At 39.8% G+C, this 144179-nt stretch overlaps 10 protein-coding genes across 15 annotated transcripts in view; 5 read left to right on the top strand and 5 right to left on the bottom strand.

The window, feature by feature from the left end:
- wu:fc17b08 (ligand-dependent corepressor) overlaps positions 1–22106 on the bottom strand; it is a 27283-nt gene extending 5177 nt beyond the window's left edge. For 4 of the 5 annotated variants that reach the window (XM_034152537.1, XM_034152538.1, XM_034152536.1 and 1 more), the window contains exons 1-7: positions 21991–22106; positions 12023–12088; positions 10893–10972; positions 10461–10593; positions 9949–10269; positions 9731–9830; positions 1–1330 (exon numbers count right to left, since the gene is read on the bottom strand). The exon at positions 1–1330 is cut by the window's left edge. In XM_034152537.1, coding sequence (XP_034008428.1) covers positions 1–1330; positions 9731–9830; positions 9949–10269; positions 10461–10593; positions 10893–10972; positions 12023–12088; positions 21991–22087 — 2127 coding nt within the window. In that variant the 5' untranslated portion in view covers positions 22088–22106. Of the gene's footprint in view, positions 1331–1524; positions 7924–9730; positions 9831–9948; positions 10270–10460; positions 10594–10892; positions 10973–12022; positions 12089–21990 lie in introns of those variants that run through there. The other variant, XM_034152539.1, reaches the window with a different exon arrangement.
- Positions 22107–25445: 3339 nt separating this feature from the next.
- On the top strand, positions 25446–31002 carry morn4 (MORN repeat containing 4). Its single transcript, XM_034151811.1, has 5 exons — positions 25446–25529; positions 26580–26653; positions 28283–28397; positions 28485–28594; positions 28678–31002. Exons 2-5 carry the CDS (start codon positions 26587–26589, stop codon positions 28824–28826), a joined length of 441 nt encoding a protein of 146 aa, XP_034007702.1. The 5' UTR covers positions 25446–25529; positions 26580–26586; the 3' UTR covers positions 28827–31002.
- Positions 31003–32349: 1347 nt separating this feature from the next.
- LOC117499725 (ankyrin repeat domain-containing protein 2) lies at positions 32350–35802 on the bottom strand. The gene is made up of 8 exons (XM_034152308.1): positions 35734–35802; positions 34262–34405; positions 33859–33966; positions 33666–33764; positions 33429–33527; positions 33187–33285; positions 33016–33114; positions 32350–32472 (listed from the first exon to the last, which is right to left on the bottom strand). The coding sequence occupies exons 1-8, from the start codon at positions 35800–35802 to the stop codon at positions 32350–32352; spliced, it is 840 nt and encodes a 279-aa protein (XP_034008199.1).
- Positions 35803–36740: 938 nt separating this feature from the next.
- Positions 36741–40280, top strand: st3gal7 (ST3 beta-galactoside alpha-2,3-sialyltransferase 7). Its single transcript, XM_034152479.1, has 8 exons — positions 36741–36843; positions 37049–37214; positions 37301–37427; positions 37956–38293; positions 38474–38660; positions 38779–38919; positions 39222–39371; positions 39802–40280. The coding sequence occupies exons 2-8, from the start codon at positions 37066–37068 to the stop codon at positions 39886–39888; spliced, it is 1179 nt and encodes a 392-aa protein (XP_034008370.1). The 5' UTR covers positions 36741–36843; positions 37049–37065; the 3' UTR covers positions 39889–40280.
- On the bottom strand, positions 40070–48875 carry hps1 (HPS1 biogenesis of lysosomal organelles complex 3 subunit 1). 2 transcript variants are annotated; one of them, XM_034152476.1, is made up of 18 exons: positions 48654–48875; positions 46488–46659; positions 46244–46378; positions 45665–45807; positions 45472–45580; positions 44626–44786; positions 44380–44482; positions 44193–44277; positions 44041–44099; positions 43753–43920; positions 43211–43390; positions 42689–42762; positions 42461–42598; positions 42243–42308; positions 41926–42070; positions 41195–41308; positions 40997–41079; positions 40070–40921 (listed from the first exon to the last, which is right to left on the bottom strand). In XM_034152476.1, exons 2-18 carry the CDS (start codon positions 46602–46604, stop codon positions 40759–40761), a joined length of 2043 nt encoding a protein of 680 aa, XP_034008367.1. In that variant the 5' UTR covers positions 46605–46659; positions 48654–48875; the 3' UTR covers positions 40070–40758. The 2 variants fall into 2 exon arrangements, with proteins under 2 accessions (XP_034008367.1, XP_034008368.1); XM_034152477.1 differs by having other exon boundaries at positions 44041–44096; positions 48654–48873.
- A 10116-nt stretch (positions 48876–58991) lies between these two features.
- hpse2 (heparanase 2) lies at positions 58992–104206 on the bottom strand. The gene is made up of 12 exons (XM_034152309.1): positions 103932–104206; positions 102022–102176; positions 101052–101213; positions 78673–78846; positions 77456–77627; positions 73914–73961; positions 69110–69203; positions 68199–68305; positions 67888–68002; positions 64485–64630; positions 62263–62409; positions 58992–59698 (listed from the first exon to the last, which is right to left on the bottom strand). Exons 1-12 carry the CDS (start codon positions 104204–104206, stop codon positions 59536–59538), a joined length of 1758 nt encoding a protein of 585 aa, XP_034008200.1. The 3' UTR covers positions 58992–59535.
- A 3910-nt stretch (positions 104207–108116) lies between these two features.
- LOC117499727 (metal transporter CNNM1) lies at positions 108117–120318 on the top strand. The gene is given in 12 exon segments (XM_034152310.1): positions 108117–109584; positions 113161–113264; positions 113266–113289; positions 113291–113306; positions 114742–114881; positions 115088–115255; positions 115473–115484; positions 115486–115573; positions 116490–116635; positions 117042–117285; positions 118875–118979; positions 120209–120318. Coding segments are annotated over 12 exon segments (2625 nt in total).
- Positions 120319–123022: 2704 nt separating this feature from the next.
- Positions 123023–128843, bottom strand: got1 (glutamic-oxaloacetic transaminase 1, soluble). The gene is given in 20 exon segments (XM_034151921.1): positions 123023–124125; positions 124128–124211; positions 124448–124590; positions 124692–124747; positions 124749–124858; positions 125471–125621; positions 125759–125838; positions 125841–125862; positions 125957–126045; positions 126048–126068; positions 126442–126475; positions 126477–126527; positions 126529–126571; positions 126651–126676; positions 126678–126695; positions 126697–126733; positions 126735–126817; positions 126819–126829; positions 128734–128809; positions 128811–128843. Coding segments are annotated over 20 exon segments (1221 nt in total). The 3' UTR covers positions 123023–124072.
- Positions 128844–136383: 7540 nt separating this feature from the next.
- nkx2.3 (NK2 homeobox 3) lies at positions 136384–139116 on the top strand. Its single transcript, XM_034152498.1, is given in 12 exon segments — positions 136384–136812; positions 136814–137031; positions 138243–138286; positions 138289–138341; positions 138343–138420; positions 138422–138551; positions 138554–138591; positions 138593–138634; positions 138636–138683; positions 138685–138753; positions 138755–138799; positions 138801–139116. Coding segments are annotated over 12 exon segments (1029 nt in total). The 5' UTR covers positions 136384–136632; the 3' UTR covers positions 138885–139116.
- Positions 139117–142603: 3487 nt separating this feature from the next.
- Positions 142604–144179, top strand: part of nkx3.3 (NK3 homeobox 3) — a 1721-nt gene continuing 145 nt past the window's right edge. The window contains exons 1-3 of the mRNA XM_034152312.1: positions 142604–142671; positions 142758–142829; positions 143308–144179. The exon at positions 143308–144179 is cut by the window's right edge and continues 145 nt beyond it. Of these exons, the coding sequence (XP_034008203.1) occupies positions 142604–142671; positions 142758–142829; positions 143308–143836 (669 nt within the window). The 3' untranslated portion in view covers positions 143837–144179. The remainder of the gene's footprint in view (positions 142672–142757; positions 142830–143307) is intronic.

The raw sequence follows: 144179 nt of genomic DNA on the forward strand, positions 1-144179 counted from the left end.
ATCTGTGTTCATATTCATTTCTATGTTTTCTTTTGGGGACCTCATCAGAGAGGAAGGGACCAACTGCTCTTTGCTCTGACACCTATCTGTCTGACTATGTTCTACTATTACGTCTTCTTCACTGGCTGCTACCTCCACCATATCTCCTGTTCCTGGTATCACACTCTCATTGGACACTTCTCTGGACATTTGCTGACTCATTGTCTCTCTACCTGCTCCAGCAAAAGGCATATCTACATATGGTACACCTTCAGGCTTTGAAAGCATTTGTTTTGGGGTGACCAAGGTGATCATATCTGGCATTGGATTGGGACAGTTGCCCCTCCCCGCCAATGTACGGACAGTTTTCAACTCCCAGATTTCATCTGAATACAAATGTCCTCTGGTGCTTTTCCTGGCATTGCGGCGAGGAAGCATGCCACGCCGCTGTTCCTTAAAACATTCCGTTATTGGTTTGTCAATAAAAACAATGTCACAGAGGCCAAGATCAGGGTCAGTCAATGCTTTACAAGTTGAGTCCCTAATCCCATGATCAGAGGACGACCTGACGGTCTTCCTGGCAGTCCGCGGAGAGTCGGAAGGAATGCTCATGTGGAGTGAAAACAAGTTTGCTTGTTTATCTTTGGCATGCCCAAGACTATCTCTCTGCCTAACATGATGTGCATGACTTGTTTGAGTGTGTCTTTTCATAGAGGAGCTGAGTCTAGCACTCTCTGTTCTGTTAGATGAATTTGAGTTACCCTGTCTGTCCTCCAATGTGTCAGATTGAGATGAAAGAGAGGCGTTGAGCACGCATGACAACTTTTTACCGGCAGCAACATTGCTGGCCATGATTTTCATCTTAAGAGGAGCATGATCACCATGGCGGTTGTTTTCTGAATCCAATGGATTTGCAGTGGGAGTGACCAAAGCTTGGTTGCTCCCTGACCCAGGGGTGCGAAGATCCAAAGCAGGGCCAGTTGATGTTTTCAGCAACACAGCATTGTTTGGAACTTTCCCAATTGCATGGATGCTTGGGATAGAATAGGACATATCCTGGACTTCTGACTTGGGAGTGGATTCACTGGGAAACTTAAGCTCAGGGCATGACTTCTTTGGAGTGAGTTCATTGGATTTTGAAGTGGAACAAGCACTTCCCTGGATCCCAGAGGGAGAGTTAGAAACGTTCTGTGTATTGGAAGACGCCAGTGCTTTGACCTCAGTCTGTAGAAAACCTATAGCATCTACTATCTGTCTCTGATGTTGAGTACAGAGTTTGGCCATGAAGCGTTCCAGCGTGGAGGTCGACTGCAGGTCTGTTGCCTTTGCAATAGGAAAGTCTTGAGACTCCCTGAGGGAAAAAAAAAATACATATGTTATTGCACACGAAGAAGAAGCATTATTGGTTTTATACTATTGATTGGTTTGTGATTATTACACTTATGCAGAGAAATGTTCCTTTGAATCTGTTTTGACCAGTTTACTGGGCAAAAGTTGGAGCTTAATGTTTGTTCCAAATAATTCACAAATAGTACACAATGTTTATCATTGCATATTTATTAGAAGAATAGGTGATTTTAAAAGTGAGCCTTTCATCCAGTGAACATGACCAATTACATTGTTACAGCTATTACATTTTTTTTTTTCTTTGCACAGTGGTGCCTTTTGTTACAGTATACATCAAGAACATCTTACACATGCACAACACATTTAGTAACGGTGGCCCACTTTGATTAAAAGGTCAAACACATGTTTATCACTTGAAAGAGCAAATACATTGGGGGGAAATATAGAGTAGATATTTTTTGTCAATTTTTCATGTATTTAATAACTAGTGCAAAGGGTGACAATTATATATAAGTGCTTAACAACTTAAGACAAATTAACTAGTAAAAGAAAAATCAAGCATGACAAAACAAAGCTAAGTTATTATTTCTAATACCTGGGAGGTTTCGTTTGTGTTGATGCAAATCTAATGTTATCAGTCAACTGGGGGGAGCATGTTTTATATTTGTGGCTAACATTTTTTTCAGTGAGGTAGGTCTATTACAAAATCATCGCGACCTTTGGAGCATCTATATCATTACATTATGCCAAAAATATATTTATAATTCTGAAAAGGTTATTTTCTTTGTAAAAATAAAAAACAAAAAAACAAGTCCTTCTAAAGATACAGTGGTCTTTCAACAAGAACAATAGACAGATAAATGAAACCACATCTGGATTCCTGAGGTGACATGTCACAAGGCTTTGCTGAGTAATGAAAAGGAGACATAGCTTAGCCCACAGCGTGTGCCGCTGAGAGAGAGGTGCTGCAAGATGAATATGTGGTCATCAAAAGCTCTGTTGAGCATTGTCTGATATCTTATGCTCCAAACAAATACTTGCAAACTATTTCTATACAATAATACATTTTGCATTGCCTAATAACATACTAAGAATATTTATTCTTTGACTAAGTAAAGCTGAAACCTATAGCGTTTCACATATCACCCTTAAGCTATAGAGGAGATGGTGGTATATCTAGTGTAAAGCTTGCTATGTAGCCGATACCTAGTATGACACTTCAGCTATAAAGCATAAGTGGCAAAGTGAAATTTAGATTATTAATATTATTGGAGTATTGTCAGTATGTTCGACTAGATGCATAAAGAAACAAAAAGGACAGTGATTTAAAAATAAATATGGATTTCAGCTCCAATTCGCAAATGAAACAATACACCCTTTGAAGAGGGAGGTGTAAATGCTGCAATGCAATATCTGAGAAATATCTTAGGACTTTCTGTAAATATCTTCAGAATGTCTGCATGTTACATTAAGTCTTTTTTTAATTCGATGTGCTGTTTGAGGCACTAAACTTGAAAGAAAAAGTTGAACTAAATAGCCATTGGTCAACATCGCACCTACAGGTAGGTTATATTGACATTCATTGTGTAACAAGTATGAAAAACAATAACACGGAGAAAGATGCACTGAGATTTGTTGGGATCCAAACACAAAGCTGTATGGCATGCCAAATATCTCAAATGTACATTTTTGAAAAATAATTAAGAGATTTAAAAAAATAACATTTGCTGGAACCTGACCAATGTTTTGCTAAGCCCTCTTTAAATCCTGCATGCAAGCTTCTAAGGAGTAAAGTGGAGTACCTGAATAACTTGTGGTAAGTGTTTCATCCCTGAGAGTTTCGCTCTCTGTTTTACTTTGCAATAAAGTAGGGAACTGACACAAAGTACATGCCTTGTTCTTCCAGAGGATTAAAATAACTAAACAAGCAGAAGCAAACATAACTCTTTTCAACAATATTTCAAGCACACAAACATGGAGGTGTTAACTCATCAACAATGTCCATAAATTATCTGGCAGTTAAGCACAACTATATTTTACCACAGGTCCAGTGAGCCATTAACCAGATTTGAACAGGTTTCTGGATATTTAACTTTCACAGTTTATCTACTTGATACATGGTTGACTTGACAGTAAACACACCAACACTCCAGTATTTTCAATAAATCACCCCCAAAGATAAACCGTCACCATATACAACTAACTTCCCACTGACACAAATGATTTAGTCCAATCATGCAAAATATACCCAGTGTCATTCCTGTACAATGTTAATGTTAAATCAAACATAAATATGTACATTTTCTTTTTAAATACAGGGATATTCTCTGCTCTGGACCTTCAGTCCTCAAATATATTTACCAAGCAAAAGTTTCCCAACACAATAAAGCGGGACAATCTTAAATGCTATCCCTTTGCATTTATTATGCAAGACAGTTAAATATATATTTTAAGCATTATCTTCCTATGTCTATTAACACTTCAGTGGACAACCTTTTGTTTGATTAAAGCCATTTACATTCATGGTTACTTAAGTGGTGATAAAATCATTAGTTCATAAATATTGATTAATAAATACTGCATTAACAAAATAACGCCACAGATCAGTTTGTGTAGAAATGCAAGGGGATGTAAACTCTTCCCGCACTATGGAAATAAAAAGGTTTCCCTAAGTCACAACTGTGCGAACAAAACCCGGACCCCAAAAAGGAAAAAGGATTAAGACAACGTAAATATTAAATATATGAGGAGGCAATTAACTACAAGGATACATTGAAATATTTACATACGGTTGAATTCGACAGATATTCTACCGTCCTATATAACTTTTTGAAAGCTTTTTCTGTAAACTATTCGCCTTCACTCAAAGATTTTACAATAAACTGTGTTGTGTACATGAGAAATTGCTACATAAAACAGCTATGAGAACAGTAGACTGTGATATGGGATTTCCAGATGAGGTAGTCGGCCATTAGATTTGCTACAATAGACAATAAAGGAGCAAACTTTTTATTTTGTTACCCGTCAATGAACCCAAAACGCATGTATGCCTTTAACAAATCCATTAAGCATGCGTTTAATACTCGGAATGAGAAAATAAGTGTGGCTTTTGAGTCATGCTGGATGATTGTCAATGCTAAAAAATACAGTTAATGAAAGCGAAACAGCGAGTAGATTTTACCTAAATGGTATTAATCTTACAAGTGTACTTGGAGTGGCTACTCATTTTTTAACCAAGACAAAGTGATCATGACATTTTGTGAGTATGTAAAAAAATATATGCAATTAAGAGCGGTTGATTTGTTAAATGTATCAAAAAGTTTAAACTAAACGTGAGAGGAGATGCAACCCAATTTCAAATAAAGTAATAAAGCCTGCATTAGGAGAAAGTCACGGAGGACATTAAAGAAGTTAGAAGGTGTACCATCTAACAAAGTTATTCCATTGTTACATTGCGATTAACATACAAGTGTGCGAGTCCCTGAACTATGTTACTGCTGAACCAACTCTCACTTCAAAATGTTTACATGTTAAAGTTTATGTTATGTTAGGAGTTAAATGCTTGAGGTGAAATAATCATTTATTTGATCAAAACATCCATTTTCATCCAAGCAACATTTATAATGCTGGAGGAAAAACAAAAGACCAAGATTTTCTCGAGCTGTGCATCGACCTGATAGAAAGAATATTGGGCCATGATCCCATATTCTGGAATGTCCTGAGGTATAAGTGGTAATGCACAATGAGGCGTCCTGATAGAGCAAAGATACCGGGCAAACATTCAATGAAAAGGGCTTTTAAAAGGTTTCCTTAACGTGTTGTACCATTACCATGATACAACACAGAAATACTCTCAAGGAAGTGGTGGAATGAGTGTTAACCCGCACTCTCACCTGGTTCAAGATGAAGAGATTTATTTTCATTGAATGTTTGCCATGGTAACTTCAGCAATAGGGGGATGTGGGTACTGGGTAGAGGCATGACAGCAGCTAACATGTTTGCTAACTTTTCTAGCTAGCAAATGTTAGCAAGCTAGCACAGTCAGTCAGTCAGTGTGTTTGACTCCAGTTGCTAATATTGATGGATAAAAGTTATGTTTTTTATAAAATAATGACTTTATGAGCTAAGAGCTTCTGAAATGACATAACTGCTCCTAGATTTTGACTCTAACATACTTGTTAACATGACGTAAACCTTTTTAAACATATACATTATTGTATTTTAGAGAGTTAAAAGTGAACTGATAACAAGTGTTCAGCTAGTGCGCTATTTTGACTGTGAATAATCAGGTCACTAAAACAGAGTATCATCCCCACAAACCTGATGCATGTTATTAATTGACCCGAGGAGAATTATTTATCATGTGCCGAGTGCGAGCGAGATGTGTACATATGTGCTGTATATGTATAATTGTTTATACATCATAAATAAAAAAGGAACCATTCTGCCCTTCTCCTGTGGAGAAAGACATTCCCAGAGATAATACCTGAAATCTGAAAAAGACAAGCCCTGATTCACAAAGAACTGTGATGCTCTGAAGGCTTACACTGGCACTGAAATGCTACTGAAAACTAGTTAAGGTAGGTTGTGAAGTTATCTGAGAGTAGAACACGCATACTTGTCAGTAAGACATCCTGAAATGTTACCTCAAAAAAGGGGGATTTGGTCATCAACCCCTTTAGAGGTGACTAACATGAGGCAATGCTTCAGTTAAGCTTATCTCTAGCTGAGGTATATTTATGTGTATACAGTGATCTACTATCCGAGAGATATTTTCTTTGACTGACAAGTATTGCTTCCCAAACTGCATTTATCCTGAGTGCAGTGAAGGCAATGAAAAAAATACCATTCATAAAAGGACAGCAACACATAGGGATAAAAGTTAGGTGGCAAAGATGTGTCGTGCTTGACTTGGATTCATAAGGAAAGTGAAAATTCTGGACAACACATCATGCTATTGCAACAGACTAGAATAATAAATAAATTTGTTGTATATAGTGTTTGGAATAAATACAGACTCTGAATATAATTTACTTACATCTCCAGTGTCAATTTTAGTGATAGAAGTGCATTTGCAAAACAGTGACAGAGACCTTCGCTGTCATCCATAATGACCTACATACTCTGTAGGATAAACTATATGTTCATTTTGAACATAAGAACAAGTGCTCTGAACAGTACTGAGAGAAGACACCAAGGGGCGCCACTTCCTTAACAAATATTCAATATGGCTCTAACATGTTTAAATACATGTTAGAGCCAGGAATGACTCATTTAAAAACATAACCAAAAAATAAATACATTTACTAACAATATTGTTAATTATAATTAGCAAGTATGCCTTCTAGGCAAGGAGACACTTTGAGTGTGTAAAATAGATGGCCATAGCATTTTTTTTTTTTAACTGACCAAAAAGGTAGGTGAAGAATTAAATAGATGAATAATAAATATAGGTATAAGATTTCAATGTTACTGTAAACCACTAAGGTTTGTGGGAAAACAAGTCAACTACTACCACTGTCTGGCAAATGCAACCTCTGCAGGGTTAAAAAGTACATCATTATTGGTACATTAAAGTTATATCACTCATTTGATGAGAGGCTTCCATCATGGAAATCCTCTCCGTTCTCGTCAGATACACTCTCCCTTTTGTCAGAGACAATTTGCTGGGAGAGTTGGATCCTCTCTGGGGACCGTGAAACACCATGCTCCTCTATCTTTAACAGCTTCAGTTTCTTTTTGGGTGGATGTTTCAAGGTCCCCAGTCGCTCTTTAACTTTGTATTCCAGGGTGCTGTGTGGAATGCCATAGATGGTTTGGGCTTTGGACACACTCATTTTCCCACCCATCACCATATCGATAGCCTCTTCCAGCAGGTCGGTGTTGTACTGTCGGTATCGCCCACGCTTCTTCCTCGGCTGCTTGTTACCTAGATCTGACTCTGATTCCTGAGGGTAGCTTCCCTGCAAGGATTTGCGGTCAGTGTCATAAGGCCAATAGTCCTTTTCTGAACCTGAGCTACTAAAACCCCCACTGCCCTTTTTCTGGATCTGTCTGGGTAGTATGGAACGAAGTGCCTTTCCCAGACCGTTCTCATAAGCTGATCTCGAATACTCGGTGGAAAGGGAATCCCAAGACGAGTCTGTTGCTGAGTTCAAAACTCGCACCTGGGGGATCTTGAGGTCAAAAGGTGATGAATGAGAAAGAGCGAGGCTGTGGTCCCTACAGGCCTCCTGGAGGTTTCTTTTGTCATAGGCAAGTGACTTTGTCAAAAGTCCAGCCGCCTCCAACAACCTGGGTATGTCTTTAAGGTGCTCACTAGCCTCGCTGTTGGTTTTGAGTTTGAGGAGGGCCCCAAAATGACTTTTAGAACTCCAGGAAGAAGATCCATTTTTGAAAAGGTCAGAAGGTCTGGAGCCGTTGCCGAGAGGTGACTCAGGGTCGCTCTCCAGATCGGGCTCCTCTTTGATGTGCAGCGAGTATGCAAGAGCTGAGGAAGGCTTATAACGGTTGGAGTGGCCGACATTCTCCCTCCTCCTCCCATCCTGTAGGCTCTTCATAAACAGCCCGACTTGCCCGTCTGCTCTCAAGGAAGGCCTGATTGGATGGAAGGAAATTGGGTGTAAGCAGAGCTTGCACAGTGCCTGATCTCTCTTTTCTAAAGGAGGATGGGTTGGGGAGGGGAGGATGTTGGCCACTCCTTTATTATATGACCTTGCTTTGGTAACATCACTGTTTTAAAATACCTGACTGCGTAGTTGAGTGTGACTTTTAAGAACAAAAAAAGTGTCAAGTTTGACCATTTTTTATTTAATTGCTGTGATGATTGTTTACAACTTTTGCATCAACATAATAGATAAGAACGAAAAAGAAGAGAAAGGGCAAAGAAACATCAAAACAAAAGCAAAGAAAAGGCATTTATTGGAGTCTTGGCTGAAAAAGCATAGCCAGAAGGAGGCAATGCTTGTTATTCCAGTAAGGCAGCTTGGCACGTAGCTGTTGAGCACGGCACACTAACAATGTCATACAAAATGACTGATGCAAAGCTCTGGACATTTTGTGTGACGTTACCACTGAACAAGCGCAGAAATAAAAGAGTAAGCCAGCAGAGGGTTTTGTGTATCGAGAGTCAAAACCCAACTGAAGTATGGTCACAAAAAGATACAAATAATGCAATTGCAATTTTTTTTTTATGAATTAATCAAATATATATATATTTTCAATTTCAAACATAATAGAAAAATCAGAGCCAGCTTTATACCTTTAGACTGATCATCACTTTTTGATTATATCAGCTCTCAAAGCATTAATTGAGGAGCATGCAAAGCCTCTAGTGTTTAATAAATATATATGTAATTATCGGTACATTTAAGTCCAGATGGATATAACAAATATCAAGGGGCTTTGCTAAAGGGGAAAACAGAAACAGAAACAAAACAAAATAAATTCTATTTGGATAAAGGTATTGTCTCAAATGTTTAATTTAATTAAGAATTAAATTACACGGCTACAGCCAATTCCATTTAAATTTGAAATACAGCCATCGTGTCATGTTTATGTACTTATTGCCCGTATTATAGGAAAACTACCTGTGTTCGCAGCATAATAACAATGCTTACTGTTTGAGAATATAACAACTTAATTCAATTATTCCTCGGGAGAAGAACAGGATGTGCAAATATGACATTATTTATTTAAACACCTCTACTTCTGCTACAACATAGAGCGTCTCTGAGGATTGGGCTAAAATAAATATGTATAGTTATATCCGCTGCATTTGTGCAGGGCTTCAGTCCTCAATGAGAATTTTTGACAAAAGGAGTTTCAAGACTGTGAGTCCTGTCGTAAATCATTATAATCAGGCCAGCCAGTTCCTTGCCAGACAATAATGAACCACAACAAGGCAGAGCTAACAAAATCCTTTTAAGCCGAGGTAGCTCGCAAATTACCAAGATGCTACCCATTATTCCCTAGCTGGCCATACCAGTGACAGGTCACACAAAAATCAGGACCAGGTGGCTACATTAAACTTATGTCTGCAAGTCATTTATTTTGAATAGCAGCATGAAACAACTGCATCCACAAGGACGCACTGGAGTAAGGTTTACATTTAGAATCCAGCAGCAGAAGCACACAAAGAATGTCCCTCTCTTGCAGTTAGAAAAACCCTTATCTCATGTTTATTTGTAGCAAAAACACTTCTGTTAGCACAACCCTGTGTGTTGCTGTTCATTTTCTTCAAGCCTCTGAGATGTCAGGACTGAGCTAATGCAAATGAATTCATGCCACTAACTCTAACCCCTCATTCCAAATTCATTTTGTGACTCACCTAAACTACAATGTAACATATCTTTGAAATCATCACGGCTTAAGGAATGAAGACTAAATAAAAAAGATATCTTACCCTTTGAGTGTGGAAGTGGCTGGAGAAAGGCAGGGGCTACGGTCAGACAGGCTGCCGCTGCTGTAGCGGTTCTTTTTGACAGATAGGTCAAGAACCCCATCTGTAAAAAAGAAAAAAAAGGAAGGGAAACAAACTCAATGTTAAGTTCAGCCTGGCCAACCACCAGGGCCCTAGCTCAGGCATGAATAGCTGCCCTGTTGCAGAAGTGTTCACACTACCTTGTTCAGTAGGCAGAGACGGGGGCCTCTTGATGGTGAGGTCCAGAGGAGCCTCCTGGTCAGCCATGAGGAGCTTGATGAGGACGGGGTTCTGGTTGTGTGCGGGCCCAGCCACGGTGGCAGCGGGGCTGGCAGGAGGAGAAGCCCCTGAGATCAAGGAGGGGGTCGGCAGGCTTTGGTCAGAGCAAGGCTGGGAATCAGAGCCACTGTCCTGAGAGGAGATGTTCTTTGAGGTATATTCGGCAGCAAACTGTCGCATCATTCTCTGAAGGATCTCTCGAGCCACTACAGGAATATTTGGGTCCGAGAAATTTGGCACATCTGAAAGGAAATACACATGGGGTTAAAAACTGTCAAGTACCTTTAGTGAACATTCACTATTGGATCTGTAGCAATAGGGTAGAACATTTACATTTATAATTTACAATAAAAGCTTACAAAGTGATTTCAGGTTCCCTGTTAATAAGCATTTTAGTGTCATAACATTCAAGTACTGTTGCACTAAGACTCACCTTTTCTGCCAAGGACTGCATGGAGAAATTCCTCGGCTTGTTTCTCTAGTCGGCTGATTGTGTTCTGATCTTTAGCCAGGAGAGGTTTCGGTGTGTCTTCAATCCCCTCGTTGGTTAAGCCAATTAAGTGTTCCTGTCAAATGAGAACACTTTTAGTCAATGGTCTTCAGACCTAAACAGGACACTGACCAATACATGGGAATGTTGTTTTATTCGGTTTACTCAGTTCAGACTGATATTGCTCTCTTTATGTAATTTGACGACAACTCATTCTGCTAGTAAACAGTAAAGTATGAGAGAGCATGGGCACTTCAAATGCTTTCCTAACATCCATCCGTCTTCTGCTTTTAGTATTTCCTCCTACAACTTCAGAAATCCTGAAAGACACCATCAAAATGTAAGGAAAGAAATAGAGAAAACATGAAATCTTACCTTTACATTGTCTCGTCTCAAACAGCAGAATAAACAATTTTCATCGAATGACCAGTCAGACACTGCTGTCGGCTCAAGGTCTGAGGGCACAGAACAGATGACAAGCAATGAAATACAACTGTGTAACAAATCTATGGTTTTTAGTTTTTCTAAACAATGTGTATTATCAGACAACCTAAAACTCAAGGTGCCTCAACATGGAGGACACTAGAGGAAGATTTGGCCCACGGTTATAGTAAGAGCTTTTAATAAAAGGTGCAGCAACAAACATTTTGACATTTAATAACCGCCCATCATAGGACGGTCAGGCTGCGGTCACTGCTTACGTGTAGCCAATGCCACATTGTCACAGCAAATATACATCCAAACCACCTCTGCTCCCTCCTACCAGAATGAATATGTTTAAAAGGGGGTTCATAATCAGACTGAATCTTATGTTTGTTGGTTTCAACAGAACCCTATTTTCTTTTTATATTAACATCTATATATTTATTAAGCATATTGAATGATGCCCTGTTGTAGGAGCCTGGGAATGGGAAGATTGGTATTGCCACCAACTACACTATAGCTATTGTGCATAGGAAAATAAAGCCTTAGAATCTTTGAATGTTAAATAGTTGGGTTGCATCATAACAATGGTTTTGTTTGAAACCTACAGTCTCCAACAATCAGTATGCATTATTCTTCAGATGACGACTCAATAACAAGACAGAAATGTATGAATGAAAGAAATGCATGGGCCAGGAAATAAAGGGTTTTTGATTTGTTTCGGTGAGACTGAGTGAATCAAAAGTAGAGCGATACATTTTAACATAAGCAGCCGTATTCTCCCCATTGCTATTGTAGAAGGTCTACTTAGACTTTGACAATCGCCTCAGTGAAACTTTAATCAAAACCAAATTAATGGCCACTATTGTCTCACTAGCATCATGCATTTTAAAAATGTCTGTAGTACACTGTGGACTTTTACACTAGCCCCACGCCATCCTAAACAGCAACCCTGTGGGAATACAAGGCGTCTTCTCTTCTGCAGTCTGCTAGAGTGAATGTAGAGAGGTACCACATGGTACAATGCAGCAGTCATGATGACAGTTTCAGATTTAACCAAAAAATCTCATTCATGCACTTACCTTTAAATAATTGTAGGTCCTCTTTCAGCCCTGGAGTAAATAGACCTTCGAGAATGCTCTCAAACCCTGAGGAAAAATATGAAATACAATAAATATGCAGTCAAAAATGCTATACATTTGGACGTAGTGTTTGTTAAGATAGACTCCTAATTGAGGCTTTGTGCTCAAAACAGCAGAACAAAATGAATCACTCTTTAGGGCAGCCTCATTCACCCAAGGGCCCAAATTAATTTGTTGTAGTCAAGGAAGAAAAGAAAATGGAGCATGGTCTACTGTACATCACTGACACTTCACGTGATAATATCTAGTGCATTCACCCAGGCTGTCTTTGCCTTTCCATTTCTTCTTGACAACCCCTGTAAGCAATCCCCTGCTTCTTTTAAAAAACACACATTATCAGCTTTCACCCCAGGTTTTTACTTCAACAGTAAATACATGCACTTCATCCTCCTGTTGCCAAGCAACTAAAGCACCTACAGAGTTGGGAGTGACTGCTTGCTGTAATATTAAAGAGAAGAGCGCCATATGATAGTGTTAAAGTATCTTATACAATGTTGCAGATTGGGAATCCTGCCAAAACCAAATCTTCACATTTCACTAAATGCAGTTAAGCAACTTCAAAAGAGCTAGCAAAACATCCGTTATCACATAAACAGGCTACAGAAAATCTTGGATGCATTACTGATGAGATGGTGGTGTCCTACAGTCCCAGCTGTTTCAAAGATGTAATGTGTTATGCTGCATAGGACTTGGTTCAACAGTGCATTAACACAATATGCAATGTCTGCTTATTGCCGCGGGGTCAATGTAACAAATCCAAAACCACTATATGCATTAAATCAAGCGCTAAAGAGGTCAGGGGTAACATCTGTCTACTGAACTGGATTTTAAATGAGTCAGAGTGCTACATCAAATGATGTAGGCACCGAAACACAGAAGTAGAATGAATCAAACCATTCTGACACAAAAAAGCCAAACAAATGGCTGTAAAAAAGAAAGAGGAAATTAAAAACATATTTGCATTTGTAGAATTTAACATTATTTAAGAATTTAGACTTATATTTAAAAAGAAAACATCACAAAATTACCCAAATGTGTATCTAACACACTAACATAGTACTGAAGGCCTATTTACAGTACGTCTTCACAGAAAAACTAGTGAGAAAATTAACAGTCCTTACCGTCAACCCTCTTCCAAAACTCACAGTGGATTCAATAAAAGCTGTCATCTGTTAAAATGCCCTCGCTCTGCCTCCCTACAAATTCCCACCCACTTTTCAACAGCCAAACATAAAGAGGGGAGTGTGGGGGGGGTTGGTGAAACTCTGCCTTGCCTATAGCTGCATGAGTCTGTTTCTGGGTTAGTGCACAGGACTTCAGCTGAAGCTATCCAATCCTATTTTCTGAAATATTTCAAAGGCAGGGGGAGAAAAGTAGGTCATCCACTTTCGTTTGACAGAGAAGCGGCATGACATCAAAATACTCTTTAGGAATTCAGTTTAGGGCATTTTTAATGTGTCATAGTGTAAACCATGACTTTGAGGCAACGTTAACATGCATTCAGACTGGCAGATAGTGCACATCATACTATGTGACCTAATTGAATCATAAAAAGAACCCCTTCACAAAAAAACAAATCAAGCAACTTAAAATATTTATAGCATGTATGGCAAGCTCTACAAAATAAATGAGTATAAAAACAGAATAATGGCTACAGTTAAAATGCACAATAAAGGGATAGAAACACTGCACCATCACTGTATTGAGTGCCCTGCACTTTACTACAGTTGCCATATGTAACGCACTTTCGGATGTAAAAAATAACTGAGAATGGTCAACTTTTCCGCTATATTTCCTGTGTAAAAAGGAACATTCACCAACTAATTAACTTAAGAAGAAATTAGGCCACCATTGAGCTCTCACAACATATATCTGGTTTGGTGTATGGTTATCAGAAGCCAGATACAATAATAAGCAAAGGTATAAAGTGATAATGAGAAAAAAGCAAAAAGAAGACCGGTAGTATTTGCCATCGGGCTTTAGACCTAATTATAATAAAACATATTGAGGATTAATGAAAATGACATACGAGCGATATCAGGTTAATGAGGCTAACAGAAGTCATCTCATCCACTGCAAAAATGGGGGAGGTAGGAATCTAGAATTGTTAGTTCATTTTTTTTTTTTTTATCGTAGGCCTTATATACAGCATATTACGTTTTTTAGGAGAACGTTACTCATTATTGTTAATCATTTTTCTCTATACGAGGAAAAGGATGATTCAAGACCATTTTGTTATTTCCAACCCTTGTTGCCTTGTTTATTTATTTACTCTAAATGAATAATGTGGCTTTCCTCCAGGCAATTTATAGTCGAGTGAAGGCAAAGCTTAAATTTAGGTATGCTGAAATGAAAAATGTATTAACATAGCAAGTGTGTTTGCTGAAATGAAAACATCTCTGTTCAGGAGATGAGAAGAGCCACTTTTGTCTACAATTTAGTACTTAATATAAAAGTTTATTTTCAACCAAGGAATAGAAATGATAATAAGAAAAAAAATTTAAACATCACTGGCATCATTTACTGTACGTTTACTATTGGTCCATTTGAAATGATACATTTAAAATCACATACTTGCTATTATTACTAATCGTATAGCGAAGTCAAAAGTTAACCATCATATGACGACGATATCTCAAATTCAGTATTAACAGATACGCGCAGTTAAATGTTTTAATCATAGAGAAATGCTGTTTATTTTTACCATTACTCTCCCCGGACTAATGGCCATTACTGAGACATCTATGATATGTAATGAAGCATATTTTGACTGAAGAGAAAATGCTCTCTCCTCAGAATCTAGAGATACCTACTTTCATTTCTCTGCGGAGGGCTTGGTTAAAAGGTAAATGACATCTCTGCAAGAGGCTAGCTTTCAACCAAGCTTTTCAAACAGGAAACATGTCGACAGAGAAAGAAAGTCATCTGATTTTTAGACTAACTTATATTGCTTAAAATTTGGTTTTGGTTTTTCTGCCCCAAAAAGAAAAAAAGTTTTTGTATAACTTCATGATTTAATTTGGGTAGCAAGTGTTCAGAAGGGTTTTTAAATATATACGTTTCCATTCAAAAATATGTCATGGTGTGTAACTTAAGGAGAACCTATTGGTAGAAATGGAATATAATACTCGAGTCACACTAAATTAAAAAGCGTTGTGTTTTTGTCTGGACAGAATGTGAACTTCACGTTGACTAAGGGCGCATCCTCCTCAGCGAGTTTACCGTGTTTCTACAGTAGCCCACAATGGATCAAATAATGGCTCTAACACGTCTTTAACATTTCGCATAGCCTAAATGCTATCGTAGGTTCTTGCGATCGTACGCTGGGAACAGGAGTGAGCAGAGGGGTATTTAGTTGGTTGCAATCGTACGCTGGGAACAGGAGTGAGCAGAGGGGTATTGAGTTGGTTGCTATCGTACGCTGGGAACAGGAGTGAGCAGAGGGGTATTGAGTTGGTTGCTATCGTACGCTGGGAACAGGAGTGAGCAGAGGGGTATTGAGTTGGTTGCTATCGTACGCTGGGAACAGGAGTGAGCAGAGGGGTATTGAGTTGGTTGCAATTGTATGCTGGGAACAGGAGTGAGCAGAGGGGTATTGAGTTGGTTGCTATCGTACGCTGGGAACAGGAGTGAGCAGAGGGGTATTGAGTTGGTTGCTATCGTATGCTGGGAACAGGAGTGAGCAGAGGGGTATTGAGTTGGTTGCTATCGTATGCTGGGAACAGGAGTGAGCAGAGGGGTATTGAGTTGGTTGCTATCGTATGCTGGGAACAGGAGTGAGCAGAGGGGTATTGAGTTGGTTGCAATCGTACGCTGGGAACAGGAGTGAGCAGAGGGGTATTGAGTTGGTTGCTATCGTACGCTGGGAACAGGAGTGAGCAGAGGGGTATTGAGTTGGTTGCAATCGTACGCTGGGAACAGGAGTGAGCAGAGGGGTATTGAGTTGGTTGCTATCGTACGCTGGGAACAGGAGTGAGCAGAGGGTATTGAGTTGGTTGCAATCGTACGCTGGGAACAGGAGTGAGCAGAGGGGTATTGAGTTGGTTGCTATCGTACGCTGGGAACAGGAGTGAGCAGAGGGGTATTGAGTTGGTTGCAATCGTACGCTGGGAACAGGAGTGAGCAGAGGGGTATTGAGTTGGTTGCAATTGTACGCTGGGAACAGGAAGTGAGCAGGAGAGGGGTATTGAGTTGGTTGCAATCGTACGCTGGGAACAGGAGTGAGCAGAGGGGTATTGAGTTGGTTGCAATTGTACGCTGGGAACAGGAGTGAGCAGAGGGGTATTGAGTTGGTTGCTATCGTACGCTGGGAACAGGAGTGAGCAGAGGGGTATTGAGTTGGTTGCTATCGTACGCTGGGAACAGGAGTGAGCAGAGGGGTATTGAGTTGGTTGCTATCGTACGCTGGGAACAGGAGTGAGCAGAGGGGTATTGAGTTGGTTGCTATCGTACGCTGGGAACAGGAGTGAGCAGAGGGGTATTGAGTTGGTTGCAATCGTACGCTGGGAACAGGAGAGGATAGGGTTGGTTGCAATCGTACGCTGGGAACAGGAGTGAGCAGAGGGGTATTGAGTTGGTTGCTATCGTACGCTGGGAACAGGAGTGAGCAGAGGGGTATTGAGTTGGTTGCAATCGTACGCTGGGAACAGGAGTGAGCAGAGGGGTATTGAGTTGGTTGCAATCGTACGCTGGGAACAGGAGTGAGCAGAGGGGTATTGAGTTGGTTGCAATCGTACCGCTAGATGCCACTAAATCCTACTGACAGGACCTTTAAGCCTTCTTCTGACCTACATCTCCAGCCAATCAGAAAAAATGAAGAGAGGAATGATTAGGAGTGTACGACACCCTCTCTGCTAGCACTTTGAAAGATTAATCCCACAGATCTACGATCAGCTTAACCTTCCTAAATCCTAACCTATGCTGTACATCACTGTGAATTGAACATAATGAGTGCTAAAACCCCTCTTTACTGCTTATTGCTAGCTCCATGTGGGTTGGTGGTGTGGCCAAAAGGTCAATATTCAGCATATGCATAAAATCTCTGAAGAACCCCCTTGTCATTTCTGCAGTGGAAGTGCACGACAGTGAACAGGCCTATTTGACGTGGACATGTATTTCTTTGACAAACGTCCATGATGTTGCTCGATTGCACAGAGGATTCCTTCAGATAACTTAGCGACAATGTTTTGCGGTCCTTGCTTACAAGTGTCTTAATAGTTTAAGCCATTTTTGAGAAATCTTTGTTCGTAAGTTATACAATTCTGCGCATTAACCTCCTCGGCAGTTGTTAAGACTTCATCCAGAGTCCCACATTTTACTCAGTTTTATCCGAGCAATTCACTACACCATGGTGGTTGAGGCGTATGGTGCAGTGGGTTGTGCGTTGGTGTTCGGATCAGGGGGTCACAGGTTCAAACCCCACTGCAGTCAGCATGTCGTTGTGTCCCTGGGCAAGACACTTCACCCCAAATTGCTCCTGTGGGGATTGTCCACAGTATTGAGTATGTAAGTCGCTTTGGATAAAAGCGTCTAACAAGTGACATGTAATGTAATGTAATGTATACCCAAATTAATTCAAAACAAAAAGGAAGCAGCTACGGAAATGTCATGTCCTGTGAGCCTTTGAAAAACCTAAAACTAAAAAGCTATGTATTAATGTGTATAGACAAAATGGATGGACCTTTACTTCCACAACCTGGCTACAAGCGATAATGGGTTTTGCTATCGCTATGGCACCTGTCCACTCACAATTATGCCAAACATGTATAAATCCGGTCAAATGTTTTCCTCTGACGAACCACAACTGTTTCTGACGAACCACAACCTGGGTGGCAGGAAAGGTTATGTGTACATATTATAAGTATCAAGGACTTCCATATGAATTCCTTTTACATCCATTATTTCTGCAAGCAATCGCCCACATTTTAATTCTGAACTTAATTATGCTTAAATGTATGCATCACAAAAAACCCAAATGTTAATAAAATGCTTACATTTAGCCTCATCTTGAGACTGCAGTGATCTTTCCAGTGGATGACCCACCCTTCCCTCTGCCGCTCTAGTGCTGAGGGTGTACAGTGCTGCATCAACCCCCACTCAGCCCATCCCCCACTGTAACTACTGTACAAACGCTATCTCTGAAGGAGTGACCACAAGCTTGCAAACGGGAGCTTCCCTAAGCTTGAATCAGTATGCAGCCAAAATAAACGTCGCTATATCTGGCACCTTTGGCTCCAGCCTTTGGAATACAAAGGGATTTATCAGCCATACATTATTTTATCTTTTAAAAACCTGCATCATGTTTTAAAAATCCAACCAATGTTCTGTATGTGATGCTTAAGAGTGGAATTTTGTATGAGGAGGGTCACCGATATCCCTGAGCAGTGCTGTTATGAAGATGTTAGAAGGGGCTGGGGGCTGAGGATGAGTGCAGAGATGACGAAGTTGCACAAATTAGTCGAGGTAAACAACATGACTATTTTCATCCGACGGCAGCTCATCACAGAGACCACTTCTAATGCATAACCGTCTCAAATGCATTTACTGTTGCTTACTAAGCTATATACAAAAAGGGAACTCACTGTGGGTCAAAAAACATGCTTACACATTACATGGGCGTGAGCAAAAAGTGCTTAAAATGTCATTTGGCTACACAATGTGTTCATTGGGAGAAGCATGCAGTAGTTTGGAGCAGGCTTTACAGCAATGAGGTGGCAGCTTTGGGCAACATCTACAGCAAAGAAAAAACCTCTGCATGAATACTTAACATGATATGATGCAAACTGACAGTCAAATGGTGTAATGCTGCGCAAAGCATAAATTTGAATAACAAATATGATACGGCCATGATTTTAGGCAAATATAAAGAAAAAGATGCATGCACACACATGTATGCTGAAGTACACGCACAGAGAAACACACAATTAAAGAAAGTGCATTCCATATGAATCCATTAAAGCTGGTGGTTATGTTTGCAAAATGTCAACAAACCTCAGCCGGCTTTTTTTAAAGGAAAATGTAGGCCAAAAGCCCATCAGAGGGGACATGCTGGAGGAGGAAATGGGCCATGCTAAAGTTTAAATAATAAACAAGACAATCTGCCTGATGTCAATATTTGCTTGTCATTTATTTGAGCACCTTAATCTCACTCACATGTCCAATGTAAGCATGAATAACTGGCATTCCTGGGATTTTCAGATGTTAGCAAATGTTCCCAAATCCACACACACAGTTTTCATCTGGGGGCTGGTGGACCATGAACACATGTAGAGGCAAACATACAGAGACAATTGTTGCTGCTGTTCTATGGGACAATTGCCCTTGTCTTAGTTCGACTGCTCACATTAAATACACAAAGACAAAATGTCCATTTCAGCATCGGCAGGGTGGTGGTGGCGTGCAGCCCTCTCCACCAAAAAGCCAAACAAAAGTATGTCCTTGTTGTCATGGACAGAACATGCCATTCTGCCGAGAGCAGACTGATGCTGTTGTCATGTACTCTGCAGCTTTACAATAATAGCCCAAACACAAGGGACATTTGTCAATCATAAAGGGGTACTGACTGACTGGACTGCCCTGGGTCTGGGGGTAGTGACTAGTCAGAAACTATTATTCTTCCTCCAATTCGTTGTAATAATGAGATTATTCCACACAGCCCACCTAGTATTGTAGACTTTAACTGGAATAAGTTTCTTCTTGATGGGTCTAAATTGTTAGCCTAGTCATTGAAAGTAAGCTCTTAGAATAATATGTATATTATAACGATCAGCTGTGCATGTATAGCCCTGCTATTACACCAAATAATGCTGCAATGTTTTGATTGTGCCTTTCACATCTTACATAATCCGTGACATAATGTTTGTTGAACTGGACCATATGGCTGAAAGTCACACACGGTTGGCAGCGTCAACTGGTTCGTGTCAATTGTTCTGCTGCTCTTTCTGGTTATGAAATCAGCTTCTTCCTTTCCTAAATAAACTAAGAGCTGAACATGTTTAACATGCATGAATTTGTGCACACACATACTACACGCCTTGTACATACATTGAACAATTCAATGAGACCTATTCATAGAGCAGCCCAATGAAGTGAGAGTGATTAAATGTGACATTTTGAGATCAGCAGTGCCAGAAGTGGTGTTCTAGGTTTTAAATACATTTGATGATGCATGTGTTCATTTTAAATTCAGTTTCATATTCTGCCCAAAACCATGAAATGCATGCATTTAAATTAAATATACGTTGCATAAAAAAAATCATAGAGACCTTATTCAAAACATGGACAGACAGATTCATGTGTATAGATTTGTTTCATAATTTAAGTTTGCAAGTTTTTTTTCCTATTTAGCCAACAGCAGGCATCATATGGAAATGGTTTCTTAATGATGCATTTCTTAATGAGTTAACACAGGAAATGATTTGATTCACATTACCCTATGAGAAAGATAAAAGTGAAGATCAACTTTGTTTCAACCAGACAAAAACTAGTAACTGATTTGATTTGAACATTTGGGTCACCGAGCAACTCTCTCCTCATTTGTGTGATCAATCTGTGTGTGATGGTGCCGAGTGTCCACATTGGCTGTTGCTATGTTACCTACTCAGAATAAGGAGGTTGGCAAGGCATGGATTTAAAAATGGCCTCTCCATCTTCTTCAAGTCCTACTGTAACACCACTAATGTAAGTCCACTGATTTTATCTGCTGATAGTTAGTCCTCAAACTTATCACAGATACATTCTTATTGTTTAAGGAGGAACAGGTTCTTTTAATAATCGAGTGTTACAAAAAAACATGAATTAACAACAGAAAGGTCTAATGTCCTACAGCAGCAAAGTAAAATGGTTTTACACTACTGAAAGCAAAGCAGTTAAAAACCAATAACTTTTCTAACAAATGCAATGCTTAGGCAGACCAATTGTTTGTAAACAACAAAAGTTAAAGATATTGAATGTAATACTAAATGTGAAATCAAGGGATTGCACCTAGAATGCATCTCAGAGAAAAAAATGTCTCTGTAAGCTACCAAATTGTGTTGCTATCTAACCATAAAGCAAAAACATTTCACTAAAAGACAAAACTGTCAAACTGCAAGTGGCACTAGTTGAGGAAATGTAATTTTACTCTGTATTCTGGACCAAAAAGGTGGACAGACACTGCAATAAGCATAGCTAAAAGTCTTCCTGTCCAACCCCCCAGGTCCTGTTCTGCAAGCTCCTTCTATTTGACGAAATTGCTTTTGTTATAATTGTTCAAAAATAGTTTCGATTCAACTCACCCTCATACAAATATGCATAATAAAAGAGCTTTAAACCCTCAAGTCAACAAGGCCTTTTTAATTATTTGTTTTAAGGGCTACTTCAAGTTAGTGTAACAATACCAAAAAATAAAAAGACCCCCAGCAGCAAGGTTTCTGCCACTTCCTCAATACAATATTGCACGCATGCATGAGGTTATTTTAGAAAAACAAACAGAAAACATCAACCACGGGCATATCTCGCCCTCCCCCATCCAAAATACTACAGTATCATTACACGGGAACGCGCATCTCAGCAAACGGGGTCTTTTAGCCGACGCAACGCATAGAGACACTCCCTTTAAAACAAGCACGGTGCCCTTTAAACAAACTAACGCCAGAATCGTTAGATAACTCAAGTCTACAGTTCGGTTAAAAATGCAAAACAGTGAGGAAACCCAAGAAGTAGTGCAACATTGTCACAAACAGCAGTGTATATATATATGCAAGTACTCAAGCTGGCTGCCGTGAGACGGAAACAGTTGAGGACAAAAAGTCGCTCGGAGATGCCCCGAGTGAGTCCGGTAATAGATGGTTATTTACATCGATAAAGGTCGCACAGAGGCGAAATTCAACCGGTGAAATTGTACACCATGTACCTGGCATTGTCCTTACCTACACAGTGAATGAGTTTATGTTTCCAAGAGTCAAGTTCCTGCCGAAAGCCGCGCCTGTCGATTGTGCATTGCTGCCTTTTACACTGACTCGCCATTTTCTATCGTTCTTGTCTGGCGGGCACGAGCACGGGAAGAGGAAGCACTCTGCTATATGAACGCGCACGCCCCTGTGTTGAAGAGGAAATCACTCCATAGGGAAATGTAGGTTTCAGTCAGTGATGGATAGTAGCAAAGTGCATTCACTCAAGTACTATAATTAAGTACAATTTTGAGGTACTTGTACACGACTTGAGTATTTCCATTTAATGCTACTTTATACTTATACTTCACTACATTTAAAAGGGAAATAATGTAATGTTACTCCATACATGTATTTAACAGCTTTAGCTACTTGTAGCAAAATGCATCTCTGAACAATTAAACTATTGGACTTTTTCAATAAAACATTTTTTTTTAAGCTATTGGATTTACTCGTTAAGTCACAAAAGAGTCAAATTATTTAAATATTCTACAGAAAGTCTGTCACAACTTTGTTTGTCTACAATGGTAAGATTCTACTTAATGCAAAAATGTTATCGATAAATGTCACATATATAAATATAATTATATACACACAACAAGTGATATTAAAGTGAAACTTAGTAAATCAATTGTATATTACATTTAGCCAACCAATGTTAGCAACAATAAGAATTCTTAGTTTATTTAAAATGAAATTCTAAGGGTTCAAGGGCTTTATTTTGTTCATATGAACTACAGTATAGTGGAGTTTTTGGAAAGATAATCTTGAGTCTTAGGCTCCTCGAGCCATGCAACATGCCATATACTTGACATATAAGTAAAATACATAATATAGTGCAATAAAATTGACAACATTGTTAAAACTAGAGAATGCAATTCCTGAAGAAATTGCTAGTGGGAATGCTTTATGCTTGGAAAAGCAGCAGAATATTTGAACAGCAAACTTTTGAACTAACTTGATGGCGAATGATCTGTCGCCATGCCAACGGCATTTGATGACATCCCATAATACGCTTAGATGCGTTGATGGCTGCATCTTTACCAAACCTGTGAAGTGTTGGGCCGTTTGGAGCATTTTCATTGAAGTTATGACAAAACCATGTTTCATGGTGAGCATTGTGTTGCCATGGCAACGGCATTTGAAGAAATCTCAAAACTGTCCCGGAGATGTCTTCACGGCTGGACTGTTAGCACACATGTGAAGTTTGAGCACTTTTTGAACATTTTCATAGGAGTTATAGCGACATCGTCTTTTATGGCGAGGGATGCGTTTCCATGGAAACGGCATATGGTGAGATGTCAGATTTGACGTAGAGCTGTTGAGGCATGGAGAGGTGATATACAGGTGAAGATTGTGGGACGATCGGACCGTGTCCATTGGAGTTACAGTGACATCATGTTTTATGGCGAGGGGTGTGTTTCCATGGAAACGGCATATGATGACACCCCATAATTGACGTAGAGCTGTTGAGGGAAGGACCATTAACCATTATCTGAAGTCTGCTGCTCTGAGCATGTCAGTTGGAGTTATGACATCATCGTGTTCCATGACACAGGTGTTTTGTATTTGAGCTAACGACGTGTCCAGAGATCAGAGGTTTCCATGGTGATAATCAGTGAGAGGAGAGCATTTTCATTGTTCTGAATGAGAGATAAACCTCTTACATGTGAACGTTTTGTTGAAGAACCGTAACAGATATCGGTGACATTTCAAAGCGTGAAGCATGTCAAGGAACTTGAGCATCTGAAATGTACTTATTGTGTACTTTCGGGATAATAATGTGGCCTTTTTGGCAGATTAACTAAAGGTGTGCGGCTGCTGTGGTGGGGAAAGATGAGGCTGAACTTACAATGGGGTTTAATGGAGACATGTTGAAAGTGTTTGTCACTTCATGCCCTCAAGAGGCATTTTGTTTAATTATTTTGCTTAATTATTTTTAATTTTTCAAGCTACGAGATGTTTTCCTACGTTTCTCATGAAAAATGATGTCTCAGGAATGTAGGGTTTGGGAATGATGGCAGGTTTAAAAGAAAATATGAAGGCAAAATGAAATCTGTCCTCCACTCTAGCTGTGACATCACACACTCTAATATCTGAAGAAGGCCTCTTTACCAAGGTCTGAACAATGTTTAATATCTCTAAAAGTACGAATCAGATTTAAAAGTTGTGTTACACGAATAATGTCAGAAAGATGTGTAACATTTTAAAGTTGGAATGAGGTTTCTGAGTGAAAGTATGAAGGAGCAGTTAGCAGTTGAATTTGCATGAAGATTGTTCAAGTCTGAAGAGTTTCTCCATTGACTTCCATGTTAAAAATGGGATGAATTATGGGATGTATCTCTGGAATTATGAAAGTTATGAATAAGAAAAGTAATAGCCATCGATTCCCGACCGAGCTGAACGTTTGAACGGAGTTTCTGCGATGTGGAATGTGAGAGAAGAAGAGGTGCAAAATGACCCAGCGGAATAATAAAAAAATTTGTGCGTAGCATAACAGATAGTGTTAAATAAGGCTGATATATTATATCAGTCACTCACTGGGTAGCATGTTCTGCGGTTTATAGAACAAGATACAATTGTTACACGGGCAACAGCCCTGTGGTGCTATAGACTCTCGGAGCCCAAATGCCCCTAGGTATATGTGGCCAACAATGTGTGGTAATTTCATTGATTGAAAAAACAAAACAGAAATGGTTTAGGTTTCAAGGCAGATCCTGCATTTGGACCAATTGCATTGTTGGAGAAGCCTGTGACATAAGATTTTCAACGTCATAATTACTCTGTAGCTATGTTAGTTTGACAATAAAGAACCTTGAACCTTGAACCTTGAATGCTTTCAATGCTTTTCCACACTGAAATATCTCCATAAATTACCATTAAGTTTAGTAGATAATACATATTTGATAGTAGTAGTAGTAGAAGAAGCAGAAGTAGCATGGATAGTAGTATTAATAATAGTAAGGGTGTTGAAGAGCTTTAATAAGCTATTGTCAGGCTGCTGTTGCAATGCTGCCAGGCTGCTGTTGTAATGCTGCCTTCAAATGCTGTCGGGATTCTTGCCATCATGAACTGAGCCGAGCGTGAACGTGAACACGAAAACAAATTAAACACTTTCAAAGAGGGAAACGTTTTCTATAAAAGTTGTTTAGTTGAGTCTGTATTGGTCAAGGAGCATATGAAGCAAGTCAACATGTTTGACGTTTAGATTGTATCATGTAGGAAGATGTTTTGCAATGTTCATGTGACCTAGCTGCTATAGCATAGCCATTCCTCTAAATTCTAAAATTAAATAACGACCAATAAAATCTTTTATTGACGATAATCTTAATTTGTGACAAAGATATTGCACTTGAAGCTTATTTTAACGTCAAGTACGACATTCATCTGGGGAGTAGGAGTTTACGAAGAGTACCTGAATGCGGCATACGTTTCTCAGCCGGTGTTTTCATATTGTACGCCCCTCTGCTGTTGTACGGCTGTTTCCATGCTTCATAGACGACAAACGTAGCGTACAGGTAAATGATAGCAATAAAAGGTGTTATCGCTTTTTGCTTATTAGCTATGTTGCCATAGGTTACGGTCGATTAACATTGGCTTGTCATTACAAGCGATAGCTTATTTAGCGTACGTAAAGGCTGCACTGATTAAACATATTGACAGTCTAAATTGGATATTATTACGATATCGTTTGAGTGTTTCGATCTGTTGTGAGCTGATTAATTATTTAGGATTTTCAATGGCGCCCCATGGGTAAAACTACACCTGACTGCCATTCTGTAACACACTGCTATTTGGTGAACATTATTTTGAAATGGGCACTATGTGATAAGCTTTTGTTTAGATCTGCAGTCATGCCACAGTCACGTTTTCCTGCCTATTCCGTCTCAGAAGGCGTTGTGCCCCCTAAGTGTGTTTTTAAACTAGGCTAACACACCTCAACCAGAAACACACACTAATCAGACTTCTTAGGTTGACACTTATAGGATCTGGTGTAACTTGTCTTCATCCTTTGATCCCAACCATACTTAGGTAAAACATATCATTACAAAAAGGTTTTTTTTTCTCTTCACCAATTCTGACAACAGTCTCCTCACTATTGAAATATATGAAGACAGAAACAACTGCCTCAGATATTTAATTGTGAAAGCTGCATGACCTGACAAATAATCCTTAAACTCATTTATTCATGATGTTTGGTACTGTAACTAAAGGAGCTGAATACTAGTCAAATGAGGTTGTATGCTACTTACCCTCATGCATGATTGTCCTCTGTCTTTATTGTTATTTATTTTTTACTAATGGTTATGCCCAATTAGTACTATGTTTCAAAAGCTGGGGTTAGTTGCTTTCATTACAATTGTAACGAGCTGGGTGTTAACAATATGTCCTTAAGAGACAATTACTACCTCTGCTTTATGGGCTGGAGGAGGATTTATAATCCCATTATGGAATAGGTATTTTTGTCTTACTTTCCTCCATAGTTTAGGTTAAGGTAATGGTCAGCTGTTGAATGATTGTGTTCTTAAGCTCTGTTGCCAATGTGTGTGTCTGTGTGTTGAAAACAGGGGGGACATGACTCTGACCAGAGGATCTTTCACCTATGCCAGTGGGGAAGAGTATCATGGCGAGTGGAAAGAAGGCAAGACAGTCATGCGTTAAAAATTAAGTTTGTGTGCAAGGATCCCCAACTTAACCACACATATATAGCTTCACTTGCACCTTCTGTACTGTACACAGTGCTCACAATGTCTCTCTGAGGCATCATTATGTTTGTGATCAGTCCAGTAAAAGAGAATGAGGAGACACTGAAAGACTGGAAAAATGCATTCAGGGTTTTTTATTGGTTTTTTAAACTCATTATTATGATGTGCAGGTACCACATTGGGAAAACAATAAATCTCTCCCAGAATGTTAATATCAATATCATTTTTAATATTTATATTGCCATACTAAGTGCAGCTCTACTTATGCACCATATTTCTAGATCCTAAAAATGGTCTCATGTACTCATGCAAGTTAAATTGTAACCATAATTAACAAAGCCATAACTGAGGAGAATGACAAATGCAAATAGGGTGCTGTTAATTTACCTCTGAATACTTAAATCTTGTGACATACTGTAAGCTAAGGCAACAGCAGTGATTGTAATGTAACCACAGACTGTATATAAAGGATCTAACATTGTTTAATTTTAGAGAAGCTAAATGGAAGAAATGCAAATACCAGGAACATAAATAATTGTCTTCTGCATGGATGTGTGCATTCTACAATGTTAAATATTCTGTCAAATGTTCAGCAAAGATTTCATGGATGTTGGCACTGTTTTAACTCACTCACTCACTCTCACACACACATGTGTGATGTTGGGGACATGCAAGCCTAAAGCTGTTTATTAAATCCCAATTAGCTAGTACTGATGACCCATGACGAACAGAGCCAGATTTACCAGATTTAATCTTCTGGATTAGACTTTGAACCTGTTTGGGAACTCTTAGAGAGCCCTCTGTCAGCTTCTACTAAATAAAACCAAATCAATTGAAATACAAGGTTGACTATCAAGGGGGTTTTATTCCATCTTTACAATAATGTAATAATTTACACATGCTTTTAGGTCAACGAAAACATGGTCCATACCATTTTAGCTGGTGTATTCCTTCCACCTTTAAAGGCAACCTGACCTCCTTTTCAAGTTTGGCAAATGCAAGCATAAAGCCAGTTATAGCAGATGTCCAGACACGTGTAGGTGTGTGCCCTCTGACATGATTATAAGCTTCAGAAGTGGATCATAGGTTACCAGAAGGGGAATGCAAGAACATTCCTTGACTGTTTTTACAGTCTGGATCTTAAAGTGGAAATCCCTGCTAAAAAATCTGATGGATTAGAGTGCTGTAATTCTCACCACACAGGAGGCAGATGGGACTCCTAATTCAGTAGTAAACCCTTAGCTGACAGAGAGGGGGGGAGGATACCTAAATCCCAGCATGTACTGACTTGTTACATATGTAGTGGCTCTCCCATACCAAGTGAATATAAAACCATGAGCTGCATTGCGAGTTCAAATGTCATGCTCAGTTGGTCGTCTCTTACAGTATGTTGCACCATTATGAAAGACTAATCCATAAGAGGCTAAGTGGTTAGATAGAGTATGATGACACCCATGAAGATCTAATGTGAATTGACAAATGGTATCAAGGTCATATGCCCTTTCAGGATTACATTCATCTGACAGAATTTGAGCCATTAATCAGTTTGATCTGCATCTTTCCAGGTCGGAGGCATGGAGTTGGCCAGCTGAAGTTTCAAGATGGAACCTGCTTCTCTGGCCAGTTTGAGAATGGACTCTTTCATGGCTCTGGTGTACTGCTCTTTACAGATGGATCCAGGTGTGTGAGCCAAAAGAAAAAGAAAGGCATGTTTAGTCCTCAATCAAAAGTCACAAATAACACCCTAATCTCTTTGTACCATGTCAGGTATGAAGGAGAATTTGCACATGGAAAGTTTCAAGGCACGGGAGTCTTTAGTCGATGCGATGGCATGCAGTTTGAAGGAGAATTTAAAGATGGACGTGTTGAGGGATATGGTAAGGCTTTTACACCATTAGAACAGGTTGCCAATCATGTTAGTAGTATTTCTCTTCATTGTGTCCTGTGTCTGTGTCTCTAGGGCTATTGACCTTCCCAGACGGAGCTCATGGTGTCCCACGAAACGAGGGCTTGTTTCAGAACCACAAGCTGCAGAAGAGGGAGAAGTGTCCAGGAGTGGTGCAGCGTGCACAGGCCTCAGCCTCCAATGCTCGCATTCTGACACTTTGACCTTCATGGACCCTGGAGGACACACGGTCAGGGTTCCAGCACCTTCTAGGAGGATCTCAAGGATGCAGTACACTCCAGCTCTTCTCTCCTCTCTTTTTTCACCATTTATGGTTTTTTTCTGCATCCTCCTTGCTTAGCCTTCACAGTGGCTTGGAATGCACATGCAATTTGACCAAATAATGGCTTTCTTTCTGACTGACTTGAAATTTACAACACCATTAAGCACACCTTTAACTCCACAATTCATGCACCCACCAAATGCTGCTGTTTTCCCCTTGTACTTATTCTTGCACCCATAAACAGTGTCTTAGCGTTTTCTCTAGAATAGTTAGCTACGATATAAAACAACTTGTTCTACAATTGTAGATCTGATACTTTAAAAAATGTAGATCTGATACTTTAAAAAATTAATCTTTATAAAAGTACATTAACCATTACAAGAGAGTTATAATGTCCTATGTAGAGACTTGGCCTCTGGTACAGCAAGCAAGCACAAATGGATCTAAACAATGCACAGTTTAAAAAAATAAAATAAATTGGCTTTACACATTTTGTTAAAATGAAAGATACACATTGTACATTTTTGTGAATGTACTCCACAGGGCACCTCGTCTCCATTAACAGTGCTGCTTCAAACTCTAGCTTTGCATGTATGTATCATCACTGGTGTGTCTCCTTTTAGAATATCAGTATTCACGTTTGCCTTAAAGACATTCTGGTACGAGATTGTAGTTCCTGGATGAACATCTGAAAATACGATGACTCACAGTTCCCTTCCCTTCTCCTCGGCATCATTCGCCCTAAGGTGTCTGTCATCTTAATGAATTTGAGGCCTGTTTAAAGATTGCCTTCACTCTGAGGGACATATTGTTAAGCTGGTACTGAGTCTTCGCCACCATTACTCACAAGTCTAGCAGCTCTCCTCTCTACAATAAACCTCCTCTCCCAGTGGAAATCATGGGACTCTGCTGGTTAATTCTCTCATGTTTTCCCCTGTATTAACTAAAGACTTGGATGACTGGACATCCTCAAAGTTGTTAAATAATCCTAATTAAATGCATTGAATTGGGGACATTTATTTTAATTAAGGCAGCTGAATGAAATAATTTCTAAACCAGATGTATATATTAGAATATGTAATTATGTATGTGTTTTTCTGTGTGGCGTATACATATTCATTGTCATCAGTTGTGTTTTTTCTGACCTTAAGGAACTAGGTGTTTCATTTGTCACGTAGGAAAAAGTGTTACTGAGTTAGCTGAGACCGTGTGGTTGAGTATTTTGAAAAAATGTATAAACCATTATAGCCAATCACAGCTATTGTGTGATTACAGATTCATTCAGTGTTTGGTTACAGCAAAAGCTTCTACATTTGCCTACATAGACATTTAACCAAAGACAATCAAATGGTATTACATGTAACAAAGCCTGGAACAGCCAACAGGAGTTACATGTGTGTTGTCTCACTGCTTAACGATAGAAACAAATCAATAAGGACAAACCCACCTGGGGCTTTAGTGCGCATTAAAAACAAAAGGACCGAAGATTAAACAGGGAATTGTTATGAGATTCTGTTTCTAGCCTGGATTATTGCTGATTTCGATTGTTGTTTTATTCTGTGAGGGAAAAAAAAATCAATACTCTGTCATGAACCCACACTGCTAGTTGCTTTCAATCCCTTCTTTGGTATGACAGTGTGCTGCAAGGTGCAATCAGAAGTATTGAAGATAACATTAGACATAGAAACAGACCATTGCATGCCTCAGTACCGTCCTCTACGATCACACAATGCTGCTTTAATGCCTGTATGTGCAAAGTGTGTCATATCCTGTATTTCAGATCATGTTATGGTATTTTTCCTTTCTTCTATTTCGGCGATGGCGCTAACTCAAGCCTTCTCTACCTACACATGTCTGCCTGAGTGGAATTGAAATAACAAAAATCCACATTTTCCAACTGGAAACAAATGGTGCTTGAAAAGCGTGCCTTTTCCAGACTTTCATCTTTCTATGAAATATCATTGCTGTGGTTACTTTTTTCAGTAACAATATAATGTTGCTCTTAGTGCTCTTAGATCAAACTACTGCACAGTATCCCCTCATTCTCCTTGAATAGGTCTGAATATGTATTGGAAAGGCGATAATGTGTTTAATAAAGCCTTGTGTTGAGAAAAGAAGCATGTGTTTCATTGGGCTTGCTTGTAGACAGTAACATGATAGAGTTGTTCAATTAAAGAGAACTATTTAGCTATGTCTGATGTTTTAACACCAATGGCTAGATTTGCAGTAGGGTATATGCAGCTGTAGATAAGGAGCGTCATTTCATGGTTAAACAGGTTTCTCTGGTTTTTGGCATGCCACACAGCACAAAGCAGAAGCATCCAGTTCTCCCATCCCCCTTCTCATTCTACACCCTCAGTAACAGCTCAACAGCACACGGTTTGTATCTCACATGGCATTTCAAACAACACAAGTGAAGCTGTTATACTGATATAAGTCCAATAGATTTAATCTTCCAGAACTACATTACATTGAAGAGTGTATACTGTATTATCTCTGTTAGGGTCAGGTTGACAAACAAGATGTCCCGTAGCTAACCTTGTATTGTACATAATACGTGTCTCTGACAGTTGTACACAGACATGCCTGGAACAGGAAATGCTGTGTGTGACTGATAATGTATCTGATGGGCTTCCTACATGAACACATTGCTTTTTAATCAAATGCAGGGGTTGCATTCACATTATGAAAAATACAGCACAATATTTGTTGAACAAAATGAATGGCTGTGTGTTTGACGACTAACTGTGCATAAACAACTGCATTGCAAGCAGTGGAGCAAGCTGTTGGTATCCCCTGTGTAAATTAACAACCTCCCTCAGGAACATTTGAGCCACTGATGATAGAAGGAAAATATGTCCACTGAGCTCCCCTTCAATCCCTGACTTTAGCGGGGGCATACCAGCCATCTCTGCTATCGTCAGCTGACGTCTCAAACACAGCGCTACTGTGTGCTCTGGCCTTGTCTGTCGCCTCGATAAAACAAGGACCTCTTGATGTATATCCAAACGCAGCTTCTGCACAGCACTATCTATTAATATTATTCAACTTCTAAAGGCATGACAAATCAGATATGAAACATCCATGAGAGTGATCCTCAGATCATAAAGCTCTTTAGAAGTAAACATCAAAAGCCAGGGCTTGGCTAAAAGATTTGAGAAACTCAGCTTTGTTTCCCCCATTTATATGTTTGTGTCTCCTTCTTTAAGATAAGCAGATCATTTTTGAATCTGTCACATCCAAGCTGACATTTTCTAGTGTCAGAGTTCAGACTAATCTCAGAGGTTTAACTGTCATGCCCTAGAAAGGCAGATTTGGTTGGTGAGCACATATAATGTATGTATTCAAATATGATGTACACAGACCTACAGTGGAATTGCAGAATCTATTTGTAAACCTGAGAAAGATCATGGAAAAAGATTTCATAATTTTTTTACTGTATGAGTAGATTTTCAGCTTTTGCACTAATCATTCCTCTCTCGTGAGGTGTTCTCAGGTCCCACCTCCGTCAGCTTCTCCAGTCTCTGAAGGGTCTCCATGATGTCAGACTGCCATTGTTTAACCTCCTGCACTGCGGTCACTCCCTCCTGTAACACAGTTACACCGTTTTTGTTACGAGGGGGCATATTGTATAGTATTGTTTAGCTTCACATTTTAGCTTCTTATATGCAATCAATGAGTACCCTTTAAAGGAGCTGTTTTACATTTTGGTAAATAACTTACACCTGCTATAGACTGCCGGTTATCTCCTTTTTAAATCACCAGCATTTTTGTAGTTAGCTTAGCGTTAAGACAAGGAACCCAGGTAAACAGCTAGCCTAGATCTGTCCAGGGCCAAAGGAAACAAATTCTGCCTACCAACACCTAAAAAGCTCCCGATTTACACCTTATATCTTGTTAATTAAAAAAAAAGAACAGAGTTCAAAAACATACATTTGCCATTTTACTGGGTGGGTCTGCTCTATTTCTTGACCAACCAAAAATAGTTGAGAATATTATCACCTCATTAAACAACAAATTCAATTGTTATACTTAGTTTTTTGTATTAATTAAATAACGAGATATTGGCCACTTGGTTGAGCTTGCGACCCATGCTTTACTGGGGCTTGAGACATTTTGAAAAAACTCACATGATTTTTTATTGTTGTGTCAGCCCCTGCATCTATGAGCAGGTTCAGTATCTTGTATCTGTTGAGATGTACAGCATCATGAAGGGCTGTGTCGCCTTCCTGTGAGTAGTAAAAAAGGTGTTAAATGCAGAAATGAATTATCGAGAAGATGAAACATGCTGTTACGCCTACCCTGTCCCTGCAGTTGATTTTAGCACAACAGGACAGCAGGTACTCCACGATGGTCGTGTGGCCTGTTCTTGTGGCCACATGCAGAGGAGTGCTGTACAACTGCAATGTGGACATTGACATACATTCACAGTGACAAACACATTAGGGACTTACTGTATAGGCATATTATAACAGTTTTACAGTATGTTACACAGTATGTTCCAGATACACAAGACCCAGGCACAAATAAAATGCACATTCACCTTATCTCTAACATTCAGGTCAGCCCCTTTGCTCCTCAGGGCTTTGACAACTCCCAGGCTTCCCCCTCTGCACGCCCAATGTATGGCCCTGGAGCCCAGCTGAAACACAGTAGGATGGCCCCATTCTATTAATAGCTCACTCCAGGCCACTAGAGGCTGGAGCTTTAGTGAGTGAAGATAATCTCAACCAATCTCATCATCATCTTTACAAACAAGCCATGTGCCCGCACGTCTTACTTCATCTTCGAAGTTGATATCGGCGCCTTTTTCCAAAAGCGTTTGGACAACTGCAATGTGTCCCTCGACAGCCGCACGGTGCAGGGCTGTCCTATTCAGCTTGAAAGTTGAAACATATCATGAGTATAAAAGGGACTTGTTGTATAGTATGTTGTAAATGTATCTGATGTACTGACACACAGGGAGAGCATACCTCATCATGCACATTAGGGTTCCCCCCATCATCCAGATATTTATCTATTACATCCAGTCTCCCTTGTCTGGCTGCTTTCATGAGTTCTGCAGTATCCATGTGCTCTATCTGTCACACACACACACACACACACACACACACACACACACACACACACACACACACACACACACACACACACACACACACACACACACACACACACACACACACACACACACACACACACACACACACACACACACACACACACACACACACACACACACACACACACACACACACACACACACACACACACACACACACACACACAAAGAGACAAGAGAGGTATAGATCCAATTGTATCTATTTTATCTCTGTTGGGCACATGAAGATAGGATTCTTGAAAAACGTAGCTCACCACAGGGATTTCAGCTGACACCCTGGGCGAGCATGTCTTCTTGATCATCTTTTTCCCTTTGCACAGATCTGTAATATTCTCTCCTCTACTCAGGTCCAACATTTCACAGTGTGGGTCTGAAGACATCCTCGCTCTATCTTCTGCCTGGAAAATGACATAAACAGTGATGCGATAATAATAATAATAATGTATATATATATATTTGTAAACAAGATAACATGGTTATTATTAGTTTGTAAATGAGGTTTGCCAAGTTTGCTAAGGGGTGTTGAGAGTTGAGAATGGTGGCAGTGTCAATGTCAAAATACATTTACAGCATACTGCAAGCTAGGCTTGGTCATAAAAGCAACATTCACTGCTGTCATTATGTTTTTGGATTATTAACCATTGAGAAAGAGCACCTGCACACTCAAATCTGTGCACAAATCTGTTCAATTAAAAAGCAAGGCTAGAAAATGTCCAGATTAATATATCTATAAATATATATAGATAGATATTTTAAATTTTTTGGACAGTTTTGAGTGTGTGGAAGCTCTTTTTTATTAGGTTTGATAGTCTATAGCTCTGGCAGTGAGCAGTGTTTTTTCCCGCTAAATAATTAATCAATTACAAAGAGTTCAAAGAAACATATCATTGTGTGTATGTGATCTTTTATCTCCCAGCTTCTTTTTTAATTTGGCTTATTTGAAAAAAGCCAAAGAGCACTGTTATTAATTCCATAATTGACACGTTCGTGGTGGTTTCTTTGGTCTTTTACTGTATGCTTGGAAACCCTTTAATTGACAGAAACTCATAATTTGGTTCATAGTGATACCGTTTTATATTAAGTTAATGTGAGCAATTATAGACCATAATGATCTTATCTGTTTGCATTTCATTATTTGATTGGCTGCACATGAAAGGAATATAAATTAATCTGTGGCAAGATTGATTGTGTGCTTTAGAGCTATATCAGAAATAAAGACTAAAAGTCCATTTGTATGAACTCACAAAATAAATAAAGAAACAAATGCATTGATACACAAAATGTATCAAGTTATCATCTCTACATATCATTGACAAAGCATATGAACAGGAGTCTTTTCTTTTAAGTAAAACAGTATTTAGTGAAACTATAGTGAATTAAATGTCACTTTACACAACACATTAGATTATGCTTTAAAAGAAAAGTATCCAAATTCAATTTCATATCTACTGTTTTTGATATGTATGTGTGTTTCTCACTGTAGATGTTGTGGATGTTGAAGTAGGCTGACAGACATTTCTCTCCTCATGTTCATAACAGATATAACTTCCTTTTGTCATAAATCAGGGCATTCGTTACACATTGTGATATTGTGGTATTAGTAACATTCATTTTCTTTAAGAAAAAATAATCTCCATAGGTGTCTAATGATTGTAATGCCATGAGCCATACTGCCATATTAATGGAAAATCATCACACATTTTGCATTAGTATTTTTCTAACCTACCTGAACTTCTTTTTCTGCTCCTGTCTTGAAGGTGGTCACATCAATTGACCACTGCTCAATGTCTTCCATCTCTATAGAACTCAAAGATACAGAAAAATAAAACCGTCAATAAAACAATTTTGAAAAGTAGAAGCTTTATAACCTTGGAGTTATAATACTGAGTAAAATCTGGCCGGCTGAGTGTTGCTTTATACAGAAGCGCTGCAAGCCCAGTGGCTTCCTGGCTGAAATATCGAGTTCATGGTGGGACATTGTGTCACCCTATCAAACAGGTGTGTGTGCATTTTGGTGAGTGTGTATGTGTGTATGTGTACTTGTCAGCATTACAATGTCCCTCTCCCTTTCCCTCTCCCTCTTTTCCTCTCTGTCATGCACACACACACACACACACACACACACACACACACACACACACACACACACACACACACACACACACACACACACACACACACACACACACACACACACACACACACACACACACACACACACACACACACACACACACACACACACACACACACACACACACACACACATTTATACACAAGTACATCCAACCCCCCTGGCATGTCATGCCTGGGGTCATGAGCTCAGGGAAAATTCATTCCACGAGATCCTGATTTTACTCAGTACTGTTGCTGCAACATTGTGTAACGCTCTTCACAGGAGAACAACCCTCATAAACACGCCGTTTTGGGGGATTATGTTATTTATAAAGGTTTCATTACTGCCAAGTGATAGCTTGTAAATATCTGTTTGACAACACACCAACAATCAATCATCGTCCAGCCAACCATGGTATGGGTATAGACGGACTGAGCAAACACAATAACAATTCTTTTTTTAGTGCATCAACACTTTAATGTGCCATCCAGTGTTGCTTTATCACTTTTTCTCACAATGAATGTGTTTCTGGACACGCCTCATCTCCCTGACATTTGCATGCCACAGTGTGACCAGGGTAATGGTTAACCAGTGTTATTGAGGGAAGTGGCAGAGTTCAGTGGAGTAGGAGGCAGCAGCAGCCATTTTAGCTACATAGCACTCTGTTTACCCTTCATGCATGGAGCCAATAGCTTAGATCTCTACCAGGCTGGCTGCGAGGTACTTTGTCTGTGTTACTCAAGTACTGTTGCTTCAGTTTGTTTTTTACACACAGTGTTTGTTGAAATGTAGTCTTACTCTAAACTCCATAAATACGTCCATGTTTTTATATTAAAAGTATGTCTTTACTATGGAGAATAGCATTATTGGTACATTGCATTTTAATGATAGGATTATGATAATTGCTGTGATGTGTGTGTTTCAGGTGGGCGTACAGGTGCCATGGTGACGCCGAATCATCTGAGTGTAGAGGATCCAGACGATGGCTCTCCTCTGCTGCCTGAGGCTACAGAGGCTGTAACACCAACGTCTGTCTTTCACAGACAGCGAGGGATCACAAAGACTGACTCCAGGGAATTTTTCCTGAGCAGGTGCATCTCGCAGGCGCTGTATTTGTTTAGTGGACCTGTTATTACATACTGCTATAATACTGTTGTCTTTTCTCTCTACGATTCAGGAAAGAGAACCTTGCTTTCAGTCTGGTGCTGCTGATAGGATGCTACTCAGCTATTCTGATTCCTGCATATCTTCCCTTGAAGAAAGTTGCAGTTCTCAGTGATGACAACCTACATCCTAAAGATCTGGTACAGATACACAACTGAGCTATTGTTTTTACATCAGCGGTGTCCAAACCTTTTTCATTTAGGGCCATATGTGACGAATATACAGTAGCCTCATATGTTAAGTTATAAGTTAGCAAAATCAATCAAATGTAGGTACATTTTTCTTGATGATTGAATATGCTTAAGGAAAAAAACAGCCTACATCACAGCTCTCCATTAACAGGGTTTAATTATTTTCATTTTGTTACAAAAAAATTGGGCTTTTTTTAACAACTAAGATTTGTTAGAAAATGTTTCAACTTGAATTGACTGAATTTATTGAAACATTGGGCACATGAATAATACTGTGTCATATATTTGTACACATATATTTAAGAGGAACATTATAAGTGAAGCACAAGTTTCAGATGTGTGCCATATTCCATTATACTTTTAGAATAAGCTGAGGGCCAATCAAAAATGGACCCATGGCCGTAGTTTGGACACCCCTGTTTTAGATCATTACCTCACTCTTTTCAAACCCCTCTGTTTGTTTTCTGCTCCCTTCAGGTCTTACTAAACCAGTCGGCCTCCCTGCTGTCGGACCCCTGTCAGCCTTGCTGGTGTTTGAACCACCTGAAGCCCCTGCCCTGCTCTGCTGGCCTCCTGGACATCCCAGTGTTTGTGCAGCAGGACAGGCCGGTGCCCTGGGATCTGTCCCCTCCTCTGGGGCTCCAGGGCAGCGAGGAGCATCTGGCCCTGGCTCTTGCATCTCTGCCTCAGCCTGGCCTGCCTCCATCACTGAGGAGAGATGGCAGCTGCAGGCGCTGTGTGGTGGTGGGCAATGGAGGGGTTCTTCATGGGAGTCATCTAGGACCCCACATTGATCAGTATGATGTCATCATCAGGTATGTGTGACAGTGTTAGTCAGAAACAAGTGGGAGGAATCTTCCTCATGTGACAGGCACTAGTGCTATGTTAGACCTGAGCTGATGGACCCTTTCCTCAGCAGATACAATTGGAATGAGTTTGAGGGGAAAGTCTTGGCCTGCATCATCAATTTCATACTTTTTCATCTCTGCTACCAGGCTTAATAATGCTCCAGTGCTTGGCTTTGAGAAAGATGCTGGTTCCCGAACAACCATCCGCCTCATGTACCCAGAGGGAGCACCCCACTCTGCAATTGAGTACAAAAAGACCACCATGGTTGCTCTGGTGGTCTTTAAGAGTCTGGACCTAGACTGGCTCACTTCTGTCATCACCAAAAAGCCTTTGGTAAGCCTACATCACTGAAACCATTGCATAGTATTACATAAGCCATGTGCGTCATAGATATTCATCATCACACTCACTGCCTCACATGCTCTACATCTCCTGGGTTGATTTTTAATAGAGCTTCTGGTCCAAAATATGGTTCTGGAGGGAGGTGGTGGATGATATTCCTCTGAGACCAGAGAGCTTCAGGATTCTCCACCCAGAGATAATTCACAAGACAGGACAAGTCCTACAGAAATATGCTCTGAAGCTGGGAAATGTGAGTTCCATCGTGCTTTGTTCTACTCTTTCATACAATGCCAACATGCCAACAGAAAACCAATCTTAGAACAGCTGGCCTTACCCGTCTTGAGTAACATATGTATATGCCTGGCTCTGACATGTATTGACTTTGTTATAAGCCTAGGAATCAAGGGTTTGAAAGATAAGCAAACACAACCTTCAATTCAACATGCTCATACTATTACCCATGCTCTTTAAAATGAGTAAACGTTATAACAGTATTTGGTGCTCAAACTGTTTAAAGCAAGGATAAAAGACAATTTTTCTCTTCTAAAAAAGATGGTGCCAACACTAGGTGCTAGTGCGGTGGTGATGGCCTTGCAGCTGTGTGACCAGGTGAGCCTGGCAGGGTTTGGGTACGACATGAAGCACCCAGAGGCGAGGCTTCACTACTATGAGGCCATACGCATGGGTGCAATGAAGGCTCAAGTAAGTTTATATTACCAAATGTTGGTACTAGGCTGGGAAATTAAGTATTTTCTTCTCACCTACCACAATAGCAGGTTACTGAACATGTATATCAGTCACTCAAAGTTGTTGTCTGTCTTCTGAAATCTCTACATTATGTTTTAGAATTCTAAACACTCAGTCAATAGTTCAAGACAGTAAAAAAACATCATGTAACCTTAACACCTGGCTATTTTTACCTCTGAATTCTGCTCTGTATCTGCCAAATAATAGGACCTGCCATCTGCCATGGTGGCACGTGTCCTACAATTTGACCTGCCAAAGCCAACATTAACCGTGTGTTTGGCAGGTGGCCGGTGCTAATTGCATTCCTTGAGCAGTACGCAATGTTAAAGCTAGCAAGCCTCATGTTTTGGTTTATTCATACCTTGTTTTTATTACCGTTGTCCAGGTGGTGCATGATGTCAGTGCTGAGAAACTCTTCTTGAGGGACCTGGTGGCTGCAGGAGCCATCACAGACCTCACAGGAGCTCTGTGAGCCAGCAATGCAGAAACTGAGAATCTACTGAACACACTACTCCTTCTCACTGCGAGAGTGTGGAGTCCTCCATAAGCTTGAGGAATCGTTTGTAACGTGGACTGACCTTTAAAATGCTCACAGTCTCCTGGGTCAACTGATAATTGAGCGAATTAAAGGTTAGACAATGATTGGTGAGACCAACTTTAGAATATCTTTATTAAATTCAATAAAATTGTTACAGTACTTGCAGTTACAATTGTATTAATTGTCATATGGTTGAATAACTGTTACTTCACACCTAGGACCAAGCTCAGCAATTCACTGTATTTTGTCAAATGAATGTAAGGGTGAATGGTTCAAATGGTGCCATTTCAATTCTGTTTACAATGACTCAATAAACAAGTGAATGTGATATTACTGATGTTTATTGTCTCCAAAAATACATCTATACTCAGAGAGACATACAGTAATTACAGTATTACACTAGCAGTAGCAAAGGCAACAATGGAAATATCTGCATTTATAAAAACGGATCAACTGTATGTTTAAAAAAGCTCTAAACAAAAAAACAAACATACAGAATTACTTATAAATAGGGAATGTCATAAATTCAAAAAATATATTATAAACGTCTAGGAGTGATATTATCATTATTATTCAAACAAGACTCACCACTGTACATAAGTGCAACAATGGTGTCCGATTGTGCTTGAAAAGTGCTTTGAATAAACAAATAAATATATATAATTCGTGCCTATGTTCCGTTTTTCCATCACTTTCATATATATATGTATATAAAGACAGTGAGAGAGTGTTTTTTTCTCTTCTTGGCAATACAACAAACAAGTACCTTGGCTACTGTGACTCAGTCTGAGTGTGTGGGTGCGTCTACAGCAGAGGATTGCGAGATGGCTCCCACAGTTTGCTTGCCAGCTGTCTGCAGTGCTGGAGGATGACCTCAGTGGGGATGACCCCCAGGTGAACCGTCAGCAGCTCGTAGCACTTCACCACCTCACCCTGGTGATTCTTGCTGTAGTACCGCAGCAGCTTCCTGCAGGACATGTTACTATCTTTAGCCATCTTGTTTAGATTAATCACATCTCTTTTGTCATGTGTAGGTGTTTACCTGTAGTAGTCCCAGGCAAGCATCCCAATGGGGGCCGAGTCGTCAGGTAGGACGGGTATGTCCCCTGCCTCTAACTTGTAGCCCTGATTGATCACATACAACATTTATATTGTGCAGTTTTTTTTTACCTTTACCATATTACATGCTGCTTTTTTGCGTTATCATTTGATATTAAAACATGACAAGCAAGTTACTTACAGTTTCATTTTCAAACCAGAGGAAGTAGCAGAAGTAGAAGTCTCCATCGCGCAATGTGACCGTGGAGTAACCCTTCTGGAGATAGCGCCGCGTTGTGCTGACCAGACTCCACACCTTCATGATGGATAGAGAGAGAAAGAGAAAATCATTTAAGACAAAAATGAGCATAACTATTGAAGTAATTCTAGTCATTCTAAATATAAAAGTAAGGAGTGGTACAGAATGAGCTTATTTGCTTTGTTGAAGAAAGCTCTCTGTTATCTGTGCATTATATATGAAACTAGAGACAGTTGGCTTATCTTAGCACAAAGAGAGAAAAAGCTCACTAATAAATATAGTTGTTTTTGTTTAATCTTTAGAAAAACTTAAGGGTTGCAACCATTTTCCCCAATTCCAGTCTTATTGCTAAGCTAAGCTAACAGGCAGCACATACAGTGTTTACTGCACAATTATTATTGTTCTCATTCAACTGTCGGAAAGAGCATATTTCCCACATTTTCTAAATATTCCTTTAAGCAAATACATGTAACTATACCTAAGCAATCACATAAGGAATATGTATTCATGTTTTTATAATATGGGTTCTTTGCACTGAAAGCAGGAATAGACTAAACTGAAACTTGAATTACTTGATATAAGATAAACAGTTTCTGGTCTGCTCTGCATGTATCAATCAGAAATTGAACTCAACATCAATCTGTTTTAAGGCGTGTACTTTCAGTATGCCTGACCTTGCTTTTGATGAACTGAGCCAATGGCCCCTTCCCCAGCTCCGACACATTGCGCTCAGTGATGTTGAGCGACGGTGCGATCATTTGGCCCGTGGATCGGTCCACGCAGATAAAATGTATGAGGCCCGGGAAGTCCTCCAGGTACGTGAGATTAACCGGGTCAAGATCAATACACTCAGGATAACAGTAAGACATATTTCAAAGAAATTGCTGGGTGTATGCATGTCGTTAAAATATGCATGCACTTCCAGAATTATCCCAATTCACACAGACAACACGGCATCATAGGGAGCAGGTTTAATTTGCTGAAAGGATATGACACCATGGTTATATTCCTCTTGCTTTTTACCAACAAAAAATCCTTCCAGTCCATCAGCTTGTCTCTGGGACAGAAGAAAGACAAACAGACATGAACAACGATGAATGCCGACTGTCTTGCAAGTATGCTTGTACTAAACACAAGATAAACTAATTCAGGACAAATTCAAATCTGAAAATCTACAAAAACAAGCATGTTCTGCTGAGTGATACGCACTGCACCATGGTCTGGGCCCGCTCCTGCAGGCCGGGGGAGAGCCGTCGAGGACTGTCAGCTGTTCCAGATTCAATGAGGAAACACTGGCGGTATACTCCACAGAGCTGGGTCTTCATATTCTTACAACTGCGGATAAGCCTAAAACAAGAACATCAATATAATTACTGAAAGCATCGTCAAACAACTGTGCTATGATGCATGTTGGCCAGCAGAGGGCTGCAGACTCACTCTCTGTTGAACCCTGGCCCCCCTCTGCCGATTCGGTTCTTGAAATCTGTCCAGACATTTTGTAACTGTGCGGACTGAATAGAACATGAAGAAACAAAAGCAGATCTTACTATTGGTCCACACACGGGATGACATGGAAATGGTTTCATTTTATGCAATCACAATTATTTTGTAATATGCAATGAAGGTCAAATCTTCCAACAAAAGTGTATTTGCTACATCATAGGAGAGGTTACAGTAAGGTAACATAAGCTTTTCACAGCACATGCAGGCACTGAATTTAAATGTATTACCCATTTTTTCATGGGTTGTGAATGACCATTTTATTTACGGCCTTTGATTGAAAAAATACAATATTTTAAATGATTATGTACATTCATATTCTTAACTCTGTAGTTAATGTAGGGTATTCTTTGATAAAGGTCGGCATGTATTCAAGTTAATACATAAAAGCCTAACTTAAAAGCTGTTGGACATATTGTGTATGATGCAAACCATGTTGGTGCACGTAAAAACCCATACCTTTATCTCACTGGCCCCCAGGGCTTTGATGAATTTGTCCAGTTTGCTGCGGATGTCGTGTATAGTGGGCTGTCCTCTGGTAGCAGCTGATCCTTCCTGGCCTTCATTTAGACGCTTCTCCAGTTTGGCGAAGGCCTCCAGAAACGTATACACTGACATGGCCACTGCACTGGTGGGAATCTGACAGATAGAAGGGAAGGTGTTCAACAAGGGAGCCTAAATGTGTGTATATAATGATAACAATGCATAACATTGCACTTAAATACGATCGGAAAATTGTGTCACAAGGTTGCCCCCTGCTGGCTATACACTTTTATAAAGATATAAAGTTATATAATATAATGTACAATTAAAAATAATGTATGTAAAAAATAAAACGCTTTTTTTTTTAAACGAATATAAATGAACTGATATCACTTAATATAAAAAATAATATATACTGAAATTAATAAAAGGTAAATTAATGAATACCAGCTTGACTGAGAAAGAGTGAATTGGGCCTGAAAATGAGGATGTAGGTAACATTTTTGGTTTCCACAAACCTTAGTTAGCAGCACAAGTGTGATGCCGGGCCACAGAGGCAGGCAGTACATGGAGTGAGGCATCATGGGAAACAGTCCATCTTTGAGTGAGACCTCTAAGAAAACTCTGCGAGGGGTTGAAGGGTCGGGCGGAGGAACTTCCAGAGTGTGCAAGCTGTCCTCTGCCATCTGACAACACAATTTTATCCAGTCATGAGGTCTCATTCAAACAGAACTATCGTTTAATTTGCATTTAATAAAATAAATCTGGATTCACTATTAGGAATACACACTGAGATATACTCTCACCTGGACGTCTGGGTCCACAAACTCAAACAAAGGAGTGCTTTCTCTCACTGGCATGTCTGCTGACACACAAATGAAGACAGCAAACTGTTGTTGTTATAATGTAATAAGAGGAATAACTGGGTAAATATTGATACACAGACTCCAATACCAACCTGAACTTCTCGAGTCCATGTCTGTAGGAGAAGGCTCTGGGGTGTAAAAGCTTTCAGGACCAGAACCAGATGTACTCTCAATGTCCTTCAAAGATAAACACACAACATGTACAGAAACAGACAATAAACAATCAGAAATAAGGTGACTAACAACATGTGTTGGTGTGAGCCTGTCATCATTTTCTACCTCAGGATTTGGATCATCCTGGTCCGTGTTGCTAGGATACATATTCTGTGACATGATGATGAGGGCCAGGAGGTCTGAGGTGGAGAGTGTGCTCGCATTGCGGCTAGAACAAGCAGAAGAGCAAAGAAAAGTCATCATTTATAAAGAAAACCTTGAATAAATAAAAAGAAGCCTCTTCACTGACTCGGAAATGATAAATAATAGTGATAGGAATAAGGTAAAGGGGTTTAAAGGACACATCTGTACCTAGAGTAGAAGGCGAGTAGTTTAGTGTGAACCAGGATGAAGGCGTGCAGCACTTCCTCTCCCGCTCGCTCCACACTGCTGTTGAGCTGCTGAACTAAACGGCGCTCCAGGAACTCAATGCACTGCTCGCACAGCGTGGGGTGGATCAGCCTCTCCACTGCCTGAGAGGAGGGGGGGGGGGGGGGGGGGGGGGGGGGAGAGAGGAGAGATGGGGGAAGATGAAGATGTTTGCTTCCATCCTGAACATGAGAAATGTCTGCTCTTTAAATGTGCTTTATATCAACCTAAATCCAATATGCTATTTTCTAGGTTTTCTGATCTTGTTCTCACTTGCATACCTGTTCTTATATTTTGTATTATTGATTTGGTAGCTTGGTTTGTCGTGATGTATTTGTACTCGTTTTCATTTGACTGTTTTATATATTGCCTTGTTTATTCACTTTATTGTAAAGCACTTGAACTACACCCCCTGTATACAAAAATACAGTAATAAATACAGCTTTAATATTCATTTGTTGTCAAGTTGTAACTGGTTTAGTGGCTGATTAGAAAGCTGCATACAAAATGGTATAGAGAGAACACAAATAATATAAAAACCAAATAGAAAAAGGGAATTTCTGGCTATTTCTGCCATCTAGTGGTTAACATTTATATGTGCAAAATTGAAAATCATTCAAATGTTTACCAATACCACAATAATGTAAGGTTGATGGAAACATAGATCTTAATAGAAAGTTAAGCAAGAACAATCTGTACAGGGAAACATTTGCGTACAAATCTATACCAAATATACAACAAATAGGAAACAAAAGCGGGAGGAAATGTCTCCTTTAAGGCCTGCAGCACCTCCACTAGGAAGCTCTGGTCGTTCTCTCGGAGGTGGCTGTAGGTCTCCAGCAGACTCTGGAGGTGTTCCCACAGCCTGGCTCTCTGCTCCGTGTCCTGAGGACGCAATCTGAGGACAAACACAAGTCATATTTCAACTAGATGATGCTTAAAGTCTGTCCAGTTTTAAAGAAGTATGCACAACATGTCTTACTCTCTCCTGAGGAGGTCACTGCTGAGGGTGACCATTCCAAACATGACTTCAATCATCTTTTTCATCACGTAGATTTTCCTCCTCAGATCCCCCTCTCCCTCCTCACCATCTCCATTCACAGCGATGTAGAGACACTCGTCAAACTAAAGAGGACACAAAATGACATAATTAAGACTACATTTCCCTATGGATGTACATTTAAAGAAAATTAAGTTAGTTGTTTTTAACTGTTCTCAAGAGAATACATATTTGCATTAGAAAGACCTGTTGACACTGACTGAACCTGAAGTAATTACCATGCACTGCAGGAGGACAAAGCCTGGTTTGATTCCTCAAGACTCACATGACTAACATGACGCTTCACTGGAAGAGAGGCCTGCTTTTAGATCACAGTGCTGCTACTGTTAGTAAAGCAAAGTTAAGGAATGCAGAAATGTGCTTCCAACATGAAAGGATTTTTAAAAAACAAGGTCAAAAGAGGTTTAATTGCATCCTTTTTGTAATGGATAAGTGTGGATAAACTACTCGGAGAATTGTGCAGGAGTGAGAACAGCTTTTAATTTGGAAGGTAGGCTCTACCTGGTGTAGGACGTAGATATGGTTGTTCTCTGTGGTGAAGGAGGTGTAGCTGTCCCCCAGCCTGTCCACCATGGTGATGCAGGAGATAATGATGGGAGCAAACAGAGTGCTGATGCTGTCCTCAAAGGCTGGAAGCTGGCCATCACAACAGAGCAAGGTAACAACAAGAGTTAGGAGGTATTGTAAGAGCTATAAAAGCACTTTGAAATGAGTACAAACAGTCTTGGTTGATTTCCTTCCTTACCCCATGGCCATCTTCTTGGGACGCCCCGTACTGAGCCTGTACGTTCTGATAGAACTCTGGGTCGGTCCAGTGGAAGAGGACCTCGGCGCTCTGACTGGATATTAACAAGCACTTCATCTGTCCTGCTGCGCTGTGGTGTCCTATTTACTGCAACCGCTCCACATACATTATGCTATAAAGAAAAAAAAAGTATTGAAAGAAAAGATACATGGATTACAGTATCAGCCACTGGAGAAACTGGGGGACATTTTTCCCACACTCCATTGCCCTTTGACCTAAACTAAGTAAACAGTATCTAAGAGCTGATATTTTATCAGTGACAACCTCTGGTGAGAGCACAGATTTTCTTTAAAAGGTCAGACGCAAAAATGCCAACTGTGTGGGACTTAAGGACGCTGTCAGTCAGAGCAGATATAAAAGTCCAGTGCACTTCTATTAGCTGATGTGATATGTGATTGCACCTTAAGAAATATATTTTTTATTTAATCAACTAAGGATTTTTTAAATGATTAAAAAGAGTTGTCTCGTATTGAATGTTGATCTAATAATTCTGCATAGTCCAAAAGCCATTAAACATCAACAATATTTTCAATTCAGTTCAGGGGAAGATGCACTTCTATTTAAAAACTCTTTGTGAAGTACTGGACTTTGTTTACATGACAGATTTGTCTGGTCTCCTCTCACTATTGTAGAAAGGCAGAACAAATGTGATGCAACACTTCCTTAATACTGCTAACCATCATCAAGGTTGTGCACACAGCCTGCAGTGACATCCCTTTACTTACACATTAGATCATGTTCATGTGCTGTACAGTAAGTGGACATGTTGTAACAACATGTACTTTAGCTGTATCAATATACTAAACAAATATAAATGTGCAGTTAAACGTGCATAAGGGAACCATGGCATACATTTAAATATTTTTCTTAAAATCACATTAGTAACTACAGTGGTGGTCTGGAAATACAATTTTGAGTCATTCGATTAAACGTAGTTATCTTACAAAGCAAAGGCAGCATGCTTTACAAAGTAATGTTACCAACTAGTTATATATTTTTTAAATTCAACTATGGTTCATAGTTTGTTACTTTTCCTTTTAATTCTTCGGAATTGAATCATTTTAAATCCATTTCAGTTTGGTCTGACACTCAAAGATTACAAGTGAGCTCAACCTCAACTAACTACAGCAGAAAAATTCTGCTTTTACATGAAGGCATACTGTCAGTAATTATAATCTAATGATATAATAGTATACAGTGGTGTAAAGTAACTAAATACATTTACTTAAGTACTGTACTTAAGTATACTTTTGAGATACTTGTACTTTACAGAGTATATAAATGTGTTGCCACTTTGTACTTCTACTCCACTACAATGCAGAGGTAAATCGTATACTTTTACTCCACTACATTTATTTAATACCTTTAATTACTTTGTAGATTTTGTTTAATGATGTGATATATAATCAACTCTTAAAATGTTGTTAAACCTGGAGTAAATTCACAAGCTACCCTGCAGTATACACAGTGATTAAAATTAGCTGCACCTTTACCAGCTTTGATAACACTTTAATGCATCAATAATTATAACAAAAAAATAATAATATATATTATTCTGAATTGGAACAATCTGCATAATCAGTACTTTTACTTTTGGTACTTTAAGTATATTTTTGATGCTTGTACTTTAGTACTTTTACTGGAGTAACATTTTGAATGCAGGACTTGTACTTGTAACAGAGTATTCCTACACTCTGGTACTTCTACTTTTACTGAAGTACAAGATCTGAGTAGTTCTTCCAACTCTGATAGTATAATAGCATAAAAGGCAAAGGGCACCTTTCTCTGTATCTAGTACTACTTTTGCTGGTATTACTTTAAGTACATTTCCCTGATTATACTCACTTTTACTGAAGCAGGACATACTCAGTAGAGTTTTACACTAGGTATTGGTAGGCTTCTTTTTCTTTAGTCAATAATCTGAATATAATATAAGCCTGTATGTAACATTTTAATATTTTGTAGCTCTGTTCCGATCTAATGAGGCTACATCTCGTGTTTTACCTTAAGCTGTTTACTTCCCCTTACCAAACTTCAACTTCCTTAATTCACGCTGAATGCCAATGTCGAAAACAAATACACACGTATATTCATGTCCCTACTCACTCTGTGTTCCCTGCATCTCAGTCCAGTTTCTCTGCTGTCCCAAACTCCAGCAGTCCTCAGTTTGTGGAAGTTTTCATATCGGCTGCTGTCTCAACCCAACCTGCTTCTTCCTGCAACACGCGGGTCATGTGACAGCAGCAGCAGGAAGTTAACACACAGATAAAGCGCTACTGAGGAGCGTCTAAACCTCTTATTATACATCCATGGTCTAAACGTCTAAACACAGCCCAGGGTAAAGAGAGAGAAGTAGTAAATGTGAATGCTCTTCTCAATGGGTTGTCCACCTCGAGGGATCAGCGAGCCAGTGAAAATCACATGTTAGTGCCTAAAGTGGGGCACATGACTGAGGCTGTGTGCACACAATGGTTTGTGGAATGCAGTTTACTGGTTGAAATAGAGAAGATTAGACAGTGTATTGCAACAAAAAAAAGCATTATAAATTAGGCTAAATCAGGCCTGAGTAGCCTGATAAAACACCTGAAACCTCCAACGTAATTTGATTTTACATTCTGTTCTTGTATATCTAATATATGGGGCATTCTACCGAATTAGTACAAAGTGCGGTCCCACAACAAAAAAAACTATTTAACAAAACAATTAAGTATTCAGAGTAGATATTTACTAAGAATATGTTATGGTCTATTCAAACACAAGGCATTACATTAGATAGTGATAAACTTAATATATACAAAAACATCATTTATAGGGTACTTTCTATTGGGAAGTAGCTGTCCCCAACCCTGACATCTAAATTTCAATTTTCTGTAAATAACACTTAAAACATTTTTATTAAATTGTGTTCAATGCTGTATTTAGAAGATCTTAATGATTACATTCAAATAGAAGTTGGAATATTTAGATTTATTGTGGGTATCATTTTTTAATAAAAAAACTATACTAAAAAAATCATGTCCCCAGTTTTCATGTCACTACCGAAACACAAGGGGTTTTAGTCCAATGGCTGAGTCTGGTTTTTAGCCACACCCCTGCATTTTTGACAAGGCAGTGACACTGCATCCCTGTCCCTCATGGCTGAATGGCAAGTAGCTATATCCCATACTTTTGATATAAATCTGTTCCAAAATCTGAAAATCGGCGTGTAACCTTAAGAATTGTCACTACCGAACACATATTATCTTCAATTAAGTAAACTTTTTCGGGGTTTTATGCAAAGTATTAGGTTTGTGTGTAAACCTCTTCAAAAACATGTATGCTAGCCATGTAGGCTACTTGCTAGCATTCTTTAGTTATGCTCAATTTTAGCTAGAATCGTCACTACCGAAACAGTCACTACCGAAACATATGGTTAAGTTTCGGTAATTGACATGATCGTTTCAGAAGTGACAAAATGGAATGGTAAGCAGGTAAATCCCATAGTTTTGAAATAAATGTGTTTTAAAGTCTGAAAATCAGTGTGTTACTTTAAAGGTCTCTTATTATACTATTGTTAGGCATATATTATAGGTCTCGGATATATAAAAAACATGTCTATGAAGTGTTTTGCTCAAAATACCAAACGGATCACTGATCACCCATTCTAGCCTCATCCCCTGCTATTTCAGCCTGTTACTAAAGTGCTGATTCTGGGTCAGTAGCTTCAAACATTCACACTTCAACATAAGGCATGTTATGAGTTAAGATTAAGCAATAAGGTTGAGGGAAAATGATACAACCTTGAGAACAAAATACTGCAGTCACTACCGAAACAGTGGATGTTTTGTAAAAAGTTAAGTCTATTGACTTATCAACTAAAATGATATGATACTGATTGGTTTAATGTATGTTCAATTTCAACAATCATCAACTCTGGAATCAATATGATCAGTATTATGCATTTTACAAAGAAAGTTTGCATTATGATCTTTATGAATTGTATAAATTGAACTTAGACATTTGATTAAAAATGCACTTATATTAATTTAATTGTGAAAACCCTCAAGAAATATTTGTTAAAATACTATTTAGAGAAGGGAAGGTAAAACAATCTTAACAGGTTAATATAATACTTTTTTTACTACAGTGTATGTAGCCTACTATGTTTCGGTAGTGACCATTTTTGGTAGAGGAAAAACATTCCAATACAGTCTGAAAATACGATATAAAAATGTACGGTTCTTTTACTAGATATGTGTAATTTAGATATGGTACAAAATATATATGGACAACATTTTGGGAAAAAAACATAAAAAATGTCAAAACATTTCCAACCTGACTTTGGTCCAATTCGGCAGAATGGCCCATATAGCTTATTGAATTTATTTATTTTGACATGAATATAGTTTACTTCATCTGCATCACTTGCTCATTGGTCTTGCAACATACTGTAATCTGCTCTATTTTATTCTAAACTATTCTACGTTTTCTTCTTGCACTATATTACTATATATCTTTTCTTTATTTGTTTATGTCCTATAACTATGTTGCAAATGTTGGAGGAGCTTGGGACTTTTCATTGCCATTTCTACACTGTAGCTACTGTGCATATGACAATAAAGCCTTTGAATCTAGAAAATGTTATTTAATAGAAAAAGATAATAATAGAAAACATATATAGAGAATATAGAGAATTCTGATAAATAATTTGAAGTTATAATATACGTTTAATTGTTTACAGCTTTCCTATTGCATACATGGACCTGGACATTTTAAATAAAAAAAGTCCCAGAAATGATCTCACAAACGTACATGTAACCTATCTGGTGTAACTACTATTGCTAAAAGACAGTTATTACTAAGAGAATTAAGAAATGCAAAACAAACTTTAAACTCAATATTTACTAACCTCCCACGTTTGTTCCTATATAAACATAAAATAAATAAAGGTTTTTCATCAAGGGTGCAACTTGTAGGAGACATACATTACATATGCTGCATATACACAAATACACACTCACCAAACAACAGGCTGTTTCTCAGAGAATGTTTTGATGGCTATAACAAATCTGTGTTGTATCACAGTATTCAGCACAGACTGTATGCTTGGCTCCTGAGCAGAGCAAAGAACCCCATAGTTAACATAAATATTTATGTTTTATTAACCTTGCTCGGGTCAAAATGGTCCAAAATGCCAAGAGAGTTCTTCGTTGTGGGCCGCAGTTTAATCTAGTCCATCAGTTTTCTGTGGGATCCAGCATTCATGGAAGTCTTATTTAAGCTGACTCCTGTATATACAGAGTAAACATCATGAAATCCTCAGTGTACGCTAACAGAGTGAGGGGGCCTTGCATGTCTCAAAATGGATCACCGAGTGTAAACAGTGTGAGGCAGGCCTGGCTAACAGTTACCTCCGCTAAGGAGGCACTGTCACGCAGAAGTGGCCAGACTCGGCCCAGTCCGCCTAAATCACAACACAATTAGATTTTGTCAGAGGAAGAGACGCTCAGCAGTTGTTGTTACAAGGTACAGGTTTATATTAACCAAAGTTTCCCAAACAAAACCATTTCCATGGATTGGCTTGATAAGATCCTTTTCGGAATGTCAGGAAAATCCTTAAGACCGCATTGATCGATATCTCTTTGGTAATTATTACTTAGGTCAGATACTGAATTTACTCAAAAGCATACTTACACCATAAGTTTAAACTTGCCATGGCTCTAGTTAAAACATGTTGTCTATGGATAAAACATGTAGCTGATCTAAGAACTTTTATAACTAACACTGACAACCCCTTTCAAGCTATTTTCTTGAGAAAGAGCAGCCCCATTCAGGTTCTCTGTCCATTAGCAGGTCTGTTCTCTCACTCTGTTTTCCCAGGTTTGTGTGTGCTTTAAAAACAAAGAAAAAGTATCCAAAAGGTGCATACATGTATGGTCTTTTGGATATGATGAATACTATTTCATTTCTTTGCAAGCACCCGATCAAACAGACCAGGTGTTAACGAGTCTGGTTTGATTCTTACATGTCAACAATGTTGGCCTGTTTGAAATGAACCACATGCAAAATGAGATGGAGTTCATTTTAGAGACCAAACATTTATGCTACTAACATAAAAGCAAAAAGAACATTTCCCATAAATAAAACAAAATATAATTAAGGGTTGTGCTTTGGATCAGCCCTGAAGGGTTGCCAGTGTTAATGACTCACCGTCATGCAACTTCAGTTCACTTTTTATCGAACCTAATTCAGGGCAGTATGAGTTTCCTCATACCATGCTTGTATGGGGGAAACTGAACAAGCATTTTATTCAAAGGGCACCCTCAATCTTTCATCTCCCATCATGATCCCACCAATCAGATCCCAGTTGTCTCTGCATCAGCAGACACTGAGCCAGGTCTGGCCCAGGTCCAGTCTGTCTGGGCCAAAGCTAAATTCTGCAGGTTTAGCCCCATCCTGCCTTCATGTTTCCCATCAGCAGCTTCTCACTGCAAAGACCTGATACAGCTGCTTCCACATCTGGGGCCACAGTCATACAGGTTGTGTATGTGTGTGTAAGAGTGAGTGAGAGTGCCAAGAGCGGTGACTTTAAAACTGCGGCACACTGTTAGACATTCATGTTGATTATTTATGTTATAATTTACTGGCAACAGTGTGTTCAATTGAAGAATATTAATCTACGATCAAAGACATGTTACAAAAGAGGTACTCGTCACAATAATTGTTGACAAATTAAGTCCAGTAATTGTATGTCATAATACTCACAATGGCTTGAAGATATAACAATATAGAATTGTGCACATGTGCTCATGCAAGCTTTGGACGAAAACAATGAAGTCTGTTTGTTTTCTGTATTTGATAGAGTGAGGAGGTTTCTTATTACAAAATGGTACCAAGAAATTAAAATGTGTTCAGTTTCAGAATCATTTGTTCTTAATTTCGGTGGTCCTCTGGTGTGCAATGGGATGGCTGCTGGGTGTATTTCAATAGAAACTAATAACTATACAAATGTAGCCAAGCAACTACATTTTGCAACCTGTCAGCAAAAGCTTGCAATTATATATCAAAGACTAGGCTTGGTGTGAATGCTGAATATAGATTTATGGAGATTCAAGGTATCATCAAACCAAGACCAAAATGATACAGCAGGAGTAGTAGTTTTTTTAAATAATGAATTGTATGTTATGATTATTATTCCTTAACCCTTGTGCCCTCCTCGGGCATTTTTGTACATTTTTTCTGACTTTTTTTTTGATTTGGTGTTCATTTCAGCTGTGTTACAGCTTTTGGCATGGATTTTTGCAAGAAGTCTTCTTTTGAGTCAAATTTTTGAAATCCAATGTCGTTTACTCTTACATGTTTTGTATACTCTCGTGATGCATTTTGCACCCTCTGGACCCCTTCGTGGCAAAAATGTACACGCTCATAGAAACTGCTATTAAATCATCATACATCAATATTTTATTAAACTTTTTTTTCCATGAATCACTTGAACAACTTCTAACGTGCTCAAAACTACCAAACATCCAATAGTTTTCAGGATGTTAACCCTTTAAATGCCTGTTTCATTATTTGAATTATTTAATTTCTCTTAAAAAAAAACACAAAAAATGAATTTCTTTCAATATAATAATTAGTAGAGGGATGGAACTTTGGTGGTTATTAGAGTCTTGGATGTGTCAAAGATTAGCAACAAAATTGATTTGACTGCATTATTAATTTTTACGTAGTGTCAGATACTACCTCTGGACCCCTTCGTGGCAAAAATGTACACACCCATAATAACTGCTATTAAATCATCATACATCAATATCTTTTTCTACTTTTTTTTCATGAATCACATATACAACTTCTAACATACTCCAAACTACCAAACATTCAATCATTGGCAGGATTTTAACCCTTTAAATGCCTGTTTCATTATTTTAATTATTTCATTTATCTCAAAAATGCCTCATTGACTTCCATTCAGACCACATTTGTTGATCTCACTGCCATTGCAGTATAAAACCATGCATTTTGTAATGTCAGCATTTCATTTAGAAGAAAAGTAGTGATATTTGATATTTCTACTCTATTCCAACAGATTACACAAGTTTCCGTGTAGGCCGATGCATTACATTCTTACATTTTTGCCAGTTATATTATGGAGCCGTGTGACTACCAGGGGGCCCCGAGAGTGGTGTGTGTGTGTGTGTGTGTGTGTGTGTGTATGTATGTATATGTATGTGTGTGTGTGTGTGTGTGTGTGTGTGTGTGTGTGTATGTGCGTGTGTGTATGTGTGTGTGTGTGTGTGTGTGTATATGTGCGTGTGTGTATGTGTGTGTGTGTGTGTGTGTGTGTGTGTGTGTGTCATTTCCAGCAGCAGACTAGCAGGTCCTGCAGCATGTGACCTGGTGCTCTCAGGTGATAGAACAACCATTTTTTAGGCCTGTGCACAACCAGCACACACCTCTCCTCCCTCTCCGTGTGTGTCTGTGAGAATCTGTAAGCATGCACAGATCATTTCATGGGAAAAAAAGGCCATCTTTTGAGGGATGTGTTTGATGTGTCTTTGAAGAGCTGCTTGATTACTCAAAAACAAAAAACAACTGTTAGTGTGTTTATGCACCTGGCTGCCAAAGATAAACATGCAGTTTGACCAAGGGCTTATTTCATTAGTGAGCAGAGAAGGAGAAAGACCTGTAGCAAAGAGAAGGAACTCAAATGAAGAAGCTTTTCAGTGCAGAGGAGACTTCAGAAATAATCTTGTGGCCTTCTTCTGCCAGCGAGCTGCAGGACTCATCTGAAGAAGACACAAGGTTCGAGGGGGGGTCTGACACTGAATGCTCTCTGGGGTCTGACACTGAATGCTCTCTGGAGTCCAGCATTTCTTTGAGTTCCTCTGACCCTTCATCTGAAAGTGGAGAGGACACTGAGGGTCCGGCCCACCATCCACCACCACGGGGGGCTTTCTTCTCACAATCTGTGAGGACACCCTGGTTTTCCCCAGCTCCTGGGAGAACGACCTCCGTTCTTCTCTGTCCCCTCACTGTGGGCCGGACCCTCAGTGTCCTCTCCACTTTCAGATGAAGGGTCAGAGGAACTCAAAGAAATGCTGGACTCCAGAGAGCATTCAGTGTCAGACCCCCCCTCGAACCTTGTGTCTTCTTCAGATGAGTCATGCAGCTCGCTGGCAGAAGAAGGCTGCAAGATTATTTCTGAAGTCTCTTCAGCACTGAAATGCTTCTTCATTTGAGTTCCTTCTCTTTGCTCCAGGTCTTTCTCCTTCTCTGCTCACTAATGAAATAAGCCCTTGGTCAAACTGCATGTTTATCTTTGGCAGCCAGGTGCATAAACACACTAACAGTTGTTTTTTGTTTTTGAGTAATCAAGCAGCTCTTCAAAGATACATCAAACACATCCCTCAAAAGATGGCCTTTTGTTCCCATGAAATGATCTGTGCATGCTTACAGATTCTCACACACACACACACACACACACACACACACACACACACACACACACACACACACACACACACACACACACACACACACACACACACACACACACACACACACACACACACACACGGAGAGGGAGGAGAGGTGTGTGCTGGTTGTGCACAGGCCTAAAAAAATTGTGTTCTATCACCTGAGAGCACCAGGTCACATGCTGCAGGACCTGCTAGTCTGCTGCTGGAAATGACACACACACACACACACGCACATATACACACACACACGCACACGCACATATACACACACACACGCACATATACACACACACACGCACACGCATACATATACATACACACACACACACCACTCTCGGGGCCCCCTGGTAGTCACACGGCTCCATAATATAACTGGCAAAAATGTAAGAATGTAATGCATCGGCCTACAGTGGGAAAATGGTTTAATCTGTTGGAATAGAGTAGAAATATCAAATATCACTACTTTTCTTCTAAATGAAATGCTGACATTACAAAATGCATGGTTTTATACTGCAATGGCAGTGAGATCAACAAATGTGGTCTGAATGGAAGTCAATGTGGCATTTTTGAGAGAAATGAAATAATTCAAATAATTAAACAGGCATTTAAAGGGTTAAAATCCTGCCAATGATTGAATGTTTGGTAGTTTTGAGTACGTTAGAAGTTGTATATGTGATTCATGAAAAAAAAGTTGAAAAAAATATTGATGTATGATGATTTAATAGCAGTTATTATGGGCGTGTACATTTTTGCCACGAAGGTGTCCAGAGGTAGTATCTGATACTACGTAAAAAATAATAATGCAGTCAAATCAATTTTGTTGCTAATCTTTGACACATCCAAGACTCTAATAACCACCAAAGTTCCATCCCTCTACTAATTATTATATTGAAAGAAATTCATTTTTTGTGTTTTTTTGTAATAAATAATGAAATAATTCAAATAATTAAACAGGCATTTAAAGGATTAAAATCCAGAAAAGTATTGAATGTTTGCTAGTTCTGAGTATGTTATAAGTTGTTTATGTGATTCATGAAACAAAAAGTAGAAAGAAATATTGATATATGATGATTTAATAGAAGTTATTATGGGCGTGTACATTTTTGCCACGAAGGGGTCCAAAGGTAGTATCTGACACTACGTACAAAATAATAATGCAGTGAAATCAATTTTGTTGCTAATCTTTGACACATCCCAGACTCTAATAACCACCAAAGTTCCATCCCTCTACTAATTATTATATTGAAAAATAATTATGTTTTGTGTTTTTTCGTAAGAAAAAATGAAATAATTCAAATAATTAAACAGGCATTTAAAGGGTTAAAATCCTGCCAATGATTGAATGTTTGGTAGTTTTGAATACGTTAGAAGTTGTATATGTGATTCATGAAAAGAAAAGTAGAAAAAGATATTGATGTATGATGATTTAATAGCAGTTATTATGGGCGTGTACATTTTTGCCACGAAGGTGTCCAGAGGTAGTATCTGATACTACGTAAAAAATAATAATGCAGTCAAATCAATTTTGTTGCTAATCTTTGACACATCCAAGACTCTAATAACCACCAAAGTTCCATCCCTCTACTAATTATTATATTGAAAAAAATTAATTTTTTGTGTTTTTTGTCATAAATAATGAAATAATTCAAATAATTAAACAGGCATTTAAAGGATTAAAATCCAGAAAATTATTGAATGTTTGGTAGTTTTGAGTACGTTATAAGTTGTTTAAGTGATTCATGAAAAAAAAAGTAGAAAGAAATGTTGATGTATGATGATTTAATAGCAGTTATTATGGGCGTGTACATTTTTGCCACGAAGGGGTCGAAAGGTTGAAAATTCGAGGAGGGCACAAGGGTTAAATAAGTAGATATACTCTATGTTTGCATTGCTCAGTGTTTATTTACATGATGGGACTGTTTATACAGAAGTATCCTTTAATGTATGCAAACTAGTGAGTTTACAAGCAAAGTGTATAGAAATGTATTTAGCATAAATGGAACAAATACAACTACAAGGTATTTGTAAGTGTTTATTATCAATGTAAACTTTTTTTTAAGAAAAAATAATATATAGGCACACTTTACATATTCAAATAAGACTCTCCAAAAGAAATATGAACATCTCTACATCAACTATGAACACATTTAAAGGGACACATATATGTATATATATTCAACATGTTGGGGCTCTGAACCTGCTCCTGTGTTACTTCCACCACGTAGGAAAGTACAGATGTAATCATTGATCTAAGAGCACATCATGACCCATTTTTACTCATGTGGTTGCAGTCCAGAAAATGACAAGCTTATCTTGAAACAAGTTGATTAAAATATTATGAACTTTAAGTAAAATAAATGGGAAACATGGGTAATGAACCATTTTAAATCTTAAGGTATTTCCCTTTCTTCCAAATAAAACACAGTCTGTGACGATGACATTTAAAACTAGAAATGTTAAAGCAAAGCAAATTATTTAGACATATAAATTAGATGTATACTGTTTGTAAGTAAACATATCAATCTTAAATCACGTATTTGCATCACTCTTTCTTATGTACAATACATTACCTAATAGTTTGACAGTAAATCTGTACAAAATGATGTAAAATATATGTATATTTAGTACAAAAAACTCTAGCAGCACAAGAGGATTATAAAACGTTAAATCAAAATGAAGATAGTGACATTACATCTGCACGAAACCCAGATTGTGTGTGGAGGCTGGATGGTAGAACATGCATCGCTTCAACACAACACTGGAGACACATCCCGGCCAGATGCTGCAGCGGAACGTAACGACACACACGACATACAAAACAGCCTTTAGAAGAAGAATATTTTCCCTTTAAGCCACTTGGAACGGCAGAGAAAGAACCACAGCTTCAGAGCCAAATAGACTGGACAGACACATCAGTAGCTTGATCAACACATACACACACACACACACACACACGCACACGCACACGCACACGCACACGCACACACACTCACACTTTGTATGTTCTTGACTTGTGTAATCTTCAGAAACGCTGCATTCTTTTCTCTTCATCGGTCAGTGAAAGATGAATTATGAAAAACAGAAGAAACCCTGGGCAGACAGAGATAACATCTCTAGGTTTTACAATCCAAGCAGAGAAATGATAGCTTAATAAGTTGCATTAAGGTGGACTTTTGTGATATTGCATAACTTCATACAAAGTCACACAAACATTAGAGTCTTGAACAAAGAGCTGCTGGAGAAAAGAATTGAAAAGAGTTCAGTGCAGCCCTTTTGTATGTGTTTTGGGCAAGTCTTTCTTTAGTCATGAATAATGATGAAGACTACATGATTGTACTGTACTCAAGTGTCCACTCTACTGAAGTGTCCTTGAGCAAGACATGCAAATTCTAAAAAGCAGTTTTTTCTGACCTCCCTGTGTTTCAGCAGAAAAGGGAACGACATTTAAAAGCCACATCTTGTTTTGAAGCTTTGGATCAAAGCTGTGACTTTGAGCAGTGCTCCTAAAGCTCCGGACGAGGGGGTCAGTGTTATCTTCGGCAGGCATATGCGTTAATGTTTTTGATGACATAAAAGCCAATGGTCATGGGAGGCATGGCTATTGTCCGTCCAGCCCTCAATGTCTTAGGCTTTAACTCGGGAAATGTCTCATTGTCCACCATGAGCAGCTTCTCCCCGTTCAGCTGGACATATCTGTAGGGTTAAAGAGGAACAATTCCAAACATATGTAGGTAAATGTGACGGAAAGATAAGACGGGTTTTCACCTCCCCAATAAAGTGAAGCAAAATGTAGCATCTCTCTAAAAATGCTTTTGATTCTGTCTGTGTCCACTTGGGGGAGCTGTTGTAAAGAAAATTGCAATTTCACACCGACACACTAGAACTGACTGTTTGAGTGAAATCTGCCGGTGGAATTACAAACAGTTGGAGCACTGAAACAATCCTCTTAAAAGAAATGAAAGATCAGAAAATATTCAACTATCACTTTTCTATTTGCAGTATGTTTATAGAGGTACACAAACTATAACAGTACAAATAAAGATTATACAATACAGCCTTTAAAGACAAATTGTTAGGAAACATTTTTGATATAATTGAATTTCTCATACCCATAAAATTACCATTTTTACTACACATTTTAGTAAAAAGTTCCAATAAATAAATAATTGTAAACAGCTAAAAAAAAAAAATTTATTTTCCTTATTCGACCTGTTACCATAATAACATATTCAGAATACATATTGTTAATGACACATCAACACATCACAGTTATACTTTAGGGTGCAGTTTTTTGTAAAAAGCAATATAGGCTGAATATAAGCGTAATGTTATTAGAAAAATATTCTACAATATTTAATAAGCTTTTTGCACAACAGTCACCTTGAGTCAGACTTTCAGTATTTCATATGCCTTGTTTCTCTTTATATTTACAAGTATATTAAAGTCATTGTAAGAGTTCAATAATAAATCATGCTCCTAAGAAATAACCACCTTGTATTGTATTTCTAGTATACATTATCACCTTTAACACATACCTTTCCAAGCTCACAGTGCCGTTGTTATTAGTAACCATGTTTTAAAAAAATATATTAAACTATAAAGTTCACAATAACGTAGAGATTAAGGCCAATAGTCTGTAAATGTTTATGTGAACCTCAAAATTCAATAAAATATCATATTAAATTATACTTTATAAGGAAAAGTTGCTCAAAGCCTTTCTGGAACACCCAATGGACCTAAATACTTGGCCAGAGTTGAAAAGTACCTCTGTACTCAGAAATGTTTATAGACATCTGGTGTTGCTAAATTCTTCATAAAAGTTTCCCTGCGCTGCGTGTGGTTAAGGAAAGCAGTTAAGTCCTGAAAAAGGCCCATCGTTAGCTTTCTCTCCTATTAATTACCCTGCAATCCTGTTCTAACACCTAAAACATCCTCCATCCTGATGGTGTTATTCAAGGATCATGCCTAGCCACCATTAGGGCCCAAAGCCGGTATCGTATAACACGCACGCACGCACGCACGCACGCACGCACGCACGCACGCACACACACACACACACACACACACACACACACACACACACACACACACACACACACACACACACACACACACACACACACACACACACACACACACACACACACACACACACACACACACACACACACACACACACACACACACACACACACACACACACACACACACACACACACACACACACACACACACACACACACACACACACACACACACACACACACACACACACACACACACACACACACACACACACACACACACACACACACACACACACACACACACACACACACACACACACACCTGAGACTGTTATTCCAGGACTTGAGGCTTAAGCCTGAGTCTCAGAATAACAGGTTTAAAGGAGAGAGGAAGAGCCTGAACCTTTTGGGAAATGTGTCTTATATGACCTGGTTACATGAAGTGTAATATACCATAGTTATATACTTATAAGTTTACATAGCAAAGATATGAAAGGAAATAAAAACCCATACAAGATTCACCTGTCGCAGGCTGTGAAAACAAACTCCAACAAAGGGCCTTCACACAACACACCTTTCATTGATCTAAATGTGTGTATATTTTGTAACTCCTTTGTCCGACTAATGTGTAACCTGTTTATACTATCATACTGGCAAAATAATTAAAAACTAAGGTTGGTAAGTTTTAAGAAAGCAGTCTAACATTCCGCAGTCTATATTAATCGTTCATTGAAAAAGGAAAAGGGTTCAAACTTTCTTCCCTTTTTGTTTCATTCCTTGAGTCGCCTAAGCTATCTACCGTCGGGTTAGGCATGAAGAAGTAAATGCTTGTAGGTTTGTGGTGTGTCTTCACACAACATGCTGACCCAGTGTGAATTATAGCACTCAAGTCCAACACCCACTGGTTTCTTAAAATGCATTCACTGCAGCGTTTGAAGGGCCAGCTTAACACCCTATTAAGGGTGGAAAAAAATAAAACAATTAAAGACCCATAAACTTGTTTAGAGAAGTTCTCATTATCCCTATTCCTCATTTAAATTCCTTTCACACGTTTGCAAAAATACGAGCTGTTTTGGTAACCTGGTTCTGTCCTCAGTGCATTTGTCTTGTTTGATTCTCCCAAATGAATTGCCCAGGATATTCTAAAACAATAAGAAAGAAAGAAAACAATAATCCGATGCCGCTGAGTGTGTGTGTGCACGTGTGTGTGTGAGAGGGGGGGGTACTCACTTGGCTCTGAGTCCGTCAGTGCCGTAGGGTTGCAGCAGGTACTGATGGACAATGTTGTTCCGTAATGTCCCCGCCAACTTGATTTTCTTTCGCGACCGATGCAGGTTGATGATGTAGATCGTTATGGACCCTCTCACATAGTTATGGCTAGTGCCGCAAAGAAAATGATGAAAATCTCATCAGTTTTCCTTTACCTTCAGGAAAGACAATCAGGAAGATAAAAGGCTCCTCTCCACATCTGTTAATATGGATTTATTATAGATATTACGTTGCCATGTTGAATACAATTCTCCATAATTAAAGATGACTACAAAGAGAAGGAAGCCTTTGATATGTTTATCACACATAGAAAGAGGATCAAACCACAACTCCTTGATCTAAACTGGATCAAAAGGCTAGCAGAAAAATAATACAGAAAGATAAAGTATGCTTAAGAATGGAATTCCATGAAGCAGCAAGTTATCATCTATATTTAGTTTGAACCATAATAAACCACATTTCATTTTCAAAGCCTTTATGATTCCTATAAAGGCTATCTGATGCTAAAATCTGCTTCTCGTGTACAGTGTCCAATGTTTAAATCTGACGCTGTACAGCCCAGGGTCAGATGAAGGGTGTGAATGCGACAGGCAACTCTTCTTGAGTTACACAGACAACAGAGTGTGAGTCCCGCTGCTGAGAGCAAAGCACTGGGGACTCAACTTGATAGGGAGACTGGCTAGAGGTAAATAACTAAGCGAGACATGATCAAATCTAATAAGGACCCAGATATGAGGACAAAGACAACACAGCTTTAGTGAAAACCACATGTTCGCCTTGGTGTTCGGGGCTGGTAGACAATCCTCCCTGTTCCCTCCTCCATAATCTTATATCTTTAAAGAAATCTTGGTTTTTGGTTGGATGTTTATCTTGGTTCTTCTGGGATCAGGTTGAGCAATTTATTTAATTAACTCAACAAGACTGACTATATTAAATATATTCACAGAGAGAAATAAAGTATTGAGGGGAATGCTGTGTGTCTGGCTCCGTGTTAAACTCTTGCAGCCTTGTTTTTGAAAACTGTGGACCATGGCTCTGAATAATAGATCAGATGGTTAGATGGAGGCAGAGATAATGACCTCTCAGGCCTTTCAAATGATGAGGTTCTCAGCGATCCAAACCAGGAACATAAACATGTGTTGATGCCGTTTGATGTTGGAGCGTCGCTGGAAAGTGTAAAGAAATGGCATGCAAACCACTAAAAGGGTTAAAAGTGCAGTGAAAGTCAAATATCTAATCTGCAAAGACTTTTTAAACCAGGGACATCCTGAGCACATTAACAATAGTTGCTGTCTTACACAAACCACTAACTACAATGGTTTGTCCTTTTTAGTGCTGACTGTGTTCCTCAAAGTTTCAGAAATAACCACAACTGAAACGTTGTGTCTTACTGACTGATCAAATTAATCCTTTGGTGCATTAGTGGAGCTAAGCCACTTCTCCTTCTCCCAAATTCACTATGCATACCAGGTGTCTACTTTGAGAAGTATTTCAAATATTTGCGTGTATGTCATCAGGCCTCATGTGTGTGTTGGTTATGCAACTCCTGCCCAGTTATCGGCCATCTTTAGGTGCAGCGTTCCACTATTTTTCTAAGAGATGCAGCACCTGTAAACGCAGCCTGTCTAGAGTAAGGCCGTAAGTCTAGCCTGGTGCTGACAGCCGCTGGCCTGGGTTAAATGATAACCTTGAACAGACCATGATGGCACTCTTTATCTCCTCCAGGCACAGACCGCCTTATTGTCCCTCCCCCTCCAATACCCCCCTCCAGCCAATCCGAGATGGGATAAAGGCCTAGCACACCTTTCAGCGGCTCTTTGACGGCAGGGAGACAGAACCCACACACCTGATAAGTGATACCCGTTAAGTTTTATAGGCTCTGAGCTGTGAATGAGCGGGTGTCTGTGGTCTGCTTATTTATGGGAAGCCGAATGGCCCGGCCTGGGATTTTGTTCTTCCTCACCAGACACTGAGCCTCAGGTGATTGCATGAGGACACGAAGAAGAAAAAGTTAAAACCGCAGCAGTCTGTTTTCCATCTAAATCCTCAAGGACATTTAAGTATCGCTACACCTCACTGGAAGGCTGAGAGGATGTGTGCTTCGTCATCTGTCAGCTACAAAAGAGACCAAAATCACAGTTCATAATGATGCCGTGTTAAGGGGGTCACACTGTAGCACGTACTTGTAGTAGCTGGTACAGTGGGCGTAGATTTGCAGCTTGTCCCGTATGACTCGTCCTGGTTGTGGCTTCCGTTGCAGTCCAGCCACCCGCACGGCTAAAACCCTCGGACCAACCAGACGCTTGTAGACCAGAGAGAACCAGTAATCCTGTAAGAACAAAACCATTGCATACACACACACACAGACCCACACACACAAACACACACAGAGAGACACACAGACACCCATTTAGCGTTACTTTGAGGAAAGTAAGGGTTAATATGATCATGATAATGGTCCCAGTGTTATAAGAAAGTCTTGATCTGACGCTGGCATTGAAACAATTTAAAAGCACTGCAAACCACACTGTAAGTAAATGCAAGGTTAAATCTAATATACAAAGTTTTATTAAAAGAGACCATTTGTCACAAAGAAGCCTTGTTGGATTCTGGATTCCCATGAAAGGAAATATTACTGAAATCTCCATTTTGATTATCCAGCCATGAAATGTTCTGGTGATCACGGTTTAAGTTTCATACACTTTGAGATTTACAAATGTGCCCGCAAAGCAGCTGGTCTGTGACAGAGTGAAAGTAGAGATTTTTTGATGGAAAAATGCCAATCCAATATATGTCAACATTTTGACAGCTGCCATTTAGTTGGAGCTGATTGGCCCTTGTAACATGTCACGTAGTATAAATGCAAGCGCTGACCGTTTTCACATTGACAGGTCTTAAATATGACATTTTTACAAAATATTATGCTCCATCGTGAATTGTTGTTTTCTGTTATCATTGTTGAGTGGTCCACCATACTGTGTCTCAGTCTATAGACTACACAGACTCAACACCTCTCCAAGAGACCCAGAACAACATGTGTTCCTCAGGAAGTTCCCATGCAATCCTGCATATGGCAACATTTAAGGGCTTCTTTTTTCCATGCAGACTTTAACTTAATTTGCTGCCAAGGCATCGAAGAAGCAGAGCACAGCATGGAACTGTATAGTGTTGGCCACAGGCACAGGGATGGATGGGTGAATGTATGGCCAGAACTGTGATCTATGATTATTACATGAAGTATAAAACAAAGAACAGCTATGAGTCCGAAGCTTTATTTGAGCAAGATGGCCGGAGTGATGCTATACTCTTGCTTGGGGTTTACATTTCCCAACTCAAGTAAGAGAAACCATCAATGAATTGCTATACTTTAAACTACGACTGCGTTTAAATCCCCAACCAGAACAGGAATTGTGCGGACATAACATTTCATTTGTAGAGGAAAATCTGATATGGTCCTAATCCTAAACGGCCTCTCTTTGTTTTCTGTTTCCCTGTCCAAGTGCTTATCTTTCTCATCCTGTCTTTTTGCCCCCAAATATTCAGATAACAAGTGGAGGAACAAACATCCAGATACTATACAAACCAAGAAACACAGTTAATAACAGGCAGGAACAAGTTACCTAGTATAATGTCATGGACTGAGGAAACGTAAATCCATGCACCAGAGACCAATAACACCCAACCTGGCCAGAATATGCAGATTATAACAAGGAGAAAACACAATTAACCGTTAGTGTTTATTGTAATAGGCCAAATGAGAGTCAGACTATTTGGCTGAGACGCTGTTAATCCATGAGATCATTAAGTATGAGGTCATACTATAACATTGCATATAGCGGCAAGTTAAAACATTTGGGTGTTTTCAATTAAAAAACAATCTTCTGCAAGCTCTAATTGAGCTTTCCAAAATATACTAAAAGATGACAGCTGTAAAAAATGAGGAGAAAAAAAGACTAATCCAGGAAAAGGTCAAAGAGATGCAAGTATACCCACAATATGCTGCCATTAAGGTTGGCTAGTTAGGGGGGGTTCAACCTCATCTCCCTGATTTCTATGTGCTTTGCAACGGCCTTTAATCTCCTGAAATATTGTCTCTCTTCAAAGCATTTGAAGGGCAATGTTTTCTAACAGGAGCAATATGCCTTCACACTGCCAGACACTAAATACTGGCATTTCTGTTTCTCAAAGATGAATCTTACTTCACCTTAGTGTAGGAGTTTACAAACAAGGCGTGTGGACTGTAAACAAAACAAAGATTATTTGATAAAGATTGGGACAAAAGCGCAAGTAAAGAAAAGGCAGAACTGTGTTAAAAGGAAAGGTAGGTGATTCATTCAGGGGGAAGGGGGGTTCAAATGGATTCTCCCATTGGAGGAGTCGTCCTATAGGAGAAGGGGCCAGGTCATAAATTTCAAGGACAGGTTGGCCCTGCAGTGAATTCTCTCAGCAGGTAGGCTGGGGCAACCTCTAGACATCCAGCCATTTTAAAAGCATTGTGATCCTAGCGGGACGCCGCCATTCCTGGAAAAATAATGGAGAGGGAAAGAGAAGAAAGATGAAGCTAAAACGATACAAATGAGGTGGCTTCGCCAGTTTCTTTTCTTCTTTTCACATCTTTCTCTGCTTCAAAAATATCGGGTAAAGAGGACAAAGGATTTTGTAGAAATTGATTATTTCAGATGCGCAATAACATTAGTGGGTAAAATAGTACTCATTCTGGCAGCTACTTATAAGCAGAACAGGAATAAAGTCATCTTGAATGATAACAAATGTTTGATTCCGTCATATTCCACTTGATTGTAGGAGCAATGATTTACGATACAGGCCCCTAATGCAACCCTCTCACCTCTGCCCTGCCTCAGCTAAATATAATCCATTTCTTTAAAAATGTAATGTTTTTTTTGTATGAACTTGGCTCATGGTAGACTTTTGTAACTCCAATTTGTTTCCCAGCTAAATTCAATAAGTCCCTACTTATCTTCTCTGTTTTACCTAGCAAGAAACATCTCATGTTTAGCTTTTAGTACAATAAAGGAACATTATAACCTTAAAATTAGGCCTACACATGCTTGTTGTTTAAATAAAAAATCTTCATGAACAACTTGTAAAAAGATCAATGTGTGTCAGATGATTAATACGGTTGTTGTATTCTGTACCTTGAGGAACTTGGGATTGGGCAGGTCCATTTTAAACACTGTTGCAGGCTTTTTTTACTAACATGCCTGTGTATGAGCATCTCAGGTTGCAGATCTGTCACCGGCCGACTGTCCCGCACAGAGAAGCGCACAGTTGTGATGGGGGTTGACGGGAGCAGTGACACTGTCCTGAGCTTCTGACAAAGGGCTAAGGTTACATGGCATTTCGCCCCCACGTCTAAGCACTCATCACCACTAAACGCCTTTCATCTCGCCTAATAGCTCCCACGGGAAAGAGCGAGAGGTGCTATCGAGGCACTGGGTCTGGCACAGAGAAGGTCCAGATAGTAACAGGACTACACAGGTCAGAACCTTGTTATCATGAGGAAAAAAGGGGAATTGAAGCCTTGAAAATAAGACGCAATAATCCTTGTTGGACTGAGAGACTCACAGGTAGAGGGTTAAAGTTCTGGTCCACAAGGTGTGTGTATCCGTAGTCAAAGAACGAGTGACGCAGGACAACATCAATCCCCTGCACAGCAGCCATTCCCAGCGCGTTCACCCACCTGGAAAATATATGAACACATACACAAAGAGAAGAATTAGGCCTGCAACAGCAGATGCCTCTCATTGTGATACAGGTAGCACAGAAAGCATTGGAAATAAATATGTTTTTTCCTATCAGTTTATGAGTATTAAAGTTATCATTATCCAAAGAACACATCGCGGTGGATTTAGCGACAGTATGATAGCAGTACTCACAGAAAGCCAGCAGCGTATGTGTCGGAGAGATTGTTGATGCCTCCTGCCCACGCCGGCCCGAGCCCACCCAGCCACACCTTCTTACCAGGAGAGTGTGTGTTCACAACCTGCATGGAGAGGGACAGAAACACAGGTGTATCAGCAACGTCAACCATGGAATCAAGTTTATGAAATCTAAAAAAAAAATTGAATCAATACATATTTTTTTTACCAGTTAAATTGTCACTGTACTAACATATGCTTCTCCTCTAATGACTGCATTTTCAAGACTCTAATGTAAAGTCATTTCAAGTAGTAGTTAACAAACTCTACATGTGCAAAGAGACTGAACCTTAGAATTGCACACAGAATAAAAATATAGCTACACAAAAACCTGAACTCACTGACTTTGGCTGAGTGGTACTGCAAAAAGGAATCTCACTTTTGATACATTTCATTCAATGTTGTAACTTTTTTCTTGGCAATGGTTGCTTATTTTTCCCTGAGGCACTTTGGCACTGTCCATCTCTTACAACTCAGCAAGTCTGCCATATCAGCCAGTGTTGATAATATTACCTCATGGTGGAGAGACAACCATCTTACCCAGAGGGCTCGTCTTGTGGTGAGCACATGTGGCTTTATCATTACAAAAACTAGCTGAGGACTGATGCATGACCTTGCAAACTAAAAAATGCTAATATACAGTAACTTCTGATTTAAATTAGTTGTTTCTTCCTATCCAGCCTGGAGGTGTTGTGAACGACCTGTGATATGACATCTGAAATATACACCAGACAAATACATTTTGTATCTACAGTACAGCTCTAGAACTGACATATGATATTCACCGAGGAGCAAGCAATCAAAATAGTTGATGTAAATATTTTCACCGTAGAAGTTCAATTTCAGGACTTTAAGTAAAACTCAAGTACCTTGGTGACTTTATTTATCTGCTCTGTCAGTGTGTCCAACAGACGGGTCTTTAGGAAGTCCTCCACTTTGTTCACTCTGCCGTCCATATAATAACTGTAATGGAAATGCAAAGAAAATGCTGTGAGAGAAACACTCTGTACACGCTTTACAATAAGCAACAATCATTATCATCACATTTGTACAGCACTGAATGGTTAGAAAAGTAAGTGAAATGTACAAGCCTTATGTTGATTTTCCATCAAAACAAACACCAAATATGAGTGTGTGTGTAACTTAAGTTCAATTGATTGATAAGAACTATATATTGTGTTCCTTCTACATCTTGGACCATATTTCAAAAGACTTTTGTTCCATGCCCCAAACACAATGGACCAGGGTGTCTTCCTATTGGTAAGACACTCTCTATATTTCATAATAACATATCACACAAACAGGCGGGTCAATGGTAAGTTAAACTGTACAACAAGAATAAAGAAGCTTCACAAATGCTATACTAACGTAGCTGCGGTTCCTTCTTGGGTTGCATCAAAGAGCAATTGGAAGCACTGAGATGTCAAACTGACCAATGCAGACATCCATGTGTTTTAGAGATAAAGACACAAAGAGAGATGATAATGAGAGATGATGTTAAGAGAGCGCGATGAAAGAAGAATGTTATGGATGTTAGAGCCAAAGTCCGGAGGAACATCACCCAGACAGAAAGCCTCTCCAAGATCCCTGCAAGAGTCCAAGAGAGGAAAACCAGAGAGCAACAACCACACACTCCTGTTTCAGGTCACATGATACACATAATACACATGCACAGTGTATCTGCACTGCTGAAGACAACATGAGTGTTGAATTGATGATAGTTCAAGATATATCTCCTAACAGTATCCCAGATTCTCAAACTTCCAGTGACGAATGTAAGAGAACATTAGTCGCTATAACAGAATCTGACCGTGTATCAATTAAGCAATTGATTTTTTCTTCATATTCAGTTGAATTCATAACGCTCTTTTTTCACCTCTTATAAAAAAGATATTGAAATAGAACATCTTTTTTTGTATCTTCTTTCAATAGTCTGGTTAAGTCATTTTGCTGAACTAATCTACATTAGTCAGGAATATTACCACTTAAATAAATATTTATAATTCAATGTTGTAGTCGACAGCAGAAGGATTTGAATGCTAACTTATGGATATGGTGAAAATAATGTTTTAAAAGTTGAATAACCCAGTAATGTCATATAAATGCATTCATCCGCTTCACATAAGCAATGGAAAAAGTGACACGTATGAGAATCAAAGACTCATGTGGGATCATTATTTTTTACAGCACCATGACAAAAGAAAATAACGAAAACAGATACAACACGTGTTTATTAGATATGTAAGAACAAATCTGTGAGTCATTGCAGAGCAGATTTCTATTCTGAAAACAACAAATGTTATTAATCAAATACCTCATCAGCTCAGTAAAAGTGTTATTCCAATTTAGAATTACTACAAAACACTTGTAAACTGGGATGAGGGATTCAAGTTCCATTGAATCAAAGTCTCAACACATTAAAGGGTGCACAGGCAAGGGAGGTTTGCACTCTATCCAGAATAATAAGGCCAATAGACAAATAGACCATATCATCATAACAGCAGCATCAATAGTCTGATGTGTCAATAAAATCGCTTAGGAAACAGCTGAATTATATTCATGTGGTGCAGCAGTGTTGCAATCTGAGCTTAACCCCATTGAAAATGTTGTCCCCGCGTTGGAAAAGTCCCAAACTCCTGGCCTCAAACTGTAAACAACTCTTGGATTAAGTCATAGCTTTACACAAATTATTTGGTTATCCTGTCATCTTTCCAGAGAGCTCACAATAACTCTTCAGACCAGAACCCAGAGAAAGAAATTCCAGCTCATATATGGAAACAGAATCAAAAACTGAACAAGTTATTTTATAGCTGTATCTTGCAATGTAAATAAAGCTATTATGGTCAGAGTCTAAAAGAGAGCAAGCAAAAGGGCAACATTTGCTTTCTTTGCTTACGTTTGTTGGTTCATTAGAGTAGAAAACCCATCAAGAAATGAATATAAAGGAAACTGTTTAAGTATGTTGACCAGGATTGAGGGGATTTCAGCTCGGTATTCTTAGGATTGCCCAGGTCTAAGCTCCCAAAACAGAACTAATAACTTTTTCCCGTGTTCATCCAATATTTGGCATGACTCTTAAGCTGCCAGACTAAAATGCAGAAAAGAACAACACTGGGTCTGAATGTTTTCATACAAAGATCCACTATGTCAGCTGGTTTTCCGTAGCTCTCACTGTGCCAGGACTGCACTAAAGACAGCTCACTAATAAAACAATCAGCACTCTATTTAAAATGATAGCATAGACTACAGAAGAAGTGGATGTGATCAAATACCAGACAGGGTCGGGTTAAAGCAAAAGAATATCAATACCAAACAAGCGAAAATTCATACATGTTAAATTATTTTTGGAGAAATGTAGAGTGAACTAAAGTCTGAGAAATACTAAAAATGAATAGTTCCTTTCACATGAATGTTTTGTTAGATAATGATCACAGAGGACTTGTTTTAAATTGTCTGATAGTTGCAGTCTCAGGACTTCTCCAAGTCAAACGTGTGTTAGACATGTATCTGTTTTATTATGCTGCACATTTTAATGTCATGTTTCGTGATGAGTTATGTTTCCATCTTCTGCATGGATTCCTTTCCTCATCCTTTTAACCTCTATTCTGTAAAAAAGTAAGAAGATGTGTTTCTTGATGTGGACCAGCAGGTTGAACCCAGCTGAGCGATGTGTAGTTTCCCTCAGGAATGCCATCAGTGATTTTACAGTGCCTCTGTGAGTCTCACATGAGAAAAGATGGGATCACAAACCTTTCACATTTATTTGTTCTAGCCTCAGCTGTCAATGCACGCACACCCTGCTCTCTGACATGCAGCACTGCTGTCATGCTGACAATGAACGAGAAAGATGTGAGTAGCGATGTAACCTTGGCCTTAAAATGTGGCTGCAAAGCATGTTTCGTTCTTTACATACACATACGATGTTTTATCAAGACAACATTTGCAAGGGAATTTGAAGGAGAATTGCGTAAAACCCACCAGGTTCTTGAAAAAGGGCATTCTCTAGGCAACATATTGGCCTACAGATAGTAATAACAGTAATGTTTTATAAACAATTTGCACTTATCTATCAATCATTTTACACATAACAAACAATTTAGCAAAAAAGTTTAAGACCATCAAACCAATAGCTGTCAAGACATTTAATTGTAAACCACAACATGGAGCTACCAAAAGTCACCAAATATTCATCTTCTGTGGACAATAAATCTATATCAATCTAAAATGTGTTGAGGTGTGTTAGCGTGGACCAATGAGGAGTCCTCAATGCATCTTGAGTGCATTAACACCTGGACTTAGAGATGTGCACTCTTGTAAATATCAGCTCTGAGCAGGGCCACGGAGCACAGCGAGGTCTATCCAGAGTATGTGGTATGAGCACCACAAATTAAATTATATTGACAACAATTGTATTGGCCTGAAGGCAGAAATCTTAGACCTATATATTTCAAATACTGAGTAAACAAACTCAAAACAGTCTGCATGGTTACACACCACCAGAGGTATGTGACAAATGTTTTTTCTCATCATTTGGGTGCATTTTACTTTAAGTATCAACAGAAAAAACTGATAGAAATGTGTACATCCAGACAACCAGGAAAAACATCTTGAGAAACAACCGGCACACTATCTAAAGTCTGAGATAACATTAAACAGCAGAAAGATGGGAAAGAGAGGAAAGAGAGACAGAAAGAGAAAGATCATGTTTTGTTGGTGATTCCAAAAATGCATAAGCAGCAGTAACTGAGACAAGATGCTCCAAATGTCAAACTTAAATGTTGTGGAAAAAACGTAATAACACAATAGGACCCAAATATCAATGTTTTCTGCAACAGAACACCTCCGACTGTAAACCATGGACAGCCTGTCTAAAGAATCCATATGATTCTCTAAAGTGTATAATGAACGCTGCGTTTCCAATCTGCTACGCTTGATACACACACAACTAGCCAGCTGCAAAGGAGTAAACACCGTGTTGTAGACGTGTTAATGAGTGGTCCCTACTTTTATACGTTTGGCTTTTTTTGTAGAGGTCAGAGTTGCCGTCAGGAAGGCTGGTTAAACAGGAATCTGGATCTCTAGTGTAAAACGGGCTAATTGACAGAGGGAATGAGCCAGAGCATATGGTTTGATTTTAACAGTGTGGGTGGTGTTTTTCTAAGCCTTACTGACAGCCCTGCCTCCTTCCGTTTCTTCTAACTTCTCCTAATTAGACCTGACCTTCACCTTAATGACCATTCACTCAGTCGCACAGGGTGTGTCTGAGCGTACAGAGGGTGTGTCTTTTTAATGTAACACGTGTTTAAAGACATAGTAAAACATGGGACAAAAGAGTTAACCATTGATACTAAGCATTTCTACAGGATGTGCAATAGACAAATTGCAGGTGTTACTAATTTAACACACAAACACACACACACTCTCTTTCTCTCTCTAAAGTTCCCTTTCCTGTTGTTCCATTGACTGGATATAGCCACATCAGTCTCTCTCAGTAACACGCCTTAAATTGCTTGTTGCTGCCTACTACTGTGCAATTGAGTGATAATAATACAAATCATGGTTACATTTAAGGTTTTTTAAGTAGGAAGTCTACGGTATGAGAAGAATGCACATGGATTCGGGGGTAAACTATGGACAAAATAATAAAATAGAAAAAAAGGGTAAAATACCTACTGTTGCCACGTAACTGCATCTACAACAGAGCCGGCATTCTTCATGAACCTGAAAGTCAGAAAAACAGAGTTATCTTCACATGAGTGGACCTCTTTTTAAAAACTGGGTGTTATCAAACTAATTTTCACAGTTATTTTAACATTGAACCTACAACGTATCTGCTAACACATGGGAATATAAGACAGGAAGGCAGGGTGCAATATCCTTGTTTTAACACAAGAGATTTGAAAACCAGGATGTGAAAAATATACTACTTTTATGTGGAGTAAGTCAAACTGTTTTCAAAGAGCAACATAACTTTACTCTACTCTTGGTTGATATGTACATCTAATGGAATATGTCATAGTGTTGATTAGATTAAGTGAAGACAATTCGGTATTCTATAGGGGAAGTAAGAGCTTAATTAAGATGGTCAACTTACAGTACAGACATAGAAAGATTTCCATTTGAAGCCCAGTATACACCAAATGTTGTTCAAGCCAAGAAAGACACCGTGTTTTCTTGAGCTTTTTCCGCAGCCTGTACAGTTTGATTTAATTATGTTAAATACAAACTCCTGCACACAAACAACAACTCAACACATACACACTGACTCGTCTGCCTTCCTCCTCCTGGGCTTCTGCATCTGTGTGTGTTTCCTTGTCTACCTGACCCAAATCTCTCCATATTTGGGGGTAACAGCTTGGCTTTAATGTGTGTCTCTAAACTTTCACCCCTCTGGCTTGTTTAGTCTGTCCAGCTCTGATATTTGGACTGTTGAGCAGCTCAGTGTCTAATTCATCTTATTTCCTGAGAGCAGCAGAGTAGTTGGGCTGTCAAACACAAGAGCCACCCCCTCGTAACGGTGTCAAACACACGAGGATCACTCCGTCGTTAAACGTGTCACCAGTGACCTGCAGATACTCCATCCATCTCCTCTTCATCCACTCTCTCCCTCTTAGCTTCTCAATGTATCTTTCTTTTCCAGAAGGTCCACTCCTTATTAATCAGTACACACACACACTTCATGTACACACACACACACACATCGGTACACACACACCTTTTATTCCTGAGTAAATTTGATCTGTCAGCACAGTGAGATAAACAGCGGCTCATAATGGTTCCTGTGATGTAAGTAGCTCGAGTACCTAGAGGGGGGAGACCCATATCAAATGATTCTCTCCCCCCTGTCTTCCAACTAGCTGTCAGAGTGTGTGAGGCTGCAGAGAGGAGCTGGAGACAGATCCAGGCTGAGATATACAGAGACATTAAACTGTTGTATGCTTCTGCACACAAACCTTTTTAGCTGACATTAGTTTAATTTCATAGACTGTACTTTGCTTCACGAGATGCTGTTTCTCGTTTTACTGTTTTCAACATTTCAGTTAAGGTCAGAGAGCTGGATCTTGCACCTCTGAAATGTCAAATTGACCTCTGGAGAGAAATACATATTTGATGACAGACAATAAGCATTGATTATAGCTTTCTTTCAGCCAACGCGCATGACAAGTTAACGGTTGAGTGTCTCCAACGCTGACCTTCCCACTCAAAATCCATACAATATATATCAGTAATTTATTCGTATTCATTCACCAACAAAAGATATCTCGATATCTCTAAGAAGAGCACATCTATAGTGCATTATGAGGGTATTCATCTTGAATTATGATTGATTTGTGTATTATCCCACTGAACACCTGCATCAAGTATTCAAACTGTAACATTGACTTGTGTGGTAATGCCTTATAGAGTTGAACAGCACTATTAACACTTTATAAACCGTTTACCACACATTATTAGTTGTGAGAAGGTAAAAGTGTGTTTTTTTTTAATCTTTATTTGTCAAACATGATGAGAAATTCTCCACATGAGACATATTTTATATATAATTACAGTTGTACTTTACTTTGTCATTCATTATCTGTTTATACACCAGCGGAGGAGGAGCTATAGGGGTTGGAAAATACATGAATAAAAGGTTAGATCTGCTCACAACTAGCATGTTATAAACCATCTATAAAATGTTTATATAGGAAGTGTTACCACTTGTTCAAATCAAATTCCGTATTCAAGTTTAATATTCTTGATAATACTGAGCAATTTTCCATTTCAGGGTAACAAAAACATGTCTTTATAAGGTCCTGCTTTATTTGGAGCATCCGACAGTGACAGAGCCGTGTGTATCCGTCCATGTTTTATTTTCAATCTGTTTGTTGTACAGGGCCACTGGAGCATCCATTTGAGTCAACTTTGTTTCTATTTCAACAGACCCAAAGCAGAGTGGCTTAACTTTTTGGGAAGTGATGAATACGTTTGAGAGCTGCGTCATCTATTTGGTCAATAGAACTGAGAGAGTTTTTCTGTCTTAAAGGTGTTTTTACAAACTAAGACAGGCAGACACATCCAAAAGTAGCATACATATTTTCAGTGTCTGATTAATCTGAGGGGTCAGTTTGAGTTCATACAGTATGATCACACAAGAGCAAGAGCTTGTGTTGCTTAGAGAAATGACATTTTGGGACAAGCTTTCTTTTATTTCCTATCAAAACTGGGCCGTCTGATTTAAAAATGTGCAATTTGTTATACTGCACTGTAACTTTTAACTTTTATCCATGTATTTTTTCTTTTAATGTTTATTTTATTATCTTTTCTTTTTAATGACTGATTTTAAATGCCATTTTCATAATGTCTTCCATTTTTGTAAAGCACTTTGAATTGCCTTGTGTTGAAAGGTGCTATATAAATAAACTTGCCTTGCCTTGCCTTGCCTTACTGTCCTATCATTCTTTCCCTGTACTAAACTGTTTTCGGTCAATTTTATGACTTTGACATTAATAGCTTAACTTTGTATTAAAGTTAAAGCTTGCAAACTCTTATGATTTGATCTCATGATGATGATTTTATCTTGCAAATGTGTATTAAAAGATATGTGTTTTCATAAGCCCTTAAATGCCTTGAAAGCTTGCAAAATTAAGACCCTCCTCATAACTACTATACTATTTTTAAATAATATAAGTACAGTACAATCCAGAAGTAATAAGTGAATCAGGAAAAGTATGTTTGCATTTGAAAAAGGCAAACAGTAAAGTATTACTGACCTGTAGGTAACAAGCAGAATACAAAGCCTTTTTTGCAGTACAAATAAAACTAGAAAGTATGAAATGACCATCTCAGGAATAGAGAGAGAGCTGTTGGAGATGTATTAGAGTCGGACCAAAGCTGGTGGAGCTTATGGGTTAAGCCAGCAGGTGGGACGTTGTGCCGTCACGTTATCAATCAGATGACACTTTATTTAGGTTGACATGGTATAACTGGAGCTGAGACGCTGAAACCTGCAGAGTGGAAATCCATAAACACAGAACACTTCTGCAATGCGTGTGTGTGTCTGCGTGTGTGTGTCTGCGTGTGTGTGTGTGAGCGCTTTAAACACAGTAAAGCTCAGTAAGAGTCAGAAACCCCTGCAGCATACATTCCACTACCTTAGCCCTTTGTTCCCCTGCAGGATAGCCTAACAAGGACATATATCATTCCCTATCAATGTGTTACATGCTGACACTCACCCGTCCAGCAGCAGGATGGCGTTCTTCCGGGGTCGACCTGCGTTGGGGCCGTAGAGGTGAGCTCGGTGGTAGTAGCGCACAGACTGCAGCAGGGTCCGCAGCTTGGTGTGGTCCTGAGCCAACTGCGTGCTGTTGACCGCTCGACCCACCATGCTGCGGTACGCGTTAGGCTCTGGGAAGAAGAGATGCAGTACACTGAGCCACAGAGATATATTTTACAAAAGCAACATTGAGGAGGTCAAGGTGAAAACATTTGTGTTGTTGTAGTCTGATCTTGCTTTCCTAGAGAGTACCAAACATCCAGTAGAAAAAAGGGTAATTGGGCAATTGGCAGTAATAGAGACAGATGGACTGAATGTGAGACGGATGGTCCAAGCACACAGGGTGGCCTAGCAGAGCCAGGAAAAGAAGATACGGAGGGAGATAGTTTCCCCAAATGGATACAAATAAAATGTTACAGGCACTTTCCTTTTTAACAACAAGCGTATTGTTATTGTCTTGACCAGGTTGTGTCTGGGCTTTAAAATATATCTTTCAATATGTCTGCTTTGTGTGTGAATGTAGCTGTGTCTGTGCTGCGTTCCGTATATTTAATGAAAATATTTTTGGCAAATTCAAGAGGATTAACTTTTCATTCCACCTCTCAAAACTAACTCCGTGTCTGCACTGTCTGCGTGATTTACTTTAACTGTGCTTTTGCTGGGGTCCAAGTCACACATGGTTCAGTCAATGGATTTTCAATGGTACTTTTAGGCTTAGTCTAAAATAAAAGTTGCTATTGTGAGCTTAATTGCAGATGAAATGAAATGAATTCTGAAGTGATGTGCAGCAGGGGAACACAAGGCTTTGTGTGCAGCGCAGCTCCCCAGGAACACAGATGGTTAGGATGACATGAGAGCTTGCAGTTCCTTTGATCCCTGAATTAACCCCTTGCTCTACTCTCACTTACAGCTTGCTCTCTACATTTGTTGTCATTCAAAGCTGGTATAACCAGTAAATGTTTGATAAACAAATGTGTAACTGCTTTCTCATAGCACGGGACTTTAAACAAAGTACTTTTTTGGACTAATCTAACAGTAAAAAGTGAAAGTCCTTCATGCTGTGTCATGCGAGTGTCATACAGTGTTTCTGGGTTCAAAATAGAGTGTATGTGTTAGTTCAGACGGCAGCTTATCATGTTATTTAGTATGCAGCATGTGGTGTGTATGTGTACTGACCGTTTCCAAGCTCCCAGGATATGTTGTACTTCTTTCCAGCGCCGTACTTTAGGAGACTCAGGGTGGAGGAGGTATTCCAGGAGTTGTCTGGGTTTCTGTGCAGCGCGTTGAGCCCCAGGATCAGGTGCAGACCAGCACAGTCGGCAAAGTTGTACAGTTTGTCTAAAGACCTGGCTGGGAGAAACCCACAAAGCAGTTGTAACTTTGATTCTTTTTATGCATCTGGTATCACATGGAGACCATGTGCAACTCATCGATGTACTGTTGTACATATCTATGTGTTGTAGGAACCCCCTACTGTTCTTATAAAACCATGTCACGATCCTGTTTTATGGTGCTCTTTGTACCATAACCACCGATATTTGCAGCTATAAAGAGAATATCAACATGTGATGAAATGTAGTTTGCATTATTGAGTGCAAACTGCCCTCACAGTGTTTTTGAGTGGGTTTGTGATGCTATTTTACAAGCTATTTGGTCTGTTATGAAGCACTAAAGAGATTTATTTCAATGCTGAGAAACAGTAAACAATTTACAAATGAAAAAATACGTTTATTGGAAAAACATTGGGTTCGTCCATTTAAACAAACAAGTTCTTTCTCTTGTGACCCTTTTGAAAAAAAGAGTGGCTTCTTCTGAATTCTTCAACCTCAGTAAATTGTAACATATACAATTAGTTAAAGAAGATTCGATTTCTCAGAAGTAATGTTCATGAAAGTATGTGTACTGTATTTTGGATACATTACAAGACACCGCCGGCATTTATTTTACAAACATTTGTCGTGTGCCAGATATTGAACTTTGTGTTTGCATCTGCATGTTATGCACATGACAGCAGAGTCTGGTCTTCAGCAACATTCAGTGAGAATCCAGAAAAAAGGATTTTCCCATCATGGACTCCTGCGGTGAACTGTGCTCCTCAAAGCTGTGAGCACAGGATCATTCAGTTCCTCTGCAGCTGACCACTCACTCACGTTAATGTCTGCTGTCTCCATCACATCACGTTATTCTCACTGTGCAGTAAAGATAGGGAGCCCTACCACAGATGCTGGCATGTGGTGAAAGTGCCAAAAGAGTTTGTTTATATGTTAATGTACGACAGCAGGCTTGTCCTCGAACCTCAGGCTCTTGAATTGAAATGTTATCTGCTTGGAGTCCTTCCATTAATGTATAAATTACCTCTCTGTCCGACCCTTACTTCCTAGGTTCAACAGGAAACAGATGAAGTGTGTGTGCAGGTCTGGTTCTGGCTAGAATTTGCCCTCAACGGTGTGTTCGGCACAAGCTGAGCTTGCCAACTGTTCGCTTTGTCCTAACTGGAATGAAGAGAAAAGTGGAGCCGACCAGGGTGCATGTGAGGTCTTCTGGATACATATGGAGATGTTACGACCATGTGAACCGTATAAGGTTCTCTAATATTTAATAACTGAATGTGAGAGATACAGACGTCTGGCTTTAAGACAGAGTCAAAATACATTGGAACATAAAACAATGCTTATTAAGTCACACCTTGTGCAAATGTATTTTTTTTATATTCAGCATTTACTGTAAGCCTTTATACCAATAGAGTAGTGGTTAGGTATAATCTACGGAGCAAACAGCGAGAACAGAAAGAATGCATGTTGCACCTGGCATTCATTCGTTTTCCAGCAACGGCAGGACAAAGGCTGAAAACAAAATGAAATGCTAGCAGTTACAATGGTTTTATTACACAAAGTGCTCTTTGGGAGTGTATCTCCTGAGTAAACTGTCTGTTCTCCATCTCATTAATAAGCACCAATAAAGTTATTATCCTAACTGCTATTATCATAACTTCCTTTCTTTGTGGTTAAACCAGAGTGGTGTCTGTTTGCAGGAGCAAAGTTGAGGGCAACAGGACAGAGAAAGTAGCGCCAGATGTGGCTGTCAGGATGAGTGATTCCAGGCCTTTCCTCACCTGAGACCTGAGCAGAAGGCTAGCACAGCTAGCAGCCCGCACACATTCATAAAGGAATCATTTGACACCGCAAGCTGCTAAAAATATTGTTTCTCTGCTGGCAGGTCTGAGAGCAACATGTTCACATAAATACATGTCTAGGTGTTCAGTCCCTGGTGATCCTTCTTAACCAACAGCAGACAAATTCATAACTATCAAAGGTATACAAATAAAATATCAAACTGCAATGCTGGCCGTTAAATATATAATTTATCTGTTAATATCAAACAAATTCATGGATATAAAAACTGGGCTCATCATAGTAGATGGAGCTGAAATTAGCAGTTGATTGATCTATAGAAAACTAATAGGCAATTATTATAGTAAATAAAATCTTTTTAAAAAACATGATAAAATGAAACGTATCCTCAGGTTGCAACTTCTCCAATAGCAGAATGTGCTGTTTCTCACTGTCATAATATATTTGTAAATTAAATATCTTTGGGTTGGGCCTTTGAATATGTCACTTTAGGCTATCCCTATTATTCAGAGGGGCAGGTAAATACTTTAGCAAAGCTACAGCTAGACAAGAGCTTTTCTTATTCAGGGTAAAAAGGACAAACAATAGTACAATTCCCTGGGAACGGTCTATCCTTTTAAGGGTGGTTAATCCTCAGTTAGCCAGTTTCTGTTTCGGTTGCACACACCGACAACAGCTTTTAGCCCAAGGAGAAAGTATAGTATTACTGGCCACCGTAGCCAAGCTCTCATTTATAGCCTAGAAAGAGAGGGTCATCATATGTTTTCTTCCAAAGAGAAAGGGATGCTGGGTAAATTCCCCCTCCTGCTGTTAGGAAATCTGCAGATCACTAAGGCCAAACATGAAAGTGCTCCTATGCAGACACCCGCGAGCCCTGAAGCTACAAATCTGTAATCTCAGTCAGATGAAAGTAATGACATTTCCAAGACACCGTGAATCTGTGTATGTATGCACATGCACACATACCGTGTGTGTGTGTGTGTGTGTGTGTGTGTGTGTGTGTGTGTGTGTGTGTGTGTGTGTGTGTGTGTGTGTGTGTGTGTGTGTGTGTGTGTGTGTGAGCTGTTACTGTCACATCTGTGTTATGAAGAAAAATGAAATGTAGCAGGATGTAATGAAATATTGGGGCAAATGGTGAAATATAAGGTGAAATAGCAGCACTTATTTTTATTGGAAAATAACTCTCCCAAATGGGAACAATACAGATGATCTACTGTTTTACAAACACAGTCATAGACAATCAATCAAGCATACATTAAATTGCCTTAACTTCAGTTAAAACTATTAAGACAATAAGGAATGGAGATCATCCCAATGACATTGATTCATGTCTCTAAGTCAACATCATTATTCATTTGCAGATTTTTTCCAAGAAAGATGTCTCTTGTGTTGTAATATTTTTTAAATGCAAGTCTCAATTCACTGCATAAAACAATGAAAGCCTGTTTAAGAGGTCAGACTGTACTCACTCAGCTACAAACTTCTCTTTTATCTTACAAACAGTCCAGTCGGAAACAAGCAGAACAAACCCAGCAAACAGTGTGTGCATGCGTGTATGTGTGTGTGTGCGTGTGTGTGGGCGTGCGTGCGTGCGTGCGTGTGTGTGTGTGTGTAGCGGAAAGAGTGGGGTCTGGATATTGTCAAGCTGTCTATCTGATAGAAAAGCCAGTTGTGTGAAGCAGGGCAGAATAAGTCAGTGTTATGCCTCATTTCTGCAGCTCTGCATATTCCCTCAAACACTGAGCTACACGTAGGTCTATATACAATTGGCCTGTATGCACTCGTACTCTGGTTTATATACCACCCACATGAACAAGACGCCCAGTTTCCAATGAAATAACACTTTGCTCTGTTCTGCACCTTTAGCGAGTTACTGTCTGACAAGAGAAGACAGGTGTATTTTTATTTGAAAGTCTCTCCTGGTGCAGTTTTATATATAGTTTTGTATGCTACAAAAATCCCTTTCATCATATCATATTTCCTCATGGAATAAGGAGTTGCATTGCACATTGTTATAATTATGAGACAGACCTGCTTCTGGGTCTTTAGGAAAGTCTTCAGATACAAAAAAAAGAAAAAAGCTTTTCAAACTGAGATTCTTGACATCAAAATCTCAGTTAAGAAATGTTGATATATTCCTACATTCCCCATCAATTTGGCCTTGGAAATTAAATAGGGAGCAAAAAACAGTTTTGTGTGTCTGGTTTCATTCAATATATAACATACTGACGTGCGGCCAGACACAGTTTACCTCCATAGCAAATGACGATTTGGATGTTTAGTCGCATCAAAGTCAGTCTGGAACATTCAAGTGCGGGCACACACACAAACACACACGCAAGTTTGAGACTCAAGCTGAGTGCTGGCTTGCTTTAAAAGCCTAATCAAATCTGAATAGTCAAGAGACATGTGCAGACAGGGCAGAAGGCTGTTTTCCTGTTTATGGATACAATGTGTTTTTCCATATCTGAAGATGCACATGTTGCACTCAAGCTTCCAGAGGTCTTACAATTCTTTGTAAGTTTTACATTCTTCAGAAAAGGTTCTAAGAAAAAATACTGTAACATTTGTAATACGAGAGAAAATGGGTTTGAATTAAAAAACATTATTTCCTTTTTGTGGATAATAAGCATTGAAACTGAGGCAAAAACACTGTTTCGATATGTGAGAGCATAGAGGCTTGTAATTCTTTATGTCAGCTGTAACAACTCATATTACGTCAGTCTAAGATGGGCAATAAAACACAGACACACAGAACCACACACACACCCACCCATATACAAGGAGCATGGTGGAAACGGCTACTCTTAGACTGTCCATCTATCAGATTGTTTTCCACGTGCTGTGAACAATTGCTGATGACAGGATTAAAGGTTTTTACCAGATGGTTTGAAGAGTAATTTCACATTTACTTAACACACACCATGTGCACACATGCAATTGCAGACAATATGCATCAGCAGTCGTGAACAATCTAAGAGTAAACTGCTAAAATACCCGGGAAAACCCAAGTGCGGCACGTTCATCATCGGCTCCTTCATCATGGCTCCAATCTCTCAAGCTCCATGGAGTCTTTTATAGTAACTCTCTCCCTTCTGTTTCTCATTGGCCGAGTTCCTCCACTAACCAGATCCTCTGTGGCTGCAGAAAGCACACTGTGACTAAAGCAAGGTCATATACAGTCTGACTTTTCAAATTCCCATTTTTTTAAAGATTGTCAAAAGTGTAAGAACTGCTTTCGATACAGTGTGATATAAAGCCAGACCGGTGTACTGTTACGGTCGCTGTATCGAAAGCTATTAAATGCGGTGGTGTGCTATGTTAGCATGGTGTATCTGCGACTTATCCTGACGTTAACTTGACACTGCATTTTAGGGTTGCGCAGAGGGAGAAATGTGGTTCCAATACTTTGTGTCTCTCCGCTGCTCAACCAGCGTGTTGCAAAGCATCCATGTTTACACACACACATCTCCACATGGACTCTTCTTACATACAGTATGGCTACACTCCAGCGCAACCATTCAGGTCAAACCACTTTTTCGTTTTTTGGAAGAATGCAAGATATGTGGCGGGCACCTGCTTTCAATTCTGTTAGTAGAGGGGGACCGATATGTGTGTGTGCGCACATGCGTTTGTGGAAACAAGAGTGTGAGAGAGAGATTATCTCAATCTGTGAATTTGCTGTGACTAGACTTGCGTGTGGCCCTCCTCTGTGCACCAGTGTGAGGAGATGCAGAGCGAGCTGGTGAGTAAGATGAGAGGTATGTTAACATACACTGTTCTCTATGTAAAGTACATCCACTCTCTGCTGCTCTGTGTGTGTGAGATGGAGAGAGAGAGAGGGAGAGAGAGAGAGGGAGAGGGAGAGAGAGAGTGAGAAAGAGAGAGATAGAGAGAGGGAGAGAGAGAGAGGGAGAGAGTGAGAGAGACAGAGAGAGAGAGAGAGGCAGAGGGAGAGAGAGAAAGAGAGAGAGGGAGAGAGAGAGAGGGAGGGAGAGAGAGAGAGAGAGAGCCTTGATAACAGACTGTCGTAGACAACAAATCAAAGACAGTGAAGTGGACAAAATAACATCAACTGCCTTTCATTGGTTTTGGGCCATGTAACTCAAACCACTTGTTAGGGGAACAGGGTGTGAGGGAAATGTGTATGGGGTGTGAGTGTTTTTCACATCTGTTTGGCAATGGATGCTGTCTATCACTCCCTAATGAGAAAAGTACGCTTTTTACATACTAATGATCTCACTGTGTTTGGCTTGTAAAAAAAACAAGGTGTGTGGAAGTATCCCAGGAAGAGAAACATCACCATGTCCCCCGTCTTTGTTTGCATTGTGCAGCCACCTACAAACCACAACCAAACACCTCCAAAGGAGAAGGAAATATAAGGAGCAATGAGTAATGCCTAGCCACCCGCTTGTTTGTCTTGTCGAAAGTTGTTAGCGGCCGCAGCTATTCCAAAATCAGCTAGCCTAACCTCCAGGGAGTCCCCGCATGGTGGTGGAGCGCTGAATAAAACGTGTGAAATTGATAGCAAGAGAAAGTCTGCTGACCAGGTGGGTGTCAGGGCAGTACCCCAGTATAGACCCCCGGTTCTGGGTTTGCACTGGCTCAATTTCAAACTGCTAGCCGATAGTCAGTCTCCTGGAGCTTCTAAACGCTTTCAGTGTGGCAAAGTTATTTTTGTTTGCCAGGGAGTACGAGGCGATGTAGTGAGTTGTTTCAGCCTCTTAGGGTTTACTTCAATACATAACTATCAAATCTCCCTATTGTGACTCACTATCGCCTCAGGAGGAACACGAGGGACTACAAGGCATGACGAGCTGGGGCTAGTCAGTAAGAAGGCATATTTCATTGTGTTGTAGATAGCCATACAAAGTGATATTAAAAGTTGCTGTCATGTCATTTTATTCAAAAAGAAGACGCCCCTTGAGCATTCAAGCCTCTTTGAGGGCAGCACGGTGTGCATGCTTGATTGTCAGCTGTGCGAGCAGCAGTGCAGAGACAGAATTTAATCCAACTTGTGTGACTGTAGCTTGAAAGACAAGTACATACAGTATATTGTTAAAGGTGTTGAAGAATAAGAACTACAACAAACTTATAATCTTAATGCTGCACTAATCACTATTCTATGATTTGGTTCACTCTCACCACTAAACTTTGTTAAGTATATGTGGGCCATAAAAAGATATCTTTAGTAGATCTGTATTTTAACTATACCTTTAGACACATACAATGTGATGAGTGGGACTTTAACATTGCTTTTTAAAGGAGATGTTAAAGATAGGGAACCGAGAGTCACACCTGACAGTTTTACTACCAGAGATTACTAACACGGTCACCTCCAAAGAGGGCGGTTGTAAAGCCTCCACCCCTATCCAGTTAGCCATCTCTTCACACACCTCTGCTGATGCTGTAATTGAGCTCTTATTGCTCTGTAATTGAAGAGAAACAAGACTCCTGTGGGCAGACCGAGTGAAACAACAGGGAGAGTAGCCCAGGGCTTCACTGCCCCTGAACCATCAAAGAGTTTGGATTTAAAACAATGTCTGCGGCCCTTCCCACGAAACACCTGCTTAGGCTGCAAACACAGCGCAGATCAGTCATTATTCACCCACGGGAAGAATGTTCAGTTCTCAAAGCTGAGGTATGTAACATTGGAGAAGCCAACAAGAGTAAGTTAGATATTTTTAATTATCCACAAAAAAAACAGCCCAATAACAATTTTTTTTTTTACCATAACTCACTAAATCCAGTGAAATCATTTGAAGGTGGTAACACTGACCACCCGTCTGTTTAAGGCATTCCTATAAGACCGCCCCCCCCCAAATGATCACGATGATGTGAACAAGGAACATGGCTGTTGTTGGGAGAGTCCTGCGACAACCACAGGTTCCAAATGATTTTGCATTTCATTCCTTGATTGCGATCGAGATGTTACAAATATTTCAACAAACAAATAATCCAAAATACTCTGCCCACTCAAACCATAACTGATGGCTTTTTTAACACCATGAAATTCATCATGTTAAAAAAATCGTAAGACTGGCAAACCAAGGTCAAAGAAAACATTTGTTTATGGGGTATTGAGGACATCTGCTACATTCCCAGCTCATAAGTGTATCTTTGATCCCAGGCCGTGTGATGGATGAGGGTTATGAAGACCAGATCCCAAGCAGGGCAGCAAAGCAAACACACGGTACCCCAGACTCCCTTTCACTGCAGGAATAATCACCATAATCACAGCAATCATCTTCCACTCTCAAACTATATCCACACACATTACTTATGCTTCATTTAAACTGCAGGTTCTGTCCTCAGCTAAAAGAGGAGCAGAGCCAGATTAAACAGTTACAGAATGATCAAAGGTCATTATACATTTATAATATCAGATGCTGGGAAAAATAAAATGATGTTAAAAGAATACTACTATCTAGTGTATTGACCACATCGATTACACAAGGTATCGGTTATTTTGTAGTTTAAATATAATACAATTGAATGCATTATAAAGTGACATTATATACATTTATGTTATCATTTCATATTTAATCTATAATAAGACATGTACAAATGTTAACACACATTTGCCAATCATTTAAGCAAAGGACTTTATGTCAAAAAGCCTGACTTTCATATTTAGCTTTCTAAATGTATAAGTCATGTTTGACTTAAAAAGGTGCATGTAATACATTTGTGTAAAAGCTTAAATTAACAAAGCAAAGCCACTAATTAAGCAACGTTTTAGGATGATCAAAAAACATTCTGAAGGCCTTAATAAAGTGAACCTTTATTTGAAGTGATGCTAATACTTTATGACTGTGGAAGATAATGATTTGGTGCTACAGAAATGCAGATAACGTAAAACATCGGATCAACCCTCTCCAGAGCGAACTACAGGGGGCACCTCTCTCAGTTAGCCTCTTCCCATAACTCATGCCTTTTTAAAATCCCATTTCAGTTTCAGCAGCAGGTCGTTATGACATTACTGGAGTTCATCCAGCGCTGTGAAGGATATCCCTGCCAGATGTTTGTGGAGAATGAAAATGGGACTATTTTCAATCATTCACATTAACGAATATCTCCCAAAGTCTCAAAGCTGTCTCCTGATCAGTCTGCAGAGTTTCCCTGAGGCGCTCCGTTGAGCCCTTAGAGCTTGAATATAAGAAGCTGAGCTTATTTCCACATTTAAAAAACATTTTTTCTCACCATTTGTGATTTCCATTACACTAAGACACTTTAGCAGACATTTGCACGCAGTTAAGATCTTGATTTGTCACATATTCTGTTTTATTCAATTAATCTGTTAGGGATGTTTGCAAAATGACATTCTGCTTTAACATCTGTGGTGGTTTTTTCAATAAGTGCAAGAAACAAGTATATGCTTCTAGCTAGGGCTGTGCAATTAATCGTATTTTAATCTCGATTACGATTTTGGCTTGCAAAGATTACGAAAACAACGTAATCGAAATAAAACGATTATTATTTTTATAAAAAAAATAAAAAAATGTAATTATTCTTTTTTTTAATAATTCTTTTAATTGGTTTTTCAGTTGAATTATACTTAAAGTTCAGGGTAATCAACTGTTAAAAACATACTGTTCACATTTTTCTTTTTCAATAAATGGATGTTTTCAAAGTAAATGGATAATCGTTTTTAATAATCGTGATATCAATTATTGACCAAAATAATCGTGATTATGATTTTTTGCCATAATCGCACAGCCAACTTCTAGCTTTGAAAGCAATCCCAAAAAGTATTTTCTAGAGTTTTACAAATAAATTCCAATTAATTTACACCCTCTGTAGGGAACGTGAAAAAAAATTCACTGATCTGTCAAATTGTTTCGTCAAGATCAAACATTTAAATAAACACTTTAGGCTGTTTTTGTTTCATTAATTTGATTTTCACAATTTAGATAATTTTGTATCTTGTATTATAAAAAACATTTAGAAGTAAAGAACACTGTAGTTATTGAAATGTCTTACCAATAACACGTACGCTTTTATGTGAGACTACACCTATTTGATCAATCGGTCTCTGCCATAGATTAGTTTAAGAAATAGTTCATGACACAAGAAAGTCCATGATTAATGTTATGATTATGGTCAATCTGCACCAAGGGAGGTAAGATACTGTACATTTACATATTTCAAACATGTCATGAGGGTGATACGATACAACATATCACTTAAATATGCTGAAAATGGAGCACAGAAATAAGCTATCTGAACCAAAGTCCTCACACTAGAAGCAACATTCAACAAGTTTATAAAAGGAGAACACGTATGAAAATGTATGAAGTAGCCAGTTTAAATAATAAGATACCGTTTAAAGGGTTCTAAATCAGTACAGAGAAACTGGTTCACATCTGGTAAGAGTAAGATGTTATGTTACATCTGGAGGATAAGAACCTTAGCTGAGGTTTTCGAAGATGAAAAGGCAGAGTGTCCTGTAATATCTTGTCTACTGTTGAACGCTGTTAAACACAGGAGACAGCTGTATTCTATTTGTGCACAACAAATAAACAAAAAATATGAATCAACTGAATCCATGGATTATTCAACATTTGTCTATCAATGACGCTTTCTGTGAGGTTATATATTTGTTTGAATAAATGTGTGGGGAGAAGGCTACTTATCTCACTCTTGACAAACGTACAGTAAGTCTAAAAACGTATGGCATAACAAAATAGTATTCATTTCATTCTTAATTCACTCTTACTTTCCAAATTATAACTTAAATGCAATACAAAATAATATATGTATGTAAGGGCGATGAATGGCAATAAAAAAAAAATGCCAGCGTGTGATTATTTGCCTGCTGCAAAACATCTCTTTTTTAAACCCCAGTACACAATGGTAGCTCACAATAGGGTTAGGAAAAAGGGAAGACAATTGTGATGACTCTATTATATGTCCAACATTACAAATGAATCACCTGCAGCATCCCTTCAGTGTTGAGAGGGTTATGTTGGTGTGAATCTGCAGAGTTCTGCTCGGCTTGGCTCTGCCCCCGTGTCTGTTCTGGACCAACAGTGAAGGATTTAGAGGCAGTGGAGTTCACCAAGGAGAGAACAAGTGATGTAGAGCCAGGCTATTAGCGTAGCGAGTAGGGCATGCTGGCTGCACCCACCACAGGGTTTCCTACTCTGCCAGGGAAAAGGACCAGGCCAAACATCTGCTCCTGCTTAGAGGTGTCGGCTGCTGCCATTCAAAGCAATGGTTCAAAACCTCAGGGAAAGGTTTCACTTGGCCTCCTCTTGCCTGGGGCATTGAGAGCAGTCCTGTACGCTCCCTAAGGGAATGCAGGTCTAGGGAAAATACCACCGAAAATTCAATTCCACTTTTCCTTTCCGTGCTTCACTCTTCTGACCGAGGCAAATTTCATTACACACTTATGGACTCATAAAATACCTTCAATAACATGCCGCTGAGTCCCGCACATCAGAGCTTCAGAGTAAAGGGGCTTGGAGGGCAACCAGCTATAATGGGTAAAGTGCCTCAGTGCATGAGACCCAGCCCTGAGTCTAGTCCAGTTATTTATATATTTCTTCCATTCCTTTTCTCCCTTTATGGACATGTAAACAGCTACCATCAAGAGTTAAATAAATATGTGGTATCAGGGTTGCACTGCCTGAGTGATGAAAGTCCATAAAATAGTTTACATATTTTCCCTGTCATCTTGCAACCATACATCAACCGACATCTAATAAAACCTCCAATAAAAACCCAAGGCACCAATTACTGGATAGTTAAGCCAATTAACAAAACTCAAACAAAGAGAAACTTTGGCAAATGAGAACGAAAACAATTTGGTCACACATCTAACATTAGGCTTCCATTACCCCTCTAATGAGCCAATCAACTTTTCAGAGGTGGCTGATCTTCAGATGTAGCCAAACCGCTATCTGTTGTTGGTCTCAGTAAAAGTAGGTTACTCTCTAACACCAAGCCCAAACTGGCTTCAAGATGTGTCCGGCCAAGTTTCTCGCATACTGTGATGGATTTACAGACAAACAAATACCAAGCCCATCATGCTTCTCTCACTTCAGTTTACAACATGTTTTCATCCGACACAAACAAGTGTAAAATAAAAAAGCCGCACTGTAATCCATTACAAATTAAAGCTGTTCAGTAATCACTATCTTTCATAACAAACAGAAAAGCAAAACATTTCAAGGAGACATTTCTGCCATGAGGTCAGTTGCCCTTTAAAACTTTACATTGCAGCTGTGTCCTGGAACTCTGGATGATGTTGTTTGGATACCAGGGTTGTTTGTTATTTGGCTGTTTGCTTGACAGAGTCTGCACTCAATCATTGTTTTGGAAGGTGGCTGGGCACCTGTAGGTTTGAAGTCTCCAAAAGGAAACAGGACATCAGGATCTGGATTTTTATGCAGATGCTTAAGGGCTTTGATGGTGTGGCAGAGAAAGACAATTAAATAACCAAACACCTTATAATAAACCCCAAAGGTAATAAGAATCCCCTGTTCAATATGTGAGACACATATGCAGCTTCTCTCACCAGTAAGCTATGTGCTGCCTCTGTAGTTGTGCATGATGTTGCATAAGCATGTTGCAAGAAAGGAATCTGAGAAAACAAATGTGACTATGTGTTCAATTTGCAATCCACCAAATGGTAATTTGGCCAGACTGAATAATGCATGTTGATCAGGACCCATTTGAATGAAGCAGCAAATCATTATGAGCAGCAGCATTCAGTTAATACAGAACTTCTGTGCGACCCTGATTCTGGCACACACTTCAAACCTCTGAATTGATTTATTTAAACAGAGTCTCGATCACAGGGTCCAAGACATCTCAACAATGTTATTGTTCTTCTTTTGAGCTTAAATGCAACTTTAGTGAAGAATACACAAGTTACTATGGCACCATTAAGACCGCTTTTGCTCATCAATATTCTTTTTTACTTTCGGTCGTAGCATATGGATGTTTTCCGAGCCCTCCGGACACCACCCACAGAATAATAAGGATGTAGCTTCTTCACAATTCCCTCTGAGGCACATGCATGTTCTCGTTTCATGTGAGGGTCAGAGGTCATTCACAGCCAGGAGCCTTGCCTCTGGAGCAGGTAGAGCTTTAGTCTTTTTCTCGAACCCCTTAACAAGGACGGACATGTTGTCTCAATTATCATGTTTTTTCTTTGTTAAACAAACATAGAGTACAATGTTAAAGTTTTCTAATAAAATCTAATTTAACATTTGATATAAATTCAACGAGAATATGTTCTTTATCTATTCATATAAATACACCAAACACAGTGAAACTCCAGTCTGTCGCGTATAGAAATATGAAATAAATATGAAACATGCACTTTTCTGTTTTCCATCGGTCAGTGTCAGAGGTAACCCGAATTTGATGCACATTTTCAAACGGCTTGTGAAAGGAATTTGGAAACACCCTTTTTATTAAAGATGTTTTCTTAAGCGAGCTCTGAAGATATTATTTGTGCTCCGGGGCTGTTGGGAACGCTAACACAAGTGAAGCTACTGAACCCTGAGCACTAACCGCTCTGCTCAACCTTGAAGGAGTTTTACACCACAGGTGTCGGCTGGGTCCTCGGGTCTGAACTGCCAGAGCCGGCTGGGGGGGGTTAAAAGGTTGGTTCAGGGGAAAAAAATAAAAAATATTTGTTGGCTTCATTTCAGGAAAGAATATGTTACACTTCTTTTATTTAGTTCTTTCTTTGCTCTATTCACGCCCTCATATTTCCCATCTGCCTGTTGCTGTTATTTAATTTCTCACTCCTTCCACCCCCTCCCTCTTTCCTAATCTAACTTTGTTCTCTCTCTCTCTTGTTTTCACATTTTGAGGGCTGCGAGCCGCACTGTGAATCACAAACTCAGCGGGACTCCATGGAGTGATAGATGGCCCCTGACAAGGTCCAACACATCCAACAAGCCATATGCTCCAAGTGAAGAAACAAAAGGAGAGGAATTAAAGAGGATTCACAAGTGGCTGGAAGAGAAACACGCCTAACTCTTATGCAAGCACCATTTGCTGGAGTTTACAGTAATATACGGGGGGCTTTCAGAGTGAGATGAATGACCCGAGTGCTAAAGACTGGCTGGCATTTCCTCAGTTAAGTAGGCAAACTCACAAATTCAGGGAAATGATATAAGAAATTAACAATCTATTTGACAAAAACAGAATTACTCAAACTATGAATGAAAGCTTAACAAAGCTACGATGCTGGACGCAAACTAGGAACATTATGGTGAAGAAAGAGAAAGAATGCAAAGTATACATCTCAAAAATGTGAAGCATGAAAGCTGGTTAAGCTTAGATAGATTTAGCAGATACATGCTTTAAACATGCAGAGAATTCATCTGTTTGCTAGGAAACCGTAGGAGAGAACATATCCCTCAGTGAAAGTGTTTTAAGGCAATATGACAATGTATGCAATATCAGATCATTGTATTATTCTATTCACGCTAAAAGACTAACTGAACTCCTTTGATCCTTGCTGATGATGAGCGATCGGCTCAGGACTTCACTGTATTCTCTCACTTAGGGAAAGGAGACTCTTTCCTTGAAAACACAAACACACACCAGCATGCCGAAATGCTGCAAACATTTGTGTGACGCTAATGAGTGTGTTAAATTCCAGTGTAAGTAGTTGAAAGAAGAAACATTAGCGTAACATTCTTAAACACCAGGTCAAATCACCTCCCTAAACAGTGGTTACAGCTCCTTAGCCCCTTACAAGCCCCTACTTCCAGTACAAACTTTACACACAATGAATACATATGAACAGCCACACACACATATGCACACGCACACAGGCACACACACAAAGGGCGATCTCATAAATAACGGATGACAGCCTGAGAGTCAAATTAAGGAAATAAAATGTGTCTCGCTGGTAATGAAGGAGGCATGTTTCCCCTCAGGATAACAACTTCATCTGGACCCATATAGAGCTCACTCACACACACACTCCGTATGTACCCACAAACATATGCACACATACACACACTAAAGAGGTACCAGCATTCCTGCTACAGGTCCATCCCATTGGTACGAACAGGCTCAGAGCAGGCAAGAACACCGTGCCATGATTTGAAATTTGACACAAAACGTATGTTTTCTAGAGTTCTGAGGGGAAATGTGGAGGTTGGATGTCATGCCAAACAATCATAGGAGAGGAAGGACTGCTTTCAAACATTTCCCATGCATCAGGCTATTAAAATGACATTCGTTTGCAGGTTGCTGGCACTTGTCTTGCGCATATTGCAAACACATGGAATTACATGTTATGTCCATCCATGATTTAAACACTAGGTTTTCCTTTCCATCAAGGAAAAACAGACACTTCTGGATCTGTGCAGGCCAAGTGGAAAGAGTGAAGAAAAGGCAGGCAATATGACCATCAAGAGTTTGTCACGCTGAGGTTACATCACTGCTGACCATTTTAAACTGACAGGTAAGCCCTAAGCCCTAAATAAAAAATGCTATACATTTAACCAAACACACAGGATATACGGTAATGTCATTAATATGTATTCACATTCTGAGAGAGCTCCTATTCTTCTACTACCACTACTCTGCGTACATTGAAAAAGACTTCATGTGTAAGACTGTTTAATGCTGGATCCAAACATTTCCGTTGGTACTTGAACAAAAGTAATTTCATAATACAATTTATTTAAAGAATGATTATTATGAAGATGCATTTTAAAGCTAGCGAATGAGACTTTGTTTAAATATAGCACAATACGACAAATGCAGTAAACTAAATCCATGAAAACCACAAATGTATGACCCTATAAAACTTCACTACCGGAAAGTTCAGTGGAAGAGTTACAATTTTCAGACAATAAATTGATAAAGTGCATTTCTGCTTCTTTCTAAGTGTTTGCTTTGTTCAGTAGGTGCCAGGTTTGGCTCTTACTGCCAGACTGAGGCAGCCATTGTCTTTGCTGTTCCTCCACCACACGCCAAGATCTCAATTTGCTGTGCCTGGTTCATGCCAGCAGGACTTTTGGCTATTTCCACGCTGCTCCTTGGTCTGGTTTTAATACACCATCGTCGGTGTGTTGGCATCATTTAATCTACAGTATGGCTGCACATCATTTGCTATGAAATACTAAAACCATGCTGAGCAGAGTTCAAAGCCAATTTGCAGTGGGAAGCCTAGCTCATTTAAAGGTCATTTAAATGTCAGCATGGTATTTTAATGGGTTCTTTTTGAGCTGTTTGCTTTGCTGCCATGTGTATCAACATCTCTGTTCATGTCCAAAGACCTCATTTAACTCATTAACTGTTATTAAAAATACATTTTCACAAGTAATAATAAGTATGAGTATAAAGATGAAGGTAATAGCGTTGTAAAAATGCAATAAACAAGAATAACCTACATGACTCTTGGATAAAAAGTTTATAAAAGCATTGTCGAAGTCCACGGATAATTGTTCAGATAATACGGTTTCTTATATTTATCGCTATAGTACAAAAGCAAAGATAAAGAAATATAAAACGTCCAAAACCTCTCGCTTAAAAACACAGTAATATAGGCTAAATATCCCTTCTTTAAAGACAAGGATAATGACAGGAACATCTGTGTTGAGTAACTCTATTTTGGAGCACTGTTTGAGATCACTTTATCAGTGTATTTGTATAAAACAAACATTGGTGTACTGCTTGCAGCTCATTGATGCGTTTCGACCCCCCTCGGTTGTTGGAAGCACGAGTTCCCAGGTCCTTTTCATAAAACAATACAGTTAAACAAACAGTGGGGCGATTCTTAATGAGTTAAACATACACACAGCCCCTAATGTTTTTTTAGTTTTACCACATTACTTTCCAAGATCCACCATAACTGCTCATATCCAATAATATCATTATGGATATCAACAAATCAAAGCAGATTATATTCATCATCCCGCCATGAAGGCCTCTGGCTGCACTGCGGTGTTACAGTGTGAAACCTGGCAGGAGAAAGTCTTTCTCTGCATTAAGCAGCGAGATGGAGATGCAACGGGGAATGGAGAAGCTGCAGCCAGGAACTGAATCCATCACAATTCACGCGTTGTGTGTGAATGAGCGTGCATATTTACTGAGGGAATTTCACACACAGGAGATAAGGCGGATGTTTGGGAAATAGTTCTACTTCAACAAATGAAGGAAAGAGTGGATGAAATGCTGGCAGGAGTTGTATGGCAGAACTAATAGGAAGGATTGAGCATGTTTCCCCATTGTTGCAGGAAAATATGTTTTGATTTTTAAATGAGTAAAAACAGAAAGTTATAACTAGAGGCTTTGACTACAGACAGCTGTGCCAGTTTGTTTTGAGGAAAACATGTTCCAGCCGTTCACAGATGTTGAGTAAAATCCCCTTTCTTAGCCTGCTCCTAATGTTTGTCTTGCCAGATTCTTAACCTTCTGCCGTTCTCTATGTGCTGTTTAGTCACTCATAATAGTTTTTGTCAGGGACATGCATTTCCCTTCAGTCCTCTCCATTATTGTATTACAGAAAAGCGTTTTGCTCATTGAAATTCTCATGCGATAACTGAGCCAAAGCAATTTTAAAATATTCAAATTGGTGCTCTTAAGGAACTTCAGTATTACATCACGCAGACATACTGCAGTTTTCATAGCTTCGCATTGATAATCCTGCAAAGCAGCTATCTAGGATTCTCTAAACTACATACAGTATGAATGGAAACCATCACTGCATTCATTTTCAAACTTGGCATCATTAGCCAATTGAGATCATTGAATAGCTGAGATATCCACAAACTCAACTGTGCACAAATTATCCAGGGGTGAGTTTGAATTTAGAAAAGCCTATGTTCAGTTACAATGTCCACTGGAAAGAAACAATTATAATCTTGCTTTCTACTACATGTGTACATAGCAAAGTATGGTTTGATAAGGGAAGGATAGTCTACATGGCAAATAACTCTAAAGATTTGGTTAGGTCAGGAAAACCGAAACAGTAAGTTTGAGGCAAATTGTGTGCAAACTTTAGTCTACTGCATGAAGTTCAATCCACCACTCATTCCGATCTTAGATCCGTCCAACACCTCATGTCAATGCCAGAGCACGCATCCTGGAGGTCAGCACATGGAGTTAAAGTTCACTTTAGATAGAAGTTGGCCACAAAATCCGGTAGAAAATCAGGACAGTGAGAACCATTCTGCTCTCTGGCTTGTGCAGCTGCTCAGGAGCGTGTAGCCACTACCGCAGTTGAATATAATGGCTTTGCTCTGTTGCAGTTGCACGTTTGTTGTGAAAGCAGGGTTATATTAGTATTGCATCACACTTTTCTATTTTGTCATTCTTCCTTTCCATGGAGGCCTGCAGCTCTCAGTGCGAGGCTCCCGGCTGAGACTGCTGCACCTCTGTGTCAGTTCAAAGAGAGCTGGGCTCAGGTATTAGTGTCTCATGGACTCTCAGCAATCTTTACCTAAACCAAACAACTGATTAGAAACTGTAAACATGTGTGCCACTTGACACCACACACGGTGAGATCAGACTAAGGAAGAGAGAAAGGGGCGAGTGATGTCAGGCTGCATGCCATATGCCTGATCATGAAGCCAACGTTGGCCAATCTAACATTGGAATAATGCTCATTAATGTTGATATAATTAAAAGGACGACCTTTTGCATCATGTGGTGTGGTGTCAAACTCCGCCTGCTGCGCCCACTTTGCTAGCTTGTCCCTACGATCTAGGTTATGATATATTATTATGATGTCCTACATAGCATTTACATCCCCTCCAGATGGCCCCTCTTCCCCAATCCCCCGCTGTTCCCTGTTGTCCGGTAGCTACCTGTGTCTAAACTTAAAATAACTGACACAACAGCAATAACTGGTCCAAGATACAACCTCCAATACAAATTTGAGTTTGCATTATTATTATTATTATTATTAAAGAGGCGCCTGTTTGCTGCCTTGGCACTGCTGAGGTGAACCTGAGAAAGGCACCGGACCAAAAGAAATGCTCCAAGGAACCGTACAGTAGCTTCCCACTGATACTAACACTTAATGTGTGCTGTGCAAGTTTCACAATGAAAGCTGATTTAGATTTTTAAGTACATTTTTAATCATTATGTAATGTGTTCTTCTTGATGAGGTTGCTTGTACTGATACAGACTCTAAGTATATAACTTGTTCCTCTTTTTCCTCTCTAAACTGTAAATATGTGAAGTAAATAATAAAAGGCTGTAGGTGATGAATGCATGTAGACTATAACATTGTTTAGTCCCAGTGATGCAGCTTTTTCTGTCTGTGCAACAAATTAGAGCTACATGCATTAACAGAATTAATTGAATATTTTGCCCCAATTGATTAAATACTGTATACTTTTTTTTATTGTGCACATACTGTATTATCATTATTTTTGGAATAAAAAAACATATTTGAAAAGAAATGGTTGATACTAGCAACAGAAGAAGAACATTAACTTTTCCATTCACTGCCTGAGGAGCAGCTGCAGACCTTATAACTAAAAATATCCTCTGTTTGACTCTTGCTTCTCCAGTTTCTCTGTTTTGGGAAGATTTTCTTCTAGTCCATGTTCTCAAATATTGATCGGCCGGCCTTAGACTACAAGAATAACACAGTATAGGAATTCCTAAATTGAGTTGTGTTTATCCTTTGAGCCTTAAACACACGAATGAGGCCTTTGAGGTCACAAGTTGAGCGGAGTGACTGCCTCATTCTCTGAAGTGTCAAATAAACAAAGGACTTTCACACGGAGACACAATATACACAGCTAAACCAACAGTAAACATAAGAGAGAAAATGAGCGAGAGAGGCGTTAAGGTGGGGAGAAGAGCGAAGAGGAGGAAGAGACGAGAAGAAGTGGAGAAGTGACGTCTGATGGAGGGATAAACTCCTGCAGGGAGACATGAGATCACCCTGACCATGAACTTGTCTGAGCTTTGGGAATTTTACTCAACTTGAATCCCAGCTGAATGTGTGTGTGCATGTGTATGTGTGTCAGTGTGTGTTGGCTCGGAGCGGCCCCATTATTGATAGCTCTAACAAGCCTAGGTCAAAGGTCAGACAGTGGTGAGTGGAAAAGGATGGAGCGAGACTATTTTAATGTCCTTTAAACACCTACTACCCTTCTCTCTCTCTCACACACACACTCACACACACACACTGATTGTTACCAGATCATATGTAAACACATCTCTGGTGCCTCTGTACCCCTGTTACCCTCCACCACTGAGATGTGAGCGCACAGTTTTGAGTTTACACAACATGCTTGGAGTTCAAATGAGTGTACTAATGAGACCCGAGCACAAACATGTTCACACTCGTGACTTCTTCTGCATTGCCGGTGCCTTTTCTGGTGAGTAACTTAAACAGTTCATGTATTTTAGATTCCATCCGAGGCCTCTTTTGTACTATAAGAAGAAAACAGCTGCTCCACCTTCACAAACAATCTATCCTTCAGACTAAAACATTTCCCAGGGGAGAAACCTGCAGCTAGTGTCTGTGCTTGAAAGAATATGCGCTTCTGTGGGAAACTACGCAGTAAATCAGCTTTATGTAAATAATGTCCTTCTGCTTGGCTCCCCCCCCCCCTTCCCCTCCCAGCCAACCAGTCTGTAACAACGAGCACCTGCTCAAAAACAGCAAGGCACCGCTCTCTGTCTCTTAATACACTTCTACTCTTAATGGGAACCATCACACCAGTTTCACATTTCAAAAGACCAAATCCTCCATAGGGCCCGAATCAATCAGTGAAATAGTTCAAATAGTGAGTGGGAAGATAACATTCAGTGGTGATTTATTATTGCATCAATATTTTTTCACTTTATTTAATCCTATTTCCACCTGTGAAATAATTTAGCAGTTTCAGTATGCTAGCTTAACCTTCAGTAAATCATTTCCACGTTTGTTCTTAACTGTCCGTACTCACTGAGAAGACTATGTGGGCCTTCACGCTGCAGCAGAGGAAAGTAACCAACGGTAACATCCTTCTTGGGACAGGAAGCAGCAGGGTTTATGGGAAATGTGGTTTTAATTTTTAGAAACATTAGCGCTACACCACATGTAGACAGGGGTTATTTGTCTCGACCATGGTTTTATTAGTTTTAAGTTATTTGACACCAAAATACACCAAATTGTTGTTTCTATGTATTAAAAGCGAAGTGAAAATGTCAGGCCTAAAGAACATCCTTAAGTGTTATATACAAATTATACAATAGGGTGCTATACTACAAGACTCCCGGATATGAACTTGTGAACTCAGCCCTCACATGAGCAGTCTCATATGATAAATGCAACGAGGCCATGTTTTGACTGTTGCACTTGAGAGTATCTGCAAGACGAAGATGATGTACGAAGTCATGTTGTTCCACATCTATCACTAATATTGGAAACTCACAGCGCGGCCACTTCAGGGAAGCGAGACCTTCTGAAAACATGGGGAAGCCACTCATGCGAGACCTCCAGTTCTGTGTGCATTATGACCGAATGAATTAGTGACACGTCCAACTGGGTTCACTTGAGGTAGATTTGGATTCTTTGTATTATGTCATTCATCAATGTCTTTTCAAAACACATGGCCGAGTATTTATCTGGATCTAAAGTGAACATGGGGTTGTGATCATTACCATAACTACATTTATTTTCTTTTTTTGGAACAAAAACCAAGCCCACCCAATACAAAAACAACTTGTGACCCACTATCATTTTAAGATGCCAAAAGAGTTTAAGAGTCAGTGTTTTTGTATGAAGATGCAACAGAGCAGTTAACATTTGGATATGTGGAGAATTTTGTTCTATAATGCTGTTCAGTTTTGTATTATTCAGGGTTAAGCTTTTTTATTTCCTTACATTTTAAGGTCAGTCTTTTATCTTTAAATGATTTGTTCTATATCCTAAATAAGCCAACTAAGTTAATAACTGTGTGTTTCCAGCTCTTTAAAACCACATAAAGTTGACTGATCATTTCTGACACTGACTCCTTTTATGCACGCACTCACTACCATGAATCCAAAAACTGCAGTGATTTTAACAGACAAATCCTTCATTTACTCCCTTCTCCTGCAGTTCCTAATTTCCATCCAAGCCAATCACAGTAACAGATAAGAAATGCAGCCCACCCAAAATGCGGACTCCAGAGTTCTCTCTGCGGTCAGGTTGAGTTAACTGTAACCATTGAAAATGTCAGTGCTCTGTTTACTAGCCTCCGCTGCTGCACTCCTCTATCCATCCCCACATTCCTCCTTTACAAATTACATTTGTCATTCTGAAAGCTGATGGTTTACATTGGCATGCTTTGAACCTTGAGCGAGTGCACGTGTGTGTGCAAGTACACATTTGCATGAACGTGCATGACACACAGGGTCCAGACTACTTATGTGAACATGCACAACATGTTTCTCAGGATATGAGTGTGTGCCCAGGAGAGCAGTATTTTTGTGTGAGTGATCTCCTACCTGTTATTGTAATGTTGCTGTAGATGTTGGACAGTTGCTCCTTCAGCAGGACGAGCTGTGTGGTGGCGGCCTTTTCTCTCTGCAGCTCCAGCATTATGTCAGGGTGGTTGGCCAACTTGCAGCCCTTCTGTTTGTCCAATGCGATGTCACTGCGCACTATGTCTGCAAGCCAGCATAAATGGAAAAATAAACGCAACATTAATATTTTTTATGTCATGACCTGAACAATGTCGTACTTACGCGGCTATTTTGATCAAAAAGCAGTATTTATCACAACATTAAATAATTTTTGTAACTAAAGTGTGTTTAAAAATGTATTTGCAAGTTCAACCTGGACCACCTGTTGAACCCTAAAAGGTTGTGTTGTTTTTTTGTTTTGTTTTTTTGAGACACATTTGGATATATGAATATGTCAATTTAGACGCTTGTAAAACTGTTGTTAACTGAGTGCCCCTTACTCAGTTAACATTTAATAAGCCATAGCTAAAATGAATACAGTCTATTACACAAGCCTTTCACAATTCCCACTTTAGTAAAGTCAAAATATATGTTTAAAAGAGGTGTTAAATCAACTTTATAGTTGATTTTTGGTTATGGTTTTGCAAGCTGCATTTTGAGGTGCAGTAAAATTGAACCCAATTGTGTGGAATTTTCGAGTTTTGTCTTATATTGTGTCTTCCCCATTTAAAGAGGATTAATATTAGAGAATTAATAGGTCCGGTGTTTAAGCCGGGTGCCACGAATTTAGGGCAGCGTAATGTTTTTTGAAGGAAATTAACCTGTCTAAAATAGGCTACTGAAACAATGTAACATTTAGCGGGAAAATGAATATGTCTGCAGTAAAATGGACTCGGTGCGTCTGACTATTCATACAGAGAGGAAAATCAGACAGACAGTCGAGGGACGTCCAAACAAAGACAAAAATATACATGGAGACACGTAGAGGAAATGAAATGTCGTGTGCAATCACCGTCTTCGTAGTTCTTCAGATAGTAGTCTGGCCCCGGCCCTCTGAACTTGGCGAGGTTCTTCTGGTTGTTGAACTGCAGGAAGTCGGTCCGCTTCCCCCCGAAACGCAGAAAGGCAGGCGACAGGCCGCGCGCGAGTGTCACGAGCCGCTTTGAGCTGCGAACAGAGGACAAAGAACATGTTAAAGAAATGTTACGTAGTCACAACTGTGCGTCATTAAAACGTAGTCTTTGTTTGTGGTTTCAATGCGGTCAAATATAGGCGGAGCAGAAAAGCGATAAAGCGAAATTCAGCTCAATATCTTTTATTTGAGATATATTTCCATATTTGAAATATATAAATATAGCCTAATATATAAATATAGCCTTACACAGACATATGCAAATTAGGGCATTTAACAGCTGTGGCGGTTAAAAACACCCTAGGCCCATGTCAAAACGTCTGCCCTGTTTTTCCCTTTGACATCAGCAGGCCAAGAAACAACTTCCACCCGACACTATGGGAAAAGCAGATGCAACAGGAACAGTGTATCTAAAAAGGATTAAAACAACACACATATGTAATATGTGTAGGTTTTACTCTCCACAATATATTTGAATGACTTCTTATAAAGACCAACACAATTATAGCTATAATATGTAGATGCTATACTTTTTACTTCCAGCTGAACTTCTAAAATGGTAATTTGCTTATTTTTTGCACTTATTAATTGTTGTGCTTTTTGCAATGAAACATATAATTATTTGTAATTAACAAGTGTCTACAATGACAAGTGTGGAATTCAAAATAAAACGTTGAGCTTAAAATTATGTAAACAACATGCAGCAGAAAACAAATTCAATTCAGTTGTAAATGGCATTTATTGTAATATGATTGTAATATTTCAATATTTAAAAAAACGAATGACAGTAGATTAAGTTTCTTTACCTTGTTAATCTTTTGTGTTTTTAATTACAGTCTACGTGGCAGGCGCCTCTAACTTCACACCATAAAGTGACGGCCGAGAGTCATACACACTGCAGTATTGTTGGGTTATTCAAATCTTATCAATAATGTACTTTTCTGGTTATACAATGTCTGGTTAATGAAGATTCACTGATTCAATATTGTTATAAAAGGAATGAGCAAAAAAACAACTACATTGAACCAAGTTATAACCTATAGGAGGCTATGTAACAAAGAGAAAGGATGAATATACAGTTTTGATGTAGGCCTACTGAAATTGAAAAGAAAAATGTACAGATTCCTTTAAAATATATATTCTATATTATTATATTATGGGGGGAAAACACACATAGGACAAATAACAGGCACACATGGTACAACATGCTTACCTGTCTTTTAGTCATAAAATGCACATTATTAAATAATGTAAAGAAAATAATTTGTAAATCAAATCTTGAGCAAATCTTATTTATCTTTAACAATAATATAATGTAGAAGCTGAAAAAAACAATGATACTCAAGAATATGTTACTGAAATCAAATCCAGCACATGATGAGTCAGTAGTCTTGTCATGTAAAAGTCATTTTCTAGTGAAATATTTTGCCAAGTTTTGAATTTTAAAATGTCATGATCTATGATCCATGGCCAAAACGTACAGTCTTATAATTTGCGTCTCTGAGGGTTCTGAGTAATGCTTTAAGGTGAAAAATGAACAACATGGATGGCATAATACCCAATGGAGAGGTTGTTGTTCTAACAGAAAATAATACAACTTCAAAAAACAATTTTAATGACTTGACATTGTGCATGGACTATAGGTTAAGGACACACATTTGTGTCTGTGCTGGCTCACTATATGACAATTCAGACAACGTGGCTGCCTAATGAATAAAAGAACGACCAAACATTTAATGTGGACACAGATTCAGATCGATGCTGTTGGTAAACAGGAAAACTCTTGGTACCTTAGAAAGTCCAGCCACCCGTCCTTGATGATCGAGGGGTCCAGCTGCAAAGAAAGGAAGTTGTCGTTGAGGACTCTGATCGGACTGCGGGTGTTGACATCCAAGAGAACCAGCGTCCTCTCCATGAAGCCGGGTCGCTTCCCATCGGCTGCAGATCTCTGATATGTAGAGGAGGAAGAGTAGGAGGAAGAGAGCACCGACTGCACAACCAAAGTAGCCAAAGATGCCAGCCACAGGGAGGACCATGGGAATGCGCACGGTGAGGATTTGGGCATCTTCTTGATTTGGAGAGCAGGAGGATCAGTGCGCGTAATGAGGCTCAAAAGGTGTGAAGACAAAAAAAAGAACAAATTGTGTCGCTAAGTTCGATGGTTGTTCTTTACCTCGCTCCCATCGATCTGGATGGGTCTTCCTGTCTAGTTGTCTCACCCCCTCTGAGTCTTGGGAGTTGCTCACCAGAGCGCACGCCCCGAGCCAGCCTTCCCGGTTGGAAGAGCCAGAGGCTGGGAGGAGGAGAGGAGGCAGCACCGCCCCTCCAAGGTTCTCAGAGGTATGAGTACAAACTAGTAAAAAAGTGCTTCTCTACTCTTAAAATGTGATGACGCAATGCAGTCTTAAGTGTTTCCTGCTAAAATGCATACATGTCGCTCTTAAATCTGTTTAAATGTGTAAATATTACAACGATCGAAATAGGTTTGGGAAAAAGTTGAATCAAACAGAGTGAAATATAGTGTGTGTGCTCAGTCCACAAGTAACTGCAACAATTATGTTTTTAGGTCATTATGATGACATATTACATATACAATTACAGGCTGTGCAAAGGCCAATCTGTGAAGTATAGCTCGTGGTAAAACACATAATAAACTCATAACCAGTTCATATTCATTTTGTTAGTATAAACTCAAATGTACATCATATAAGGAAGTGAATAATGACTCAAGGTTGCTATGGCCCAATTTTAAAAACGACGTCACATTTTACAATGTGCAGACACGTTAAAAGTTAAATAATCCAACATAATATTGCTGTAGGCCCACAACTGTCTCCGGCCAAGACACTTCAAGAGAACAAAAGAAGGCATGCTATAAAAAAGAGAGAAGACGCAATCTTTTCAAAGGATCTCTCGTGTTCCTGGGTATGTAGGTGCTTACATTGTTTAGACAAACAACCGATTGATTGCACATTTTTAAGACCAATAACATTTGGAGATGGCAACATGAACAGATTGGACCCTCTTCAAAAACATTCAAAACTAATTTAGGATTTAAGTTTCTACACATGGAACTCACCTATAAACTCTTTTAATGACTGATCCAGATGTTTTTGGGGCACTTGCCAGAGAGAAAACCCAAATAAAGTTAAGTCTATTGTGATTTCTCCAGGGCGGTCAGCATAGCGAGAAGTGGTCGTGTAAGGTCACTGCTGTGTAACAGATGAACAGCGAACTACATGAGAAGAGAATGTACCGAGCAAAGGCCGATTTAATCTTTCCATCCCGGCCTACAGGACCTACTCACGAACACAATAAACCGCAAAATTATCCAAGGTGTTAATGTTTCGCGTTTACGCACGAAGGTTCCCATTAAACGCTTTAAAAGAATCCAGTAGCTTCGCTTTGTAATGACGCCTCTGCAAAACGTGTCTTTAAATACTTCAACTAAAGGCCAATGTTCAGTGTAGGGTGACTTTTGAGTGCCAGATACACTTCATAAACACTGGATGAAACGGGCATTAAGTCTGACAGTTTCTGCTTAATCCGTCCTATTCACAGATATGCATGGCAGATCATGAACTGCTGCCTCATGTTGTCTTTTCAGCTATTCATAGTAAACATGTGGTTTCAATATAATCCGTTTTTTTTCAATTATCATTTTAATCGAAAGGTGCTTTACTATAGGCTACGCGTTCCTGAATAAGATCTTAATTATGAAACTGGACACATCTGGCACTAATAGTTTTTGGGATGTATTTCTAAGACAATTAAAGATTAAGACACTTCACCCTAACACAACATCAATACAATTGTACGATTCAAAGGCCATTAAGATAATATTAAGCTTGATTGTACATTGATACATTTGTATTGCATTTTACGCTCCTTACAATCAGCAGAACACCAAAAATAAATCATATTTCAGGTCACCCTCAAACAACACATACACACACGTACAGACTAACACACACACACACACACACACACACACACACACACACACACACACACACACACACCACACACACACACACACACACGATGCGAATATGTCCCTTTTATGAATTATGTTTTTCTTTGAGAATTATAAAGATGATCTCTTTTAGTGTTTTGACAGTTGGATGAGTTTCTTTTTAATTATGATTTGGACAGATCCGAGGATCAGATTGAAAATAAATAAAAGCAGTAGCCTACTAGGATCCTTCCAAAAACTTAGCTGACTAGCATATTTTAAGGACTTACATGATAAAACAAAAAATATAAGATAAGATAAGAGATAAGTCGTTCTGAACGTGGCTTACTGTTTTGAATACAATTATTTGATTGAACGAAAACCGTCTAATTACTATGACACATGTTCAGTTGGAAAACATGTCTAACCCCAATGGCCCAAACCAGTTATTTGGAAAGCTAAATAATAAGCTTGTATTAGAAAGTGGATTTGGAGTTATAGGCAAAACATATAGTGTATTAGTCGATCTGAAGGGGAGCTTTTGCCCCATTTGGTTCTATTTTATATAAACTTCAAAACCTTTTGCTCAGATAAAAAGGTCATTGTTTCTTTTGATTACATTTAGTATTTTTTTTAATTTTTTTTTTTTTTTAAATTGGATTAGACTTTGATTTTGGGTTAAGAGGACTCAAGCGTATTTGTGGTAGGCTAATTTGTTATTTTCACAGAGACATTTGCTATTGTATTTTTAAAATTGTATTTGGCATGCCTCTTTTTGTTATTACAATGCTCAACAAATAATATCTGCCATTGTCAACATTTTAAATAGCTCACAAGAGAAAATGAACCTTTTATTAATTTATAAAGAATACATTCTGCGGCCACGTTTTTCATATAGTTTTGATTAACAAATAATTAACTAACGTACAGGATTCTGCCTGAAAGTTACCTGAAATGTTTACATTGGAATATAGTGTTACGTAGGCCTAGGTAATTGTTTTGCATTTAGATGAGAAGTGCAGGAAAGACGGGTTTAAAGTAGCCGTAATGTTTTTTGTTCTAGTGTGCAAAGCCTGTTTTCTCCTGATGTTACGGTGGATGTGTGGCTGATGGAGAGCAGGGAGAGCGTGTAAGTGTTTAAGACTTGGCAGCGCTCTGTTCTCACCTTCAGTTTCCTAACTCGTAAATCCTGCAGGCTGTGGTCATCCAACTGTAAATGGCTTCACTATATATTAAATAGCAGCTCATCAATGTGTGATAAATAACCCAAATCTCCTAAATCGTTTCCAACTTATTTTCTTTTCTTAATATTCACAACCCCGGCTTCACCCATGGCAGTCCTATTAATATCTTTATGAATAATACATTCCTTGGGATATAAAAGTTGTATGTGATTTTAAAAGTGCAGGTTCAAAATGTATCCCTTTAAAATCTGTTGAGGGATTATTGTATCAAGTTAAGGGATGGGGATTAGCCAAAACCGATATTTTATGACTATGAAATAAATCCAGGCACAATACCCCGTGTATTAACATTAGTCTGAAAGTTTCAGTTACCTTTCAGAATAGACTGCAATGAAATAGGGGATAATACTGCCATCTAGTGGACACACTAAAACAGTAAAGAAACAAAAACGAAAAAGCATTCTGGTCCTTAAACACTGCGATATCTCATGTCATCTAAAAAAAAAACAGATTTGGGTGAGCCTTTAATAATTTCCTTATCATGGTTTAATTGTTGGCCTTACTATTTGTGGAAATGTGTTGTATTTTTGTCTATGAAGCGGATTCTACAACTGTGGGTCTCGTGTGTATTATATTAATTATACATGGCTGGGCATTTCCTGCTGTCTATTTTTAGAAAGTAGCAGAAAGCAAATAAGACAGGCCTACGTCACGGTTTGTCATGTATATTTAAGGACTCCTCTCTCTCTCCCTGTAACGTGCCCATGCTCCTCTGCATGGATATGGCCACCCAGCTGCTCGTATCCCATCCGCAGACCACGTGACCCAGTTCTCCCATGTCCTTCAGTAGTTCATTCAGCATGATGGCTGCGGATGCTGCGGATGCTCTCGGCTGCATCCTGCATCCGCACCGGCTCTCTCTCCTCTTCCTCACCGTCACCCTCTCCTCTCTGCCGGCCCCCACAGCAGCGCTGCTCGGTGTCCGGCCGGAGGACACCCAGAGCGGGGAGCTGTCCGTCCAGGATGGGATACTGAGGGCGATCGAGGGGACCCGCTTCATACTGAGGGTCTACTACTCCGCAGCCCCTGCTACGGAGCATCCCAACAGCCTGAACATCAGCGGCAGACCTGACGCTGCTCCTGCCGCTCCGTGGATCGCGTTTATAGAGGAAGCAGGGGGGGACAGTGGGGACACGGAGAAGGACAGGTCCACAGGGAATCCGTGCGAGGACGAGGATGCCCGGAGCTCTGACATCGAGTTGCTGGGCTCTTTCAGATCCACATCAAGTCACAACTCAGTTTTGGTGGAGCTGCTCGCTAAAGACCTGCGCAGAGGCGAGCTCATCAAATACTACTCCATGTGCGCATTTGATGGAGTGAAATGGGAACATTTCACCACCAAAGACTTCTGGTTGGCGGTGGTGGAGAGACCTCCGGAGGCAGATGTTTGGCTCCAGGCGGGTGTTTCGGTGCTCTTGATAGGACTGTCTGCCCTCTGCAGCGGGTTGAACATCAGCATGCTGGCTCTGGACCCCGTGGAGCTGAGGGTCCTGCAGAATAGTGGCACAGAGAAGGAGCAGAAATATGCACGGAAGATAGAGTCAGTGCGTAAACATGGAAACTACATCCTTTGCACCGTGGTGTTGGGAAACGTGCTTACAAATACATGCTTTGTGGTGTGGATGTGCCAGATTTTAGGATTGACTGCTCTCTCAACAGCCTCATGCACTTTGGGAATATTCTTCTTTGGAGAGATTTTACCTCACTCCCTGGCGTCAAGGCACAGTCTCGCCATCGCCTCAAAGACCCTCTGCGCGACCCGCCTGCTGATGCTGGTGTTTTTCCCCATCGCATATCCAGTCTCCAAGATCCTGGACATCATGCTGCACCAAGAGATCAGCAACTTTTACACCAGGGAGAAGTTGGTGGCCATGCTGCGCGTCACAGATCCGTACCACGACCTGGTTAAAGAGGAGCTGAACATCATCCAGGGGGCCCTGGAGCTGAGGAACAAAACCGTAGAGGACGTGCTGACCCCACTCTCTGACTGCTACATGCTGTCCTCGGACGCTGTCCTGGACTTCTGCACCATGTCGGACGTGATGCAGAGCGGCTTCACCCGGATCCCGGTCTACGAGAACGAGAAGTCCAACATAGTGGACATCCTGTTTGTGAAAGACTTGGCCTTCGTGGATCCTGACGATTGCACTCCCCTAAAAACTATCACTCAGTTTTACAAGCATCCCATGCACAGCGTGTTCAATGACACCAAGTTGGATGTGATGCTAGAGGAATTTAAGAGAGGTAACTCCACTTTAAATCATTTCAGAGGTCAGGCCTCAGAAGTGCTCTGCAGGAGGGAGGCGTGTCCTTTGTTTTTACATGTCAAGAACTTATAACTTTTGGCCAAGCAGTCAGTTATGAGTGTGTGAGGCGCCATATGTTGGTTTTGGAACAGTCTCAAGGTTGCCTCCTGCCACCTAGGAGTTAGATGTCTTTTGAAGTGAGTGTGCACTTAAATACTATGTTTTCAGTGCAGAAGTCAATGTATACATCACATCATTGGCTCACAGTGGGCCTGCCAGAGAATCCTTTTGATCCCCAGAGCAGTGAGAGCCATATGTGAAATCTGATACAGTGTCACACAGTGAGTTTGGGTCAGCCAGGAGTTAGAGGCTGCCAAAGACCAGAATGGGTTTATCTTAAGAATTTATGTAGTGAAAGTGGTTTCCCCCATGTCAACATCACTTTGAACTTTATCTGCCCCCACCCTCATGCTGGCTTCCTCTTTATATACTATGCCATGTGTATCAGTTATCAAATATACACTTTAATTTCAAAAAGGAATCAAGCAAACGGACCAGCTTCCTCAAATGTCAGTAGAGGCAATGAATATCATGTCTATCCCTCTGACTCACACATCTTTTGTCTGATAAGACTCTTTAGCGAGTGCTTTCACAGTATTGCAGTCCCTCATACACATGCTGATAGCATCCGTTTACCAAGTGTGCAACCTTTCCTCATCCAGTCTTGATGATAACGTTGAATATGATTCTGTACCAATGCCCTATAGCTTAAACTGTCCCACTGACGCTGTCACAAGGTAAAATGGAGACATATGACAGGCTACAGGGACGACTGTTATGTAAGGACTTCACTGACATTGGCTTATGTTGGGGGGGGGGATTAAGATGTAAATCTGCTTCATTGACAAAGAGAGCTCAATAGATGTGGGTTGGAGCGCAGAGGCAGCAGTTGTCAAATGAGAAAGTGAAAGGTGACACTGTGGTGACTTTGGCAGGATCATAAATTAGATTGCCACTTACAGGCCAGGAGGTCTACAGCTTTATTTTTCTCAGGATTATGAAGGATAGCTTCAGTCTGACACAAGTGATCCATGGGCCCCTGCCTGACCCTGTGTGTTGCCATATTGTGTGTTATTTATAGATAGGCTCAAAGGTGAAAGCAGGCTTCACCTTTAAAATGTTTGTGCGCTCCGAACTGTCAGCCCGCGGTGACTTTGAAGCTTCCTTCTCTCTGTGGGTCGTCGCCTTCCAAACCTGCCGAGCAACCATGAAAAATTCATCTCCAACCTTTTCTTTGACCCCTCTTGCCTCCTTCCTACTTTTCTCTCATGGATTAAAAAGGCTCCTGCTGTCAGGAAGCCTGGCTGGGAGCATGGGGGCATCCCACTGAGGAGGGTGGGGGGCTGGGGTGAGGTTCGTGTTAGAGGAAAGGACGGAAATGTCAGCAGTAATGAAAGAAATGTAAGGGATGACTGCGAATGTGCTCTACAGTGTAAATATGAACCTTTATATGGCAAGCAATGCTTTTATGAGCAACCCAAAATCTGCTATTAATATTTTAATATGTTAGAGTATTCAGGTAATGCAAAGTAGCGACAGCAAGGCAAGAATCAGAATCAGTTTTATTACCAAGTAGGTTTACAGGAATTTGGTTTACGCTGGTATAAGTGGTGCATAGAGAGACAGAGAAAGAAGAATACATTACTGAAACAATAAAACCATAAAACAATGTTTAAAGCAAAGTACTACATTGTGAATTGTCAGTATAAGCCAGAAAATGTCATTTAAGTATCAAAGTAGTGCAGATTGGCCCCTGTCGGTATAATGCAATTTGATATTACATATGAATGCATTGATGTAGTTAAGGTGCTCATTGTAACTACTTAGTACACTGTTTGACAGCTTAATCAATAACACTATTTTTGCACATTTGATAAGCTGATCAGATGTTTTGAAGGTAAAATCTTTATCCGGACAGAATGTATCCAACCAAATGGTATTCATTCAAGCTGAAGTGGAGTAGAAGTGTAGTAGTACCCAACATTTGATTTAAGAGCAGCATTTTAGCAAATGTATTGAGAACTTTTGACCACTGCATAAAAATCGACTATAGAAACCATTTACCTTGTTAAACAATACACAAAATAAATGTAGGTGAACACACAACAAATCATAGGCAGCCATTGTAGTTGCTATCAGCTAAATTAATGCGTAAACTGTTGTGTGTGCATGTGTTCGAAACATGATAAAAAAAAGCTGCATAAATATAAATAATATCATTTCCATACATAGTATTGTTTGTGTAATGTTTGCAGAATGCCAGACAGCAAGTACACAATTGTATGCTAACATATTAAGCATTATGATCTTTATTTGATTATTATTATTATGAACAACACAGAGACTGGAGGAGCCTGGGAAACTGCCGGAGCAGAAACATTCGCAAAAGTGACATCCATGCTAGCCACGGGCATTGTGTCTGCGTGTGTGAGTCTGGTGAATGTGTGTGTGTCGTTCTGTTGGAGTATTATGTAACATGTGAATGATGTAATGCAGTGCCCAGGCACATCAGCAGCTGATGGCAAATCCACTTCACTGACTCACCTGAGCTTTTCAGACAAGTTGACCTTATCCCTGAGTACATCCGCGTCATCTCAGCCAGAGTTTCATGTTTGGAGATGGCTGCATGTCGGTCAATCAGGTTTTTTTTTGTCTTGTTGCAGTGGATTAAAGCGTTTGATCTATTTTATCCCCTGGCAGTGATCCCACCTAAATCGTCCCGTCTACTATGAGCCACTGATTTAGTTCAAAGTAAGGTTGGAGATTGTTGAAATCTGTGTAGTGACGTCATACACTCGGTTAGATAACTTATATGACGTAAGAAGAATAGTGACAGTGACGGTCATGATGAAAACGTTAAATACATTGAGCATTATAATAGTTTTATATTATCTTATATAACAACTAATAGTGTGATGGTTGATGTGTTCATGTTAATTTGTTCTTCTCTCCTGGTGATGTTGGAGTGTGATGGCACCTTTAACTTCTTGTCACATCCGTTTTATTGACTCGTTGACTGGAGAGGCTGTTGGCGAGCTGTGTCATTGTATCTGGCAGGCTTGTCATGTTCAGCCTAACTCTGCCTGAGAGGGAGCGCTGGGTCCGCTCATGGATGTGTAACGTGTGTGTATGTTGGTGTGTGTTTACAGGGAGTGGCAGAGGCATGGGCAGTTTAGTCAGCAGACGCAGGCATCCCCAGACTGATTGCATAATCTGTGTTTACGTAAGGGGCCCAAGTCTTCCAAACTGTCAAACTGTCTCCAGAATAATCCCCCAAAGCCCACTTTCTTCTAGTCTCACACTCACACACACAAGTGAAGTCCTGACATTGGAATAATTTAATACTGAAAATAGATTTACCAGTATGTATGGCCTCTCAGCTCTAGTATTCATTTTCCTCTTGACTGCCCACATCCGGTTGGAGGCTTGTGTTCTTTTTATCCAGTAGCCGCTAGTTTGAACTCACGTTGTGAAAACAGTTGAACTCACCCCGTTTCTCTTTTGACCAATGCAGGGAAGTCCCACCTGTCCGTGGTGCAGAGGGTGAACAGCGAAGGTGAAGGAGACCCCTTCTATGAAGTGATGGGCATCGTCACCCTGGAGGACGTCATAGAGGAAGATCATCAAGTCTGAGATTGTGGATGGAGACAGACCTGTTTAGTACGTATGAAGCATAAAAAACACGCGGATTGTGAATCTCTGGGTCACTGTTACATTAGCTTGAATCCATTTAATTATATTTCCAGCTCCCACACTGAATAGATTTTCCCTCAGTTTGCACAACCACTGACAGAGTTTATTCAGCTGTGTGGTCTGCAATATCGCATGAAAATGTCGTCAACAACTAATGCACCATCTAATACCATTTGATGGGTTATTAAAATGTGGATTTAAGCTTTTAAAGCACATTGAATGTCCTTTCCACCTCTCTCCTATCCTGCTTCTTATTAACTAATTGATCCCAGTTGTCTCCCCTGCTGCTCACAGCTCCGCGCTGCTGCATAATTAAATAATGAGAGTAAATGGCCCAGTCCCACAGATAATCTCTTTAATCCGCTCATCTGAATTGGCTCGCAAGGCTCTCTCCACAGAAGGAAGTCAAATGTCAAACTCCCTCATTATATTTCTAATCAGATCGGTGCTTTCATTTTACTCACTGAAGTTACTACTCAACTTTGGGAGAATAACTTCCATAAAATAAGCCCTGACCATGACATTTTATGTGCGCTGCCATTTTAATTACATGCAGAGTGTGTAAAACAGTCCAGGGATGCACTTCATAAACTCCTTTTCTTCTGTGTGTCCCCTTGTGCATAATGATGTGTGTGTATATTTATAACAGGGGAGCTCAACTCTCCAGACTTGGCACTCCAGGCTCACTTGCACCAGCTTGTTTTTCCTGCTACAGCTACAATGTATTTAATGCGGTATAATGCCAATTTAATGCTTCTGGCGTCTGCTGAGAATAGTCAATTCATCAATGAGTGCTGATAATATCAAGCAATCTGCAGCTGGGGATAGATGATCCAACGAATATATTTGTAGCGTTTGTTAGTGGCATCAACTAATGAGGTCAGGGGCAACTTAAAGTAGCTTCTAATTCCTTGTAGTGCCAGCAAGAATACTGTATACTGTAAAGCATAACTACAGTGTTAGGCAAACGTAACGAGTGAATGAGTGACACATTTCATTTCATCTATTGATAGAGTATATAAAACAATGTGAAATCTGAACTGCATACCGTGCATTTAAGGATTTGCAATCTGTCTGCTTTTTGCACAGCCCTCCACTTTAAAATATAATACACTGTAGTTTGCCATCATTATATACTCATTGTCCTAAGTGTTTGAGTTTTTTAGCTTTTAAGGTTATTTGTATATACATTTACATTTGGTGTAAATACTTGTCTTTAGCATCCTTTTCTATGCTAAATTGTTTTGTAAAAATACACATTATTTTATTTCTTTTATATATTTCTTTTTTTTACCTACTTTGCAACTTATATTTTTTGATTGTTTATGTTCACACACCAAAGCAAATTCCTTGTATGTGTAAACCTACCTGGCAATAAACTTGATTCTGATTCTAATTATAGCTGCTAATCGGACCAAAAGGCGAGTGTCCCACCAGGAGAGGAAACCACAGGATTTCTCCATTTTCAAACTGGCAGAAAATGAGCTGAAGGTGAAGATCTCACCCCAGCTGGCTGCTCGCACACACCGCTTCTTGGCAACGGTAACAGCGTACATGTGTTTCAGGATGTGTGCATGCAGTGTATGCCGAGCATTCGTGGGTGCCCACAGTGGATTGCAGGATAAACTGAGGACAAGGTGACTGGGAAACTGATGTTCTTTTTGTGTGTGTGTGTGTGTGTGCGTGTGCGTGTGCGTGTGCGTGTGCGTGTGCGTGTGCGTGTGTCTATATGTATCTATCTTATAGAGGTGGAGCCTTTTAGGCCGTGTCTCCTGTCAGACAAGATCTTGCTGCGTCTCATCAAACATCCCAGCGTTGTGCAGGAACTCAAGTTCAACCCCAAGAACAAACACGCTCCTCAACACTACCTCTTCACGAGAAACAAACCTGTGGACTACTTTGTCCTCGTTCTGCAGGTAAATATCACCATCTCTATGCCAGATAATAATACTAATGCCAACAACCTCCTACTAACAGATGTTGCAGAAGAATTATGAAACAATATCACTCCGTATCTGGATGTTATAATTACAGTGTTTCATTTCCTGTGTGGGAGGCTCCATTACATGAGTAATCAATGTCCTACCATGAGCATCATGCTAATGTATGTAAATTGTTGTGTGGATCTTACAGGGACGGGTGGAGGGTAGAAATCGGAAAGGAGGCTCTTCACTTTGAAAATGGAGCTTTTCACATTATGGGCATGCCAGCAGTCATCATGCCCCTGCCTATTGGTAAGTACAAATCAAGCAATACAGATCAATATTACCATGAGACTGGTGGTAATGACAGTTCAGGAATAATAATCATAGAACTAATGCAGGGCTGGACATGTTTTTGCAGTCTAAATCCCACCCAGCTTCTTATCTGTATAGCGTCAGCCTGCAAGAGCAGCAGCAGCCGTGGGAAGTAAGTAATTAAAAGAAGTGGATTTCAGAGAATTTCCCAGTGGAAGGACATGACCTGCACAGGATTATATGAAAATCCTGCTAAGAACTGCAGAGCCAGCAGAAAGCCTGTCTCCCAATCGCTCTCCCTCTGTTTTCTTGCTGTGGTTGTTTTGCATGTTTTCCATGTGTGATGTTCAGGGTGAGCTTAAAGCAATTTGGAAGACCCCATTACATTTGAGAAAATTCCCTTCAAGGGCATTACAAAGCTGAAATGTTCTCTTAAGCAGCTGAAGAAGTATGGCAGCTCAAAAGAGCTGGTCTTTCATCTTTTTTTAAAACTTGCTCTCTCTCTCGCTCTCTGACAGCCTGTTATGCCACTCAGCGAGGCAGTGCTCAGCTCAAAGAGAATAATATAAGCAAATAAAAAGGACCTACGTCACAACTGCACACAAAGTACTTTTATGTCTCACACCACACATCATCTTTTAAAATATATTTTCTTTGGAGGTCTTAGTTGCTGCCAACATTTCCCCTGCTTTCTTATAGCTTTATTTAAAAGTAACATAAGCCCACTCAAAAAGAGGCACCTTAAAGTATATAAGAAAAAAAGACTATAGATAATGAATGAAGCAGGATTTATAGGATTTTTGACGTGTTAACTGTTTTTGTACCCTTTGACCTCACTGTTTTGTTTTGTAATAGCGATGACGTATGTTTGAAACGCATAACTAAAAGCATGGTTCCCTCTTGTCCTTTTCAGGTCGGAGATATAGTTCCCGGGGCAGTGGTCTGAACCAATCAGAATCACTGCTGAGTGGAGGCAGTGCGGGTCAGCTCACTACAGGAGGGGGGGTCTACTTGCCAGACTACTCAGTCCGACAGCTAACAGACCTGCAGATCATCAAGGTTACAAACATGAACAGCTACACGCACACAAAACAGAAACAAAAAAAAACATCAATTGCTGGTATAATAATCTCAATCAAATGTATCATTTCCTGCACAGAACATTTGGAGCAAAAGCAAGGAACTGCACTTTTAACCCAGAAACTCTTCCTCTGCTGCAGTGTGTGCCTTTGAAATGTCCTAATCCCTGATTCTGACTGAACACAGACATCCTGTCTCTCGCTCGCCCCTCCACACACCCTCTCTCCTTTAATCACTGGGGATAATTGAGCTCCTTTTCAACCATGAATATTTTAGCCCTAAATGGTGGTTATGCCCTCTCGTTTCACCTCTCCTCCCCTTTCTGCAATACAGTCCATGTTTCCTCCCGCCACTGAAGCTAATACTAGATTTTTGTTCCCCACAGATCACCAGGAACCACTACCAGAACGCCCTCACAGCCACCAGGATGGACAGCTCCCCTCAGACTCCAGACCCCCTTGATCCTGATGCTAAAGGGAGGCCTGCGGTCCCAGAGGTCCGCTCACACAGCATCGCCCTCCCCCTCACACACACACACACTCGGCTGGGGCTGGCCCGCCTTGCACATCTCCATCCCCACGGTGGCCTTCGCAACACCTCCCAGCTCAATGCGAGGAACCGAATTGTTCGTAAGTACACTCTTGTACGATTTGAATCTTGAAAATGTTTCATTAGAGTGTTGGGTCAATTTCACCCAAAATTCATTTACTTTCTCTATTAATTATCCTTTTTATGTTTCAATGCTATTTTAGAGATTGTTTGATGCAAGAATGAAAATTCTAAAGAAAACACTTTGTGACAATTTGGTCTAGCATGAAGATTGACAGAAAATATCACCTAGTGACTGCCTTAAAGGTGGGGTAGGTAAGTTTGAGAAACCGGCTCGAGATACACTTTTTGTTATATTCCATGGAATGCTCTTAACATCCCGATAGCAATGAATATCTTAAGTGCTTTACATAAAAAATCCATAAAAAAATTTCATGTGGAAGCCGTAGTACTGTAAAAAGCACGACCAATCATTTTAGCCGGCCCGGCTAAAATGATTGGTCGTGGCCTACCTGCCTGTCACACTTCCATCTGTGCACAAACTTATCTCGTGCCCTCATTGGTCATGTGCGCATTCGTGTGTGTTGGAGGAGGGGCTCTGTAAGGAAGTGGCAGATTTTTTCCGGCTGTGTATTTTCAAATTCTAGCGATCTCGAGCTGGTTTCTCCAAAATTACCTACCCCACCTTTAATCCACATATCAAATGACTATTAGCAAAATACCTCAAATGCTAATTTCCATTTTAGCTTCCACTTCTTATATCCTTCACATTTCAATGTGTGGGATGCAATCTTTTAGTACACGACATTGCCATCACTCTGGATAAAAGAAACACCAGAGCTCTGAAATGTAAATGAAGATTGAGCTCAATAAAGCTCACGATGAAGGTCAGGATTCATTGGAGTGGTGGCGTTTCTTTTGAAGAGGGAGAAAAAAGGAGGTTCAGAGGATCTATCACACTGATTGGAAGTGATGTGGTGGGCTAGGAGCCAAACACCTGCCTGAAAGGAGCAATACATGATTCACTTAAATGTGGGATACTCGGGTCAGGGGCAACCTGAAAATTAATGATGTGTTGACTGGCGTGTCGAATGAATGATACATTCTGTAAAAAGAGCCCCACAAGACATTTAAAAAAAATATATATATCAGATTTAATTTATGACAATTAGCTTGAATGCTACACACAGCATATTGTCAAAATAGTAGGTTTAATTATTACTTTTTATATTTTAACATCAGTAAAATAATGAATTCTATATGTTTGATAATGACTCATTCACACTGGGTGCAAACGTGGCATCAACCAATCTGTACTGGTTTCAAAGCTTAAAGGATTTCCTGTATACCATCTGTCTCGCACTGAGCAACACGCCACCCAGTTTGTGTGTGTTGGTGTTGTGTCATTAAAAAAAAACACTGCACAGATGGCTCTGTTGGTTGTCAATAAAGCAGCAGCATCCAGTTATAAACAGCCAGGTTTTATGTTCAATCTTATTTCACCAATTAAATCTCCTCCACTGGCTGTAGCTCGCTGGATCTGCATTAACACAACGACTGATAAATAGCAAGTTCTCTACCTCCCTCTACAGGCAGAGCTACAAACCAGCTGCTGTTATTTGGATACCTGTAGTACGTTGAAGGCTGATTGGTCCAATTCTCTTTACAGGCAGCAAATCTGACGGGCAGAGGAGTCCAAATGATACCGTGTTCCTCCGCTTGGACGAGATTCCCTACATCCACGAGGATCGGCCGGAAACGTATGGAGAGAATGGTGAGTGCTGCTGCATGGATCCTGACCTGGAGGAGACAAGCTCAGAAACTGAATCTCTTCAGTCCTCAGTTAATAAAACTCAAAAATGACGCGTAGTTGGTTCCTATAGAGATATTACATTGACTGAAACGGTTAAAAAAGGTTGCATAGACAATTCGTTACTCATTTCTTTTAATGAGAAATAGTGAAATATCCCTTTAAGGCAGTGCAATTTAGCCTCATAAAATAATTCTGAAACATTCTAATGAAGATATAGCCCCTTCTCCCTTTTCCAAATTAAAGTTTAATCCACATGCAACACATTTTTTCTCATTAAGCTGCTACAAGCTTTAATTATTTAATTATATTTGCTTATGCAAGTTAGGGAAACTCCCTATTTTGGACACAAATAACTCGGGATGCTTTGTGCCAATTGAACAACTTTCCGCACGATGGAAAATGGGATGTCAGGCCTAAAGGAAAAGTGTGTGGAAATAGTGGAATTAACTAGTACTGGGAGAGAGAACCAGACGGCAGCACCTTCCTATTTTTGAACCCAAAATAACGCTTCGTGCCATTGGACAAACTTCCGCACGATGGCTGACTTTTTTAAGGCAGGAAAAGGGGTTTCAAACGTGGGTACATTAGGGTCAAATAAGGGCAAAATGTTTTAATTCAGGAGGTTTTAAGTGTCGGTTCACTGACTCACACACCCAGGGTGATTATGATAACATATTTACCCAGGGAAAAGTGTTCAAAAACATGGTACATTAGTGTTAAAAGTGGGGGGGGAACTGTTTTAAATCAGGACACAGACACAGACAGCAGCATGCAGCTCCTGGCTTAGCAACCCAGGAATAAGTGTCTGAATCCTGGGTACCTTAAGTGGACCAAAAGCCCTATAGGGAGGTAATATTATACTACATTATATACACTTTAGATGTATTGCTGTGTAACACACATTACAGAGTCACATTGCTGAGTTTATGACTACTTACCGTACTTCTTCTTCACTACTACACTTAATTTTAGCATGTCAGATTTAATGGTTTTATTACAGAAGGAGGCGTTTCCTCCTTGTTATCACAGTCTGCTTACTCTAAACCAGTTTTCCTAACAATGCAGTTTTTATATTTTAACGTCTAGGCTGTAAACTGTTCATATAATTGTAGGTCTGGGGAACTGTTCTAGCCAATCTGCTGTCTGTCATTCCTGCTGTATCCCCTCTTTATCCTCATCCTCTCTTTCAGACGTGCCTACAGAGTCCCCGCCCTCTGCCTCTCCCTTCATCAGCTCTCTGTCTCTGTCCAGCTCGGAGGAGAACATTGGGAAGAAGCTATTGCATAAATTGAGTGAGTAAGACATTTGTCACCAACATCGATGGAAGAGCACACACCCACACACACACTCACCGTCAGATGTGCCCAAACTTCTCTTTCAGACAAAGTGGTGTATCTTAGCAACAGGTGATGTGTCATGTCCCTCGCTCCAACCTTTTTTAGCAGAGCAGATTCTCCGGATGCATCTGTTGGTCTAGATATGACTCATCAAGGCAGTATCTGCGCTGCCTGATGCAGCTGACGTTATTTAAGTTAACGGCAAATATGAGTTTGTTTAAAAACAATCAATGTATAGCAAATGTAAAGATAAGGAAGCAGAGATATAATGGATTAAGCTACAGTTTAAAGGAAGGTGTTTTATCAGCAAAAAATGACCTTGGTCCCTCCTGTTTCTAGGTGACAAGAGGAGGAAAAAAGTCTCGGGATGGAGAAAACTGTTTGGAGGAAGGTTCAGCGCAACCGCCAGGTGACGAGCTAGCACAGTGACGCTGAGGAAGAGGGATGAAGCTTCTTCCTCTTTATCACTCACTCATTGGGTTTTCATTACTGAACAACCACCTCTCATAGACTCCCTCTGTGCTCCTGAACAACTGAGCCATCTCATGAGATGTAGAAACACTCAGGACCCCACTCGCACATAGTCCACTACCACTGCCTGACTCCACACCCTTACAATATAATAAGTGGAACAGATCTGTAAAAAAAACTTTAATATAATTTACTTTTGGAAAAATCGAAGAAATATAGTATTGGATTTTCCAGCCTTACAACTGGACTTTATCAAGGTTTTCAAGTAGTGACCGAGAAGATATTTTTATGGTAGCTTACCCATAATGTGACAATTTTATCATCTCATTTAAGCCATACAGTATGGTCCTCCACCAGATCTCTCAATATGGAGCCTCACAAGGTCCTCATGTAAAAAAACAATTTCCCAATTTGGGATCATAAAGTACGATCTATCTATCTATCTAATATCTGAGCCAGCTTTACTTGATCAGACCAATGAATACAAGAGTTTTATTATTTATTTGTTATTATGAGGAAGTTTCCCCATACTGATAAAGTTTGTTTGCACAGGGGAACTTTCCTAATGTTGCCATAAGGGTGCCACATACTGCCAACAATACCATACACACTAGCCATCGGCTATGAAGAAACAGCCACAAGACAAGAGCAACCGTTTTATGCCAGATTTTAAGAACACAATTATGAAAAAAGCCATAAATCAGCTTGAATTATTGTATACACTGACCTCTGAGCAAGTTCAAAGGGGTATGCGCAATTTTGAAAAATACCTGAGCTTGAAATAAAACGCAGTTATTACCCGATTTTATATAAAAAGTTTTAGAATTAACCAAAAGTAATTGGAAGATAGCAATATAAGTCATCTAACATACTGTAAATGGCTTCAACATCACACATTATTGCATGTGCCCTATACTGTAGTGTCTGTCCTCCCATGAAAACGTTCCCTTCTCACTGCATAGTGTATGGACAACAACGTCTTTATCATCCTTACTAAGCCCCCTTTTCTCTCGATGTAACCACCGTCTTCAAATAATCAGCCTATTGTTTCTTGGCATTCAGAACAAGTATGGCGATCAACTCTTACCATTACCATTAGCCAATCCTCTATGTACATTCACCTCACTTTAACAGCAAACACCAAATTTCAAATAAGCTAGGGGTAGGGGGGTTTGCGTTTAGGGATCCAAAATGGATGTTATTCTCGAGAGAAGAGTAGTTGCTACCTGCATGTTTGTAATGCTGCTTTTACTGTAGAACTATCCCCTGTAGAAAAGCCCTGTTTTCCATATGCATTGCTTAAGCAAGGGGATGCATGCAAAGGAGATCTGGCAGTAATATTTCCCCACAAAGGTGCAGTGTGTACTACTAACAATCTTTGAGATAATAGAAGTTTTAAAACTACAAAAGTTGAGAAAAAAAGTTAGGTGCAAACCATACAACGCTGCTTGTTGAAGGAACAAAAATCAAGCCATTTTTCTAGAAATCATCTATTACCGCAATAATGAAATAATGATTTGATCCTTTTCAAAATGCCAGTAGCAGCTGCAGCTCAGACTGCACTAAGCTGCTCTGCGTTGTGAAATATTGGCAGGTACGCAAGAACAAGACAGAGATATGAAAGAGGAAAGCAATATGACGCACACTGACGTCAAGCCACCACCTCCCGTCAAACACACTGACACAGACACACACACAAGGCTTTATGAGTACAAAGGTAACTGCACTGCTAAGCTATTCACATCGACCCCTCTTTGCACACTGAACATCCAATAGGAAGTCATTTGATCCGACAGACTGACTCAGTGAAAGAGGATTTGTGTGAATCAGAAAGTGTCTCAGCTGAATGCTCACAGAGATTTTGCAGTTGTTTAACACTGATTTATATTTGTGAAGAATTATACTTTATTAAAAAAAGGCAAAGATACATTTGCTAATGTAAACATCTGATAATTAGATAAGTGACCAAATACATGAGAAGACATACCATAATGTTCGACAAAAAGGATTTCAAATTATTAATAATGGACTGAAATATTATTCTTGTGTACTCTGTCTTTGTTTCGAATATGGAGTTGTGTTACCTGCATTAGATTTTTCGAAGACCTCTCACATGGGTTTCTAAAGGCCGTTGCATTTATACAAACATTATCATTAAATCAATTCCAACATATGTGACAAAACAAACATAATAGTGTTATAGTTCTTTATTAGATTAACACATTCATCTCATTGGAAAGTATGTAAGGAGATGTTTTGCTTCAATTGCTAAAACAGTAGGACTGCTTATTTGCTGTACTGTGCACAGTGATACGATAGCAAACTGGTTGATACATTAGTGTGTTTGTGCCACTGACATGAGGGTATTACATAACAGTGCACTATTGATACAAACAGGCAGTCCGCTGTGCAAAACTCAACATTAAACCTGCAGGTGCCTGATTTAAAACCAGAAGCCTCACAACCTTCAGCTGTGAGCCCAAACCAGGGATGACTCTCAAAACCTGTTCAGATAATTCAGTGCCATTGTGCTAACTGAGCAGAAACTACAAATAAAACACTTCAAAAATACGGATTATAATTGAGGTAATTAGTACTAAACCCCTTTCGGCGATGTACAGTTTAATTAATAAATGACATTGCTCAAGATATCTTCCTGAGAACACTCTTCTCTTGTTTCATGTTGCATCTATCATTAAAACGTACCTCTTCACGTCGTGATAGAGAAACATAAATACATTTACTATAATTTGTTTGTCTAATTGAAGCTACATTTAGTCAGTTTGGTAGGTGCTCTTAACTGTAATCACACAGGCTAATAACGGCAGGTTAAATAAAATTGGAAATGCGTTATCAACACTTGGAATGAATGAATCATAGCAGTATGACATTAAACAAGAAGTTGAGTCAGCACTGCTTAGATAATTGTCACACAGTCACAGATGTACCAACCTTCTCGAAAGGTCCTGAGTGGTGACGCATACACTGAAAGTAAGATAGACTTATTATAAGTAGGAGACCAACATAAAGACAACTAGTGGACAATAATTTACGGAATAAGTCCCAATTGTGTGTTGAGATAGCTTAGCACAAACACGATAGAAGGTGAGGGCTGTCTGTATATTTGTGCAAATGAGAATGTATGATCGCCCTAAGAAAGCAGCTAGACAGTAATACTTTCCCTGTAATCAGGTGACTTGAGGTCGGAATGGAGGAAGTACTAAGAACTGTGGGTAGTGTAGTCTTTTACTGGACATTGGTGACAGTCTCATGGATGGACTCTGCCACGTAGTCTATGTCTTGGAGGTCAAACCACACATGTTGATGCGCCCACTGGCCATCAGGTAGATGTGTCTCTCCTTCACCATGTACTCCACTTGTTTGGCTGCAGGAAATAACCACATTTAATTATTCATTGATTAATAATGTGACACTTTGCAGAGCCTGTAAGATATGTGTGTTAATCAAAAGAATGATATAATGCAAGCTCTTTTGAGTTTTGCAAAAAGGAGATACATTCGGGATACGTTTGGTCCTCTACATGTGTTTTCTTGAATGTACCCGATAGATAAAGGTGTTTGTTATCTTAACATTTTCCGAACTTAAACAATGTTTACTCACGGTTGAGGCCTGTGAAGCTGAACATGCCGATTCTGCTCTGTGATGTGGTCCCAGGTGCCCTGCTGTCCCCAGAGCTTGGAGCTAGCTTCAGCTGAGCCCTCATCAACAGGACCCTGTCAGCCATGGTCTTCACATTGTCCTTCCTACACTCAAACAAATGTAAAAAAACAACTCTATATCAAAATAATACAGTTAGTTTATAAACCGTTATACCTCATACAGTGCTTTGGTATTTTGTACGGACCATTCGCTGAAGAGCTCAGGTGAGGTAAGAGTGAGGGCAACAATGCGAGCCCCCTGAAGAGGGTGGGTTGGACCAGGTGGTCCTCACAATCTTCTCCATCTGGGACAGCACTCGCTTCAGGTTGTCTGCATCATGATCAACGATGGTCAGGTTGCCCACACGCTCATCTGTTTGCAACACACATGTCACACATGTGAATCTTTTGAAATCTCAGAATTTGATCGTGATTCTTGGGGTCACAATTTGATTTCTAAATGATTCTCAATTCATTACATAGGGTTGCGAATTTCAGGATTTACTCAACAAGTCCACTTTGCAGACTCCTATAGAACTAACTGCAAGAACACACAAAAATTGACTTGGTGTAAAGGTAGAGGCAAATTATTGAAAATAGGTTCTTTTTTTTTAAAGCTGTGAATTGATTAAGAATCTTAAAAGATAAGCAATTTGATACTTATATAACTTAACCCCACCCCCCTTGTTTTCTACAACTTTCAACATTGACAACATCCACTGTGCTGTTGTCATAGTAAACGAGAACATTAAGCTGTGTCGATCATGTACAATATTTTGCATGTTTGAAAGTAAGAGAGCTGTGGGGTATGATAATAACCACAATCTAAATTGGGCTCTTATCCTTAATTCCACTATAAACATGTTGCCATATAAAGCACTTTGTGACTGTTATTGTGATTAGTAACAGCACAAAGACATCACTCTTTATCGCTCTCTCTTGAAAGCAGGCAATGTACAACTTAATGCACACAGGGGTCACTCACTGTAGAGGCCAAAGTTCTTGGAGAAAGACTGAGCACAGAACATTTCAAAGCCCATGGAGACAAAGTAGCGGACCGCCCAGGCATCTTTATCCAGATTGCCTGAGGCGAAACCCTGATAAGCCGAGTCGAAGAACACAAACAGCTGCCTCCTCTGGAAAGAAAGAAGGTCAAACAATTATCATCCTGTAATAAATGTTCAGCATCGACACACGTGTACAAAAAGGAGGTTAAGACAGCAGTAGAGACATAGTATTGGTTGCGTGTGTGTTTGTGTGTGTGTGTTAATACCATCATAACTTCTGCGATCAGCTGCCATTGCTCCTGTGTCGGGTCTGTGCCAGTTGGGTTGTGCGCACAGGCATGCAGGCAAAGATAGAGTGTGCTGGACAACTCTGTTGGAAATAAGAAGAAGTGATTTAAACTCCTAAAAAAATGACTCATGGCTGAACTGAAATAGAACAAGAAATCCTTTTGCACACTGCTCACCTCCAGGTCTCCAAGGAAACCAGCCAAATCAAGGCCCCTATTTTCTGCATCCCAGTACTTGTATGGACGGACATCATCAAAGCCAGCATGGCAAAAACAGCATTGTGATTTTCTGAAATGGAGAGAAAAAACTATTTCACCAGTGTTCTAATTGGTATTGTTTATATGTTAATACAAAATATTTTCACAGAGGAACTGAAAACTAAATAAGATCACTGATAAGACGCATCACTGTACTCTACATCCTGAGTCTAAAGTCTATATTGAGTATATAAAAGTCTCTGTATGGTTTCAAAAGGTCCTTGAATGAGGACTTCCCATGTTCATCTGAACTCTTTGCACTCCACTGTTTGATTGTGTGTGTGTGTGTGTGTGTGTGTGTGTGTGTGTGTGTGTGTGTGTGTGTGTGTGTGTGTGTGTGTGTGTGTGTGTGTGTGGTGTGGGTGTGTGTGTGGTGTGTGTGTGTGTGTGTGTGTAGGGCACACCCCAGGTAGGTGAGGACACATAGACGGGTGTTTTGGGTGTTGTTGTTTCCATTGTAGAAACGCCTGAGAAATTCTGCACCCATCTTGCAGAGCCCCTGTACCACCCAGACACTGGACAGCCCCAACCTGGCAAAAAAGAACAGACGTCGTTTATACGTTGAATATATTTAAAATAAAGGATAGTGCGCCTTTCTCTATACAAACCCTGTTTCTCCTGGATGGCAGGACTGTCTTCCTCCCAGTGCGATCTTAGAGGGCTGAGGATCTGAATTCAGGCAGCCCAAGATGGGCAGTACTCATGGTTAAGACTGTCATCGTGCACAATAACCTTTTCAAACCTTTTCACCACCGGCAAAACCCATGGCTTTCCCTCGTCTGGTCCGGTAAGCTGCAAGAAAGAAAACAGTGAGGCCTGATGTATTGCCTAACAGAATATTTAGATAGGAACAATAATGAAGTTTGAGGCAGGACAATCTTCCTGGCTCAAATAACAAGAATGTAACACTGACTCTGGAAAGCAGACATGCACTTTCATCTCTCTGTTTGCTTTAGTGAGCTGAACTCCATGTCAACACCTGATAAGGACTGAACTATTGCCTTGTTATCTTCAGAACAGAGATCTTCAACTTGCTTGCAACTCAAAAAACAAGTATCAGGCTTATACCATCATATGGGAGTTTATTAATTTTATTTTCTCCCACCGTCATAAAAGGCATGTTTATTTGGGTCTATTAAAATGCAAGAAAATGCAGATCATAGAGTTTCTGAAATCTAATTCAACGTCTGCATAACCCAGATATATTTAGGTTTATTATAAGAAGAGGAAGCAAATCCTCACCTTTTAAAAAAATTCATAATAATAATAATAATAATAATTACCTATGCAATTGGTATATTATTTTGGATTATCTAAACAACTTCCAATTTGGGATCAAAAAAAAGTGTATCTAATGTTATCTTTTCCATCAGTTGAATTGATCAATTCATGTAATCTAGTGTCTAGTGACGTTTAACACACTAAACATAGTGTGGCCTACATTTCCCAGCTGCCCCAGTAGCGGATGACCATCTGTGTGTTACATAGAGAGGGATTATAAGGCTTCAGCCTCTGGTCCTAATCACAGGACTCAGGCAGCCTCGTCCTGCAGAACACATTACACACTGCCAGAACAGAGCCAAACAATGCTTCTCACACTTGTCCTTAGCAATGTAAGCAGCAAGGATTACTGCTTTTAATAAGATTAACACTGAAAACAGTTGTACTGAAGTCTAAAATGTGCCATTTGCTTGCTTCAGGAGAGAAGCAGGACTAAACCATAGATACTTAAACTCATGCAGCTAGCAACAGGGAACAGTAATCCAATCAGAGCTGCAGCAAGATCGAAAAGCAAAGAGGAAACCAAAGAGGACAGGCACAAATGATTCCCTATGTCACCACTTTTACATAACAAGGATACATTATCAATAAAGCTGCTTTCAGTATAGTTAGAGTAGAATGACTGAACAGCAGCTAACATGGTCTAACATGGTCAATCAGTTGTATTTACTCCACAAACCAGTGACAGTAAAAAATAAAAGATTAAATATGTCATTATAATTTCTCCCATGGGCCGTAATGTCCACACCGAAACAGACATTTTAGAGACACTACGATAAAGTATATTTATGTAATATTGTAGTCAGTAAAGATGAAGCTATATTGAATTACTATGTATACTGCTTGGGTAGAATAACCTGAAATGTATCATAATGTATTAGTTGATGTATACTTTGCATACAAAATAAAAAATATGCAGGGGAACTATAACTATCAAATAAATGTAGTGGAGGTGAAAGTACACTATTTACCTCTGAATTGTGGTAGGGGTAGTAACATGTAAATACTCAAGTAGCCTACAAGTACCTCCAAATTATACTTAAGTACAGTACTTGAGTAAATGCACTTAGTTACTTTACGCCACTGCATACATGTATGCCGGTCAGAGCAATACATCTATTATATAATCTATATTTAAAATGAATAAACCTTTCCGATACTGTATTAGAGAGTCACAGTTTTGGAATAGTAACAGCTTTTAGAATTTGTGTCACTATTTTAAAACCATCAAGACATCATCATTTAGCAACTTTTATCAAAATACAGCATGTCATATACATATGGATATAATAAACAGGTCATAGAATGGTTTGTGATTCCTGATTCATCCTATCACCACCTTACTTTAACCGGCTGGAGACAGTTATGGCAAACGATGTCACTGTTTATAGAAGTATAGTTACATAATAATTTACCTCCTACTCCAAGATTCACCTTGTTGGGAAATTGGTCGTTGTTGAAATCCTGTGATAGCTTGAATACAGCTACAGGGGGCTGCTAAAGCGACCTCACCAAACACCGACATGCTGCTGTAATTTTACCGAGAGACTGTGGCGACAATAACACAAACGGTTACCGTGAAATGTAACGGGACAGCAGAGGACTTCACCTTCAAATTGGATATGGGAGGATGTAAAGTGGGCGTGAGCGGATTAACCAATAGAAAACGAGATGTGTCTGCCAAGCCAATCAGAGCACTGATCTCTGTCAAGTCAAAGTTCGAGAAAACACACGTACAGGGCTGTTGACCAATGAATGACTCTGTAACATCACTATACCGTCCAGTGTTGGAAGTGGGTGGTTCAGGATTGTACTGCAATACAAAGAATATCCACAAGATGGTGCAGCAGCCTCGATAAAGATGTTATCACCTGGCACTGGACAACAACCACTGATAGTGTCGTTTTTTTTCTATAGTAATGTCTTCAATGTGTAGTCAAAATAGACAAGACAAGATAACAGTGCACCCCATCATAAATGTCAATTTGATTCCTTGCTGAAAAGACAGCTGAATGCTCGGCCTCGACACAGTTTGAGTAAGTGCGTGTGAGGGATGTGTAAATGAGTATGTGCGAGCATCTTCATCTGTTCAGTCCTGAGGGCCTTGCTGAGCTGTGGTGTAAACACGCTGGCTCCTCTGTGCTCTGTCTGCAGGAGCTGAGTGCTTGATAAACGAGGGCCACTCCAGCCGGCTCTCCCCGACCAGGACTGAGTTTGTTGGAAAGCTTTTTGGCTTTTCTGGAGGCAGGACTCAGCCCGTTCTGAGGCCTGTCTGAGAAAGAAGGGGCTGCTGCATTGTTTAACCTAGTTTGTGTATATATAAAGTCAGTGATGGTGGAACCACAAAAGACAGTACTATCTTCTTAGATTGAAGTACTGAACAAACATGAAGTAGTAAAATGAACTTCAAACTTCTACCAGCTAAAATGTTAGCTTACAGCTCTTGTTGAGTATGTCATTAATGCAGTAAGGTGGAGGTGGCAATGTCAAAGTGGAAAGAAACAGAAGAGCATTAAACAGCTAAAGGGGCAGATGGTTTATCATTGTAGTTGGTGGACACCAAAAGAGCTAAAGAGAGTCAAAATGGGATTCACAGTCCTCAGAGGAGCGGAAAACACACATTTTAATAAGTGCTTATCTTGCTACATTTAAATAGGCGACGTTTACAATTACATAGTGATTATACACTAACTACATCTTGTTCCAGTGCACCAAAATGGCCAAAAAAAAGAATACTATTTTAAACACAATTTTCATATGAGTTAATAAATCTTGAACTATTTATAGCTCAGTACACTATTAAGGGTTGAGAATCAGTTAGGCTTGTTATTTTGCCATTTTTGCCATAAAGTTGCCAATAAACTGATTTAAAAACAAAGTTTTATTACAGAAACTAGTGGTTTCCCTAATGAATCAAAGAGCAAGCCAAAACAAAAATGCTTTCAAAAAATGAATATGAATGTATTTGCACAATGTGGTAAACCCACACCCGCAAACTTTTTATTCATAGACCATGTATAAACTATTTATTTACTATCAATGAGAATTCTGTTCTGAAACCAGTGGTGCATTTAGTCCATTGGTTATCACTGACACTCAGTTATTATTTGCCCTCATGTTTTCCCCCAGAGGTTACTCACTTTTCCCCATACCACCCCCACCGCATCTCCTCACTTCACTTTGACAGTAGATGTTTTCATTCTTTACGACCAGGTGAGGGTGTCTTGTATGTTAGCTTATCACTGTCCCAGCCCTGCAATTATGGGATTTGAGCTCCCAGAAGAAGGGCTCGGGGCCCAGGGCAGGGTTTGGTGTGTACGTACTGGGGAGGCCCCGGGACCTCGGTCTGCTGTGATGTGAAGTGTGAGTCAGAGCAAGGAGTGACAGCAGCTGCCTCTGGCAAGTCAGTGCCCACAGGGGGAGAGTGTCACATCCAGATAAATGAGAGTTATTCAGCCAAACATTCAGAGGCAGCTTCTCAGCATTTCCCTGACATTGATATGTGGAACATTTATTTTGGCATCCAGAAACGCAATGCAAATATGACAAAAAAAAAGGGTAGTGCCAACAAAGTGTCTTTTATCGCAGTGTTTTCCTTTTTGCACGCAGGTTACCATTGTTACTAAAGGACGCTGACACTAAAACACACAAAGGCACACATTCAGGCACAAGACAGTCACATTCCAGCCGCGGTATCAGTGAAACACCAACAGGAGCGTGTGCACACACACACTGCAGCACATTCCAAGGGGGACGCTGCTCGCATGTTGAGGTGGCCTCTGTGTCTCTGGGTCAGAGAGCTGTGGTGAGTGACCACCTTTTTAGCTTCCCGCCTTGTTTGTTTTCCAAAGACAGTGTCATCAATTCTCTAACAAGGGACTAGACACAGCAACAACAAAGAGCACAGGACCTCCCTGTTTCGCCCAATGACTGATGGAGCATGCATGCAATAACAGACAGATCAGTGTTCTGTACGTCTGACAACATTCCAACTGATGTGTTTGTGTGTGTGTACATGTCTTGTACGTGTGTGTGCTCCATCTTATGACATGAAAATCTGTTTATTTTTTGTGCAAACATTTACTTCACTCTGTAAAAATCGTATTTGTATCCCGAGTGACAAGATTTGCTGAATGATTGTATTTAAAATGAAATGAAATTGAAAGTAAATACAATCACATTACTATCATTGCAATACACTTTAAGATACACATTTAAGTTAAGTATTTATTGAGGTTTCTTGTACATATTCTTTATACCATGTTTTCATATTTGTTTTGTATTTCTCTTTATTAAATGTTTATGTTTCTAGTTATTTCCTAGTCAATTTTAATTGATTTGACTTTGTTTATGTTATGCACCAATTCACCAATGCAAATTATTTGTATCTGAGAACAGAATTGGCAATTTACCGGGATTCTGAATATGAGCAGTTCGCAATTTCCCCCTTCAAACAGATACATTTCACAGTTGCAACGGTTACTTTCCACAGCTGGGAAAACATGGCAGTAGCGATTGATACCACTCTCTTATCTGTACAATGGAGCTACATCCAGTAGCTGGTTAGCTTAGCTTAGCACACACACTGAAGATGGGAAGAGAGATGTGTGGCTCTGCCTGGTGGTAACAACATCCAACATCTCTAAAGATAAGTTTCGGTGCTACCAGTGGTTAATATGTTAATCTGTGAGACTCAGAGATGCTAAGCAGAGTTTGTGTGTTAGCTGTTCCCCTTTGTATTCAGGCTTTGAGCTAAAGCTAAACTTGTTGCTGGCATGTACAGGTAGCGGCCTTACATTTAATGCATGGACATGAGTATTCATTTTCATCCATCTAAGCAAATTAATTTGATTATTTGCAAAATATCCAACAATTAGTTTAAATAGTAAAAAAAAACAACCACAAACAATTTATGTGTCACTTTTTTTAAATAAATGTTTGATCAAATAATTGAAATTGATCGTTATTTTATAAAGATCTGCTAATATGCATGTCACTGATGTTTTTCACAGATTTGGCCTTTACCCTATAAGGCTGGGTGGAACCCAAGGTCTACAGTGAGCCATTTTAATTGATTGATGTTGTCTTTTGGCCAACTCAGGCTTTCCAGACCTCAGCCTCATACAAATATGCATGCAAAGAAACAAAGACAGGAAGTGGAAGAGTTTTGTCTGATTGATTACCCCGAGTGATTATTTTCTGTTGCATAAAGCCACAAAAAAATATGCTATTAAATAAAAACCTGGACTATGTTATTATCGAAAATGAAGAATGATATTTGTATTTATCCGCATGGGAAGCTCATCGTTGGGGATTTAATTCTCCCATTCACAGATAATGAAATGACATGCCTGTACGGTAATTATTTATAAAAAATGAACTTATTCATGAGGGGTTTGAGTTTTGCTAAAACAAACTGTCACTTTGATGAAGATACCAGCATGTTTGCTGGAGAGCCAGAGCATTTTATTTCAAGAATGTTTACCGCTTGAGGCCGGGATGCATGCATGCTTCTTCAAACTACAGCAACATTGTTTTTCCCAAGAGAGCCATTACTGCCGGAGTTACTTAGAGCAAAGATGAACTTGATTCAACCTTTTGATATGTGATACTTTTCCCAATGCCAAATAGGACAGAAGCTAAGGAACATTCAAGGTCCACACATCCTATTCAGTTAAAGCCTGCAGGGTCTTTATCTACATGGCCTGTGTGGCTGCAGAGAGGATAAGCATATTTAGATTGCATGTTTCCTCCCAAACTACATTCCCAACACCGTAGATCACAGACATTACAGCGCTTACATCCCCCTGTTAGTGCTCATATATACAAACACACACCTGCTGGGGCAAGGCCGTCTGGGAGAGAATTACAGCGGGCTAATTTATGAGACCCAAGGGAAGGCAAAGGGCAGGGGACCCAGACTGGCCTGACCTCACTTCCTCATTTCATGGTCTTCAAGTTAGACCTTTCGATACAGAGAACAGGGCATTGGTCCTCAAACACATCACCCACTCACCGTCTTTCAAACAAACTAATTAGTATATTTTTCCCTGATCTGGTTAACACAATGAGCCCTGAGGGACTGGTGCACCTGCAAGTTAGTTAGCACCTTAGGCCTGCCGTTGTGGAATAGTTAACACTTCCAAGGTGAGTGGGTTTGCTTAAAACTCTGGCCCCAGGCTCGCCTCTGGCCTCCTCAACTTCCTCCAGGGAGAAGGCCCTGTCATCCGTCACTCGGACCGAGGCAGGGGCACAATAGCAGTCTGGATGCTGGCTACTGACACCATCACATGGGCTGCTGATAAGACTCACCTTCCGGGACCGGAGAGCTTAACCATTACTGACACACAACAGTTTGGTTTGGCTTGGTGCTACGCCAATAAAAAGGAAAGTCCATGCATTTAATTGTGCTTTCTTCTATATTTTCAAGGTCCTTTATGGTCTTGTGTCTTCCATTTTGCCACGCTGTTTCCTAATACAGAATGCTGGGGAGCTGCTTCACTAAACAACATGGAAAACAAATGATAGACACACTTGAGCTAATCCATTTCTCCTAATGTAACGATCTCGCTTTTGGTGAGACAAATGGATAGTCATACTTCAGTTTCCTCATCACACATCCAGGCTGTTAGAGTAGTACCACCTGTAAACAACTAGCTCCTTTGTAGAAAGATGTTAATTGCTCCTCTACAGAGCTCTGTCAAGTCATAATAACACACATTTTCTTTCGGTACACACACGAGTGCTATACAACAGTGAAGCCCACAGACGCTGGAGGTGTTGAAGCTTCTTTACGTAGAGTTTTACCACTGCGGTAAAAACCATCAGATATCGAACGCCTTTCGGCTTTACAGAAGCAGAGGCTATGGGGAAGATAATTGAAGTCATTACCAAGTCATCAAACTTTCCTTCAGTGTTCAGGGATCTGTTTTGAACGTTCAACGCTATCTCCAAGTGAATCAGTCTTGTTGGCCTGCAACCAGTGATATACACCTGCCACTCTGCCAATGGAGGGAAGGGAGGACAAGAAGAAACATGTTCACCCCTGCATGGCAAGCCATCAACTTCAAAGAATTCTCCAGAACTTGAATTGTGAGTGAATTTAAATTGCTGCAAATGTAAAAAATCGTTTGAATAGGTTATTTTTGTCTTTGTTTTTGTGTCTAAATATGTTAGGACCCCTGTGGTGTATCCATGCTGACCTGCATGCTGCAGGCTTGACCTAACCCAGTTTATCACGATGATTCTGAGATGAAGATGATATATGGGGTCTTGCATTCAGCAGCCGAGCATCTCCTTGACACTCTCTGGGAGTCTGGGTTTTGTTACAGGCAGGAAACAGACTCTTCCGCTCCGTAAAACACGCCTTTTCTGCTCGGCCACTTTTAGGGTCGTCGGTGGCACGCGAAAACCACTGATGGTCAGTTAAGGTCTCGCGAGTTTGAGCGCGCGCACGCGTTAAAAGGTAATTGTGCCATTGGAGCCCGCGCCTCTGACCCGTGACACTCTAAATTCACATGGTTCAGCGGACTGTAAGAAATCGTTTATCTTAATAGCATGAGATCGTTAGACACTAGGCCTACGCGTTAATCCTATTTAACCAGCCTGTTATTTATCAGCTGATAAGTATCTGTAATTAAAGGTATATTTTGTGATCGTATGGCATTGGTTCCTGTATTTGGTCTGTTGTCTCTTTTAATTATTGCACTCAATAAATGTTAATATTTGGGAAACACAATGACCGCATTTTAGGGTATTTTACGTGCAAATATATTCCTCTTAAATCCTCATAGCCTAACTCGCAAAAAAATTACTTTTGATATTGGGAAGAATTGTCATTACGTGTCCTTATAAATCTCAGGAAATACTATAATGTAGCCTATAGGCTGTTCACGGTTTCCCAAGCGCACACTCAATTAGCATCCAAAGTAATGTTATTGTTTCCCGAGAGCACATTGGAATAGACAGCCTTGTGTACACTGACGCCTATTTCCTCCACAGACCTAATGCTTCTCCACTTAAACGGAGCATTTAAAAAGACATAGATCCCCAGAAGAGGAGAAGACGCTGCCCTAATCTAAACAGCGCCGTGTTGATGGTGAGCGGATGAGATTATGTCGGCATGCCTTCCTTTTCTTTCCACACGGTTTAGGAGCAATGGGCCTTCAGACCCTGGCGCCTGCACTTGGCCACAGATAGGCGACCAGAGGTGTCCCCTTACAGCGTGTCTGCCCTTTGGCACACAGGTAGCCCTACATTCAAGAGAAGACTCACATAAATGTTTCTATTTATAATTTATTTAATTGGAAAAAACATTTCGAATACTAGTATTGTGAGAATCCTTTTATTGGTGTCCAACGCAAGATCTAAAGAACATCTTATTCTAACATTATATAAAGAAGGTGGTATTATTTGTATTATCATTATTGAAATACATTATAAACTGAAAAATAAAATGTTCTTTACAATTGACTAACATCAATTTAACTAATATTTTACGCATGGGCTTCTTTCCAAAAATACTGAACATATTGTCAAGGAAAAGCATCACCGTGGCCAACTTATGGTGGAAAATAATCAAACTTTCCCATACTAAGTAGACATAAATAAATCACTACATTTATATACTTCATATCTCTTCGGGTTGCCAATTTTATCGCATTTCCCACAGTTACGGCAGAGTATCTTATCCATGGTTTGCCCAGACAGGAAACGAAGATATGCCTAATCTAAAAAGCACTGTAGTGATGATGGGAAGAACTGTGAGGCCGTTGGTCCATTCAGCAGAGGCGAGGAGATAATACATTCGAGTCAGCGGATAAACTATTGGGTGGATAACAGTGGATTTCCCCATATAAATGTTTTCATTGCACACCATGAAAGGCTTTTTGAATGCCTTATTGGTGTTAGTGTTTTCTTCTGCTGGGAAAACAGAAAGTATGTAAAAGAGAGAGAGGGGGGGGAGAGAGAGAACCGTCATCCCTCCCCCGCTTCAGCACGTCACTGAAAGGGAGAGGACAGCATCTTGGCTGACCCAGCTCTTTCTCTATAACCTAATTCAGCCAACCAAACAGGATCGACCTCTCTTTCTCACCCAGCCCTGCAGACATAGACACACACCCAAAAGAGAGGGATGTCACAGCTGAAAGAAAACCAGCCCTCCTCCATCTGCATGAAAAACAAGCAATGCGCGACCATTCTTCAAACTTACGCACGGGGTATTTACAGTTTCTACGCGCCGTCCGGAGACAAATTAGTCCAATTTTGGGCCTGTTGACTATTTGTTACCCGTCATCTCTCTGTTGGTGGTAATAATGCTCCCCAGCCCACTCATAACTTCTTCTACCACGCCTTTCTCCGTGAAGGACATTTTGAAGTTAGAGTTGCAGCAACAATCTCAGCAGCACCAGCTCCAGTATTTCTCCTGCTTCGGTCTCTCCGGGGCTCTGTCACAGCAGGGAGCTTTCCCAAATAAACCTTTCCGCTCTCATTCACCCCCCCTCCTGCATGTTGGCCGGGAGGGACAGTCCGAGTCCCATCAGCTCCGGACTCTCGGAGAGCGAGGAGAGGATGTCGTACCTCAACACGCTGCCTGCTTCACAGGACCGGCTGCCGGAGTCCGGGCTGCCGGGGGAGCTGTTCGACAGCCCGGCGCAGAAACACTCCGCAGAGCTCCGGCTGGAGACCGAGCCGGAGGACCAAGATAGCAGTGAGTTATAATTCTTATAATAATAATATGTTCATCCAAAAGTGTGAGGATGGTTGGTGATGACATATGTTGTTGGTAGCATGGAGTAGGCAACATAAATGACAGAGGAGTTTCATTTATTGCTAAACAAAACCTGCATCTCACAAATTGACTTTGATATAGCCTATGCCGGAGAAAATATGACTGCAAACTCACAGGTATCATTTCTTGAATAAATGAAACCATCGCAAAATGCTAATCGAGGGAAGATAATAACTCTGCTCTGGATAAATTGTAGGGCCTACTAAAATATATAATCATATTTAAATTAAATAGTAGGCTAATATATATGCGTATGATTTATTATTTGTGTTTCATTCATCTTTAAAGCAAGAGCCCCACCTTGCACGATGGACGCCATTGTTCCATTAAGCTTACAAGCATTTAAGATTGTTTCAATTAAATACAACAGTAATATTCACCAATAGAATGTTGATATTAGACAAGTAGTGGCCCACAAGAAATAGAAAAAATGCACGGAAGGAAATGTACAAGAAAGAGAGTTTTTTTAAAACTATATATGTTAGGCTGATAAAGATGTTTCCTAAAAAGCGTAGGCTAAGATAGCGGTAAACATTTCCAAATATAACACATTACCCTTCAGTTCCCCAAAGCGAATGGCAGATTGGATGGGGGTTGTTTAATTCTGAAGTGATTTGTATTTTTCAAAAAAATTCAAATAAATAGGCTACATTCATAATCAACAATTTGCTGCGAATGATGTTGCCTATGTGTAATAAATCATCACAGAAATCGGTATAAATGTTAGAATAAAATATATTTAAATGTGTTAGCGTAGTAATTGTTCCTGGATAAATTACTTTAATTGAGTCCTCTTTTATACCAGGTCTTGATTGATTTGATCGATTAAAAATATCGGTAAAGCTATTTCCAATCAAGTCATTGTTTTATTATTTTTTATATTTTGTAATTACTATTTCAAAACCTTGTTGTGGTGAAATAATGAAAAATATAACTACATTTGAAAAAATCCAAAATGTGTATATGCTGTTGAAATAACTCATATTTAATTTAAGAAAATAATATTTAGAAATGAATGAAATTCATGTGGATATCAGGAATATGAGTTGAGCTAGCAGTGTTTGATACATATTTCTATACAGTTTAGTTGTAAACGTTATGTTCATTGAAACGTTTCTTCTCCACGCAGAGAAGCTGCGGGGCGTTGCGGGGCGAGTGTGAGGATCCAGACTCGGAGAAGCGGTCACCAAGCAGCAGAGGACCAGGAGGAAACCCCGCGTGCTCTTCTCCCAAGGCTCAGGTGTTTGAGCTCGAGCGGCGCTTCAAGCAGCAGCGTTACCTGTCCGCCCCGGAGAGAGAGCACCTGGCCAGCCTCCCTGAAACTCACCTCCACCCAGGTCAAGATCTGGTTCCAGAACCGGAGGTACAAATGCAAGAGGCAGCGGCAGGACAAGAGTCTGGAGATGGCAGGTCATCACCATCACCACCACCACCCACCGCCGCCAGGAGGGTGGCTGTGCCGGTGCTGGTCCGGGACGGGAGGGCCGTGTCTGACTGGATCACAGAACTATAACGCTTCTTACACCAGTGGGAGCTCCAAACCCGTACAGCTACAACGGCTATCCTGCATACAGCCTACAACAACTCGTTGTATACTAACACTTACTCTTGTACTTATTCGAGTTTGCCTGCTCTGCCACCCAGCAAACACCTCTGCTAATGCTTTTATGAACATGAATTTGGGAAACATGGTGCAACCCGACGCAAAGCCAGGCGCCCCAAGGACCAGGAGTCCCAGTCTGCCAGGGAGCTCTGCAGGGCATACGGGCATGGTGATGGTAGCGCAGTCTTTACGCACGATCACTGGGAGAGACTTCTCTGAGATGGATAAATGGACTAAAGCATGTGGCTACACCAGATCGACAATGCAACGAAAGCACAACTTAAAACTCTGTAACGACCACAAGTAAGGCCAGCTGTAATTCAAGGCAGGCCCTGTGAGGAAACCCTAACTCGTTGACTGATTCAAACCAAAACAGTATGCGCATTGTTCTCACAAACGTATTAATAAAAAGTATTAAACCTGCTGTTGGATATTTTGATTGTCGGATGTATGTTGCAGAAGAAAAGCAGATTTCGGCTCAAATTGTTGTATGTATTATGCGATACATAATACATAAATTATAATATTATAATAAATACATAATACATAAACATGTATGCATATGGTATATAGTCCATAGTAATTAATTAAAATAGGACTAAAATAATAATACAATCGCATCATTGCAAGAAAATAACAGTACCACAAGTGCAAGAAAATGCATTCTTATAAATTATTGTGCTTTTTCCTTATTAAAAGTTAGATTTATTTTTGGCCAAAATACGTTGTATTAGGCCTACTCTAAAATTGGCTAAATTAAATGAACAATGTGACCTGATGCTTAAAGTCTGTTACACTCAAGCTGCAATGACGAACATTATCACCAATAATGACATCATATTGTGTGTGTGTGTGTGTGTGTGGTGTGTGTGTGTGGTGTGTGTGTTATGTGTGTGTGTGTGTGTGTGTGTGTGATATACAATACATATGTAAAAATGCGTTTACGATCTTGTAAGAGCATGTATTTGCATTTCAACATGCATCTCATCTCAATCGTAAAGTAACGTCGAGTCATCTTATTCTATATTTACGTGAGCTTTTCTTATCGTCTCCAATCGTTTCTCAAGCGAAGCAAACTCTTTTTTTCCTGTGACAAAGCTTGGGTAGACTTTAGTTTGAGAGAAGAACCAGAAACAGAGAGAATTTAGAGGCGAGCTAATGTCCGGTCAGGATTCAGAGATGGACATTAACCAGACAGCCATCGGGACCCACACAGCGAATAAACTCGGAGCTTTGGATGATAAATAGTGTTGGGAATTTTTCTCTTCGGTGATGTATGATACTGACAAAGACAAACATACAAATATATGTATAATATCGTCCAGGCCTATTTTTACAACAATAATTGTTATGATTATTATAATAATATTATCATAATTATAATAATACAAATGGTTTCAATGATATAGCAGTAATTGTTATGATATATTATAACATAATCCTTTAATAATTACCCACATTTTTCACTAACTGCACTCGAGGACACTCAGTGTTAATTGGAGATGAGTTAAGTAAACACCCTTCACCTCCGGCAATGGCCGAATACGCAGACACTATTAATGGAGATGAATGGCAACGTAAACAGGTTTGTCTCCTCTGATAGCCTGACTGGCCACTTCCCCTGGCTACTGCACTGCCGGTAGGACATACCTGGTGTCAGCTCTAAGTGCTGCACAGTCACTAGTGTAAATAGAGCTGGCGACAGGACGGGCGATGCCTGAGGGACGCGGCCTGGCCATGGCTGCTCTGACAGGCGCTGCGATCGCTATCTTTCCCCTCCAAAGATAGCAGCGATCTTCGCTGCGTAAGGCGTGGAGTTTCCCAAAACACAGTCTCCAATGGCAACCACTTGAGGAGCTCACAAAGGAAGAAGAGCCCAAATATAGAGAAGGAAAAGTGCGTGGAGAAGCAAAGGCTCTTAGGTGTCAACCTGGTCACCAAGATGGCATCAGATGTGGAAAACCTTGTTCAGGACTATAGCGAATGCATCTCAAATTTGACCTTTATTCATCAATGTCAGAGTAAGGCTTCTGGCAAAATTGAATATGAAATTGGAGAGGTTTAAGTATAGGGTGCATGCACAGTGTAAAAATACACCTGTGTTCACTGTAAAATGATTGGCTTGACTAGAGTGTGAAAGCAACCTGATGCAGACTCACCAGACCCAGATTTAAATATTAATTTCATATTCGAGCGAAACATAAATGATATCATTTTCTCAAATGATCGAAAGCAAACACATGTTCAGTAATTGCTATTGGTCTAAAGAGATTTATTCAATGCTTATTCCGAGTTTCCAGGTTGTGCGCGTCAAGGAACTAAACACAAGGCAAAGTAAAGTGAAGTCCGAAAATACGAGTTGTATTTGGACCAGTTTTTAAAGAGGCATGTTGCCTACAAACCTGAGTAAGTGATCAGGTACATCTAATCAATTGCAACAGCGTGTATTGCAGAAAGAAGTGTACTATTGGCCTAAATAACCCCAAGCTATTCCATATGCTTTTCCCAGAGTAAAATGATTGGTGTGTGGATATCATCTCGTAGTTTGAAACACATGTTCATTGTGCCTCCATGTTTCCCATTCCGGACGTGTAGTGACATTCTGGAGCTGATTTGTACTCAAACAGAGAGATTGTTTCCGTTTAGTCACAGGACTAAAACAAAACAACACGAAGGAGGCAGATCCGTGCATCTGTCATTGCGTCTCTGTCATGAAGGACAGGTCTGTCGACTGTGCAAGAGTGCGAGTGTGTGTAAGCAAACAAGAGAGAAAGGGGAGGTGTGTATTGGTGCAGTTGCCATCTTCTGTTTTTAAGCGCCTCTTCAACTTTGAGCACTTTGGACACCATGCATCATGACCACACGGTGGCGCTGCTCACCCGTTTGAGTAACATGACTAAAAGTCCTCTCTTCAGACTTGAACATATAGATAGATAGATAGATAGATCGTACTTTATTGTATATATAAGGTCACTTTCAGTTATTTAGTCAAATTAAAAATAATAATTAAGGGATTTTCTTTCATATATTATAGTTCTATGGCGTTGCAGCCCTCAGAAACTCAGACTACATAATTTAAACTTAAAAACAGTATAAATAAAAATGAAAAAATATCATATGTATAAGTCATTATTATCAAGAAAATGAAAAAAAGTGATGAGATTCTCAGTAACGATTATTGCATTTTGTTGAGATTGAAACATGGATTGAACCTTATTTAGGCATTTTAATTAGAAAGAGGGTCACATTGAAGCTTTACGGAATATAATAATTCGTATAAATTTCGGCATGGGCTGTGGAATTGTATAATGGGTTTATAACCACTTTGCATATGAAAACCTGCGTTTTACGCACGCTCAACGAACTTTCGCATCAGATTTTCTTACTACAGTGTTCATATAATTGATATTTGTAAGACTAATCACAACTTCCACTTGTAGCTAAAGAGCCATTAACCTTTTTTAAATAATTAATTTGGTTCTTTTAAAAATTACACCTCAACAAAGAGTAATACCTCGCCTGTGAAATTAATGTCCGTGGTCCTGAGCGCATGGAGCTGGGCGGTTCGGAGGAGGGACCAGCAGAGTCTGTCCTATCAAAAGGTTAACTGCTGCTGTTTGCTGCTGCTGCCCAGAATATAGTATAGATCTGACAGCTCCTGGTGTAGTCTGTTCATTAGCAGTCCGGACTGAGCTCACCACAATTAAATTAGAGCAATTACTGAGAGCTGTGAAACATCGATCAGTGAGGACTTTTGTTTTGGAGAGGCTGATCTCTCGATGTCTCCAAGTCAATCTCATGCGATCCTGAAGAAATATCCCTGCTTCTCATTAAAATCATGACATTGAAGTTTTTTCGTCCTTCTCCATAAAAGACATACTCACCGGACGTGATGCCCAGGAGAAGCCCGATAGGAGTGCAGATGAGCATCTGCGCACTAAAGCGCAACATCTGCACAGGGCATGGCACGAGGGGTCCCCGGTCTGTCTAAAGACGCGGATTGAGAAACCCCGCCTCCATCCGGGGGAGACTCCCCGCTGACGCAGGCTGTCTGTGGGAAACCTCCGATCTGTTACTCTCAAAGAGAGAGCCACAGGAGAGGAGACTGAACTCAGAGAGAAGGTGAGCCGTTTTTATTCTCTCCGTTAGTAAGCAATTATGGCTCTGGTGTCCTGGTTTTACATTCAAACTAAAATGAAAACTTGTTGATAATTTCGGTTTGTTACTTTCATTTGCAACTTGAAGTTAAAATTATAGCACATTTAAGAAGAAAAAAAGATAAGAAAACCTTGCCTTGAAGTGATGAATTTGAATAAGGGACAGTTATATACTGTGTGTTACGAATATTCAATGTTATAGCTCAATACATTTACGTTCAAATATGTGTTTGAGAAGGGTATTGTTGCTGTGGGACAGTGCTATAAAATGCAACCAAGAGGTTATTATCCATTCCATTATATACCTGATTTGTTGTGTGAAAGGGATGAGGAAGAGGAAAGCTTGAAGGGACCTCTCAGCCAGCAACTTTAGTGGCTTTAGGCTTTTGACCAGCATCTTGACAGAGAAACACACACCTATTGTCATCTCCGTTGTCATAGGCGCTGCCGATCAGCAGCAACACTGTGTGGATCTGGATAAACGTCTGAAAGAAGAGGAGGAGGCAGAGGAGGGATGCCACCTCAGCGGGGAGACGGTGAGATGTTCCGCCGATGAGCAGCAGTGCAGGCCGGGTGCGAAGAAGCGCTCCCGGGCGGCCTTCTCTCACGCACAGGTATACGAGCTTGAGCGTCGGTTCAACACGCAGCGATATCTCTCGGGTCCAGATCGGTCCGGCCTGGCAGACGCTCTGAAGCTGACAGAGACCCAGGTGAAGATCTGGTTCCAGAACCGGAGATATAAAACCAAACGGCGCCAGATGGCAGCCGAGCTGGCGGCGTGCAGCTCACCGAAGAAAGTAGCAATACAAGTGCTGGTGAGGGACAATCAAAAGTACTATCAGGCCAATGGACTACAAATCCCAGTGACTGTGCCTCTGTACCAGCAGGCCTATCGGTACCAGCCCTGCCTGCACTACTACTGCCAGCCCTGGAGCCTGGGCAGCAGGTCCTGTGGGGGGATGTTCTGAGCTGTTCACGGCTGAGGACACATGGACAAGTTAGGGTCTCTGCACTCAACGTGTTGGCAGCTTTCTGTATGGATCAGGCTATTGTCGGACTGACTGGGATTGTACATATTAATTTTTCTTGGTTATTTGTCTAGAAGCCAGTTTAGCATTTTGGCCTGTTTTTCTGGGTTTCTAAAATGCCAATGTCTTACAGCATGACTATTTCGAGCTATTCAGTGATTCAAGGCAATTTAAATGATAATGATAATAAATAATCATTATTATTGTAAAAATATTCTATAAGTGTTAGCTTTCAGTAATATAGTGTGGGCATTACAAAGCTCTGTCAATTGATACAATTATA

Source organism: Trematomus bernacchii, unplaced genomic scaffold (genome assembly GCF_902827165.1).
Source record: "Trematomus bernacchii unplaced genomic scaffold, fTreBer1.1, whole genome shotgun sequence".
Classification (NCBI taxonomy): domain Eukaryota; kingdom Metazoa; phylum Chordata; class Actinopteri; order Perciformes; family Nototheniidae; genus Trematomus; species Trematomus bernacchii.

What these genes read in the sequence shown, in the direction of transcription:
- morn4 (XM_034151811.1), top strand. Translation starts at nt 26,587, where the DNA reads ATGACTCTGACCAGAGGATCTTTCACCTATGCCAGTGGGGAAGAGTAT. An exon ending in TCATGGCGAGTGGAAAGAAG is followed by an intron (nt 26,654 to 28,282) that starts GCAAGACAGTCA and finishes GCATCTTTCCAG; the next exon opens with GTCGGAGGCATGGAGTTGGC. An exon ending in CTCTTTACAGATGGATCCAG is followed by an intron (nt 28,398 to 28,484) that starts GTGTGTGAGCCA and finishes GTACCATGTCAG; the next exon opens with GTATGAAGGAGAATTTGCAC.
- LOC117499725 (XM_034152308.1), bottom strand. Translation starts at nt 35,802, where the DNA reads ATGGAAGACATTGAGCAGTGGTCAATTGATGTGACCACCTTCAAGACA. An exon ending in GAGCAGAAAAAGAAGTTCAG is followed by an intron (nt 34,406 to 35,733) that starts GTAGGTTAGAAA and finishes GTCATTTTCCAG; the next exon opens with GCAGAAGATAGAGCGAGGAT. An exon ending in ACCTGAATGTTAGAGATAAG is followed by an intron (nt 33,286 to 33,428) that starts GTGAATGTGCAT and finishes TCCACATTGCAG; the next exon opens with TTGTACAGCACTCCTCTGCA.
- st3gal7 (XM_034152479.1), top strand. Translation starts at nt 37,066, where the DNA reads ATGGTGACGCCGAATCATCTGAGTGTAGAGGATCCAGACGATGGCTCT. An exon ending in AGGGAATTTTTCCTGAGCAG is followed by an intron (nt 37,215 to 37,300) that starts GTGCATCTCGCA and finishes TCTACGATTCAG; the next exon opens with GAAAGAGAACCTTGCTTTCA. An exon ending in ATGCTCTGAAGCTGGGAAAT is followed by an intron (nt 38,920 to 39,221) that starts GTGAGTTCCATC and finishes CTTCTAAAAAAG; the next exon opens with ATGGTGCCAACACTAGGTGC.
- hps1 (XM_034152476.1), bottom strand. Translation starts at nt 46,604, where the DNA reads ATGAAGTGCTTGTTAATATCCAGTCAGAGCGCCGAGGTCCTCTTCCAC. An exon ending in TCTGGTTTGAAAATGAAACT is followed by an intron (nt 41,080 to 41,194) that starts GTAAGTAACTTG and finishes GTGATCAATCAG; the next exon opens with GGCTACAAGTTAGAGGCAGG. An exon ending in CTTGCCTGGGACTACTACAG is followed by an intron (nt 40,922 to 40,996) that starts GTAAACACCTAC and finishes CATGTCCTGCAG; the next exon opens with GAAGCTGCTGCGGTACTACA.
- hpse2 (XM_034152309.1), bottom strand. Translation starts at nt 104,206, where the DNA reads ATGCCCAAATCCTCACCGTGCGCATTCCCATGGTCCTCCCTGTGGCTG. An exon ending in TCTGAAGAACTACGAAGACG is followed by an intron (nt 101,214 to 102,021) that starts GTGATTGCACAC and finishes GCTGGCTTGCAG; the next exon opens with ACATAGTGCGCAGTGACATC. An exon ending in GCCATCCTGCTGCTGGACGG is followed by an intron (nt 73,962 to 77,455) that starts GTGAGTGTCAGC and finishes TCTGACTTTCAG; the next exon opens with GTTCATGAAGAATGCCGGCT.